Here is a 108,025-nt window from a genome sequence, read left to right as displayed (position 1 = left end):
TCGTCACCTGACATGATAATTTTGTTTGTAGAAAAAGTTTCTAATTTTATACTTATACTTTCCAAATAACGCTAAAGTGGCTCATTTTTGCAGTGAATAGAATAGCTGGGGCAACCCCAAATATTTTTTTCCAGGCTGATCGCAGCACCTGTGGCCTGAGCAAACCAGGGCCGAGCGCCCCGTGTCTCTGTGCGCAGAGCCGACCGCCCCGCTTGTGGCCGGGGCTGGCACAGCATGTGGAGAGGGGCAGGAGGAGGAGACCCCATCCTCGCTCTGAGTGCTTGATTCCTGCTCTCCCAGGACCTTGATGGAGGAATAATGCTGCTCCACGCAGTATTAATCACAGCCCAGGGTCCTAGGTTGACCTGGTCGAGACCAATCGTAGCTGGGGAAAAATGACATCTGTGGGTTGACCCGGCTGCAGCGTTCATTTTCTTCCAGGACAAAAGATCCAGTTGCCGACTTTGCGGCAATGCAAATGCCATGCTCTGTGGTTCAGCAGGACGCGGCGACACGTGGCCAAGGCACTGACCCTGCAAGCGGGGTGGCTCTCGCCATGCAGAGCCAGCCGATCAGGCAGACGGCGTCATTGCATCAGGGTAAGTCAGGGAGCTGTGGTCTGAATCAGGCCCTTGGATAGAGCCAGCGGCAAGCAAATTCCCACCCTCGTGTTGCTCTTCTCAGCCTTGCATCCTATCCCTCCGATTAAGATGGATTGCTTCTCTCATCACTTATCTACGGTGCATATATTAAAACACTTAACATAATTTAATCTTTTTAAAGTTCCACAGCATTGCTTGTTGAAATGCTGGGTAACATTGCTAATCTTCCTGATCTCTGCTCATTTAATTATCTTATCCCACACTTCACACTCCCCTTGCATCACCTCTAGGCTCTGCAGAGCCTGAAAAGCAGACCCTGGGGTGGCTCTCGGCATGAGGAGAGGGAGAAAAAAGCCGGTTACCCTGTCAGCTGGATAGAGTGAGGGCTTCACCTTCGGCTGGAGAACGTGTCTTTAGAGTCTCCCTTGAAAGCCTCACCTTAATTTAAAGTTTCCCTTCTGCATGCCACACCAGGGCGATGCTGGGAAGACTCATACATAAGTAAGTCTGTTGCAGAGAATTTTCCAGTTCATGACACTGGTGGCTGTGCTATAACAACTTGGCCAGGAGCTAAGGGCTACTCCGGGCTTGAATGTGTGTTTATTCTTCTGAGACCAAACAAGCAGCCCAACCACGCCGTTTGCTTGGGCCTGTATCTCTCCTGTTAGAAGAGCAGTGGCTGTGGGTCAACTGATTTTGCCCTCTAGTGTCACAGGAGAAGTAGCAGCAGAGGGTAACAATTTACCGTGATTATTTTACGAGGGCTACCTATAGTTGCAAGTGCGGAGTGCTTTCGTCTTAGCGCTGAAAGTCCTTCAAGCCCCGTGGGCAATCCTGGTTTCAGCAACCACCATCAAGAAACTAAAACCAATCCGGCAAAGGCGAGGAGCAATGGGGATCCACCCTGTTGCTGGCACTCCCGTCCTGGGCACTGACCAGGTCCCCAAAAACCAGCAGAAAATAACAATAATGAAATCCTGCCTCGCACTGCCTTTATAACTTATTTATGGCACAGGTGCAAAAAAAGTCTCCATATTTAATCAGCTCATTCCAAGCAGCCCAGTCGAGATGGGTTATACTGTTTCAACAGCTCAGGCTCCCAATTATGGAAATGTAGTATTATACATGTGGCGAGGAGCTGGCCACAGAAGAAAATTCTCTTCAGTGCGGTGGTGTGTGGTAATACATACTAATTAAGACAAATGTAATTACCCAGGCTGCAACTCATGCTTAACAAATTAGAACCGAAACACAGCAAACATGGAGAGAGAAGAAAAAGAGGCTTATGTCTTTGAAAAGCTCTGAGCCCCAGGCAAGAGCTCGGGCATCTTTTCAGGTCGGCAATGCATGAAATTGCCGAGGCGGAGGGAAAACTCCGCCGAGCTGGGCCGGACGGCCGTCTCCTCCACGCGTCCCCTTGGAGACCCTGTGTGGAATTCGTCCTGTTAGCAAGAGATGACTTTCCAGCTTCCCTCAGTATCGAAAAGTCTCTGCCACGAATTAAAGGGGCACCAAAAAAGAAAAAAAAAGCATGCATTTATTTACATACTGAGAACTTGGAGCTTCAAAATCAAACTGGGCATTCCCGCGCCTTGCAGAGAACCGCGAAGCGGCACTTTGCGAGGAGCTAGTGACAGGGCAAATAAATCCACGTTCTTAGTAGATGCCCACAGGGAGCAGTCCCATCCGTGCCCCTGGGCAGGGAGCAGCGGCGCCCGCGTTGCTCCGAGAGGCCATGGCCCAGCCGGAGGCTGTCATTTTGCAGGCTTGCTAGCCCAGGGGAGACCCCTGCTAGCTGAGGAGCTGGACTGATTCAGAAGGGCAGGTTTGCAGGCAAGTACCACTCAGGAGCGCTCTATGGTGGGCTAGGGGATGGCAGCAGGGCAGCCAAGGGTCCACGTGCCCTAGACACTGTGGGGACTTGGTGCTCCCTCTTTGCACAGTGTGTTTTTTCCCCCCTGCTCATTTTTTTACCGGAGGCTGGAGCTCCTCCTTGCTGTCTTCCTATGCTAGTCATAAAATAAGTTTAATGCAGGCCACATTAAAAATTCTCATTGCCTTTATGCACAGCCATAAACTAATCAAGGAGAGCTGACCTCTTGGTAAAATCCTGAGTTAAATCACTTTAGGTTTCCCATGGTAAATGGGGCTTTAATTGTTCTCTGGAAGGAGCTCCTGGTGAGAGCTTAATGCATTGATTCACTGGACAGGTGATAATGAGGACGGTGCAGCTGAGCTGCCCAGATTTCATACCAGCATATCCCCTGGCCCAGGTGCTGCGTGTTGATGTGCAGGAGCTCCCATGCCAGCACAGCTGCGCTCTCCTCCCTTGCCTGGGTATTTGCAAGCTGAGCTCAGGGTCCTCAGTGAGCGTCTTGCTTGGCTGTTTTTGGTCTCCCAGTTCAAATAAGCTGCCCCCCCATCAGCAGTTTAGTCTGGTGCAAATGTCCTGAAGTAGAGGCCTGGTTCAAGGAGAAAGATTCTTGGGAAACCAAGTTTCAGTGAAACCTTGCCACGTTTGGTGTGAACATCAGGAAGGGAATGAGACAGTGACTGTGTCTCGCTCCCCTGGAAAAGCAAAAAGAGGGTTTTGAGCACGCAGCTGAGAATGAGCAAACTCAACAGAGGAGTGGATGCTGCTGCAATGAGCAGGGCAGGGCAGGACCTTGCGCTTCTGCCCTTATATACTGGGGGGAAACTCTGGTGCATGCACTGGACCACCAGAAGGACTCACCGTGGTTTTCTGCGTGTAGATGTGGCCCTGTCTGCAAAGATGTTCCTGGCGGAGGTAAGAGTAGTTCCCGCGGCAGCTTGGCATTGCCAAACCCTTCCAGCTGTTTCTAGAGGAAGCAGCTTCTGGAAATGCCTTCCTCTGCAAACACTATCCTCCACCCTCTCCCTGCCCTGGTTAACGTTTGCCTTTTGGAAAAGCACAAGGTGACGGTCAGGCCCGGCTGCCTGGAGGCAGGTCCTAGTCGGAGGACCTGGGGTTGCTCTGCCTGGAGCCCAGCTTGTCTGAATTCGCTTAGCAGGAGTGAATGCATTCATTATCTTGCGGTTTCCACTCACAAAAGGATATTTGCAAAGGGATGTTAAAAAGCAGATTAATGAGCAAGACATTAAGAATTAAAACAATAAAAATCTGCACAGTAAGTAGAGCTGCTGTCAAATGGTGTTTCTGAGGGAGATAATACCCTTGCCCCTTAACTTCTTAATAAATCCATTATGATTAATGCCATTATAGAGAAAATACTACCTTTACAAATACATTGATGATGGCAGAGCTGCAGAATTAATAACACTGGGTATCACTTAAATAATTAGTTCGTGTTTTCAACAGGACCATTATCCAGACGCATTAAAACTGAGCCTTACGTTGTATTGTCCTCTGGGCTGTCTTTTTTGCAAGGGGACGAAATAAGAAGCGTCCCCTTCTTTTCAGCCAGAAGCCCTCTCACCTTGGCACTGTCGTTCAGCTGAGCTGCCCACTTTTTGGTGGTGCCTCTCGAAGCCCTGGGAAGCTGGTGGTGGAGTGTCCTGGGGTGCCTGAGAGGAGTAGCTGCAGAAGGGAGAGAGCAGGACCACGACCTGGTGTCTCCAGGCTGTCCTCAGTCCTCCAGGGCTGGCTGGCCCCAAGCTTGCAGCTGGCTCAGATCACGGGCGAAGGCTTCGACCGCTTGGAAACGTGCCCATCGCTCCCCTCATGATTTCAAGGCTCTTCTCTTCTAGTTACGTTTTCCTTTTCCTGTGCCCTTTTTTGCTTCCCTTATCATCTAATGCACAAGTGCAAAAACCAGCAGACCCTCATTAGCTGGATGTTTGCTTTGCACGTTGCTGATTGACATTTACGTGCTGGGAAATCCTGATAGCTGGCTGTCCATCGACGTTAACCGCATGAGTGGTAAGTGTCCAATGGACTAAGTGGGTTTGAACAGGAGCTGGAGGGAGATGGGCTGGTTGAATGTGCTTGATACGCTGATGCTGCATTGGTCACCAAGATCATGGGGACCACTTTCTCACCTTGGGAAAGCTGCCTCCTGTTGTCGGGTCTCAGAGCTGTGGACAGCCTTGGATGCTGTTGAATGATTGGGAACCAGGCTGGATGGGGAGGAAAGGAGTGCAAAAAGCATCTCTTTGCCCCCAAAGTTCCCTCTCCCTTCCCCAGCTAGCTCCTCTCCTCCCACCTCCAGGCTTCCCCTCTGCAGGGCTGGCCTTTAGCTCTGGATCCTTGTTCTCCCAGCATTTGCTCTCTAGCTGTTGCACTCCTGGGCCTGGTCTCTCCGTTGGGTAGATCCCTCAGCTGGTCATCTCCAGCCAGGCAGAAAGCAGGCTGCCTTCCCCTGTAACACAGCAGTTAGCAAGGCAGGTTTAATGGGTGAATATCTACCAGCACTGACTTAGCACGGCATTGCCTGCCCGCAGGCCATGGCGCCGTCTCTTCCCATCCTCTACCTTTCCTGATCCCATCTGCTGCTCCGTGCAGAGACAAATGAATCCTGATGCTGCCAGAGGGCTTCTTTCAGTGCCTTCAAATTAACACATACTTAAAATTCAAATGCAAATAAATTTTTAATTCCCTTAATTAAAATTATTTTCTCGTTAGAACTGAATAATGGGATTTGAATATTAGAAATAATGGGATGTGCCTGGCTTCTTGGGGCACATGTCAACCTCGTGCTGGAGTGGGGAGAGGCAGCGGCCAGCCAAGAGAGAGCCCGGCACGGCTGGGGCTGCGCTCCCCTCGTCCGGGCAGCCTGAACAAGCTGGCACTTGGCTGTCCCTTGTGCCTCCTGGCAGGGATGGCAGATCCCTCCAGCGGATGTCGGCACGGTGCTTCCCTCTTGCAGGGCGTGAGAGGTGGAGGGAGGGTGCCGTCGCTCCCTAGCCCGAGGGACGGATCCTGCCTGCGGGGCGGCTGGGGTCCTGGGCTCTGCCCTTTTCGGAGGGCTCTACGTGCTGAGCGATGTGGGCCTGCTCTGGGGCGCGCGGGACACGGAGGCAGGGTGCTGGTGGGGGTCCCCGCCGCAGCGTGGGCAGGCAGGGCCCCGCTGTGCGGCCCCCATTTGCCCATGTGCGGGGGGCTGGCTTGCTCTCATTAGCGCTGCAGGGGCAGCACGAGCCCAGGGCCAGGGCCGCTGTGCGTGGCCTTGGGCAAACGTAGAGTGAGAGCATCTGCAGACCGAACCACTGCAGCCCCGCGATAGGCGCGTGAGCAGCGGCGGGGGCTCCGTTGGCAACCCCAGCCCCAAAATGCCTCTGCCCTCGCCCTGCTGGGCTGCTCTAGCTGGTGGGTTGTCATCTGCTTTGGCTGTGGGGCCGGTGAGATGCACGAGAGCCACATATGGCATCCTTGGTGTTCACATGAATGCAAAAAAAAGGGAAAATATATGGCAGCACTATAGATAGCGATACCTTCCATCAGCTCTTGCTGCCCATACCTTCCCCTCCCCAGCCCCTGGGCTCTTGGACAGGAGATGCAGTACCAAAGAGATGAGATTGGCTCTGATCTCTCCTGGATTGGCTAAAGGACTGCTGCGTGGAAGCAGAGATGGTTGCGCTCACAATTTCTGAAACGTCCCCTCTTGCACCTGCGCCATCTGTGACACTCCCACCTGCTCTCAGCCTCTGCCTTGCGTTTCGGTGTCTTTGGAAGATTTTAATGGATTTTTTTTAAAAAATTAATAATAATATGCCCATGAAGAGACTGCAGGATCAATGAGCTATTCTTGAATGAGGTGAAGAGTCCTGCATGTATGGCTTGGTAGAATTTATTAGCGTGTGTATTTGCATCACTTGCAGAGCGCTTGTTAGATGTTGTACATAAAATGATTTATATAGACCTGCCATTTGCAGCAATCCAGCCTGGAATAATTAAAAAGCAATTGCATTAATCATTTATAAATTATTACTGAAGTATTTATGCAGTTAAATGGTGCCTTCATTTCAACTGTTGTCAATTTTTTACCAGCCTTTGCTGCGTCAACAGAACCCAGCAGTGCCTAACGCGTCCTGCTGACAGGCCGGGGGCCGCGCGGGGGTATTGGGCTGTGCCCTGGGCAAGCTCGTGCCAGGAGCGGCCCCTCTCTGCACCCCCGAAGAGGAGCCGTCCGCAGGCCGGGGGGAGCGTGTTGGCACAGCGCGGAACATCTCGGCTCACGGCATTTGGGGCGCCAAGGACCCATCGGCCCATTTTGGGTGCCGCTGCCACGGGCCCCGCCGACAGTCCTCTCGTCAATCCTTGCTGCCACCCGCAGCCAACAGGAGCTCCGGCACGAGCACAGTGTCATCCGATGCAGATGCACTGGGCTTTGGTGGGAATTCAATTACACAATTTTTTCTCGCTGAACGTAATGCATTTTGACACTACAGTAGTTTCAGCGTTAATGAGATGCATTTTAACTGTAGTGAAGACTGTATTTTTCCCCACACTTAGTAAGCAGGATCCACATTAATTACAGTTTCAGTGCAGAAAAACGCACAGAGTTACTACCTACATTTTACGCCTGGTAATAGCAGTTTCCTTGCATTGCCAGAAACACTATGGATTCACTTTTAAGCCACATTTTATACCAAACAACTTGATTGTGATAGCAGGGAGAAAACAATTCCACTTTACTTAGACTGCTCATACTGTGTCATAAAAGGGTCATTTACAGCAGGGAGATGAATCAGACACGTTTAAGTTGGAACATATTCAGAATAAAAGCGTTTATAGGAGTTGTTTTAAGAGCTGTTTTAAGGCACACAAAACTCAGGGCCAAATTAAAACGGCAGCTCGAGGTCCTGCTGGGGCTCCCGGGCAGGCGAAGGGCACTGGCTCCTCCTGTGCAGCTCCCGGGATCTGCTTGTCGGGCCCGAAGAGGAGCTGGCCCCGGGCGGGAGCCGGGCAAAGGCAGCGTGGTGACACCGGAGGTGGCCTGGGAGGGGGTGGCGGGAGCAGGGGACCGTGGCGGGCAGCGGCTGCGGGGCAGTGCACGGGCTGAGCTAGAGGGTCCCAAGGGATTGCTTTCTTCCAAGGAAAAATGCATTTGTCCTTTGATCTGTTTTTGAAGGGGTTTTGAACTCTCTGCGACAGCAGTGCTGAATTTCACCTCTGTCCTCAGGTGGGAAATTTCCCTACAAAAACCCCATTTTGATTCCCTTGCCCCCAAAGCTGTCCCTGCTTAGCAAAAACCGGTTCATATTTCCAAATGGCTCCGTGGTGCCGCTCCTGCCCCTGTGTGACCAAGCCCCCCGCTGCGGGTGAGGCGCGGAGCAGCCCGGCTCTTCACTGCAGCACCCTCGGGTCAGCACGGGGAGCAGGCTGGAGCGCCGGCTCCGGCAGGGTGGGAGAAGCCGCCTGCCGGGGGCTCTGATCCCTCCGCACCAGTGCTGCGGAGCTGCTGGGTTGCATCCAGCTAGAGCAGCCTTGGGGCTGCCCTAAAGCCAGCTCTGAAGCATTGGCCTTGGGCTTGGCACTTTATAAGATTTTTCTTTACAGCCATTGCCCTCTCTGTAGCCTCCGTGTAGGGGTTCAGGCTGCAAGACTGAAGCAGACAGCTTGAAAAACCTGAACAGTTGTAAGCTGCATGAAGCACAGGTGTTTGACAAGAAGTTAGCAGTCCAAAGCACTGCAGAGATGTTTAATAAAAGATCGAACAAATGCGTTGTAGCACGCTGTATAAATCATTTTGTGACCTTCGCTTAACACTGAGGCCTCATCTGTTAATAGCTGGAAATCATTTGTAGCCTTCTATAATGCATCTTGGAAACTGTCATGAAAAAATAAAAACAATTATTTCTGTTAATCATTCATGTCTTTAAGTATTTATATGTGTTCCCTTCGTTTAAACTTCCCTTCACTTTCAGCACAGGGGAGAGCTCAAACCCGTCTGCACCAATGAACTGCAGAGCGCTGTAGCCTTCCTGTGAACTGACATTAAAGCAGGTGACAAATAAACAAGTCGTTCCTTAGCTCAGCTAGGTAATTAGATTCTTGCTTTTTTTGGCTGAAGGAAATGGCTGAACAGACAAAGACATATTTGCTTTTGAAATGCTTTGATTATTGGGCATGGTTAAAAATTTAATGTCATGCACAAGGTGGGAAGAAGCCTTATTTTTCTATTTAGCTTCCCTGAGGAGTGGCAGTGCACAAGGAGGAGGAGGAGAAGACAATGGTATCCGTAGCCAGCTGCAGTGGGATTAGCAAGGAAAGGAGAGGGTCTTTGGAAAGTGGGTTGGCATGTAGAACTGAGGAGATAAATACATGGTCTCTGGGAAAAGTAGAGAGTGCATTTTGGCGAAAAGCAGTGAGAAGAATCTCATCCTGCTTTTTCCTTCATTCCCTCATTCCTTCTGAAACAAATGCTGCTCCTTTTCCAAAGTGTTTGAGGGTTTTTTTGGGGGGGTATTTATGGATAAAACAGAAGCAGGGGCTCACAGCTCTGTTGTACCCCTTTTGCGGGCTCCGTGTTTGCTGAAGCTCACAGCAAGAGGTTGGTTAAGGGGGCCACACTTTCTAGCGCCCTTTGCACCTCAAGCCTGCTGGATGCTTTTGAAGACATGACAAGCAGGCAGGTGCTGAGACCCTAAAAACCTGAGTCCTTCTGAAAAATCAGGCCTGTGTTTCAGGCAGTCATACCCTGATGCTTGATGCTGCTCTGGACTTTGTGATGGCCCATTGCACTGGGTGCCCTGGGGATGAGGGCAGAGGCTAGAGCACTGGTGAGCAGCGCAGGCTTTCACAGGGCTGCCAAACCCAAGTATTTGCAAATGGGAGCCTGTGGGAGATTAACGGACAGCACACCAATCAATATGATTAAATGCTGACACTTTATTAAGCCCGAATAGCGTCTTATATATGCCTTAACAGTGATCCCGTGAATCAGACTATACAGTGATTGGTACATGTTCATTTAGCACGCACATCTAAACAGTATATGATTGGATAGCATTTACTGTCTCCGAGGAGGCAAAGAAATTACCTAAGCCCGTAAGTTTCTCACTGAACATCTGGGAGTTGTTTTTCCTGGGAGCTGTTTTTCTCCTTCCAAGGACAGTTTCTCACCACATTGCATGCCCTCTAGTAACCTTACCGGTAGGCCGCAAAACCTACTTTCACACTCTTGCTATTAGCATTAGGGCTGGATTGCTCACATGTCCATTTTCCTCTAGAAAATCCTCCACAGGAGCCCAATCCCCAAAGAATCATCAGGTTTATTTTATTTGGGACAGGATTAAAAAAAAAACCAGAGACTCATTGTCCTTCTACTTTCTTGCTGGTTGCAAGTGCACCTGAATTGCATTTTTAGGTGTTCTCTGCAGTAACAATGGCTGAAAATGTACCAATTTTAAAAAACGGGAATGCAAGAGTCTCTGATAATCCTGGGATTCCAGGAGCTAGGGCTTTCAGAAACACGGAGGATAAATGGGCGGATAAAATCCCCATGCTGGCTGTCCACAGCCACATTGCACTAGATGGAGCTACAGGATAGCCAGCTGCCCAGTGGCTGCCCAGCTGCTCGGATCCATAACCCATCAGAGGAAGGTGGCTGGACACAGGGAGCTGATTAGGGTGGCCTGAACTGAAGGCATCCATGGGCACCTTGCTCATCCCAGCAAGGCCCCAGGATGTGTTAGGCTGACCACACCTGATGCCTGCTCTCTGGTTTTGCTCCTTGCGTGTGCGAACAGTTCTCGGTGCACTATCCAGAAATGCCCATGTGCTGAAAGCATTCTCCTGAACCGCCTGGTGTATGGTTTATGGGTGGTGTTGGTGCTCACCCATAGGCTGAAATGCAAATCGGTGTATGTGGCTACTTGATCCTTTCCTCAGTCTCCCTCGCTAGGATGGGCAGTACCAGGAACCCTCTTACAGGCCCTATTTCAGACATTAGAGGGTGACTACTCTGTAATCGCTCCTGCTTTGAGGAAGTACTTCAGGCTGGGACCAAGTGCTGAGGGCCACCGCATCTTGTAGCAGAGGGAAGGATGGGATCTCTGCTCTCCTTATGATCCCAATGTTATCCTAAAGATGCCCTGGGAGTTTAAGTGGCTGGGGTTGCTCCTGAGCACACGGGAGACAGTGACACCACTTGCAGTGATGGAGAAACCAGGAGAGGTTTAGCTTATATTCAACACCGATTTATTCAAATCTGCCTTTTTGTTTGTATGAATATTGTTGATTTTTGACCAAAAAATGTTCACAGGAATGTTTCTTGGGCTTGGGATGGGGCTTCTGATCTGAGAATAGAGCTGTCACCCTCCAGAGTCACTGTCACCAGGGTGCTAGGGTACAAGGGCTCCAGGTTGCATTTCTAGACTCACAAGGCCATGAATTTGGGTCCTAAGAAGGTACTCAGAAATCCCAGCTACTTGGGGCTGCATCTCTCTGGAGACCTCCATTTTTGTCCTGGAGCGGAACAGGATAACTTTAAAGAAAGACCTCCAAAATGCGGGTGCTGTGAGGCACCAACTTTTTTCTTTTCAGCAAGAGTCGCTTGAGGATGTGAAGACATTTGACTTGTCGAGATTTATCTGCTGTCTCAGCCTTTTCTACTGGGAAAGTACCATCATTCTCGCTTTGCCAGCTGGGGCTCAAACAAGGTCGATGTTAGCTCTTTGCACTTAGCAGGTGAAGCCAGGCCAGGCCAGGTGCACCTGCTGCCCATCTACTCCATTAAATGCTCTTATCTCACTGCCTCAGTGAAAAATTGCTGGATGAGTCAAGGACCATTTTTTGGGTCAAATATGCTATCTAAAATGCCAGTTCCCCCTTCTGTCCTCTACCAGAAACCAATCTGCCTGTCTCTTCCATCAGTGCCATGTGAGAAGCAGGCACATACCTTTCTCTTCAGTCTCAGGAAAGCAAAGTGGTGATACATATCCCTTACAGCTGGCCTCAAGGTTGACAGTCCCCCAGATGTGGTGTCTGAAATGCTGGCTTCAGCTCTGTATGTCCAGGTGACAGTAGCAGCCTCCAATTTAGCAAGAAAGTCATCAAAGGACCTAATGACTTTATGCTGTGGCAGGTACCCTTTCCTAGGCTCACTTTCTTCACCCCTCCCTGGGCGGCAGCATGGATTGTGAGAGAGGCTGTAACCCTTGCTTCAGCTGATGCATGGCTCCCAGGTTGCTCCAGCTGGGAGATCAGTCTGGGCTTTGCAGGCAGACGCGCTCTTGGTGGTATCTCGGTCTGCTGCCCTGGCTGTGCTAGCACTGAGGCTGTGCGAAGGGTACATCTGTCCCGCCCCAGCTAATGGGAATTGCAGTTGCCAGGAAGGGTTACAGCTTGCTGATAAAAAGGAGAATGAAGGGGAACTCATTTCAGTTGTAAGAAAGGTGGAAATACCTATCAGAAGTGGGGAAAAAACAGTAATAAATGAATCTGGAGGAATTTGTATGAAAGTGTAGCTTTCACCATTTCTTTAAATGAAACTTGCTCCCAGGTTCAGGTGGCCTAAATTCTTCTTAATTCTTCTGGTAGACACCTGTAAAGGATAAATGGAAACCAACAGGAAGCACTGGGTCTAGTTAGCAGGAGGGAGGGAAAGAAAACATGCTAGAGGAGTGGCCCTGGGGGAGCTATTTGTTATCTCTGAAGGCCTCAGGTCTTCAGCAAAATCCCTATTTTCAGGGATTTCAGATTTTCTTTAATAAAAGGGAGATTTTATTTAAAAGCCTATTTACAAATGAGACTAGAGCCTCAAATGTGACTCAAAAAAAAAAAAGAAAAAAAAAAAAAAAGAGAGAGACTGCTTCCTCTTGAACTGGGAAGATGATGATGAGGCTACTAGCAAGTTCCAGCTGGCTGTTGCTGCTTGTAGGGAGGAGCCCTTGGGGTGATGCACTAAGCTTAGCTGCCATACTGTGCTTGTGGCCCTTGTTGTGGAGTCTCAGCCTGGGCTCTACTTCCGGGTGAGGCTCTGATGCTGGGAATTTCCAACTGTTTGTTACTATTTGCATGAAAACATTGCTGATCTTGTGGCTGCTGATCTGGACCACTGAAAGCTGTCACGGGAATATGTCAGCTGGTGAAAGCTTTGCTGGGAGGGAGGCTTGTGAGGTTGATTTCAGCCCTGTGTTACGAGTTATTCCTGACTGCTCTGCTTCCCTCTGCCCTGCTCTGCCCCAAATGCAGATCTACTTTGGGGTCTTTGCTGTAAAGAAATGGTAGCCATCCGGTCAGTCTGCCTGGGCTTTTATTTTAATTCTCATTTCTGTGTCCTCTGCGCTAACTGTATGAGCTAGGAGGAGAGACTACCTTGCAAATGCTCTGTGCTCATAGCTGTTCTCAGTGTACTTCCCCAGAAGCACTGAAAAAAATCTCATAAGGAGCATGGGTTAGCCTGAGTATCTGAGTATTAGCCCAGTTTTATTCACCAAAGGGGAATGGATATTTTGCATCTATTCCAGAGAAGTAATCATGATTTTGATTCTTCTTTGCAGTGAATTGACCATGACAAGTTTTCTGGCTCACCAGCTCCACAGGTCTGGCTACAGAAATTTTTCCTGTTCTGCTACTTGAAAGCAGATGGCAATTTATTCTGTAGTCACGTCAAAATAATGCATATTTCGGTGCCTCAGTATATGGATGGTCAATAGGGAGCAGTACATCTTCATGTAATTTTAAATATCTTTCAGCTAAACAGAGGATCCAAATGCAAAACCCCATGCTTGGGGACTTCATGTAGATTTGTAAGCCTCTTTGGAAGAATTGGATCCATAAAGTAGTGACTGGAATCGAGAGAGACATAAATATTATATTTTCATCTGTGGCAGCTATAACCTTGCTTGAATATTGTTCATGTTATTTAGAAGGAATATAGACTCATTTGGCTTGTTCCATCATTCTAAAAGTTGCAAGGACAGGACTGAGGAAGTAGTTCTGATCATGAAATAAACTGCAAAAGACTTGAAAAGGCAGCTGGATGTCATCTGACACCAAAAAATGTTATTTTCAGGTCTTTCTAGCAGCTTCTTTATTGAGGAATGGATACTTCCATGCTCTTTGGAAAAGAGCAGAGCTTGTGGGAAGAGACATCTTTTTGCATTCATCAGAAAGCGATGTGCCGTGTCTTGCTGACCCTTTTATTTGGGATGAGCTGGGAGTGATGGTGTCTACAGACAGGAGAGTAACACTGGGACGCTTGGGAGGTCTTTATCGTGGAGTGCAGAGCTGGAGAGTCTCAGTTGTGCTGCCAAGTGACAAAGTGCCTAGCCCACAGTCTCAGTAGGGGTATTTTGGGACTCTAGGCTCAGACTGGGCCTCCAAGCACAACCATGTAGCATGCAACCATTCAATTCTGGGGCTGTCTGGTAAGCAAAGGTCTGATCCTCTGTAGTCCAAAGTTATCGCAGTGATGGTAAGCTCAGGGTAGGGGCAGTAATAATGCTTCTTCCCCCACTCCCTCTCCAAGGTAAGCTATCTATTTTGAGTTTTTAGGGAGTCAGAACATATTTACGAATAATTTATTCTACAAACTTTTTGACTGTCACAAAGTGATTTGTGAATAAATGTTTTCATTACTTGGCTGGCTCTGTGGATGGATGAATAATATCCATCAAATAAATTATTAATCTTTTTCTCTCCTTGTTATCATCAGATAAGTTTCTTGTGATTTATATTTGTTCATTATTCATCTGGCTACAAGAAACAGATGTATTGGAGATGGGTTAAGGGCTAAATCTGCTTTATTGAAAACAATGGCAAAGCTCCTGTTGAAATTGGAGGCTGTAGCAACAAAGATCTCATCCCACATAGTCTGAGTGCCCTCAGAGCAGTGGTGCTCAGAGCTGCTACATGGGCAGCAACAGCCCTGGAGTCCATGCTGAGGGCAAAGCCATGTTCTCCTGCTCTGATACCTAAGCCCCCACTTTTTGATTTCCTCTGGAATGTCAGAGTAGCCCATGGGCTACTTTTTGCCAAAAACCATGGGTTAAGGTTGCCATTCTGGATGGCGGATGAAATGTCTCCATTGGCCAGGTTGTGGCTGCAGCAAATGGACACGTGTGCTCTTGGAGGGTGAAATCTGACTGCATCACCTAAACCCTGGAGGGAAATTGTCAGTTCCTGTAGCAGCTTCTGCAATATTTTTCATAACATGGGGAGCCTGAGGCTGTAATCCCTCCATCCCTGGGCTCCCACTCTCCAGCCTCCTCAGGCTGCTTCTTTGCTCCCGGACAAAGCCGTGCCAGCAGCCTGGTCCAAAATGCAATGGGAGGGAGGCAACAGGCATGTGCCAAAGGCCAGGGAGGTCTGCATGTGGCGCCCCATCCTCCAGGGTCAGGTTGCCGCTAGGCTCAGGTGGGCACTTCGATGAGGGTGATGAGAAATGAGCCCAATTCACCTCTTTGGCTCCTGGCGTTGATGGGACTCTGAGTGACTGACTGCTGAGACTGGGGCACCAGGCCTGCAGGGGTTCACTTGGAGCAAGTGAACCCCCTGTAGGGGTAGATCTTCCAGTATTTTCTCTTTTGGCTCCCTCATCTTTTAAAACAGGAGAGTGAGCAGAGGGGAGGCAGAAGGGTATCTGTGTTTTGCCTCCCACCCCCTTCCCTCTGATCAAAGGGCTGGTGCTTGATGTACTTGGGACTTTGCTGCTTCCTATCAGCCTCTTGTTCAAAATATTCCAGCAACAAGAATGCAGGAAGACTTCCCAGTGATACCAGAGGAGACAGGGGGACAGGACTGCCTTTGGCTCCACTACAAAAAGAAGCAAAGAAAACTTTCATACTGAAGCTGACGAAAGGAAAGGAAACATGGGAGATGTCTGTTGCTCTTGCTCAGAAGTGACCTTTTGTTTGTCCATCTGGTTTAGGAGCATTATGTTATTCCCCAGGCCTGTGACTGCAACAGTTTCAAGTTTCAAACTTCTGCTTTCTTGCTTTATTCCAATTCAGAAAAGTGTCTGCCATTATTTTCTTAATAATGGCAAAAGCACCTTTCAATCATTCTCCCATAGTTCAATGACAAGTGAAAATGCTCTTCAACTCCCTTTCCTCCCCAAAAAACTTCAGACAGAAAATTTCACCTTTAAAAAGTGAATAGCTTGGAAAGTTACCTGCATGTGAACGGCAGAAGCAATAGTGGGGCTTGTTTTGTAACCTTAACGCTAGTGTGCTTTGCCAGACATCCACTTGTAGTAACAGGGTGATCTGCACAACATATTTGCAGAGAGCCTTGGAACACAAGAAAAGCTTTGATTTTTTCATTCGTGGCATCTAACATGACAGTCTCAGCTGAATTATCAAATACAGACATAAGCATCAAGAATCAGCTGGAAAGAAGAAATGACAGCTGAAGAAAAAAATGTAACTGAGGCAGATGAAAGGAAATGCATCCTGCACAGACAGAGAGGAGGCAGCGGGTGCTGGTTATTCTCTGTTTAGTGTTTCCTGGCCTAAACACATAATGCATTCGGGCAAAGGCTGGACTCCAGCTCACAGGCCACCTGTCTCTGATAGAAGTCAGAGTGTGCTGTATTGCAGCAAAGGCTTTCTCATGCAGTGTGTGGGGTGGAAGCCTCACAAGCCTGCAGTCCCTGAGCTCTGTAATGGAACTTATTTTTGCAGTCCAGTTTGATCAAAGTGATGTAGGTACCTCATGTAACCGCACCTGACTTTTCAGGCGGGTTATGATTGCATATAGGGCTCTGTGGAAAACTTGATCCTTCCGTTTGTGTGCTAGCTGGTGCTGGTAACCTCAAGGAGACAGAAGGCCCCCCGTCCCCTGCATTTCTGTTTGCCCGCTCTCATGCTGAGGCTGCGGCACAGGCACAGCCCATGCTCTGAGCCTTCGCTGCCGGCTGTGAGCCAGTACGGCTCTGCTGCTTGCGCGCTGGTACTGCATCTCTTGGAGATGTCCGTTCCTATGGCTAATGAGGGTTTCTTCCCACACAAAGAGCTCAGGAAGGCTCAGTCAAAAGTTGTTCTCTTTAAAGCCTTGGACTGTTTCTCTTTTTCTTTCTCTTTCTCCCCAGGCTCCACTTGGGAGACTCCTTTCACTGGCTCCAGTGAGCACGTACAGGTGGGTCTTGTGATTGCCAGCTTTCATGATAAAGACTCTGTGCTGGCTATCCCACTACTGTACGCTTCCATCCTTTGGTTCTCTCTTCAAGAGTATTTTGAATACACTGGGCCTGAATACCTGGTGTTTTATCCTGTATTTGCAGCATATAGCCCACTGGGTTCTGGTTTACAACTAGTGCTTCATAAAGCTGAGTTGTAATCTGGCCCCTGTCCTGCAAAAGCAGCCAAGCAAAAGATGCAGACCTTGGGCTAAAAGACCATACTTGTCAATTCTGGTGCTAAATTCTCCCATGGGAGCAGAGGGGAGATGTGGTCCCTGCTCCACTCTATGGAAGAAGCCAGGCTGCAAAAGGGAGTCTGGTATTACACTCCCCCAGAGGAGGTAACGATGGAAGGACTGCTAGTCCGTGTCAGTCTGACGCTGACTTTGCTCCTGGGCAGTCCTGCTCGGCCAGAGCTTGGTCAGAGGGGTGGCATGGGCCTGCTCCATGACACTGGGTGCTCGAGCTGTGGCTCCGCTCACTGCCAGAGTACTCTGCAGCAGTACCCCAGTGCACTGGCTTCAGAGGCTGTCATGGGAAGAGTGCTTCAAAATGCCTGCTCAGCTGCTGTAATCTATTTATCTGCTAGAGAAAGTGAATATGGCAGTGAGCAGGGGACCTTCATGCCTAAAAGATGTCTTGGAATATGATTTCTGGAGTGATTTTCTTCTTCCTGACAACTGTCTGGTCTGGGGGAATGTATCAATCTTTGAGTCTTTTCAAGCTCAGAAATATATTTCAGCAGGAATCGTTTGTCTTGTGCTTCTGTTTGGGATGGGGTGGAGGCTCAAAGAAAAAGGAGCATGGGGTCTGCTCTAGGAAGGAGTGCTGAAGGATGATATTTTACCTCTTGTTTTCTGCTTGCTTTTTGTCTGGCATCCAAGGTACCTGCTGCTTTCCTGGGGTGTGTCTAAAACGTGTCTAAAACATGTGCAGCTTGGGTCTGTGGCCTACACAGCTGGCTCTCTTTTTCCTTGATCTCCCTAATAGGCAATTCTGATTCACTGATACTCTCCCATGAATGTCAGCAGAGGAAAACAAGCAGAAGCACTTCACCAAGGTTTTGGATGAGGGAAAAAGGAGGTGAAACCAACCCTGCATCAGGCTTGAGGCATCTAACCCAAAAGCAGGCTGACTCTGCAGCCTGGCAAAGGGCTGCAACCTGTTTGTGAGTGTCTCTGTAAAGGGAGCTGCTGGGCAGCAGGACTGTGATACACCCCTTCCTGTTGTAACCTGTCACTGATGAGTCTGCTCTGATAAACTCAGGCAGACGGACATAAACAAGTAGGTACGCTGGCTTAATCTGCACTGATTAGTTTTCCTCAAGCATATGTACTGGGCAAAGCATTTGAATGTACATGGGAGAGCAGAGCTGTTGGTATCTAATGAGCTGCAAAGGTTGTGTTGCCTCGTGGCTTTATGCTCCCTGAGCCCTGGGTTTCAGGATGGGTTGCCTTGCTCTTCTGAGATGCAGCTGTTGAGCTGGGGGGGAATGAACTCAAGACACAGACCAGGAGCTGCAAAGGCAGCTGTGAACTTGAATCCTATCAAATCAACGGGAATTAGATACGCGTATGGTTCTGCAGCTCTGCTTCACAGTGATCTTGGCATATATCAATAGCAGAGCTTCAGGGACAAGTCAGGAGGATGGAGGACCACATGCCACCTGTATCCAGGCAAGGCTGCTTTGACTTTAGATGGGCAAACTTTTCAATGTGGTGGCTGACCTGGAATCAAGGAGAAATTATTCCAGGTAGGACAGGTGCAGACATGTCTGCCTTTTGTTGTTCTCTCAGCAGAGAAATGCAGTGGGCGCATTGATATGTTTGCTTCAGCTCCCTTGACTCAGGTTGTGAAAGGTGAAATTTCTTATACCTGTGCTCCAGAGACATTTGCCAGCTCTTGGCCACTGTTTGAGCAATAGCATCAGGCACTCTTGGCTGCTTCATTCCTGTCATAAGCTTGTTTGGGCTTCTGTGAGCTTGTGGTGGTGCTTAAAACATGTATGAATATGTTTCAGCCATTATTTGTCTAGAGACCTTTTGAAATGAGGGAATGAAAGACAATGACATGTCTCCTAGACCTGTGCAACCAAAGAGTCTTATCCTATGGGCCAGACTAACAGCATCTTGGAGAAATCAGGCTTATGATGATGCGTGAGACTTGGCTGTGTGTGGGAACTTTGGTTCAAGTGTGCAAATAGCTGCCATCCATGCAACAGACCAAAGTTGCTCTGCAGAGCTGTTTTTTGGGGGTACTGAGTTCTCGTGGTTGCACTTCTTTGCTAACAGCGGTCAATCTGTCACAAAATGTGGAAAAATAGCCATTCATGGTTATTGCAAACAATCTCATGTGAAGTTGGGAGATGACATTCGCTCATCTGACTTGCATGACATGGTTCAGAGCTGTCTTTAACTTCAGATGGAGGTTGTCTCTTTGGCCAGCATTGGGAACCACATTGCCAAAGTGTTCCTTTGGGCTACTTGTCCCCTCAAGATAAAGAGGTGACATTGAAAAGTTTAGGGCTAGGAACTTTACTGTCTGCTCATCCTACTTATGGTTCCCTGCAGTCTCAGTTTGTTAAAGGAATTTGCTGGGATATTTTTTGATCACTTCAAATTAACCAGCAGACAGCAGCGTTGCGCTATTATTAGCTGCTGTGTCTCCTGCAAATGTTGGAAACAGGTGCCACAAATGCAGGTTGGCAGGTGGATGGGCCAGGAAGATGAAGACTAGTGGGTCAACTGCTGTGTGTATTCCTCCTGATGAAGATTTGCAGACTTCTGTCTTCCAGCATCTCTGCCAGAAAGCAGAGAGAGGCCCAGAAAAGTGCTTAAGAAACATGCCTGGTCTCATGATGTTCAACAAGACAGTGCCTGTGGAAAAGCAATAATGGCTAGAAGTAATGATGCTTGCTGCTTTCAGAGTCTCTTATCTGTGAGTACTTTGTATAAGTGTCAGCTCCTACCACCAAAAGAAAGTTGATTATTAATCTGTCCTCCACAGCTGAGAGGGCAACTGGTGCCTGGGCAGACTTTGTGCCTCTCTAAAGGTCACCTGGAAAGCTGCTGAAGGGTTCCTGGGAGCCTCAGTTATAACTGCTAGTCCATGCTTCCTGAATTCCCTTTGCATGACTGTGTGTGTATGTTTTTAGGGGGGATGTCCTTGATTCAACTTTTTTTTTTTTTTTTTTTTTTTTTTTTTTATGGTCCAATTTCTAGTAGATATGGTCAAAGCTCTGGGCTTGGCTGTCAGACTCCATCCTCTGAAGACAGCTGTTGAGGGCAGTCTCATTATCGCCTTGCTGGTGATGCAGACCCAGAGCTTCACCTGAGTGTGGTTGGGTACATATTAGAAAACCAGATCACTCTATCAGTCTTGTCTTCCTTGTTTCATCACCTCCTGCTTGTTCCCTTGTGCCCCTTAGGGAAGAGCTTCTCCCTGATCAGGGTAGCTCTGGATGTCCAGGTGGAGCATGGTCATGGAATCGGCACCCTTAAGCTGTGGAGGGCTGTGTGGGCTGGCTGTAGAAATGCTCCTTGTTGAGCTTTGTAAAGCACAGGGTAGAAGCTGCTGTGCAGGGGTTGCTACTGGAGCTAACCTGCCCCAGAGACTGCTGAAGGCTGTTTGCTCTGTCTTTGGATCAGACAAGAAGGCCTTTAGATTTTTGCTGCTGAATGGCACAGGCTGGATGTGCTATTGCACTTGAGGATGATGAGAGGCAGTTTTTCCATAGGCAGACTTCAGGCCTACTCATTAAAAACATCATTTCCTTTTGTCTGCAAAGAAAGTTTTCCAAGTGGGGCCTGTTTGGGTGTGGGGGCAGTTCAGTAGTTTTGTTCTGGCAGCAGGAGCTCCAGGAGGTTTCCACTGAGATGTCTCCCTCGTGCTGAAGCCCAGGTGTCTTTAGCTCAGCTTCTGGAGCTTTCAGTTCACCAGTAAGTTTTTCTAACACACATATCTTACATAGAATATTCTGCAGCTCACTTGAAATTAAAAATGTAAGAGCTTGGCAAAATATATTGCATTTAATATCAAATTAAATAGTCCAATGGATTTTGCACTGATGGTATTCTGGATTTTCATATTTTATTCCGTAAACCCCTCTGTTCATGATGGTTTATCTGAAATTGCGCAGAATTTCTTTCCAGTAGCAGTGAACTGGCACAGAATTTAGCAGCCTTGTCTCAGCTTTTAGGCCAGGCTCTCTGCAGAGCAGGGAGTGCCTTGGCTATGCTGTAAGTATATTTGGTGGGGCCAGTTCTGATCCCAGATTGACAACAGTAAGTAAGGAGAGCGTCCACCGGGAGTCAAAGTTTTGTAGGTATAAAATTGGTTGGCAGAAGATTGCCTATCATCTGGTCCCTATCAAGCTGTCTTATAAACAAGAAAGGTGGTAAGCTGTATTTCTTGGAAAGCAAGCATGAACTCTTGCAGTTTCTGCAGGCAGGTGAAGTTGTTAGTCAAGCAGATCATCTTTCAGCTGTTTTCAGCATCACTTTTTTAAAATGAAGACCAAGTGGACAGATTTCCTAAGCTCTTTCCTTTTCTGCCTGATAACATGGTGTCCCTGAGAAGTGGCACCTTGGAGCTAGGGGCCATCTGCAGCTTTTAAGTGGGGATAGCATCTCCCTTGGCTCCAGGCAGCACAAGATGAATCTCAGCCCTTGGCACTGCCTCAGTTTAGTGTATTGCTGATGAGAAGATCTATTTCTTGTGAGCTGGGCAACGTGCTCCTTTTCTCAGCTTAACAGCATGGATGGTGTTGAAAAGCTGAGGCCAGCTTGTCCTGGAGCAGTGCTAACTCAGTTGCTCCAGCTCCTCTCAGTCTGGGCCTCTCCATGCACTGCCAGGTCTCCTGCCTGGTGTTTCCTGGTTCTCCTCTCTGGGGTGACTCTGCTCCTCTTGGCCCTGACAATTGCCCCAGGTACAGGGGGGAAATTGAAGATTTTTTTTCAAAATTGTTTTCCTCTCAAGGACCCTTAGGCTAACTGATCAGGAACACCGACCTCAAAGCCAGGAAGTGCTGTTACCATGACCTGAGCTGACCTCCCACATAGCCAGGAAATGCCCCTAGTGGCTTCTGCCTCAGGTCCAGCATTTTGTCTCTGCAAAGACTCTAGACTGTCTGGCCAGCCTTGACCTAAAGACCTTGCATGCAGGGAGGTTTCCATACCCACAGACAAGGCTTTCCAGAGGAATTTCCAATGAAAATGGGGTCAGCTTTCAGCTCTTCTTCTGCAATGTTAAACAGTGCCTCTATTTTGGACAGTAAGGGGACAGTTGTGACTTCCACGTGGACAAAGACATGGGCTGATTTCAGTGCAGAACAGATAACATTTGGGCTGTCCCATGTGAGCAGGTAAAGCCACCTCCTGCCTATGTGTCGCAGCGGGGTGGGGGGTATTAACGTTGGGTTTATTGCAAACAAGTTTATTGAAGATGGCTATACAGCGTAGTCTTACTGCACACTTGTTATTGCCCGAGTCTTGATTTCTTACCTCTTCAATGGTTTCTTGTCAGAGGTTCTCTGAACTCCCGGAGAGCACCCTTGAGAGGCGTCCCAACTGAAGGGGAGATTCACCACTGTGCAGCCTGTTGCTGTGCAGGAGATCTCTATGGGCTCTAGGTTGCAGCACTATTTATGGGCACGGCATTTGACTCATGGTCACATGATATTTGGTGTGAAGATGTACCCCTTTTGCTGATCTCATGCCCTGTTGGGGAAAATGTACCCCTTTTGCTGATCTTGTGCCTGTTTCTGGCCTCCCCAGTTGCAACCAGTATTGCCTCGTCCCTTCTGGTCAGCCCTGGGTGCTGTCAGTTATATATGGTCAGCTGGGGCCCGATATAAGGGCGGGAGGGGAGGAGTAGTTGTGCTCTGCCACACTACAGCTGCCACAAACTCTGGTAATGAGGAAAAAGTCTTCTGTGAGCTCATCTCCCACAGGACACAGAAAGCTGTGAGATGGCAAGTCTTCAAGCCATAGTGATGAGGGTGGTGTTTCCAAACATTCATGAGCCTGTCGCTCCATGCATGTGTCGAGCCAGGGAGCTGGGGAGGGTGGGCAGGGGAAGGCCTCAGGACCCACTTGGGCTAAGCCTTCCCTCCTGGAAGCAGGCACAGCGTGACTATGGCTTTGCTGTGGGATGTCTTGTGCTGCAGAGACCTTGGAGCTACTTTAGAGAAAAGCAGAAGGGTAAATGCATGATGTGAGCATGTGTGACTTGGGAAAGGTGGGGCAACTTAAAAAGCTGAATTTCTGTGAAACTTCTCAGGCTAATGCAGGGGGATGTTTTGCTCTGTGCCCTGTCACATCACATCTGGCTGTCCCCAGGGTGTTTGTGATGTGAGGAGACATAATGTTACTGGATAGGATGTATTCCAGAAAGAGCCCTTCAGCTAAGGGGATCAGTAAGAGATGGCTCGGGAGCCTGGGTGAAAAAGCAGACTTCACTGCTACCCAAGACCTTACATTTCACATGTAGCTTGTTGATCTCAAAAGAAGGACAGACACTCTGCTATAGGTGGATTTGGAGCAGATTGAGAAGTTGTTGCCTCTTGCTGCTAGACCTGCCCGTAGCTGGGGACTGCGTTCTGGGGCTGAGGTTGAGCAAACAGGCATGTACCTTTACACAGCCAGGAAGCAAATACAGTTCCCTGTGCACTGTCACGTAGCATGTTTCAGCTGTTGGAGCTGTGATCTCCTGTTGATGGGTGGTAATTAACAGCTGCTAGGAAGAGTGGGGGGTACTAACTTCTGAACCTGCTCAGATGTGATCAGCAGATGCCCATCTGTTCAAACTCTTAATTAATATCCTGCTGTGTGTCTTTTAAGTTCTTGACAGACCTGAGAAGTTAAGCAGAAGTGGCTCACGGTCCTGTTTGGATGGGTGTCTAAAGTCTAGGCACTGTTAGACATGCGTTAAGGGAATCAATAAGTAAAGTATTTACAGAGTCCTCTAGGCAGTACTGAATGTGACAAGCTAAGACTTGGTTTTCATGGCTTGTTACTGCATTCATGTTCTTTTTCTCCCCATTCCCAGCTGTGTTTTCACCCCCTAATGTTCCACCTTCAATTGTGCATCTTGTTCCAGAGATGAAGGACAAAAATGCTCTTTTTTTTTTTTTTTTTTTTTTTTTTTTTTTTTTTTTTTTTGAGGCTTAACCAAAATAACCTGTTCTGATTCAACATGTGGCACCATGGTCAGCTTTATCAATACAGCAGAAGAGTCCTTTAACAACAAGTAAAATGAGAAAATGAGGTCAGGAGCTGCTTATGCTGACAATGTGACCAGAAGGAAAAAACTGTGGCATTGTGGCCTGATGGAGGTGTGCAGTGGTAGCTTCCAGTAAGCCCACTGTGCTGATTGTGCTTTGTACCCACACATCTTCCATGCATGAACTTGAGTATGATTCATTCAGGCAGTGCAGTTCCACATGTTCCGCTCTATGTCCTGGAGGACACCTAACCTTCAATCACACTTGCTCCTGCTGGGTGCCACATGTCAGGACTGCAAGAAGGCAGATGGTCTCTTTCAGGCTCACAAAAGAAGGCAGGGCTGCAAAGAAGAAGAGAAAAACAGCCATGACCTGCTCAGAGGCAGAGGATGAGAAGTGAGAACAAGGAATCATACAGGATGGCACCAAAGGACAAGGCTAAGGCAACATGGCAATGTGCCAAAGCAGAAAGGAGGAGGCTAAGGGAGATGAGGCAGGGGCCCTGCACCCTCTAGCCATGCTCCTCTCCGGATCTTAGACCGGCATCTGGGACGTGAGTTCCAGTATTGCTCTGGTGACAGCAAGGAGCTGTGAAAGTCCCTGTCAAAACACATCTCTCTTCTCAGAGCACGCAGAGGATCAAAACCTATCACTGCTACAGTTACCCCCATTAGCTCCAGTGATGTCATCTCTTCTGTGTAAGAAGGTCTCCTTTTTGCTGCTGACCCAGTCCAATAGGGCAGAATCTTTTTGTTTTCAGGATATGGCTTTAATTCTTTTGTATTTATTTTTTCCTGGACATTTCAGTAGTAAAAGTGCACCTTCTTGTTGCAGAGTCAAGTGCCAATATCTTGTGTATTCATGTTAATGGCATTTTCTCTAACTACTACCTTTTGCTGCTGCTGCAGAGTCCTCTGGCCTTCAAAATCACTATTAAAGAATAGAGAACTGAAACTGTCTAGAGGTAGCCGCTTAGCACAACTTCTATAAAACTTGCTTAGCATGAGTAGCTAAATTTGCTGAAGCCTTAGGCCGCACTTAGATTAAAATAATGAACTTTTACTTAGTCCAGTAAGAAAAGGGCCTCAGAGCTGGTTCAAGCTAGGAAGATAAGGAAGTTACAAGCAGTCTGCATTCCTGCCTCTCACACCCCGAAAGGGAGGGTGTCAAGGCTTTGAAATAAGACCAGTGCAGGGCATTAGGACCTTGAGGGACAAAGCCTCAGCTCACTGCTGGGGCAGTGTAAATTGTTATGATTTAGAATCACCTCCTCCTCAGGACCTTAAGACACAACAGTAAGACCCAACAAAAACAGAGGTACAACCGTCATCAGAGACCGCAAAAAACAAAAATAAGGAGAAAAACAGCTTACCTCAGAATGACAATGAGACCCAATGAGGAGCAGGAGACCCCAGGCCAAAAAATTACTATTGGTCTAACTACCGCGTGAGGGGTGGGAAATGTAAGTTAAAAAAACTGTAATTGCCCAGGATTTGTTAATGTTAGGGTCCCTCTTAGGAGGCTCCCAGCTCGAGCTGTAATTACTGCATGCACGTCATTAAAATTTAATTATTTAATTTGCTTTGATTTGGCTCTGAACTTTTCTGCAGGAACCTAGGGTCGGGCCCTGTTATGGTGGCCGACAAGCCTAATTTCCATAACAGTTTGGCACCCCAGATGGGACCCTAGGCGACCACTGTCGGGGTCTCTCATCTCCAAACGATCATCTGGTGCCATCAGGTGAGTTCACCTGGGATCTTTGGCACCGAGAGGCACCGAGAAGGTGAGTCTTAAATTCCCGCCTAAATTCTAAATTCTGGTCTGGTAACAGTGCACTGTAAGGGGTAGGCGGGCTGATCACCGTAAGGCGTACCAGGCAGGGGGGTACACAGGCTGGCCACTGTAAGGCGTACCAGGGGGACGGGCGCGAGTCCCATCCCCAGGGTTTGAGTGGGTTGTAAGTCCCAGCTCAGTCCGGCTGGAGAAGGGATGCACAGCCTGATCAGCATAAGGCGCACTGCAAGACTGTAAGACAGAAGTCTAGAGTCACTGAGACTGCTGTGAGCGTGAACAGTACTCTGTGTGTGTGTGTGTGTAGCCTGGGAACCGACCGGGGCGCCCGTTGGCTGAGGAAGCCGCCCGCTGCGCAGGGACAGCAGTCCTAGCAGTTAAAGACTCGGGGGGTGGGAGTGCGGTTCCCAAAGAGTGAGAGGAAGAGAGGGAGAGAAATAGTGTGTGTGATCACACCAGCTACAGGGGCTGGTGTTACTGGTAAGGAAGTGCGCTGCCTGACTTGCTTAAGACGCACTTTTCAGAAACTCAATATGGGGAATAATTTCGGCATAGAAAAGGGGACGCCCTTAGCCGAAATTTTGGAAAACTGGAGTACCAAAAAAATCTAAGGAAAAAAGGTTGATCCAGCTGTGCCAGGAGGATTGCCCATTCCTGACAAAGGAGGGAAACCCAGCAGAACGGTGGCCACCGCAAGGGACTTTTGATCAGCAGGAACTAACTTCCTTGTGAAATCATCTAGAAGACAGGTTTCCAAGTCGAATGGATTACTGGTATGTTTGGGATAACTGGGCATGGGCGCGGAAGCATTTGAGCCAGGAGGGAGGGAGGAAAGAAACCTGCCGAAGGTAACACTTGTGCTAGCAGATACTAGTACCCCAGACTGTGCTCCAAAAGTTTCTGCTCCACCTTATATGCCTGATGATCTCTCTGTCATTACTTCTTCTCCTCCTCCCTCTCCCTCTACTCCACCGGCTGCCAGACTCTATCCTATGATCCCCAACGTGCTGACTAACCCTGCCGCTTTACAGCCGGGGGGAAAGGGAGGGGCCAGTCCCCCCCTCCTGTGCTGTGGGTATTTACTAATCAACCCCGGGACCCTGGCGATCTCACCTTATGGGGGGGGGGGGTAAAATGCAGAGATTAAGAAAAGATGCAGAGCGATGTGTCCAGTTATTTTCTAATATATGCACCGGGCACAACCCAAACTGGAGTGATACCCAAATTCTTTTGAGGGAATTATTTCAACCAAAAGAATGGGATAAGATAATTAAAGATGTGGAAGAAGCGCAGCAAGCGGGGGGAATAGAAACCTCTGGCTAGCAAATGATCCAAATTGGGACTGTAATAATGCAGGAGATAGAGCTGTGTGTCAAACAGGACTTTGAAATTTAGCAGAAGTAATTAGAGCATGCAGAGAGTTAGGAGTAAATTGGACTGAAGTGCAAGAATGCAGACAGTGATTAGATGAACACCCCCACGACTATGGGGGACTTTTGCGGTAAGCCCTGCTAAAATATGGAGGAATGACCCCACAAAACTTCAACGATGCTCTCGCAATTAGTGTTTTTATAGATCAAGCAGCCCCTGATACACAAAAGTATTTTAAAGAGCATATGGCAGGCTGGCAAGGGGAGGGGGCGTGGCAGAACCAGGGGAGATAGATGGAATCAAAGTGAACGCGGTGTACAATTGAGAGTTAATGATGTTTGTCATTATTGTGGGGAACAAGGACACTGGAAGCAGGAATGCCCAGTGAGGCCCTGTGTACTTGGGAGCATGAGAAAATCAAATACTGAGAATGAGACCAGGCAATTCCCAGTCAGTCCACAATGACAGGAGATAGGAAACTCAGAAAATACTGTGGAAATTGGGGTAAATTCATGGGATATAAATTTGGATTTGAGGGGCAGGTAATGGCAAATATAGAAGGTTTAGAAGTTCCCTTTCTAGTGGATACCGGAGCCACCCTTTCCCTTTTAAATTTTGAGCCTAAAGGATGCAAGTCATCAGACAAAATAGTGATGCAAGGAGTGATGGGAAAAGGTGAACGAATGTTATCTAAGCCCTTATTGCTCACTATTGGAGCTAAAAGAACGTGGGGATGTTTTATAATTTCCACAGACTCGCCCTCTTGCCTCTTAGGGAGAGATCTCCTGCAAGCCTTGGATACTCAGATCTGTTTACAGCCGGAAGGGATACAATTAATAATTATGGGCTCATGTGTTCTGGCTAAGACACCAGAACCAGAGTCGACTAATCTGCAAATTCCAACAAGTTTAGAATCAGTTTCTAAAAAGTTATGAAGCTCTTCAGGAATGGATGTGGAACTACTGAAATCAGCTAGTCCAGTCTCGATAAAAACAAAGGGGGGATTGCCTCCTGCAGTTAAACAATACCCTATCCCAAAGGAAGCAGAGAAGAGTATCCAAAAACAAATCAATCATTCTTTGAAACTGGGTATCCTTAGAGTCTGTGAATCTCTGTACAACACTCCGATTCTGCCGGTTAAAAAGAACAGGCAAGATTCTGATGGTGATCCGGAGTATCGGTTTGTACAAGACTTAAGGGCTATAAACATCTCTCAGATATCGAACTTCCAGGACGTTCAGTGTTAATACAATATGTGGATGATTTGTTATTAGCAGGTAAAGATCATGAGACATGTTTAAAAGACACTATTTCTCTAGGTAATGTTCTTGCAGAAAAAGGGCATCGGGCATCTCTGTCTAAACTTCAGCTGTGTCAAAGAGAGGTAAAATATTTGGGTTTTATTTTAAAGGAAGGACACAGGTTAGTTGGTCCAGAACGAGTAAAGACAATTCTTAATATGCCTCGTCCTGTAACAGAAAACAACTTAGGGGATTTTTAGGAGCTGTAGGATTCTGCCGACCATGGATTCCGGGGTTAGCAGAACTTACTAAGCCTCTAGTACAGGCAACAAAAAAGGAGGAGATAGAGCCTTTGGCCTGGGGCCCAGAAAGGGAGAAAGCTTTTACATCTGTGAAAAAAGTGTTAGTTTCAGCCCCTGCTCTAGGGTTACCAGATTATAGCAAACTATTTGAATTATTTGTCCATGAACGACAGGGAGTAGCAAGTGGGGTACTCACCCAAAAACTAGGTCCTCACCATAGACCAGTGGCCTATTACTCTACCCAGCTAGATGCAGTAGCTAAAGGCACTCCAGGATGCATCAGAGCAATAGCAGCTATTGCAGCTCTTATTGAAAAAAACACGACCTGTAGTTTTGGGTCACTCATTGACTGTGTATGTGCCACATGAAGTAGAACTGTTAATGAAACAATACGCGACTCAAGCACTATCCCACAGAGAGCTCACCGCTGTGAACTGATAATACTGCATGCAGATAATGTGACTTTAAAGAGATGCAATATCTTAAATCCAGCAACACTACTGCCTCTACCAGAGGATGGAGAGCCGCATCATTCCTGTGAGCAGGTGATCGTCAGCTCGAGCAAGCCCCGGGAGGAGCTTAAAGATGAACCTTTGGAGAACCCAGACTTAGTTCTGTTTACAGATGGATCATCCTATTATTTGGACGGAAGGCACCACTCCGGCTATGCTGTCACTAACGTCTTTGAGGTTCTTGAGGCCAATCCTTTGTCTCTGTCTGTAAGCGCTCAAGGAGCAGAATTAATAGCACTGACCCAAGCAGCAAAAACAGGTAAGAACCTGCGGGTAAATATCTATACCGATTCTAAATATGCATTTGGAGTATGTCACGCAACAGGGATGTGATGGAAAGAACGAGGATTCTTTTCGTCATCAGGAAAGAAATTAGCTAATGGAGAAGAAATACGTAATTTGCTGGAAGCAGTTCAACTGCCCAAAGAAATTGCTGTAATACACTGCCCGGCCCATACTAAAGACACTACAGAAATTAGCAGAGGAAATGCTTTAGCCGACGCTGCTGCAAAAGCTGCAGCTCGACAGCCTCTGAAAGAATGTATGGGGGCAGTTCCAAGGATGGACCAGAGTGAGTGGCCAAACTTAATAGACCCCAAAACTATGTATGAAAAAGACTGCTCAGTGGAAGAGAAAAAACAGTGGGAGCAGTGGGAAGCAAAACAAAGTGATGATGGAATATGGACAATTGGAGGAAAACCAATTCTACCAAAAAAAATATTTAATTACTATAGCTAGGTGGTTTCACGATAAAGCTCATGGGAGAGCCGGGGCAATAGCTAAGCAGGTACAGAAAGTATGGGCTGCTCCAGGAATTTATGCAGCTGCTAAAAGAATAACAAATAGCTGCCCAACCTGCCAGAAGTTTTCAAATAACAAGCCAAGCTCAGATTTAGGGGAGGCGACCATGGGCTGACTTCCCTTTCCAAAGGCTGCAAATAGATGATGCGGATATGCCATCCGCCAATGGGTACAAATACTTGTTAGTGATAGTAGATCAGTTATCAGGCTGGGTAGAAGCTTTCCCAACAAGAAAGGCCAACACAGGGGGAGTGGTAAAAGCCTTACTGAAAGAACTCATACCTAGGTATGGGGTCCCAGAAGCCATTGATTCAGATAGGGGTGCCCATTTCACAGCCAGCATAATCACTCAGTTATATAAATCATTAGGAATAGAAAGAAACCTATGTACCCCTTATCACTCACAATCTTCAGGACAAGTAGAAAGAATGAATAGAACATTAAAAGAAAAAATAGCAAGAATATGCACACGTGCTAGCCTAAAATGGCCAGAAGCATTAAACTTAGCTCTATGGCATGTTTGAAATGTCCCATGGCAACCCATAGGACTAACACCAGCAGAAATTCTCTTTGGGAGACATTTAGCTGTACTAGGGACTTATTATTCCAGCAAAGACCAGCCTGTTAGACAGAGATGAACGACTAACCCAGTATGTTCTAAGTATGCAAAAAGGTTTGAAAATCTTAAAATATATATATATATATATATATATGCTCAATGATATCAATCCACACCACCTGACATACAAGTGCTTGGTATACAGCCTGGGGATGAAGTTTTAGTTAAAGTATTTTCACAAAATCCAAGTTAAAACCTAAATGGAACAGGCCATATACTGTCATACTATGTTCTTCTTTTGCTGCTAAAGTTGAACTGTACTTGTATATGTTAAAAAAGGATGTGTATGTGTAAGAACACTTTGTAATCTTATATTCATAGATAACATTGCTGTAGATACAAGTAATCACTCAAATATTTGTATTTGTAACTTTACCAAAGATTATGGGATGCGACTTTAATTATTCAGCTCCTATTAGATCTTATCAATTGTTACAATCTACTTATACATTAATTCAAAATTTACTACCTACCCCCATTGGGATGAATCTCACACTGGTGAAGAAACTACTACAACATGCTGACCTGCATCGAGTGCTAGAACGCACCCGAAACAATGGTGGGGGGGGGAAACCTTTAATCACCATTCATCATGATGCAGAAGAGATACACCACATCTTGGAAAGGGTAAAGACAGACGGAGAACATCATGGCTGGGAAACTCTTCTAGGGTGGTCACCAACTGCAACAGGGATTTATAATCGTGTTGCACCCAGTAGTAGTTGTGTTAACTGTGTTATGCCTATTACTTACAATTATATTATACATAAGATTATGGAAAGTGACAGTACACCTCAAAAGGCTTCAAGAATTCTGTTTAAAGTATTGGCAGGGATGCCTAATAAAAACAAAGGGGGGACTGTTAAGGAACAGCAAACTGAAACTGTCTAGAGGTAGCTGCTTAGCACAACTTCTATAAAACTTGCTTAGCATGAGTAGCTAAATTTGCTGAAGCCTTAGGCCTCAGAGAAGCAGCAGAGTTTAGGTGTCTTTTCTACTGCCTTACTCAGTGTATTAGTCTATGAGCTATGGAAGTGTGTGGCGGTCTGATTCACGGACTCCAATGTGCTGGATCAGAATCAACTTTATTCAAGCAAGCAAGCCCTTTATATAAGCTCTAGCCCGGATCGGTACTTTCCCGAAGGTCAAGTTCCCGTCATCACTCTTTCTCATTCTGTGCGGCTACTACCTTATCTACATACTGCTATTTATTCTTCCCAAGGCTTTCGGCTCCTTAACTCTATCTTGTCCAATCCCTCGCTGTCTGCCCCTACAGAAGTGTATGTAGGAACAATATTTGGATTTAAGCTTTGTTAACCTTCCAACAATAGGTAAATGGCTTTCTGTTGAGTGTTTTTAATGGTGCCACTGTGTTTGACATAGGCCATCAAACCAATCTTGGATCATGCCTAGGCCCAGTAGTAGCTCATTCCAAGCTGCAAACTAACTGGATTCAATGGGAATCTTTCTCTTGCACTGGGCCGTTTCGTTGCCCTAAGCTAACTAATCTCTCTGATGCTTGGTGGACTGAGCTCACCAACACTGGCCATCTGAAGTTTAGGCACATCATTATAGCTAATTTTTTAGTTTTTTTGCAGAGATAGTGGAGAAAGGTGGGTGCCCTGGAGGGCAGTCCATCTAATCTGGAGGTTGGTAACTAAAGACAGATTGACTGGCAGGCTCCACTGCCTCTACAAGCCCAGGGTGACTAGGTTAGACTGGACACTGAGGGGAGATCCATGTCATCCAGCTTCATATGTCTCTAATACTGACAGCTACATCTGTTTGTGTTTACAGGCTTCCCTTGGAGCCAAGAAAGAAAGAAGTGTGATTCACCTCACCTGAATTGGGTGACAATACCTGTCCTTTAGGAGTGTATATTTTTCACCACGGAGCATTTTAAAAGGAATCTGAGTGAGTAGCTTGGACAGAGACATCTGAGTTGTTTACACCTAAATTTGGACAAATGAGCTTCTCCCCCTCCCCCTCCTTTTTTTCTTCACCCTCACCTTCCAGCAGTAAGTGAATGAAATCCACCTAGGTAAAGCAGGCTTAAGTCCTCTGCTCTTTCTACTCCCAAAACATGGCATGAAATGCTATTATAAAATGTTTTACTCTATAAAACAACATATTGTACTGTTCTCCATTCACTTTCAATTTTAGGTAACTTTCTTCACTGAAATGGGCTCAGCGATCTCAGGAAATAATTGGTGAGCTTGTTAGACTAATGGGATTTTTATTTCCAAGGCTATAGATCAAACAAGTATGCCTGAAAATTCATTATACATGCAGTGTGCACTAAATAATTATTCTTGCTCATGAAAGGGCTGGAGGAGAGACTATGAGAAGGTATAGCTTTAAAAAAGCTGTTTGATTTATCATTTATAAAGCAAAGTTCATATTAGATGTGCTAGTTAAATATTCAGCAAATAGTCACTTGATTAGTCAGGGTGCAGCAGGAAAGCCTGACAAGAATGATGACTTTTCTTATTTGACTTTATTTTTTGTCTGAAACTGAACAAAGGAGAGACATGGAACCTCTTCCTGGGCTCGCTTCTGTTCTGCTAGCAAAGACAGCCTTTGAGGTTGCTTGAAATGCCACAATCTTGGGCCACGCACATGATGGCCAAGGGCGATGCTCTCCTGCTTTCTCATGCTCCAGGGCTTGGGTCTCCATCCCTCTTCCCCTCTGCTCTTGTTGGCACCTGGACAAAGCAAGAGCAAACCTCAGTGTTCAACTAGGAGGGGAGTGTTTTGCCTAACACTGCACGTGGACACCTGGAAAAAGGGAGGGAAGCAATAGCCCTTTTTTTCTGAACCAACACCTGTAATATCCTAAAAAGACAAATGTTAGTGACTATGGTATGTCTCTGAAAAGCTGAAATGGCCCTGCCGTCTCAGCTAACAGCTGCTCCGCTTCATGCGGTACCTGTAGTGTTACTTTCCTTGTTTGCTGCTAATGATCTTTGCATTATCTTTAACCTCTATGGGTGACCAAGATAATAGAGGTGGCAAGAAACAACTGACCTTATCATCCTGAGCGTTTTGTATTTAAATCGAAACATTCAGGATTGTTCTGGCTGAGTTGCCAGGAGAGTGTTAAACTGAGATCTTGCCTACTAGCTGGGCTTGAGCAACTTGTTGCATTGTACCCTGTGTGGAGCCAGGTGAAGACAGTTATGTTTGGCCACGTGACGTCCTGGGCCAGCAACCCAGTCCAGCTCAGGCTCTAACTATATTTCAGCCTGGCTAACACTGATCTCTGTCCTACACCTCTGCCTGACCAACACATGCTTTGCTGTTCATTAAACAGCAGTGAGCAGCTTTTCTCACTGTGCCAAAGGTGGAGACAAGGAAAATGATGCTAGGGTGCAATTGTGCATAGATCATGTTGAAAACTGTGTACTACACAGACAACTTGAGGAGGGTGGTTATTACCCCAGGACCTGGCCTCTGCTGCTGCCTGCCGGGTGTTACTGCTCCCACTGGTGCGTTGGGGAAGTGCTGGTCCAGCCCAAATGAGGTGGGCTGGCAAAAGCTTCCTGTTACACCAGACCATACTGGGCGTGGGCAGGGTTCAATAACTTTGTGTTTTGGCATGGCTGGATACAGGAGAGATTTTTCTCACTGTAGTAATTCTTGCATTTGTTTTTAACTTTTTTTTGAATGAGTTTTGCCTTTGGTGTATTTGCAAATTGCAAATAACTGCAACTAAGAGTCTGCAACTAAATTTCACGGCTGTCTGTGAACTGAACAGTCTGAAGGATATTTTATCTGTCTGTGTAGGATGGAGTTGCCCACTCTGTGGTTGCTATTCTTCTATCAAGTATATGGTTTCATTTGTACAGTTGGTCAAAGAACTGGTCATTGAGATTTTCTATAGAAATAACTTTAAAAAAATCAGAAGTGAATACTCCCTCTGAAAAATTGATCAATGTTTGGGATATGACAGGAAAAAGAGAAAAACAAAAAAGACCGATATTTGTAAAAAGGATGAAAAGCATGCTCTATGAAAATGCTTGATAAAATTCAAGCAAACTTGAAAACAAATCCCACACAAAACTTCAAAATAGGGAAAAATAGTTATTCTCACTTTGCAGCCACAGAAAATAATTTTCAAGAAACATCATTTGAGAATGTTTTTGCAGTCTATTTTATTCACTTAGTATTTGCCTTCCTGGTCCTCCATCATGTGACATTTCTTCTCTTCAGGAATGGGATTGTTCTGTGCACAGGGAGGAGGAAGACTTTATTTAGCTCCCTTGTTTGAGACTGGATCGGATGCTCAAAGGAAGAGGCTCCTTTCCTGGCTGACAATGCCAACGGAGAGCTGGTGGAGTCTCCCAGCACATGATCTTCATGCCACAGGTACCCTGTGGCATGTCCAGCCTCCAGGCATGAATGGGGTGGCTGCCTCTTCCTCTGCCATCCTCTCCACAGGCTCTGGTGGTCCAGGCTGGGGCCTGCAAACCCACATTTGGAGGACATGAAAAGACAGGTCTTTATGGCATGTCTCAGCTTTATTCACACCCTCTCACCTGTGACAGAATCACTGTTAGCTCTTGGGCCACCAGCAGGTTTTTCGCATGGGCAGTCGCAAGGATGCCCTCCATTGTCAGGGTTCAGGACCATGCTCAGGTGTAGACAACCCCTGGAGTGTGGGAAGAGGACTGGTCATGGGTTTTGTTTGTTCCTTACTTTGGTGGGGTGGAGTGGAGCTCTTCCACTGTCTCTAATTTGGATTTGTGTGCGCAAAAAGCAGAGGAACCCCTCCCTAAGCCTAAATGTTAGATCCTTAAAGGTATTAAGGAACCTAACTCTTCTGGCTTTCCCTGGGAGTTAAGTTCCTAACCCCCTGAGGTCACATGCACAGAAGCACTTACAGCAGAGCAAGGACTTGAACTCAGGCTTTCCAAGCACAGGATCTGAACCACAGAACCATTCTTCAATTCTGCACATGTGCTATTAATTTAATAAATGATTTAATCACCAATCAGTGCCTGATAGAAAAAATGGTGCTCTTCAGAGCTGTCTCCTTGCCAGTGGCCACCTGGAAGCCATCCAGCCTAGATGCTCTGCTTGGAGCAAGGAGGGTTGTAGCATGTTACACTGGTGTTGCCCATGGTGAAATGACCCTTCGCAACGCTCTCTGATGAGATGTCTCCCAGCTGAATTGTGCTGAAGGCAATGTCAAAATGAACATCATAATGTAGAATGAATTTTCTTACTGATTAATCCAGCAATTGTGGAATCACAGTTCATCAATCATGTTAACCATGGGTGTGCTAAAAGAGGGAAAGGGAGTGGATTTGAATGATGAAATGTACATAAGGGTACACAGAGTAAGTGGATAACTAATAGGTGAGATGTATGCTTTTGCTGGAGCGTGCCCACTGGGATGGAGGGGAGTAGTTGCATCCATCCATTCAGGAAATGTACTCGGTGTCTCATGATGGAGGTGTTCAGCCCCCATTTTTACTAAATGTTTGCAACTGTTTCTTCCTGGGCAAGTCTTTCCATGGCAGTTTTTCCAAAGACAGCAGGACCTTTCAGAATGCTGTAGAGTACACTTTTAATAAGATGTACACAATTACCCTGCATGCATACGAGAAACAAGCAATCAAGCATGCTAACAAACAGTTACATTAATAACTAGCCATTTGCTTCAGTTGCTTCTAACCTCTGGTCACAGCTGCAAAAACAGTTCATATTGTGCAACAATTGTGTTGAGAGGCCCAGAACATCCCCATCCTTTCATGTACTGTATAAAAGTGGGATGATAACATGTAGCCTCACAGGGAAATAGTAATGTTTAAATAATTAATCTACAAGTGACTGTGAAATTCTCAGCTGCAAGATGCTGTGAGAGTGTGAAGTATCACTTATGATGTTTTAAGATTTATATTGGTTTTACACGCTGTGCTTCATAATGGAATCTAATCTCCTATAGTTCCCTCTAATGCTAAGAAGGTGCAATGAATGAAAAGCATCTTTACAGCTCTCGTTGCTGAATTTCAATACTGGAAGTCACAAACAAAACCTAATAGAAATGGGGCTCCTAATTAACTTGGCCTATAGGAACATTTTCTCTCCTGCTTCCATTTATTGGGCAAGTATCACTAGAATGCAACATGTTAGTAGAATTAAATATCTATTTGAACTTGGATTCTCATGTACTTATAGCTGACAAATTAATTTTAATATTATTTATTCTGTGATTTTCAATAATTCATTGGGATGTGTTCATACTGGTAATTAGAACATGTAAAGTAAGAAACAGAGCTCACATAAATTATTCCATGGCATTCATTATTTATTTGACCTTTTATAGCTGTGCAAAATTTACTGAGAAAATATGTACATTAATTAATATGTGCATTACAATTTCATTAGTCCTACTACATTTTTTCAACAAGATTTGGGTGTGAGAATAGCTGGAAAGGTTTTGCTCATGTCTTTTAAATTATTTAGGTTTAACAAAGAGCTCTATGTTTGGGATCTGGGAAGAACAGCTCATGGTCAGTGTTTCTGCTGGCCTACATGAGCAATGAAAAAATCGTTTTATCAAAAGCATCCCTTTGTGCCAAGATTCCTGGGCCAGTCTAAGAGGTGGGTATTTGCCTGTGTTATACAATCACTACTGCTTGAGCTGGAGTGTTGAACAATAGAAAGTCCAACATTTCAGACCCTCTGTTTTAATTCCCTATTGTGGAGGAGTCTTATGGTAGTGTGGGTGCAACTGGCATGGTGATTCCATTGCACTCACTTGGCTACTACACGTCTGATGGTTGAGGCCCAAGAATAGACCCCCTGAGAAGATTGCCAGAGAGATCCTGGTGGGTATCACTGACCCCTTATCCCAGCCCTGAAGACCTTGCTTGAGCTGGTTGCTGTAAAGTCACTGCAGTTTCAACAGTGTGTCTCTGAAAAGAGAGTCTCAGAACTGATTTACAACTCAAATGATAAGGAAGTTTATGCCAAGTGGAGTGAAAAAACAATCTCAAATTCTTTAGCAATCTGGCAGGGAAAAGAAACATTTTTAATCAGTGCCATAAAACTGATGCCCACTCACCTTTTTTACATCACAAACGAGTCCAGTGGAGGATGCATCAGGAAATTTCCACATAAGCAAACATTCCAATGTAAAAAGGCTTAGATCCACCCCTGTAATTTAATGGTTCAGATCACACAGGCAAGCTGTTATTTTGAGTTTTAATTATTAAGCACAAATTCAATTTTAGCTTTTGGAGCAGACAGCTCCCCTCCCTCTGCAGATTCCAGCTGAGGGCTTTATCACTAGGGAATATTGAAGAGGATTTTGGTAGGTCCACTTAAAATAACAGCACATGCACAGAGACGTGTGCCTAATGAGAGCTTCACAGATAGAAGTATATTCAGAAAACACTCAGCTTTGGATAGAGATAGTGAACTATTCATGAGGAGTAATTCATTTGAAGAATCCCAAATGTGTGTTTTCTGCTTATGAATTACTAACAAAACTCACGATCAAAACTGGCTGTGAACTTACTCAGAGTTATCAGTGGTCGAGAAGGCTATGAAATGCCTGGTCAATGTGGTGCTTCATGTGGATATCGCCAAACTGCACTGTGCGGCCGGCTTGCTTCACGTGGTCACCCCTGTTCTGCATTCCTATTGCGTGGCTTGTTACTCACCCACCAAAACACCCTGCTCATGGAAACACTAACACTGAAAGTCCCATCTCTAACTTACCTTAACTGTCTTTGAATATGCACACTTTTTTTCCATTCCTGCTAGTGAACTGTGAGTATCCAGGTGTGGCTGGAAGTAAATAGGTGTTCCATTTCAAACAGGTGGTCATGCTGAATCTTCTTTTCTCTTCAGGAGCTCTGGCTGGCCATGAAATGTGTGGAAATGGTTTTGCTGTGCATGGAGAAGACTCCACCCAGGTTGGTCACTGGCAGGTAGATGAGGAGACTCATGAGAACAATGATACTTCAAAAACTCACTCTATCTTTCCAGCTATGCTTGTGTGCTTTTGTAGTTCTTGAATTAGACACAAATGCCACAAGGCATTCTAGGTCTTGCCACATGTGCATTCAATGGGTGGAGAACATAGAGGGATACCAAAGATCTTGGGAAGCAGAATAGGAGAAACCAACCACCTGATTCCTTGTAGGCCTGCAGTGTGAAGGTCTTCAGTAGAAACCTTCCTGCTTCCTCCCGTCTCTCACAGCAAACTGGTCAAGAGCCCCAGGGCTCTGGGGCACCCTTCCGAAGATTACTGGGGGTTAGGAACTCCATATCTACTGAGCTCCTTCCTACAGACAGGCAGAAACTAGAAACCGTGTAACATTCCCTGTATTCAGGAGTCTCAAGCTCTTCCGGCAAAGGTTGAGGCAGGACTGAAATTTGAGATTTTGTTTGTCTTTACAGCTCAGTTGCCAAACTCCCCCCCCCCCCCCCAAAAAAAAGTGTTTTCTCACTGCCTCAGCAAACATCCGAACAGCGTCCCATTTGAATCAGTTGTCTGTTCTTCCTGCAAGGGTCTAATAACAAATGAAGACAAAGGTGAGGACCACGAGGCCACCAGGGGAGGAGCTCTCCTCCTCTTCCTCCTAGGTAACTCAGAGGTTAAGGCACTTCACTAAGTGAGGGAAACCCAGGCTTGGTTCTGCCTGCTTTCCTAGCTCAGATGCTGGAGGCAAGTACACAGCATTATACTCCTGTGGCAGACTGTCATTTATAAATACTTCATGGGTGCAGCTACTACAATCTCAATGTGTCTTGCTTTGAGGTCTGTGTCTCAACTGCCAAGTCAGAAAGCAGACCACTCCCCCCTTCTCATATAAATTAATGATACTAACATGGCAGAGAGAGATGAAGCCTGGATGAGCCTGTTGCTTCTCATGGCAGATGATAGAGAGGAACAGAAGTCCTCTCAAGGAAAGAGGGAGAGGATTGAGCCCACATTGCCATCGACCTCGGTGCAAAACTGTAGACGAGATTATTCTGTGCATTCAGAAGTGCATGTCCAGAGCTGAGGCTGATTTTGAAAAATGGGAGTTTAGCTCTTTAAAGAGACGCATTTATTTTTCACAGCAGAGATAGACTCATCTGAGTATCATGCTGAGAAAGAGTTTGAAAAATATGGTGCCTTGTCTTTCGAAAGTGTTCTGAGGAGCTAATGTGTGGTTTTAGATGAGGGCCATGATTATGCACTGAAGGTTGTCATTTGGAAGGATGATGCTTGCTCTTCTTCCTTTTTTTTAAAAAAACATAGTTGGCATGAAAATGGATTATTCTAAACCAGCTCCCTGTCTTGCTGTCCCGTTTGTCAGGCTTCTGCAGTCACACTCCCTGCTTGATGTTTTCATAAACTGTATTCTTTTTCCTTAGGTTCTGGTGATTAATTGTAATGACAAGTGGAAATATTCCAAAATAAATCTATTCTCATGACCCTCTGCAAACTCCACCTTTAGAAAACTTCATAGATTTACCAATTCAGAGAGAGGTGAGAAAGCACAAGATTTATTTATTTTCACAGCAGTTGTCCTGTGGTGCCCCTGAACTCTGGAGTCATTTAGATAGGGACTGTATTTTCCCTGGAGGGGCAAATAGTTATCATTCAACCCAGAAAACCATAAAAAAATAAACAAAACTGCTTATCACAAACTCAATGGACATGCAGAGGCCAGCAACAGCTCCAAAGCTGGTCACTGACAGAGCAGAGATTCGGTTAAAGCCAGAATTGCTTAGGGTAATTCTTTGCAATGACTTTCCCATGTTTATATTTTTCTTTTAAAAATATTTCCAGTAAGGAGACTGTTCTTCTCCCTGGGAAAGTGCCTTTCCAGTTTTGAAACTGGTTCTCCACTGGAGGAAGTCCCACTGTGCAGTACATCCCTTTGCCATTAAGAGTGTCCTTTTCACACATCCCGGACACTGTACAGAAGGAGCCCTCCACCTTCAGTTTAGGTTTGTGTGGTTCTGGCACCATCTTCCAAGTAGTGCCATCTGCACCCCCAGCTTTGCCTGTGTCCTTCCATGCTCTGTCTGATCCCAGAGGAGCAAGAAACCCTGTTCCTGACAAGGAAGATCTGCAGACATCTTGGTCTCCATCAGCTTGGTGTAGGTGGGATATTTGGTGAGGAGGGGGCTCTTGGCAGTAGTGAAGTGCAAATAACTCCATGGCAGCATGCTGGGGCTTTCAGGATGTCAGCAGCTGGGCTTGGCACAGAAGATTACCCTTCCTGAATCCCAGAGAGCTGAAGGCAGGGATGCAGAGCAGTCTGTAGTACTGGGCAGTACCTCTGCGGGCCTCGCAACTGCTTTGTCAGTGCTGTGCTAAGATTTTTCTTTGCTAGGTCACACATGAGCTTAAAGGACTGTCTGACCATATTATTTGCTTTCAACAGTTTCCCATAACATCCTCATAGGCAAGCTGATGAAGTACTGACTAGATGAGCAGACAGTGAGGTGGATTGAGAACTGGCGGAATGGCAGAGATCAGAGGGTAGTGATCAGTGGTGCAAAGTTTAGGTGGAGGCCTGTAGCTAGCGGTGTTCCCCAGGGGTCAATACTGGGTCCAGTGTTGTTCAACTTATTCATCGATGACTTGGATAAAGGGGCAGAGTGCACCCTCAGCAAGTTTGCTGATGGTACCAAACTGGGAGGAGTGGCTGATACCCCAGAGGGCTGTGCTGCCATTCAGAGGGACCTCAACCGCCTGGAGAGATGGGCAGAGGGGAACCTCATCAAGTTCAGTGAAGGCAAGTGCGGAGTCCTGCACCTGGAGAGGAATAACCCCATGCACCAGGACAGGCTGGAGGCTGACGTGCTGGAGAGCAGCTCTGTGTAGAAGGACCTGAGAGTCCTGGTGGACAGCAAGCTGACCATGAGTGTGCAATGTGCCCTTGTGGCCAAGAAGGGCAATCGTATCCTGGGCTGCATTAGGAAGAGCATTACCAGCAGGTTGAGGGAGGTGATCCCTCCCTCTCTACTCAGCCCTGGTGAGGCCACATCTGGAGTACTGCGTCCGGTTCAGGGCTACCCAATACAAGAGAGCCATGGAGCTACTGGAGCAAGTCCAGCGAAGGGCTACTAAGATGATGAAGGGACTGAGGCATCTCTTTTCAGACTCTTTTCAGTGGTGCCCAGTGACAGGACAAGAGGCAATGGGCACAAACTGAAACACAGGAAGTTCTGTCTGAACATGAGAAAAAAGTTCTTTTCTGTGAGGGTGACAGAGCACTGGAAGAGGTTGCCCAGAGAGATTGTGGAGTCTCCTTCCTTGGAGATATTCAACAGCTGTCTGTACAGGGTCCTGGGCAACCCTTCCTGATCAGGGGATTTGGACTAGATGATCTCCAGAGGTCCCTTCCAACCTCTGTGATTCTGTGATACGTGTTTTGAGATGCAGGTGGACAGAGGGGGTCCAGGAGGATAACCAGCGAGGTTAGTTTATGTAGCAGCAATTAGCCTTAAGTGGTTCTGGCTTTACCATGCAGTCTAGTCTGTGGTGAGAAGTCAATAAAAGATGAAAATGAACTCTGAGAATCACTTTTAGCTGCAGGAGAATACAGATGGGCCTTCTGCTGAGATGCCCTTCAGCTTGGCACCTGAGACACTGTACTAATGAGCTAGATTGACTTATGCCTCTCCAGGTTAAAGAAATGAAATTAACTAAGGCAAAAGAACAAAGAGAAAACAATAAAGTGAGAGACTCGATTTGAATTGATATAAAACTCAGGAACTGGCATGCAGCCCAGTAAATACTGGAATGACATTACCTGAGCTTAAAAAAAAAATGACAATTTTTTAGACTTAATATGTATCTGTAGTGGAACTGGGGAGCAAACACCATGGAAATATAATTATTTCTTTTGTTCATTTTCTGTGGTAATGGAATCAGAAGGAAACAGCTCTAGAGAGACCATTATATTTTCCTTCCTTCTGTCTTTTCTTTCTGATTCCCTCCATTGTTCCCAGCTCTGTCAAGACTGTGACAGACTTAATTACCAGCAAATAGTAGGAAATCCAGATGACATATCACTTTTTTTTTCCTTTTCACTTCATAAAAGCTTTCTAGTCTTTAATGTAAAGCAAGTAAGGACAGGGGCCAGATGGTGCTGGTGTCCAGTAACAGAAGCATCTGAGTCCTTCTCTCCTTGAGATCTTCTTCCATGTCAAAAAGCCAAAGATGAGGATAATAAACCCTCTAGGGGCTGCATGGATGAGGGCTGGATGAGTTTAAGAAGCTGCATCATTCACAGTCAGGGACAGACTCTCCAAATAGGTCTGCTCCTGCCTGTGAGAACACCATCTGCCAAACTTTTCTGGAAAAAATGGACTAATTGCACTAATCCCAGGAGTGCTCACAACATGCAGCAAGTTCAGCATATCAGGCCCTCACCCCCAGCCACCACAGAGCTCCTGGCCTCTGGTTAAGGCACACACGTGCCTCCTATATTGGCAAAACCTGATCCTTGGTTGACCATAAAACAAGGGCTGGTGAAAAGTCTCAGTGAACAGGGTGTTTGCCCCAAAATACTGTTTCTGGGGGAGTAAAATGACTTGGAAGCTCAAAGTCAGGTTCAGTGAATAGCTTCCAAATGAGGAAAGAGAAATTAACTCCCACTCCCCATAAAATACTTTGAGCATTTTTAAGTTTTTCCCTTTGAGGTTTTCAAAGGCAGCTTTTCTGTCTTGCTCTTTCAAAGACATTTTTGACTTTAATATCTGGCTGAACTCAAAAGAGAAACAAGTGAAAGGAAAACAAAAAATAGAGAAGGGTTAACTAGGGCCTGAAAATGTCAAACGACCTCAAATGGAGACATTTTTCCATACTTCTGAGGACTAGAAACTTTATTTATTTATTTTTAACGAATTGTGGTGTGAACTGGGACACCTTTTGCAGAGCAGTTCATGCTGCCATGCCTTGGTGAGGTCCAGCTATGGAGGACAAGTTGAAATTTGTACTCCAGTGGATAGTGGCTTTGCAGGGTTCATCTAGCCCCGTGTGTAGCACCACATTCAGGTTTTCTTTCTCTCCCTTTCCCTGCTAAAAAAAAGTTCATGCTAGACGGCCTATCACTCAACAGCTCTGACAGGGGCTCTGGTAGACTTAGCTGCAGTTGTTCAGGGTATTTCCAAGTAGACCCTCTGCTGTTCGCTATGTGTGCCCCACATTTCACCCTTAGCTATAAGATACAGGGGTCTGCCAAGATGCTGCTCCTCTTTTTTTCAAGGAGGAATAAACAGAAAAGAGAATTTAATTCCCGACCTCAAGGCAATTTTCTCTTTTCCTCTCCCATTGTCTAAACAAATAATGAAGTGGAGGAACTCAGATAGCTTTCAACAGAGCCATTTCTCTCAACTGTAAACTAAAACATGGAGAAATCACTAAACATCTCATTTACTCATCAATGTCAAACAAAAAGCCAAATGTGATGATAACTGCTCCCAGTATGCTGGTTAATATGGTGACTTTCCAGACAGCGTAGACACTCCTGAACAACTCACCAGATCTGGAGACTGATCTGAGAGATATTAAACCTGAAGAGGTTGACAGGCTTGTTTCACTCAGGGAGGATGCAGCAGCCTGCCGTATAATAGCATCCCATGGGTGTGCAAGCAGCCGTGTGCTGTTAAATGCTGACAACAGCTGAGTAGATGTTAAGCTTTGAGGACACAGCTGAAGGGAGGCAGCAACAGGGATACTAAGCTGAGAGAGTCCTAATAAGATGGAGCGTGGTACTGAGCTGGCACTGGTGCTGGGTGAGTGGAAGCAGGTGAGCAACCGGAGAAGGAGAGCGGTGAGGATGGAGGCCCATGTAATGTGTCATCTGCTGCCTAGCTTAGCGGAGTGGAGGAACAGCTGGTGGGGCTTTGGGTGAATGCTGCTGAGGGCCTGCAGCTGGCTGGAGTGGTTCCCTGCTCTGTAGAGGGGTGGATGCAGGCAGTTGGGGAAGCCCAGCAGGGATGAGTGAGACCTGGCATCTGGACCCCTCCTGCTTGTCCATCCCGATGCAGTTGTGCTGCCTGTGTGGCTCCTTGCTGTGAGCCCAGTGTTTTTGGTAGTGTGGGATCACTCTCCTCATTCTGGGGCTAAAGCTCCTGTCAGGGCTGTGGGAGTGGGACTGCTGTTTGGGTGTGCTGCACCACGGGGCAGGGGAGTGTCTGAAGGACTGAGCCAGCTTCAGTCACAGTGGAGATCCAAGGCTATACTCATGGAGTCAAACCTATACAGACTTTAGGTTAGGTACTCCCAAAGAAGTGAGACCTGAGGAATCTCTAAGCAAGGAGGCTGGGGAGGCAAGGGAGTGATTACCGAGGCCTTGGAAGGGAAGGAGCGTTACTGTGAGTAGACCATGTCTGAGTCGACTGGAGTCCTTGCTGAAAAAAATCAGTCCTGCTAAGGGTAGGAAAGATACAGCTGCTCCCATCTCTATGCTGAGACCAGGAAAACAACTGGTGAATGTGAGGCAAGTAGATTCCTGTGCTGCAGGAGGAGAGGAAGGACTCAGTAGCTGCTGAACTTCAGCCTATGTGTTGACATGGTCAGCTGACACTCCATCCAGCAGCCAGCAAGCCCCCCTGCCAGGGGCACTTTCCCCATGCAGTGTTAAGTCAGTTAAGTTTACAACCCTGCAAAGGTCATCTTCACTGTATAGCCACAAGGCAGTGCAGAGGCCAAAAGCATAAACTGCTTAAAATTAAGCTACACCTACAACAGCATAAACTGCCTTCCTGATACAGCTAGGCTCTGGCTACAGGAGCAGTGGACAGAGGTGCTGGGGGCTTACCTCTGGGAGCTGATAGTGAGGAGGGACATGACGAACATCACTATCTGGGAAGAGAAGGTAACGCTGAACCCTCATGGCCTCGGGCCTGACAAAAGAGAGGTCTGCAGAAGGCTAGAGTCATGTGCTAATGGTATAAAGGTGGCATTTGCAGAGAAACAGGATGTTGTCCTCAGTAAGAGGTGGCAGGAGAAGGCTCAAAATTGTCAGACTTTCTAACACACAGCCAGACTTTAAACCAGTCGGGGAGGGAGCCTCTATCGCAGTCCATGCACATACTTCTAGTGTGAATAATGAGGAGAAGGGGGTCTCTTCCGCTGCAAAAGGCAAATCATCAGCATATGAGATGCATGGCCATGAATGAATGCCTTGGCCAGCCACAGGAGCATGTGAAAGGCAGCAGAAGTTATGCAGGAAGTTGGACCAAATGACCCCCTGAGATCCCTTCCAACCTGAATTTTATGAAGGATACTGGTTATTGATGATTTAGCACCCATTTCACCTGACAGTAGCCTTTTTTGGTGGCAGCACGGAGCAGTAACCACCTATGTGCTCAACAGAGCCCCTAGGGGGGTTTTTGGCCCCTGGGAGTGATACAGGTGAGTCCAGCCTGGCAGGCAGAAAAGAGGGAGAAAGGTAGAAGGAAGAAAGAAAGACCATCTATGTGTATTTACATGGAAATATTGCTTTTATTATCTTTTTTTCAAGGAGAATTTCTGGGAACACTTTTGGGCGAGGTGGGGGCTATATAATTTTTTTTTTTTTTGGTTGAAGCTTAATATTTTGAATGGAATTTCTTACTCCAACCAATAAGCAAACCAAAAGCAGCTGCTGCATTGGGGGACCAAATGCTGCAGGTGCCTGAAGGAGTCCAAGAGCACCAGGCTGGAAGTGCTAGAGTCCCTGTTTTTCTGGGTGGAGTCCACACCAGTTTCCCGATCTGTGTGAGCCAGGCCAGGTTTTGGGTAATTTGTGCTGTGCAATTGAGCAGAAATCCTAGCCCTGCAGAACTAGGGAGCACTTGGCTCCTGCCTGCCTGAGGTCCTGCTGTGCCTGATTTACACCATCTGCAGATTGTCCTACCCCAGGGATGTGCTGTGCAACACTGATGCTTTGCACAGCTTTGTATGAAAGGGCCTGGTATTTTCTTCCTTTTGCCAATGAAGACAAAGCTAACGATAAAGCACAGCAGCACTCTCAAAATTATGGCAGCAGTGAACTGAGAGTATAGTGGCATGTGTCTGGGCTTCCTGTATATTTACAAAGAAACTAACGAACCCAGTAGCAATTACGAGCTTATGGCTGGGAGCCAAGAGCTGTGTTGGCCATGAAGATCTAAGTCTTCCATTTGGCAGTGATGGAGTGGGCTTGCCGACATGCATTTCCTAATAACACAACTCTCGTTGCGCCACTCTGCAATGAGACACAGCCTGAAACATAACTTGGTGTTTTTTTGTATTATATGGTCAATACTGGAGTATGCTGTAGCCACATATGTGGGGGGTGGGGTGGGGGCTGCTGAAGGCTTTGTAGGTCTTCCTTGGGTGGGAGGTGTGCTCTTGCTCACTGCTGAAGGTGGGTTAGGAGCATTCCCATGGGATTGGCTTTGCATCAGGGAACTGGGCTCAATAATTCAGAGATTCAGTTTGTAGGGGACTCTGTAATATTTTCAACTTCTTTCTGCATTTAGAAAGTCTAGAAACTCTCTATAAAGTGCTGGAATTTGCCTTGGCTCCTTGCTTAGAGGCAAGAGGCCCAGCCTGGGGCTCTTTGAGAAGCTAGTCTGTAGCAGGTCGAAGAACTCTTGTCCAAGGCCCGTGGACCCCCAGGTGCCCACCTGTAATGATTGTCACACTTTGAGAACAGCCCTCACGGACTGAGGGGAAGGTGAGGGTCTTTTCAGAGCATGAGGAAAAGCCCGTTCCTGACCTCGAGAGCTCACAGCTCCCTGGTAGAGCAAAGGGGTTCCACCAGCACTGCAGGCTGCTGAGAGACACAAGCCTTGGCTGGGTGGGGGAGAGCAGCAAAGAAATTGGGGGATCAGCTGAGGGCTGCAGCTAGCCCTACCTCAGCTGTCTGGCAGCACCTGGATGCACTGCAGCTAGGATGGGGCTGAGGAGGAAGCGAGGCCTTGGGGATCTGAATTTCCCCATGCAGAGAGGGCTGGGGGCAGATGGGCGAGCATCAGAAAGCTAAGGAGGTCCTGCAGGCTGTCCGCAGGATGCAGTGAAGGTCTCTTAGCTGCTCAGCGTCTGTGTTAGCTCACCTAAAATGCAGACAGGGGAGCAATTGTCAGCCACAGTGCTTGATTGGATTTACAGCTAATTGGCTTGTTTTCATGCCTGTAAAGGGATTTTGGACTAACAAGTTTTTTTCTGTGAAATTTACACTGCTTTCCTCCCACTTTCAAACTGCTCCTCACCAGCACTCTTGTAAACGAAGTGAAGCTGTTCACAGGTGACCTACTGAGTGGCTGTGCTAGCTCGCAGCCAACACATGGCAGTGTTACTACTATTATTTTAATAATACAACCTAGGCAAATCATTTGCTGTGCAGGAAATGCCAGGGTTTGCCAAGGAGACACCTGGGCTCCCTCTCCTGGGAGGTGGAGAGTGGTTGCGTAGCAGAACCGTCCAGCTCTTGGCAAGTGACTACAGGCACTTTAACCATGCCACGAACTGCTCTCCCAACACAGGGGCTTTGCAAGCATACTCCAGGCATGGGCAGATTTATTTCGAACAAACAAACAAACCTGAACAACTGCATTCCTTCCTGCTATATTTTCCCCAAGTGAAAATCCTTCCTTAAAAGAGAGTCTCCGAACTCTGCTTTTCTGAAAGCAGAAAAGCCAAAAATCTTTGTGAGGGAAAGCTGAAGGCTTTTGATGTTTTATATGAAAGCTTTTCAGGTACAATATAGACAGAAAGATTAGTGAATGTCCCCTCCTGCAGTGATTCCTGGAAGCAAGGCAAGTATAGAGGACCTGTGAGTCTTCACGGTCTTCTCTGGACAGTTTCAGCCCCGTAACAGCCTTGCAAGCTGAATACCTCCAGGACTCCAGCCTTGCGGAGCAGCCTCTGCCTTTCTAACTTATGGCCCAGCTTCTTTCTCCTCTAACAAATCTGTTTTCTGCTAGTATTTGTTTTTCTGGGCACTGCCATAGCTGAGAGCATGGTTAGGGCCTCATGCCAGCTGCAGTTCAGTAAATCATTATGCTAAGCGGGATGCAGCAAAAAGTTAGGACAAAGAGGCTATGGACAATTTTAGCTTTAGGCTGCTGGCTTCAGAAGCCTCTCAATTGAAACCACAGTGTTAAAATTAAATTTTCGTTGAAATCTTGGACTCTTGGAAGATGAAGAGGCAGCCCTGCAGTGAGCACTTAGCAGGATTTAGCATGTGTTTCTCTGCCTGTTACTTTGGGCACTGGAACACCTGAAGGAATAAGTTGTAGAGATGCTGGACATAGCTGGGGTCTGTGCCACCCCTTCAGGCTTTACAAAGCCTTTGTACTTTGTTTTGTTATTTCTTTTTTTTTTTTTTGTTACTTAGAATTAATGCAATCAGGCAGCAGATGTGTGAAGGAAGAAAACTAATGTTCAATTGTCTCCTGAACAAATAAGTTATATGTAATGATTTTATAAAATTCTTTTTTTTTTTCTTTTGTCTCACTGGAGCCCACTCTGACTAGTTATATCTTTTTCTCTCTTTCCATCTCTCTCTGTCTCATCTTGGCTATTCACAGCCTGGCCTGAGCCCAAACTTGACCTTCTACAAACCAAGACACTGCCTTTCCTGCTTCTTAACATTAAAATGAGATCTGTATTTTGGGGAATGGTCTGATCCTGTAGTGTGCTCGAGCAGGGTGGGCATTTCAGGAACCACTTTTCTCTTGAGCTCTGGGACCCAAATTTGCAGAATGAGCCTATAGCAAGTTTGCTTTTTCATTGTCTTTTCTGCAGAGTCATGTTGATTTTTCTCTCATTGAAGCCAATGGCAAAATCTCTTTGTTTAAAGGCATGGTTGAGAAGGAGGCTGGAAGCGGTCCAACCCCTCCAGCCCCAGGGCACAAGCACTGTACTGTGTTATACCTGACAGATATCTTAAAGGCCTTCAGCAGTAGAAACTACACCTTTCCCTGGGCTTCACTCTCCTACTGTCAGAGATTTGTTCTACCATATGACTTGTTGCTCGCTTGCCTCAAGCTAAACCACTGCTTTTTGCTCTAGCCCTTACCTAAGAATTTGTTACTCACTTGAAAGCTACTGGTGGATACACTTGTGCCAATATAATCACTTTTATACTCCTTTAGCTCTGAACAGCAGGGAGAATAAATTACATGTAGCTTCATGCATATTAAGAGCTGTGCTGCGTTAGTAATTGTTTCAACGCATACAGCTGGATTGACATGAATGCTGTAGGTCTAGCCCGTCCCAGCGGCTGGACACAAGTGCAGAGGCACTGCCCGGCACGCGCAGCCCTGTGCTGATTTTCACGCTTGCTGCTGCTGCTGCTGACATCCCTCTCCCTGACATCTCAGTTGTATCCCAGCACATATAGAGCAAGTGGGAAGGTCGCAGAAGGAGGAGGTGAAAACATCTACTCTCTTGAACTTGTTGAGTGCGACATCTATTCTTGCATTTTGATATGACCACAGTGAGGGCTAGGCTGGACTCCCCAAGGTACCTGGAGCTGAGAGAGTGAGCGAGACCTCTTGCAAATGGTGTCTTTCAGCAGAACTTCCCAAATATTACACATTCCTGTGATTTTTCTCTTTTATCCTGCCCTGAACAGCTGAGTTATAAGGCTCTTAAAACAGGCTCATAAATGAAAAAGTAAGAAATGGATCTAGGCTGTGCCCGATCAATAGCAAGTATTACTTGGTAACAGTGATCCTTGGAAACGGAGAAAAGGCCTCATGATATTCCTTCTCTTTGGGGAACAATTTCTCTCTGGCTAGCTCTGTTTCCTTACACAGAAAACATTCCTTTTAAAAGGTCAGATAGCTGCTCCATTTTACTGTTGGGCACATAGGAATTTCCCCCCTTCCCACAGATGGAGGGGGGGCAAATCATTCAAAATTAGCAACCTTTGAGCTAGGGAGGCTCTGGGGAGACTGTGGTGAGGGCTGGCTTTGCTAACCCCTTCCAAGGGAAAGCTGAATATTGTGGGGAAGAAAGGAAAAAAGTTGCACATCTTTCTTGGCTGTCGTTAGAGTAAGGAGGGCAGTGACACCACAGGAGGGCACAGGAAATTGCTCTTTTTCCTTGATGCTCTGGAGGTGGGACGCGGACAAGGCAGTCCTGGACTCTCGTCCTTCCTGGGAATTCCCCAGGCTGTAACCTCACTGCGAGCTCGCCTTGGCACCTCTCACCGGCCGCTAGCAGGAGGTGGTGCCGCCCCCGGCCTGCCGCCCCCGGCCTGCCTCCTGTGAGCGGCTCACCCCAAACCCCATGGGAGCAGCCCGATGCTTCCTCTGCTGCCTCCAAGGAAGGAGCAAACGTGCAAATACCCTCTCCTCTTGCTTTAGCCCTCAGTTTGGCTGTGATGTTGCAAAGCCCTCTGCCACAGGCTGGCAGCTTGGACTGCTGCTAATTTTATTAGCAACATCTCATGGTTTTCAGACATCTCTCCTGCTTGCTGTCTGCCGTACCCTGGCTGGAAGATTGTTGCAGCAGAGTCTCACTTCTCATTTGGGATCATGGGTATATTCACCACACACCATCGCCAGAGTCCTCACTTAGACCTCAACAGTAATGTTAAACACGCATTTTATTAATTAAATAGAATTAGCAGAAATGCCTTGAGAGAGTCCCTCCCTAAATCCTCGGCTGCTCTCGCCACCCCTAGCAGAGCAGGGAACTAGCTGCAGCTGTGCAGTAACACCAAGAACAGATACAGAGAAAACAGAGCAGGACATAAGAAACTGAAGGAACAAGCAGAGCGTGAGAAATGTAAACAACAGCAGCTGAATATAATTCATTCCAGCCTTTTTCAGTATCTTGATATGTTTTTCTAAATTGCTAGTTAATTTTTTACATCAGTATTCAGCTGCTATATTACCCTCCCCAAATTTTCACCCTGCTGTATAACACCCTTTTGAATCCCTGTGGAAAGACAGTGAAAAGATGCACCTCTATCCAGACTTCAGAATATGCCATATATCACTTTCCACTGATAGCCAGAATCTGATAGAAATAACTTAATTTCTTTTCCTTAAGCAGATCCACCTTCGAGAGCAACTGCTAATTTATGTCCCCAACACAGAATTGGCTGGATCCACAGCTAGATGATGTTCTTCTTTGGAAGTCACTTATGGTTGTGAAATACATTACTTTTCCATTAAAAGTAAGCCACAAGTCTGCTCCACAGGCAGCACAGTGGGTGACTATCAGCTCTCTGGGAGCACTGCTCACGTTGTGACTGCTGTTTCCCAGGGGTTCATCTCTTGGGAATGGTTAAGAACATGTCATTTGTCCTCCACCAGCTACACACAGCCCAGAGTTTAGTTCCACAGTAAGAGGAAGTGTCACCGAAGAAAAACAAGGATTACCGCACTGCCTCAGAGCGCCAGGAACCCATAGATCTAAAATCTTCTACTGGGCAGAGTCCAGCATCAGCTATTACAGAAGACAGTACCCCCCCCCCCCCCCCCAAGCATGTAGGTCTTTAAAGTGATTCTTTCTGCTCTCAGTCCTAACCTTAAGGTTTTAAGCTGCCTTCACAGATTTCATTTTGTTAGTTACACCAATTATCGCCTATAGTCATATAACAGACCTATCCCATTTTTCAGTATGATACTCCTGGGCTCAGGCTTCCCTATGACACTGAGTTCCACATTTGATTGCTAGGAAAAAAAAAACAAACAGGATTTCTTTTTGCTGGTTTGGAGTCTGTTGCTCTTTGGCAGCACTGAAAGTCCCCACACTCTTGCTCTGGGGAATGAAGGAGAGAAGTTCCTAAGATCCCATCTTTGTGATCACTGCTGAGGTTTTTACAAACCTCATTCCACTATCTGTTTTTGCTGCTGTAAACAAATTGTGGTCTTTTCAGTGTCTTTGCTTTAAAATTTTCAGAGGATTCTTCCTGTTCTTGTCTTCCTATTTGTACTCTTGTCCTGGGACCTGAGACCACCCTCTCCACAGACGATTCCATGGAGAAGCAACCCCCAAAGGAGGCACTTTTGGGTGATATCAGGTGGAAAGAGGGCCCAGTGGGCCAGATGGGAACAAGTAGATTTTACACACCATGTTTTGGTAGGTTTCAGAGGTGTTCTCGTTAAAAAAAAAATGAAGCATATTATGAAGTGGATGAAAGTTTATAATTGCTATAGTGTGTACAAGACTGGGTTGACTTATTCTGCCCAAGCAGGTGCAGGGTGAATGCTCACCCCAACGATTCCCAGCACTGAAGTCTAAAGTTTCTACCTCTAGATCAGAAGCAGAAGAGCAGGAGACTGGGTGTACACACTCTCTGTGAAGGGGAAAGAGCTGCTGGGATGCCCTGTATGCAAGAGGGAGAAGTCTTCAGTGCACGTGGGCACCGTGTCAGCCCTTTGGGCTTGAGGTGAGTTAGCCGTGAGGGCTCCTTGGGGAGGAGAGGCGCCTTGGCAGAGCTTGCGGAAAGGGCTGGGGAACAAGGAGTGGAGAGCCAGGGCTGCTGAAGCAAGTTGCCTGTGGCACAACAGCGGTGTCACTTGTGCCAGTGTGAATTGCCCTGGAGGTCCCAGGCTGTGAGGGGCTGCTGCCAGCAAGGAGGGGCAACAGGGTGACCCCAGCAGTTGCTCTCCTGGAGGAGGCGGCAGCACAATAACAGTTACACTGTATGAACTGGGTGCTGCATGTCCCCCCGGTTTGTTCACCATACTATTAAGTTTGATTCTTTTCTGCCTTGTTGAGCAACAACTTCTTTGAGAGAAAATTGAGGCATCTCAAATGTTACTGCATTTGCTGAGGTCTCTGCATGGGAATATTAGCCAGTGTTTTTTTAGAGACTCCTTTAAATTTGAACCTGACCCTTAATGCTGTCAATTAAAACCCCAGATGACCTGTCTGGTTCTGCACATGGTGCTCCCAAAGACTTCTCTGATGGCAGGGAGACGCAGCTGTCATCTCTGCGCCACTCAGAAACTCCTCCTCGCATTGCTAATAACATCCTTGTTCGCTTACTGTGATGCACACTAAACACTCAGAAACCTGTTAGATTTATAGGAAGCTTGTTTTTCCCATTCCTTCTATCTCCTTATTAGACAGTTAAACTAGCATAAAGTCTATAATATTTCTTCCAGTTTTCTTTCATGACAACAATACTTAGGTGAAGTACATCAATTGGAAATTAAAGAAATTTAGTTAAAAAACTTGCAGGAAAGAACCAACAGAAAAGATCACATAAAGCAGGGAATAAAGACACCAGAAATAAATAAAATTGTGTGACAAACTTAAGAATCGATATTAAAAGAGTAGAAAAAATTACAAAGGCCTCAAAAAATCCCCCAGAAACAGTATAAAAAGCAATGCCTGACTTCAGAAATGAAAAATACAAAGAACATAACAAATGATTTCAGATCTGATCCTATCAGAAGGAAATCTGATTTCAAAAGAAAGAAGCAGTTACAAAGACATTTCTGTGAAAAGATGTACAATAAAAGATTTGAAAACTGTATCTTCAAAACTATTTTAAAGACTGGAAAAAGAAAGAGATATGTATTAAAATATGCTAATGCTGAGACATGTAATACAAGATGTTCTCTCGGTGAAAAAAAGTATTTTGACAGGTGTATCAAGATTTACCACCAATCTCAGTGACCCCATCAAAAAAAGAAAAAAAAAACCCCAGCTTTAGAAGAATCATTTTAAAATCACTATCACAACCTACCATGCAGATCTGGGATGCAAACAGCTTACAATTATCTTGGTCGTTGGAAAGAGATCAAACCTTATTTCTGTGCTATTTTTACAGGAGGCAAAGTAGGACAGTCATATCACGCTGCACCAGATAACAATGCAAACAAAGGCTACTTGAGAACATGCAGCCAAATAAACACGGGCAAGTCATGAGTTGTGAACTGAGCTGCAGCATCTCTCTCTGATATTTAGAGATTTCTGGAAAATTCTGCCAGAAGTAACAGCGATCCCTTGGAAGCAGGGACACAAGCTCCTGGCCATGGCCCACCACGACCATCATTAGAGCTCTGAGCTGCAAGGATTACACAGGATTGTGCCTCTAATCATATAGATGGATCACAAGGGAGATTTCCAGCAGTAGGAGAAGTGCCTTCTCTCACAGGTGGAGCTGAGCTGAACATCCCTCATGCACGGATGATCCTGTAGCTGCGGCAGCATGGACGTTGGCTCAGGACAGCCAGCTGAGGGCTGTCCGGGCTTGTTCCCTGCCTGCTCTAAAATGGGGCTGCTGGAAACTGCACTGTTATTAATCATGGAAAGCATTAGTTTAAAGGTAGGTAGGCTCTGGAGTGTAGACATACACATTTCTCCTGTAACATCTTCTTTAAAATGAATTAACTTCCTCAGTCCAAAAAAAGGAGCTATTTAGCTATCTACAGATGGGGAAAACAATGTGTGTATGTTACAGGCTCTTCCTTTGACTGCATCAGTGATATCCCATAACTGCACATCCATGAAAGATCTTGATTGCCAGGCATCATAAAGCCAAATAAGACTGGAAGTTATATTGTGAAAACAAGCATTTAAGCTACTTGTCCCTCAGGCCACCAGTTCTGAAATTCAAATGCAAAATAACTGAGATAGTCCATAGGCTGCTGTTTACATACTAGTGATATTCCTAAAATGTTTGTGAAATTCAATGAATAATATTCTGCACTGTGGTTAAAGCTAGAGGCCAGACTAAATGACCATAATCCATTCTAACCTTGACTCCATTAAACTGCAAATTGAACCACAGTGAAATTAATCTACTAACTGCACTTAAATGTTGGAACATTTTGCAAATGCTCTGTGAAAGTCTAAAGCCTCAGCATCTGTGTTTAGTGACTACAATTCAACTGACTGTAGACAATCTTCATTCAGAAGTCATCTATATACTTAATAACACCTGCCCTGTAGTCTCCCTGACAAGAAGTATGACGTAGATTCTCCTCTCTAAAATTAAATTTCCAGACTTCTAGGACCATGAAAGTCCTACGCCATGCTGTGTGGAAAAAGGACATCTACTTGGGATTAATCAGTGGTATAGTGGAAGACAGTTTGAAAAAGGACACTAAAGGTCAGGTGCTTTCCACAAAGGGCAATATACAGGAGGGCTGACAACACCATATTGCCCCAACTAGTCATTCTTATTAATCCCAGACTGCATTTACTGGGAAACTTTTCTGTGAGAGGGATAGAAAAGGGAACAGGGATCTCTTAGGGGGCTAATGCTGAGCAGTGGGTCTGCGGTGTCCTCCCTGCTTGCTGGTGTGAGGCTGCAGCTGCACAGCAGGCACTGCGCTAAGAGCTCGTTGGGTCTCAGCCCAATGGCTCTCATTTCCCCAGGGACAGGGATTTGGAACTGAGGGAGTGTAATCTGGATAAAAAGCTTCTCTAAGCTGATTTGAGGTGTACCCTTAGGCCTACTACCTGAAAGGATGCACTGAACGGAGATTAAAAAAGATTTCAAGTCACCTTGTGATAGAGAGTGGCTGTGGATAACAGTGTGAGGTGCCAGCTTGGAAGGAGCAGCATTTTGGAGACCAAAGCTGGTACTACTGATAGTAATCCAGGAGAGCAAGGCCTGTTTTTCCATACGCGCAATGCTTATCACTTGTGCCAAGGGAATAAGCAAGACATGACCCAAGCCTTAGACACAGAGCAATGGAGAGGAAACAAAGAAGATGTAAGACGAAGATGTCCCTGAAGAAGGTCACTGCACCTGAGTTGCTCATTACCTCTACGGCCATGCCTAGAATTTCAGAGACACTGTAACAATTAAGTGATAAAATATCCACACACATATATTTAAGTTCAACCACAATCTCATATTTGCTGATTTCTGACCTTTTGTTTCTCATCTGAATCACATTTTTCACTTTCACAGTCACACTGAAAAGGTTGTGAGTGGAGGCTGCCACTCTGAGGAGTTCCTGGCATGTCTTGGGAGGGAACAGCTACTGTGGTGCTGTGTACTTCAGGCACTTCAAAAAAAAGAGGGGACATACAAGATTGGAATAATTTTCTCAAAATTATATCAGGTAACATACAGGGAGAAATTCTAAGTGCCGTGGATAAATTAAACTCCAACGGATTATAGATTATTTCACATTGAAGTGTAAGTATCTCCCTGGGTTTTTAAATTGTCCCTACATAGTAGTTTCTGAATCCATTGGCTAAATTTCAACCAGATCTTACAAAGCAGAGAAGGGGTTTCAAAGGTAATTAATTTCTTATGAAATGTGAAAAAACAGGCAACTGAATAAGAAAGAAGTAGTGCAAGTATCCCAGCTGACAGAAAGATCATTGTGTGAGCTCAGAATTTATCAGGCACCAGAGACTCAGATGCAAAGGGAAGGTCTTTGTAGATGTACAAATTCTGGATAAAGCCTCAGTCAGGATCTGCCGTCAATCATGAGACATAAGCCTCCTTCATCTGCTCTGCTGCTCAGGGACTGTGTGGTAACGGGCAGCTCGGAGCAATGCATTCTTGTCTTTCTCTTTACACAGGGTACAGTGAGTTCTCTCTCATCCACCAACACAGATGGAGCAGCTCTGCTAGCTGCCCTGGCCCAAAGTAATGTATGCAATAAGCTGGGTTTAACAACTGCAAGTGAGGAGGGCCAGAACAAGAGGCCATCACCTCACTCTCAAATGCTCTACAGACCATTGGAGCCCAGAACCTGATACTGGAGAGCTGTTGATCTCAGTCTACTTTCTGCAGGAGTCTGGAGTGATGTTTTCTATTATTCAGAACAAAAAGAGTAGATGAATGCAATCAGCAAAAGAAGATTGACCTAGCAGTGTAAGTTATTTATTCTTGATCTGTAAGTGCATTGATCACTGAAGATTCATTCTCCTCTGCTCATTTCAGTGCATCTTTTTTCTTTTCTTTCTTTTCTTACAGTCATTCCTGCGACCTTTTTCCATCATCCATAATGAAAATTAAACACAGAGTTTCAGAAAATACCCAGAAATGTAAATTTTTACTGGCTACTTCTCGGTACTTCAAAAAATGTTAGCCTGGGTTGCAATGATTTTGTTAGAAATAAACCAGCAATTTCAAAGGAGAAGTGTAAAATATGTTTGTCACTTCCCTTATACGATATTCCATCTTTAAAACCAAACAAATAAACCCCTCGCTGCTGACTGCTGTGTTGCTGGGTAGAAGGCAAAGGCATCTGTGTCTTTTCTGCCTTGCTTCACCTCTGCCATTCACAGGGATATTTCTATCTATGAAAGCTTTTCCTGTCTGACTGATGCAATCACTCAGATGTGGTCATATCCACATGGACAATCATCCTGAGCAGGGAGCTTATTAGTTCCCACATTTCACTGGTCAAAACACTCACCCAGTACCTTGGACATTCAGCTTCAAATCACTTCTCTGCTTGAAGGGATATTCTACCACAGCACCTGCTGCCAGGGTGACTATCTTACCACCCCAGACCTGGGTTAGTTTGGACGTCCACCACCTCTTTTGGTCATGCTGGTCCATTTTGCAGACCAGTGAAGCATACAGGTATGTGATAACCAGGACCCAGGAGCGCCATGCCAATGCATGGGTCCCACTTCTCTTGGAAGAGAGAGGAATTAATGCAGTCTGTGTGCTTGCAAGAGACCAGCGCCAGCACCAGACAGGCCGCCTTAAATGCAGCATGGCAGCTCTTCGAGTTTTTGTATGGCTCTAAATAGGTGGGTCTGTCTCCTCTCGGCAAGAGACACGTTTCTTTCCTTTCTCAGAATCTCCCAGCCCTACTTAAATCAGAACTCTTATTTTTGGTAAGGGAAGTGATTCCAAACCATTTATACATCTTTCAGTCTTGCTGCTATAGAAAAAACAAAACCAGGAGAGAGAAGAAGAAAAAAAAGCATCTCTGATTCCTTTATTATGCTTCTCCGTGCTTAATTTTAACACCCCCTGTGATCCCAGAGAGCACTCAGCTATGCTAATGGGAAGGTATCACAGCTCAGCAAATGCATGATTTGCTAAGGCAAACAAATTATTGGCTGGAACTAGCTCAGAAAAAGATGGACCTGGCTTTTTTTTTTTCCTGCCAAGCTGTCTGTGCTGTGGTTTTAGATACCTCTCCTTGCATGAAAGGGTGTGTTATTTATTGAAACTGAAGATCTTGCAGAGAAAAAAGGCTGCAAAATTATTTTGTATCTGACACAATCATTAGTATTATTATTTCTTCCGTAGCTGTCAAGGACACTTATAAAACATCTAACAAGCTGCTAAGGAGATTGCCTAAAGCACTGATTTAAAAATCTGCTGCTAGAGCCTATTCCTTCATGCTCTGTACATATTTCAAGCTCCAGGATGTTTATATGGAAGGGAGTTCAGATGAAATTTCTGAATAGTTTACAGGGTATTTCTGACAGTATAGTGGGTGCTCTCTTCCACTATTGGGCCTAAGCTACCTGCTGATCACATGAATCAGAGGTGCCTGGAAAAGGCTGGAGCAAGTGTGTTATGGAGCAGAAGGGCATTCAGACCTCCTACTTTATGCTGCTGAAGAGCAACAACCCTCTCTGCTCACATGCATACTACAAGCCCCCCAGATGTCTTCCGCTTTGAAACCAAGTGCAGTTAGCCAGATGTCAACCTCTGAGCAAAGAATGCTGTTGGAGCATTTTGCATGGTCTTATATGAGTAATCCAACATCAGCTCTGCTTTAGCCAGAAATTGCACTGTAATCCAGCCTGCCTAGAAGTCCTGGTCCTGCGAAAGGGGATGCCAGTGGAGGCCAGCTGCTGGTACTTTCTCAGGGGAAGACATCTACTTTGTGCAGTCGCTGTCTCAGATCACAGAGGTCCAGCAGAAGAAGCAAGCTTTGATGGGCAGCAGAGCCCAGCCTATGCTCCTCGTGGCTCTGCTCACCTGCTCAGAGTCGAACGTCTGCATGTGCACATCACTGCATCAGAGGTTGAATGTGCCTCTTATTCCTGGTGAAGTGAAGTGAAGTGAAGGACTTGAAAACTGATGCTCGCCAGATCTACATAGAGGAACTGTATTTCTGTATTACGGGGGCTGTGGCTTATCTTGAGCATGAGCTGCTTTTTGAATGTGTGTGGAGTTTATAATCACTAATCCCTATTAGTGCTATATTATTGTATGGCACTTTTCATTAGCAGATCACAAAGTATTTTGCAGAAAAGGGTCAAAATCATGATCTTCATTTTAAAGATGAGGACACAATGCTGAACAGCCACAGAAAAAGTCTCCCCACAGGCAGCTGGCAGAACTAAGGACAGTATCCCACAGTCCCCATGTCCAGCTCAATGATCTGACATCTCTAGTCCCATTATTAACACTGGGAAGACTCCCTTTAATTGGTGTCGAATGTTCGAAAGTTGAAGGAGCTGTTGTCATGGATACAGCATCCATAGGCTCTCCTTTGACTTGGTTGGAGCCATTCTCTTTCACAATAGCTCTGTGGTCTTCAAATGTCAATGCAATAATGAGCACAGAAACAGGGATTCATTTGCAACTGGTGCAGATGCTTACCATGCAATAAGAAGATAAAATAAATCATTGGCTGTAACCCTCTTAGATTAACTGAGCTAGTTAATTCACTGATTTCTCCAGCACCAACTGTGCAGGAGCAGACTGTCAGGCCCTGTTGGATCGGTTACCTTCCACGACTTGTGACGTGAAACTTTCACTCAGTTTGTGCCCTTCATAACAGAGAAGCATCAGTATTATCTCCATCTCCTGCCTTGGGCACTAGCTCTCCTCAACAATATGTGGTCTCAGCACTGAACAGGGAGAAAGACCCCCATTCCTTCACACACACACACTCACACACACTCACACACACCCCCCCTAGCAAGAATATTTCAGCTGGTTGCAGACATGGCTGAGAGCTCACCTGCAGTGTTACTGACAACCTACAAACAACCGCCCTGCCATTCCCTGCCTTTCTCCTACCCATGTGGGGACACTCAGCTCATCAGAGCATTACACCATCTCCTTATCAGAGGTGCCAGCTTTCCCAGCTGAGCTCAGCCCTGCCCTCAGGTGGCTCCTTACACAGCTTCCTTCCAACAAGAGGTTTTGCCACACTCTTAGAGCCAATATCCAGACTACCTCTGGCGGCACACCTGGCAGCACACCTGAGGTCTGGCATGTTAGGCTCACCCTGTGCAAGAACAGCCCTGGGGAAAGAGGCATCTTTGCAGTGCCTCACAGAGACCTCCTTATCCACAACAGCCTTTATTTTGGGGAGCAAAACCATTTACAGGAATGAGCCCAGCTGGTGCAGAGAGTTTGACAAGCTGTTAAAAATAGGGGCAGACTGATCCAGCTGTATTACAAAAATGCTGATTTCTAGCTTAGCTGTTTTAAATTAGTGTATTTTTCTTCCTTGTCCAGTGTGGATGAGGTGAGTTAAACCATCCTTCTTATGTTAAATAATTTGAAATGGTAGCAGCATAGTTGAAGCTCATGGCTAGGCAGCTTGCCTGAGCAAGGCTCAGCTCTCTGTCCTTCCACTAGTCTCTTCCAGGTTGTCATTACATGGATTTATGAGCACTTGCAACACACTCAGCACATCTGAGATAAAGGAGATGGGAAGCAAGTCTCTCTCTTCTGGATTTCTATCCTCCCCCACCCCAGATCAGAACAGTTCCTAGTACATATAGATGGATTAGGTTCAGTTCTGAAGACCAAACATTGCTCAGCCAATTACTGAATTCAATCAATACCACCCATGCTGTCATTAAAAAAAAAAAAAAAAAAAAAAAAAAAGCCAAACTCCTTTTCAGAGCAGTCAGCTTGATGTTGTCTGGTACTTCAGAGTCAGTCTACCTCTTGGGTCCTTTGGCTGTTTTAGCAACCTGCCACTGAGTTACATACAGTTTCTATAACACCGACTCCAGCCCTGAGGGGCTGGCACAGGTTTTCTCATTGACTGTCAGTGGTCTAGCAGCAATGGATTCTCCACTTCAGTTCACCACCCTCAGCTTCCCTAATCTCTCTGCATCACCTTATATTAGGCGATCAGCCTATCAGCACAAGGTGTAGCCAATGTCAATTCTGGCTACCTCTTCCTGCTCCGCTTTACTTTACCTCTCCTTCTCTGCTGTTAAAAGAGATGGGGGGAAAAGGTTACCCATTAAACCAAAATAATTTGATTTAATAGATTCTGGGGGAAGGAGTATACTGATATTTATTGGAGGAGAAAAACCCAGACAAAGGAAACTCTCCTGTTTCTTTTTTCAAGAGTCTCCCTTTGCTTTTGACTGTTCATCTTTATTTTCCTTATAAATGCAGGTGCTCTGCAGCTTCAGCCAAGGCAACAGTGGTAATTATCACCATAACTACACAGTTGTTGAACCTGACTGTAAAGCAATTATGCTAAACTCCGCAGCAGGCTGACAGCTATCATACTCACCACACCTTTCTAAGACAGAAAGGCTAAGCAGGGCTAAGCCAGTACTACAAAGGATCTGAACAGCAATTTCTGGGTAGAGATTTTCTGTTCCTCCTGTGATACAAACCACTAGGACATGCCCTTTGGTACTAACAGCATCATGCCCACAACACAGAATTGCTTGCTGTTTTCTACCTCTGTATGAGTTTTTTTTCTGCTAAGGGGACTTAGCAAAACATTTTATTTTCAAAAACAGCCATGAAAAATAAGTGGTAAAGAGAGGGTGCAAGAGGGAATAGTGGCAGTTTCTTGGAATTCAGAATGTTTTTGAAAGATTTTCTACAGGAGTACAGGTGCTGAGCCAGGACAATACACTCATCTCTTTGTAAACAGTTCTGCTTTTCTCTGATGGCAACTAAAGGAATTTAAGAAGAAATCTAGCTGCTCGCTTTTTACTGTATGACAGCTCATGCTCAGCATAGGCAGTAGAAGCAGAAACATTAATGTCAGGGGTCTAGACCTAGGTGAACCATTTTAGGTAGACTGCAGATAGCTCTTACAGGATGTTCCTAGGAACGAGACACTGACAATATAAGGCAAAGGAGCACTGGGATTCATCTGGAAAGACTTGTTGAACCAGGCTAACCCTGTTGGGCAGGGAAGATAGAGTGCAATATTGCAATGCAGATAGACAGACCATGACTGGACCAGGGGCTCTTGTAGGAACACAAATTGCAGCACCCAGTGATTACTGCTCCTCACCATGCACTGCATGTTCCTGTGGGGCACAGTAAGAAATGAAGGTTACACCCCAATAGATGGGTGAGCAAAGCTGTGGTGGGTAGCCAAGCAGAGGAGTGGATCAAGTGATGACACATGATTTTATTTCAGAGAGCTTTCTGCATCATACACACTTGATCTTAATTTATTTAGAGGTGGCTTGGGATCACCAGGCTTGCTTACTTTTTACATACAGGAATGCCTATTGCTACAAAAATGTTCTTGAATTCTGAGTATTCCTGGTTTAGAAGTCAGTGATCAGTTCTAAGCACTGCAGGGGAGGGATGATTTACTACCAACAGCAGGAGTCACAGTTCAGGGGAAACTTTTATATCAGTACTAGCTAGAGAAGTTAATTCCCACAAGATTAGGTATCAGAGGGCTTATTCTCCTCATCTTCCTTCTCTTTTGTCCCTTCTTGTGATCCTACAGAGGCTCCAGAAGATGGTGTAAAAGGTCCCACAAGCCAGGCAAGAGGTATATTATGTTCCACATACTCCAGCAGTTCATCCATGCACTCCTGGGCTGTGTTCATTAAATGGTGTTTCTGGGTCAGGATGTTCCTGGACAGGTCTTGGAAAGAAGCAGCAGCCTGGAAGGAGTTGTGGGTCTCTTGTAATTCCTGCTGTACCTGCTGCATCTTGTCCTGGATGCTGGATGGGAAGCCTTGGATGTTGGCCAGTAGAGTCTGGAGAGTGTGCTGCAGTTGCTGGGTGATGTCACAAGACATGGCCAGAATCTGGACCTCCAGCCGCTGCAGAGGAAGAAAGGAGGCTTTAGAAGTGTCTCCCCATGCACCCACTCCCACCTGGATACACCTCTGGTGAGCCAGCATCTCCAGCAGACCACTACCTTCAGCTCCAAGGAAGTTGCGTCTTCTCTTTCTTTCGGCTGCTTCTTGTTCCAGGTCAGCCACATCTGGTGCAGCTTCTCCTGCCCCTTTTGAAGCTTCTGATCAATACCCTGCTTGACACAATCAATCTGGAGTAGGACAGGAAAGTGAAGGCAAGAGTGAATTATTATAGCAGCAAGACTTGCGTTGTGACTACCCCAGCCGGCTTGTGAGCTGGCACAGAGATCCTCCTGGTCTTCACAGGGAGCAAAGGGGAAGACTGCTTTACAGCAAGCAGCTTCAAGACAAGATGCTTGAAGACAGGACAATGTTCCTACCAGCTCAATGACGTACTGCAACTGTGAGAAAGTCTCCTGCATGACCATCTTGATCTGCCTCACTTTGGCTAAGAAGCACTGGTAGGCTTTTTGATGCAGATGAGTGGGCAAGGAGGTCAGTTGTACAAAACAGCCCTGATGGTCTAACTGCTGATGGACAGCTGTCCCTTCAGTCCCCTCCACAGAGACCACGAGGTCAGCTGGAAAAAACAGGGATGAGAAGTTAATCGTCTTAGAGGGCATACAAGAGATGGTCAGCAGTCATGAAACCTTGCACAGGTTATAGTCAGAGTGACAATGGCTTTTAAATGTGTCTGTATTCCCCAAATAAAGCAGGAACTAGAAGGCCAAGTACCCCCACCACACACACACTTGTGCTACCTCTCTATATTGCAGAGAAGCCTAGAAAGATCTTATTTGTAGATCTGCCTCATGCAAGTGTTTTCTGACCTAGTTCCTCCTCTGTGATGGGGAAATAGTGACCTGATTTTCCTGGCACAGCTTCCACACTTCTGTCAGTGACCTCGCGTGCCCTGCAATCCACTGCCATATCCTGGCTGGTTACCAGGGACCTAGCAGACTCCAGGACTCTCTGAACAACCTCCCTGGCTGCCTCCAACTCTGCCACTCTGATCGCAGCATCTTCAGCACCAGTCATGCTGAGTGACACCATCTCTTTGGTGCCAGAGAGAACCTAGGGAGAGGTCAGAAGATTGAACGTACCCACTTCTGCAGAACAGCATTTGGTACAACTGTGAGGTTGATGAGACTATTTCAACATCAGAGCTATCTGACAAGCCCAGATGGGGAATAAGTCAGACTACAAATGTGAGCAAGCTCTGCTTGGGGTGCAGTTCACCCAATCTGTGGGATGTGGAAACTGTAATGAGACTTACATGGGACCTTCCACAAAAATAATCTGACAGTTTGTTAAAAATGCCATTGAGAGCTTCAGTGAGAAGAACATGAGACAACAAATATTAAGAAACTTCACCTCAGGTTAGAGTATTCAATTTTGTCAAGGGACAGTAGTCCAGCAGCAAGGATACAAAGAGTTTCCAGCTGTGCTTGGTAAGGGTTCAGATAGGTTCAATATTGAAGTCAGTTATGAATAGCTCACAAGATACCTGGTGGGAGAACAGAAGAGAGCCTTGCTCTTCTCTCAGCCCAGAACAAGGAGACTGGCCAGGTCCAGCTAGACAAGCAAGTTCACCTGGACTCTCATCCACCAGAAACTGTTACCTTGTCATCTGGTTCTTGCAGGTTTGGCAGCTTGTCTTCCAATTTCTCCTGTCCGAGGTAAACATATTCCTTCACTGTTGCAACTAGAGGCAAATCAGAAATCAAATACAGTTGAAAGTGAACATGTAAATAGATCTTAGACTTTCTACATCCTACCAGCATGTCTCCCACATCAGCAGGGGAGGAGACGCTTGGTACTTGATTTCTTGACTGCATTAGTCATCACCAGACTCTAAGCCTTCACTTGGTCACCCAAGAGACGTTTCTGAGACCACAGCCTACTTACTCTCAGTTTCAAGTCTAGTCAGAACTGGCTGTGCCACAGCAGCGGCAGACCTAGCCAAGGTCTTCACTTCTGCTTCCGCTGCACCATGCTTGCTTCTGACAGATGGGTGAGTCTCTTCAGAGGGGGCAGGGGCAGAAGAAACAATATCATAAGATGACTTGAGCAATTGCAGTTCCTCTCCCAGCCCAGCTGTATTCTAACAAGGAATAAGAGGTCCCATAAGAATTCACAATCCATTGTGTTTTGTTACCCCCTCTTCCCCAGGCACGTATGTCTTCATTATTAAACCTGTTTCACTGGTTCCTCATCAACCCCAGCTACTGCTCAGTTACCATGATGATGATGTAGGTGACCTGGAGCAGAACCACAGGCAGCCTCCCTCCAGTGGTAGCACTTGTGAAGTGCAGTTATACCACAAGGTTCTTCCCAGCTACACAAGGAACTGACCCATCCGCCGCAAAGCTAGTAGGGCAGCTCACAGAGCTAGGGCTGTACCCACTCACATACAAGTGGAAGGCAGCTTTCAACAGACTTGTCACTAGAGTACAGCAGTCCAGCATTCAAGGCTACTTCTAGTAAGGCAGGAGGAGAGCTTCAGGTGCTGTTTCAGCAGCCATTGAAAAGCTGACCAAGGCTGTGTGCAGGTGATTAAGGCCATGAACCACCAGTTGCAGCTGTTAGAACAGATAGCAGAAATGTACACAGCAGGCAGTGAACTCCTGCAATTCATTGCCACTGCATGTTACGGGCAGACAGTATCATCAGGGTCAAAGATTAGACAGTTACGAATGACAGCTCCATAAATGGAGGGAATAAGTGGGGATGAACTCCCTAACATCTCTACTACAGGGATCAAGGGTGCTGGGGAATGGGCCGTGGGAGGTGGCCAGGCATGAGAATGCCCCCCCCCCCCAATTACATCTGTTGCTATTGTCAGCCAACACTGATCTAAAGGGATTACTGGTCTGATCCAGTCAGGCATTTTATATTGTGAACTATCTGAGAACAGGCTCTAGATTCCCAGCACTGAGGGGACTGGACTACACAGTGAAGAGTTCACAAGGAGAAGGTCTACTCAACCGCAGAAAGAGCTCCCATTGCTTTTAGGCAGTAACATAGGTCTGTCCCCACCCCCTGCCATGCAGTAGTTACCTGTTCTTCCTTTTCCTTGCTCTCAGAGGAAACTGCAGCTACATGATTCTCCTTGGGAGTCCCTGAGGCAGCAGCAAGTGGCTGGGTTTCATGAGACATCTTGCAGTCAGATGCAACTGAAAGGTAAGAGTGAGCCAGTGCTCACAGCTCAGTTTCACCTTCCTCTGCTTGTGAGGAAGGTCCCAGCCCCAAAGCACCACAGGTCCGCACAGGAGCTAACCCCCGTTTGTGGATAAAGCAAAAGAGCAGCAAGGCAATGCTAGTTCTAGGTTCTCATTCTAGGGACCAGGCTGTTTCAGAGTTTGTAAGGACTGGATTTGGCCAGCTACTATTTCCATAAAGAAGCAGATGCAATTCAAAGGACATCCGATGTTTTGGGGGCAGGAGATGGCTGCACACACATCAGAAGGGAAACTAGCCAGGAAGGTTAGGTGTCTGTAGGCAGGAGGAGGGCTAGGAATAGTTTGTTGCTCCCCCATATGAACATCAGCACCTTAAAGAAGAGCACTGTGCAAGTTTCAGGTAAGCAAGAGAGAATATTGCAGACAAATATTTATGATAGAGTCTGTTGCCATTGCTTCTCAACACGCACATATTAGGGAGAGTTTAAGTGAGCTTAACATGACTTTTGGAAAAAAAGATTCTCATTTGCAAAGCTTGGGAGTCTTAAAGTTAACAAAGCATCTCCAGTCTCCACCTGTTCTCCACTGTGGCAGAGTGATTAGTCTGGCCAAGTTCCTTGAGGATCATGCAAAAGTTCTTTAGGCAAGTGTCTATCTCCTGCAAAAGGAGTTCAGCCCTAGGCATGGTTTTCTCATTTTTTTTCCTGTTTTCTTTGGTCCTGAAGGGACAATATGCAGAGTTTAAATGGGTAAGATCTGACCTTCCAGAGTCAGCAGTACTTTGTACGTGATATGGGAGGCAGAGAACATCTGTCTCCCCTCTAATGCATCAAGGAGCTGCACTGAAGCCCTCACAGAGTTTTCTCTCTACCTTCACAGCAAATCACATGCCCTGTTGCCATCCCTTACATTTTTTAAGGCTAGTCATTTCAGTTTTTCTATGGAAAAGGCAGACCGCAGAGGACTCAGCCACTTTACCACATCACTACTGTCCTGTGAGGAGGACAAACGAACCAACTGGGAACTCACTTCAGGCAGAGAAGGTTGCATTAGTAGCTCAAAATGTCAAAGATCTTTCTGTCCCCATGCAAGGAGACAAACCATTATGAGTCTGATCATCCAAAGCTTTACTGGGATCTCTGACAAGAGGGGGACCTACTCGCCTGACTCCTCTACTCAATACCATAAAACTCCGCCTGGGCTCTGACCTTTATATACTGTTGCTGCTTCCCATGTGGTATTTGGAGCTGAGGAGCATGGGGAGTGTGAGGAGCAACGAAAGGCAGAAGATGAGAGCAACTCTCAGCAGAGCTGATCCTAGGGAAAGATCAGGGTGTTAACATGATCATATGAGGAACTGCTCTTTGCCCAAGCTTTACCTTTCTGGTGAGCTGGACAAGTTCAGCAGGCAAAACTCATTCACTAGCAGATTTTAATGAGGCCAAAATTTTCCAATGAGTTACTGCATGGCTCCTCATATGCAGGAAGATGTGCTTCAGTGATACTGCTGTCAAAGTTCAAAATGGAAGGTGAAGAATAGACTCTAAGGTAAATGGCACAAATATTGCTCCTTACTTGAGTTCTGGGAAGATGGATCCTCTGACATAATGTTTACCACTGGTTCAATGCTTCTCTGGAGGAAAGTTCATAATTACAGGATTTTTTTTCTCTTTTCAGAACAGTGACAAGAGAGGAGAGAGGGGCTTAGACTGATTGCTCTCATATTCTCTGTTATGGAGATAGTGGGCCACTTGCTCTCATGAGATATGGTATGTCAGAACCTCCAGATTCTTTGGCTTGACCTCCAGCATTGTGCTTGCTAGCAGTTTCCTGACCATTCCAACTGGCTCATTTTGCAGGTTTACAATCACCTAAGCTCATCGTCCAGGAAACTGCATTGCACTGAGATCTTTCTACAGCCAGGGCCACTCAGAAGTGGCTTTTCCTTTTTTTGACCCTCAGTTTCCACTACATGCACCCAAGAAACCATAGCTAATGTCTTATATGTAGTGCAAAAATTAGGATCTACAGTGTTTAAACAGTGTCCGTCATCAGAGTAGCTGGGTAACTCATAATCTTCACAGTCCAGGGGCATAAGGAAATCTATAGATGACTGATGCAGAAAGACACGGAACCAGGTCTACAAAAGGACTTTGGCACCTCAGATGGACTTAGGTAGAGCTAAAGAGTCCTTTAATTAAACAAAAATCTTATTTATCATCAATCAAGTTTTCTAGGAACCTGAAACACTGCATTTGCACATTCCCTTAGTAACTGACACCTAAAAAGAATCAAAGAAATCAGTGTCTGTTTGGGATCATCCAGCTAAACAATCTGTGCTTAAGTATCTTCAAGATTTTGTGCAGCATTCAGCATATATCTGTTCTTCTCAAAATACAGTAGCCATGCTACTTTCACTAAAAGATAAGACTGATGATACTATACACCAGCTGATACTAAAGCATTCATGCAGGTTGTGGGAGAGCTGAGTTCAAAGTCTTCTGCAGGCCAAGGGGATCTTCACATGCCAGGTGATCCAAATCTACTGACTATAGCAGAGGAGCGAGAAGGAAACACTTCGCTCTTTCGGTTGAAGCTGTCCCTTCTCCCAGGGTTGCTAATATAGCTTACCCAGGGACTAGGTCACATGAAATAAATAAGCAAGGCCCAGACAAGAACTCTTCTCTCCAAAATGCATGACCTGGTTTTTCTAGGCTACAGAGCCAGGATACCTCTATCCCATTGATTCTCGGAATCTTGCTGACAAAGTGGTCCATATTCAACAGTCGGAGCAGGGAATTTGATGCTCTTGCCCTGCCAGCCCCAAGCAGCTACACGGAGGAGGGGAGGGCTCACCTTTGGTCCAGGACTCCCTGATCAGGGCAGGGCAGTGCTTGCCCTCCACTGCCCTGGGCTGTCCCTTGTGTCCCTCCAGTTATGACGTCATGTGTCTGTACCCAGCATCCACACATACCATCCACCCTCTCCATCACTGTGCTGTGCATTAGGAGTGTGGCTGGTCTTTGGATAACATAAGGACTGCCTAGGTTCCCTTTTATGCTTTACAGCTGAAGGAGAAAGGATATAGAAATTTCAGTTTTCTTTTTAATCATCTCATTAGGAAGGATTTGCTTTTATCTCTATTACATTCAAGTTGTTTGGATTTATCAGGATAGCTGTTTTACATTTATAAAGGACTTGATAAGCCTGTTTTCTTCCCTGGTTTAGCTTTTCCTGCCTGCCCCCCGCCCTGTTCTGCTGTGTAAAGAACTGTGTAAAGATCTTCTCTGTTTGGCTCAGGTAACAGGAGCCCTGTTTGGAGTTCTTCCAAAGACAGGGCTGAAAGAAACCGTGTTTTGTACCTTCAGTGTGAGCATGATTTCCAGTAACACTTGCTGCTCTGGGCAGCAGTAGTCTGTTTTCCATTATCTTGGCTTACAATGGTAGAGATTCCTGCTGCTGCTGGTCAGCTCAGCTGTTATGACCTTTCTCACAGCAGTCAGATCATCAAAGTTGGCTTCTAGTGCCAGGACTACCTCCTAGAGGGATTGTAATGCCAATGCTAAACACTGGTTGAAACCTGTAAAGCCCTAGCTGCTCTTTGAGGCTCTTTCACCTGGAGTGCTGCAAAGCCACTTAGCATGGGTTACCTGTGATACCCAAGGGAGGCAGCTGTCAGGAAGGTTGCTATTCTCTGTGTGGAGGAGCTGCAGCTCTGAAACAAGCTGTGTTTCTCTCCTGCTATGCTCTGAACACATTCTAACACGGCTGCAGATATAAACTGTTCCTTTAGGTGGTAGTTTTGGGTACTCCTAAACGGGTGGTTTGATTTTGAGGGTTGATATGTCACCTACTTAGGTGAGAAAAACTACTTACAGGGGGGACTGTTCCCCAGACAAATGGGAAGAGAAGAGATTGACATTTGTTTGTTTGTTTGTTTGCTTTTTCAAAGGCATGACAGTCAAGAGGAAGGTGGTGTGTGCTTCTCAGGACTGTTAGGGCTTTGACTAGGCTGCATCTCTCCTCTCTGGACATATGAAGAGAGAACAAAAGCCCAAGTCTGCCAGGTCCCCCAGAGCAGGGAAGAGGTGCCAACTCTAGGCACACCAGATCCTCAGGTACACAGATGCTCCATGCATCTGGAGCCTGCAAAAATGCTGAGTTCCCAGAATTCAGCCATTGTACTTAGTCTGTGTTAACAGGAAGCACAATTAGCTTGTCCATTTGCATTTTTATAAGTACAAAGACATTCAGACTCTTTAGCAAAAGAGAGGCTTATTTACTGAATAGTTAACCTGACCAATGTCATATAGGACTTTGAGTCACTTGTGATTTAATATTTCTGGCCTCACTCCTGGGGGGCCTCCCCTACATGGACCTGAGGGGTGAAGACAGTTTGGAACTTACCATTCCTCTGTTCCATGGCCTGGCACCTTATTTGTGATTTGATTCTTGCTTTGCAAAATGTGGTGAGATGTGCAGCCATTCTGTCTTTGGTCACCTCTATTTTGACAACCACAGCCTCCTCCTCACCATACAGAGATTCGGCATCACTGTGTCAGTATAGCAGAACACAGTGTGACCACCACATCTTCCATGGGTAGCTGTACACAGCCACTTCTGTCCACATGTGGGCTTTGGGGTGACTAAGAAAGACATAAAAATCCTTGGGGTCATGCCTGGGGAAGTCCTGGGTGAGCTTGGGGGTGTCCCATGAGCTGGAATGAGACTTCTCATGCTGTGAAGTGCAGGTTTTGGCAGGCCACTCTGAGGAAGAGGATGGCTCAGATGAGACAGCATCATCTTGTTTTAAACTGATCCTACCTGAAGCATCTGTAAGCTTTGATGCATCTCTTGTACAAAGTACATCTTCACTGCGAAGTTGCTGATTCCTTGCTCCGCGCAGGGGCCCCCAACAGTATGCTGGGTGCTTGCGGAGGCTTTCTTCTGAGCAAACATGGGTGAAGACTGAGGAAGATTGCTGGGGCTCTTCACTCCCATGTATGCTCTGAAGGGAGCATGGAGGCTACGCATATAAGCTAGTATTGGACATGAGCCCAGTGAAACAACAACCTCTAGGCTTCCGCAGTCTAGATGTCATCATACCAAGCTGCAAGGTTTGGCTGGGTGACACAGGCTATCTGGGGAGGCAGTGCAAAGGTTATTTCTGGATGCTGCCTTCTTTTTTAATGAAGGTAAGGACTGACACTGTATTACACGAGCTGGAGTTTTGGATGTAGGATATAACACAAATGCTGTACATGTTCTCCTGCAAGCAAAGGAAAATCACATCAACCCTGAACCTGCAAAACTTCAGTGTTGAACTTCCACCTCAAGAACAGGCTTGTTGAAATGATGGACAACACATGCATAAAAGCAAAGCAGAGTCCCTTTGTGGGATTGGGGTACTAAGAGGACACGTGAAACAAAAATCCCTTTCTTACTCCAAGCTTCCCAGTGGGACTTTGTGTAACTGCCTGAATCACCGACCATCCAGACAGTGCTGTCCTCCGATGCTGGCTTCTCTGGGACTGTACAGTGAATTTCTCTTTTTCTTTTTTGCAAGTTCTCACCAATCACTGGCGGTTTCAAAACTGGTCCCTGTGCTGTTTTCCCTGAAGAATGATGGTGTCGCTCTTCTGTAACAGTCCATTCCATTGCTGTCTGTTGACAGTCAGTGATCTGTCCTTGATCAGTCACTGTGCCACCCTCACTGTACCTGCATTTCTTTTTAACCTGGTGTCTGAAAGAATCATGTTCTATGTGCATTCATGTGACTATTTTCCCTTCCCCCATATAACTTTTGAACTGCTCAGCTTATTTCAAGTTTGACAGAATGGTGAAGTCCTCAAGATCTTAATAAAACCAGGAAAAGAGGTGGGCCAGGAGAAGAGGGGGGCCATGGCAGTGCTTTCTCTCAAGAGAAGGCTGCAATCCTTCTCTTCAGGCCACTTTCTTAATCATCAGAGAAGCCAGAGATAAGCAGCCCCAAAACATAGATCCCTGGAAAACCTGTTGCTCCTGGAATAGCTTGTTCTGTATAATTGGCCCTCTGTAAATTAAACAACAGCCATTTCCAAGACTTCTGTATTTTAAAGTCATTAGATTATATGCTGGGAAAGTCCTTATAGAAGCCAAACACCACTGGCTGCCCCCTCCCCACTGACTGTGCAAACCGCCCAAGGGCAGGTCCTTGTGTCGTCTATGACAATGAACCTGAGGCATCTTCCTGTGCCAAGAGGAATAGACCATGACTAGCTCTCCCTCCAAGCTCCTGGTGGGTCCCATTCCCCCTGGCACAGGGATGGATGGAAGCTGCAGTTCCCCAGATAAATGCAAATATCACTGGGCTCTTGCATAATTATGTTTGAAGGATAGCAGATATTCCAAGGAGACTGGCACATACGAGGTCAGCCCTGAAAGTGCACATCGAACCCAAGCAGAGGGGGTCTAATCTGGCTATTACAAGTCTTAAGCATGGGTTGCTCACTCTGCAGGCATTCTGGGAAGGAGCAGAGGGACTGTGCTCTCCAGTAGCTTTAAGATGAGGAACATGGGTTTCAGTGCTTCTAAGATGAGGCAGTAGCTGAGCAGCTACTTCCAATATCAAACTTTGGGCACAGACAGGTAAGAGCTACATGAATCTCACATTACGTAGGAAATCCTTCTCTGGATCTGTCTTCTCACCATACTTCTTTTCTTTTCTGGTTATTGTTTCCCAGCAGAAAGGGAAACAAACACAACTAATTGCCATCTCCGTGCTATACCTATGATCTGATGGAAGATCATAGAGGGGGTGTGTAAGCCATGCCAACAACACCATTCTCCTTTTGCAGAAGCAGTGGCCTCTGAAGGGGGCTCCTCTGCAGTAGGCAAGGTGTGCCTGCCTGGTTGTACTTAATCAGCAACCAGAGGAATTAGCTGGAAGTTCAAAGTAATTAATGAGCCACAGCAGTCCCTGCCTCCATCCTCTCCCACCTCTCACAGGCTGGGACAAAGACTGGCTCTTTTCTATTGTTTCCCTGAGCTGTCAATCACTTAGTATCCCTCTGTATCCCACCTTCCCAAGCCAGTATATAAGGGCAGAGAAGGCAGGAGCAGATATGGTGTGGTGATTGATTCTTTCTTGATCATCTGCTAACCTCCAAGAAGAAAGAAGAAGAAGAAGGGGGGGGGGGGGGAGAAGAAAAAAAAAAAGGTACTGTTCTCTATAGGAGTGAAATCTTTTAGGTGTTTAGGTTGTAGTTGTTCTGTGAATTCCTGATTCAAGTTTAAATGACACAGATCACTGCAGGGGGAGTCCCTTTAATAAGGGAAAGAGTCCAGTTCTGAGGTTTTCAATTAATGGGTATTAAGGGAACTTCTTTCCCTAGTAAGATCAGAGGGAAATACTTCCCCAGCTGCTCAGTCTTTCTCTCTTCCTAAACCATGGCACTTGTGACACTGTTTCAGCTGCAATGGACTCGGCTATGCCTGATAAGGAGGAAGTTAAGAGTTCCCCAGAGATGAAGGAAGAGGAACAGCAGGTAAGTACTCCATATGAGCTGTAACTGGAGCAGCAGCTTTTGGGTGCAGGTGTGAGGAAGTGGCTGCTACTGTGGCTAGGGAGAGCTATGCCTGCCTGAAGGGAGGAGTGTCTCCTCTGCTCAGCCTGTGCCCTGCAGCTTCTCTGGAAATGAGTAGTGGCACAGCCAAAAGAGCAGCCTGAAGATGCTATAAGTAACCTGCTAGATTAAGCAAAATGGCCTGGTTCTTGGCTAGAAGTGATACTTCTCTAGTCAAGAGCCTGGGCAATGCTTTTGTGGAATGGCTCTCATATCTCGAGGGCCCCAAAACCTGATGCACTTGCCTTTGTGGACTGCAGCATGTGTCTTGTTGGCTAGTGTGGAGTCTGCCAACTTAACACCAATATGATCCTGTTCTGATAAAGCTTTTTTTCTAGAATTGTTCAATAACTATGTCAAATGAGCTGGAGCTGGATAAGGTTCTAGCAGTGCTGAGGCTGTCTACACTCTCATCTGTCCCTTGGATGGCTCTGTACTGGAAGAAAACCTTTCTGGTGTGGACCAACCATAAATATCAATAGTGGTCCACAGCTTGTTTCTTTAGTGAGTTGCAGGTTTTGAAGTGAATACACAAGCTGTGGTTTGCCCTCCTTCAACCAGACCAGGTTACTTGAACAGGCAGAAAGGTGAACCTTTGGTGCAGGGTTGCATAAAAAGCTCTGTCAGGCTTGGAAGCCTCATGGCCTGTTTTTCTTTTAATTTTTTTTTATTTTTTCCCTCCTAGGATGCAGTAAATCTGGTGTCTAATGTGACCTTGGTCACCTCTGCCTGTGATGTGGTTTCTACAGCTTATGTCTCCACCAAGGAGAGTCACCCCTACATCAGATCTGTGTGTGAGGCAGCGGAGCAAGGAGTGAAGAGTGTGACTGAAGCCACAGCTACCTGTGTGCAGCCAGTTCTGACTACACTAAAGCCTCAAGGTAATGTGGTAGGGGAGGCTTGCACCTGCTTGTGATGGCCAGATCCTCTTCCCAGAGGGACTCCTAACTCTTTGGTTCCTTTCAACTCTGAAAGGAGCCCTTGGGTGCAGAAAGGTCCCTCTCCATCACCTTACTAAAGGGATAGCTCCAGACATAGAAGCAAAGTGAAAAAAGTTAAGTCCTAATTGGAGAAGTATGAGGAAGTGCCTCTTCCTGGAGGACCAGGATTTGACTTGGGTGTTGACTACCCTAAAACTGATCTTGCCAGGCCGAAAGTATTAGGTGACAGCTGCTTGTACTTTGATCCTTAGAGGCCTATCAGGGCTGGAAGAAAAGCATCCACTTGGAGGGCTGTCACTACTAATAGTCCTGTTTCCTGTGGCCCTTAAACCAGACCCTCAGCATGTGCAAAGCAGTCTTTTAAACCTCATGGAGGGAGAAGGGCTGACCCTAATGGCAAGGGTCTGACAAAACAGTCTGTGTGACAGGCCTGGGTTAACTCCAAGTCTAGAGTGGGCCTCCTCCTGTTTACTATGTGATTCTAGATCCCTGGGACATGGAGCCTAAGGCAGAAATGAGCTAAGCACCTGTCTGGTCAAAAGATAAACAAGCTGCAAGTGGGACTCCAAAGCATTGGGCTATGTCCTTGCTGGTGCAAGTAGGGGACTGGTTATTCTCTAAGTGAACAGACTTAGCTTGAGACCAGGCAGCACTGGAAACCAAGACAAGCTGCTCAGCAAATCCAGTTTACACCAAAACACATCTGCCTGAGTAGAAATTTTTACCCAGGATCCCTGCAAGACAGCATACTCAGGAAGGCAGGACTTGCAAGATGAAATAGTAGAAAACCTAAGTCTTGACACCTTTTTTTCTGCAGTTGCTGTGGCAAATGAACATGCCTTCAAGCCCTTGGATAAACTAGGGGAGAAGCTCCCTCTCCTTCAAAAGTCAATGGACCAGGTAAGAACCAAAGGCTATGCCCTCCTTGGCTGGAAGGGGGATGGGAGTGAAGTTGGCCTTCACAAGGATAGGATTACTTCAAGGTCTTTTGAGACTCAAATTTCTGAGTGCATAGAGCAAGCTCTTAAGAGTAAGAAAGCAAACAGGCAATACAGTCTGGAGACTCCTCTTGGTGCAACAGGGACTGGGTCACAGCACTGCAGCTCTTATCTGACACTAAGCTATTTCCATAGGTTCTCTGACACAAAAGAGCTAAGGCCATCTGAAGTGGCTGATGCAAAGGATACTGTGAGCAGCAAAGTGACAGAGGTGGTAGATGCAACCAAGGAGGCTCTTCAGAGTGGTATGGAGGCTGCCAGATCTGCAGTGACCAGCAGTGTGGTGATGGTTATAGATTCCAGAGTGTGCCAGATGGCTGTGAGCAGAGCAGGGGCTGTGCTGGAGGAAACAGGAGATGACCGCAGTCTGCCTATTGGAAATGAGGAACTAGGTCAGGAGGTGGCATATGTGCCTGCATTTGTAATGAGGATACCAACCTTGTTTTCCCATCTCTGAAATGGGTTTAAGAACTAACAGGAAGTTATCAGGAAGTTAACCATGTTGGAGGCTACCTGGATCATAGTCCAAGGTCTCCTGATGCTTGTTTAGTTTTCTTATTAAGTACCTCTGGTCAGACACTTACAGGCACTGTCTTTCTCCTCAGCCAAACTGGCAGCAGCTGAGGAGGGCACAGACATAATGTCTGTGGAGCAGCAGCAGGAGAAACAGAGGTACTCTGTGCGGTTGGGGTCTCTCTCTGATGAACTTCGCCAGTTTGCCTACCTGCACTCAACTGATAAAATGAAGCGGGCGTGGCAGGGCATGCAGGAGGCCCTTGCACAGCTTCACTGCATCATTGAACTGGTAGGTAGAGCCCTGCCTCCCTGTTGGAGGGCAGGTCAGGGCCAAATGGATGGCTTTGTCTCAACCTCACTATGATAGTGACAGCTGTGTTGATGACCAGCAGGTTTCTGTCTTGAGACACTCTGATCTCTCCCCACTTCTTCCCCCCCCCACCCCCAGACTGAAGTGTTTAAGCAAGGATTTAAAGGGCAGGAGAAACTATGCCAGATGTGGCTGGACTGGAGTAAGAAGTGTCCCAAAGACAGTGGAGATGCAAGCTCTGCAAAGCCAGAGGTACCTCCATGGGGAGGGGAGCAGAGGGATCTGATTTGCCCTTCTCCTGCTTGATTGATTTCTTGAAGTAACTTGCTCCTCTGACCTTCTCCTTTCTGCCTTCTTCCAGGAGATGGAGTCTCTGGCCTTGCTCATGGCATGCAGTATCACACATCAGCTGCAGATCACCTACTGTAAAATAGTATCTGCAATCCAAGGCCTTCCTTTGAGCCTTCAGAATCAAGTGGAACAATCTCTTGGTACCCTAGAGGAGCTTCATGCTGCTTTCTCAGCAGCAAGCTCCTTCCAGGACCTGTCCAGCAGCATCTTGACCCAGAGCCAGGGGAAGCTGGCTGTGATCCAGCAGTACATGGAGGAGCTGCTGGACTACCTGAAGAACAACATGCCTCTCTTGGCTGTTGGGACCCTTCTCTCCAAGGGATGAGAAGGAAGCACAGACAGTAGTAGCAGGGACTCATGAAGCCTCCTCCACCCCCCTCATGTAAAGGGGGTTAGGCTCTGAATACAGTCTGCCTGGCTCAGCTCTGGTGGGAGCCTTTTCTTGGATAACTTTACACACCCCATTCTAGCTGAGGGTGAGATCACATCTGTGGTGACTATTGAGCATTGATGAATTAAGTAAGAGATCTTAAGAACTCCTGAGGGAGGTAAGGTAGCAGGGCCACATTTCCTAAATGGCTGTACATCCATTCAGGAGTGGGGGCTGATACCTGGGTCGGAAGTAAAACAGCTGAAGCATCCAATGCTTCTGCCTCTCTAGCAAGCTGTTCATGATGTTTCCTTCATCAGTGTGTCCAGACAGTGTCTATGTTCAGCACAATGACTGCTGTTGGTACTAGCCTTCAGCTAGTGTTTCATTTCTAGAAGTCTCTTCCTAGAAGCTTCTTGTACTAGGTTATAACTGTTTAAAATAAAACCACTGTGTGCAGAAAAACTTACCTGCTCTATCCTCTTTTGGAGAGAGGCTGCAAGAACAGGTATTGCTCAACAGATGTGAACACTACTCTTCTACCTGCATCAGTTCTGGTGCAGAACCAGGCAATATCACTCTAACTGGAAAATGCAGTACGTGAATAGAGTTCTGAAAATAGTTTTGGAATCCTCTAAGCAGTGGTCTTCAAACTCCCAAGATGCTTCCAAGCTGCAATTTCCATAGGTCTGGAGGTAAGGGAGTAGGTACTCATCTTCCTATTCCTTGGCTCTGGGCAAGCCAACTAGAGGCCAGACTTGTGCCCTAGGAACAAGCCTGCAGTTCTGCCTAGCTCTGCTATGGAGACTCTGAGCATGTTCATCCTGGGTCTTGGGTAGCAGAGCAAGAGTTGTCACAGAAAATGTTAGCAGTGCTTGTGCCTGTCCCAGAAGTTTTCAGAGCCTGCCTTCAGTAATGGCAATGCACTAAATTAGTTCATCAGCTGGTGGCTGGCTAAGTATTCAGGCCTTAAGTGTTTTGGGTAACATCCTGACTGCAGTATCCCAGCATCAAGAATGCAAGAACTGGTCAACCAGCAGTGGAATGACAAGCATTACAGCTGGTGAGTTTTGGTACTAGCCTGGGAGAGGCTGAGCTATAATTCCTTCTCATTTCTAGGCCTACTGGCAGGCATGTGTTCTCCTGGTGCTTCCCAGCACTTGGAAAAGCTGTGGGGAGCTTTCAGGATCCTGACAGCCCTTGTCATTTGGCCTCTGATGGCCAATTCTCATCTTATAGATGTCTTCTATCTGAAGACTTCAAGGTCTGTGGTGGGAGTGGCCTGCTGGAGTGGCTGCCTAGGAAAGATGTGGACTCACTGGGATGGGAAGTCAGAGCATAGGTGACAGATACTTGCTGGTGCTGGACCTGTTGGCACCACCATCTCTTGGCCAGGAGGTGCTCCAGCTGAGCCAAGAGCTTAGTCATCTTCCAAACAGTGCTTTTTCTCCTCCCCCCCCCCCGCCTGAGGAGGATAGAGCAAATGCCTTGCTTGCCATCGGGAATGAGAAACTGACATAAAAGACCCATACTTGTTTCTCTCCTGTATGGCTTGCTTTCCTCTCCTCTAAGGAAAGAAGTGGAATCTTACCACTGCGAGTGCTGCTTCCTCCAGATTTAATGCTAGAGACAACAGTATTAGCTTCCCTCTCCTTAGATGTCAGGAACAGGGACTGGGGAGAAGGCCCCCTCGTGGGGAAATAAGTATGGGTTTACAGCAACTCTTCCTCTTTTTTCTTAAGCAGAAATGGCTACTGCTCCAGCTACACTTCTATTTCCACATTACTGTGTGTAATGGCTTAGCACTGTACCATGGCAGGTTCATGTGGCCCTTTAGTCTTGGGTTCAGTCATTCCACTGACGCAATGTGATTTCCCCTGATATGTGGTAAAGCTCCAGGTCCAACTTCACTGAGCATAGCACTTCAGAGACTATCAGGTAACGGCCCAAACTGTGCTTCTCATGTGTAGCCACTAGTTGTCATTGAAGACAAAATAATAAGCCAATGACAATTGCCAGGCCAAGCTATTGTTGAGATCTGATGTGAGATAAATTGTAGGGGTCATCTCTCCCCTGTATGCTCTCTGATTACTGCCAAGCAATTCCTCCCTGGCAAAGAGCTCAAGAAGAGGCAGCTTCAGTCTGCCTGAGATCATTATAGCTGAACTTGTAGGGAAGGAAGTGGGGCACTGATTATAAGCAGTATCAGAAGTACCCCTACTATTCAGTAGGAAACTTGCTGCAATTTCTCTCCTTCAGTAGCAAAGCTGCACCTCACTACCTTAGTGTGTCTGAACCTTGTTATTTAAACTTCCTTAGACAAAAGCGCTTTTTAGGAAATAATTGCACATTCCTATACTCTAATCTGACATGCTGCAGTGATAAATCAATATAATATTATGCTTAGCCTAGCAAATCATGATTTGTTTACTTGTGGATCACTGGGGCATACTCTAACTTGCCGCTTATATCCACTTCCTGTAAACGCTAATGGCTACTCTTACCCTGGGAGCCTGGTGCCCAGTTCCCTTCCTACTAGGAGCAGGTGAATCACTCTGAAGGACTTTTTTTTCCTCCTCCCCTCAAGGGTTACTTGTGTATGTTTCAGTATATAAAGGAAAAACATGGGCTACTAAACCACACTAGATGTAAACTGTTCCTATGAATATGACCTCTTACACCAGCAATCATCCTGTTTGCTTAGTACAGAGTAATTCCTTCTCTTCAGTTAGAAGGTTCTGGAGCAATGCCCCTCAAGGATATATTGTTTTTAAAGCTATGAACTGTCCAGATGTCAGGGAAAAGCCACTCTTTTTCTTTAAGACCTTGACTTTTTTAAAAAAAACCCTATAATTCTATCTTCTCCCAGCTAAAAGATGCTCTGAATGGTGGGAATTTCTGTGGCTGCTTTTTGAGGGTTCATGGCTGCCAGATAACACTTCTACCTTTGTTTGCCCCTGCTCCCACCTTGCTTCCTTTACTCAAGGCACCCTGAGGCAGGGTTGCCAACTATCAGATGTTACAGGGAGGTGAAACTGCAAAAGTCAAAGCTCCATTGCGCAGTCATAGCCCAGGCTTTGTGTCCAAATGAAATAGGTGCTTTAGGGGAGAGACTTTCAAAGTACTTGCATTCCTGAGATTTTTTTTTTGAGAGAAGCCCAAAAGAACAGAGCAGAAAGTCTTCTCCTTTTTCTCCTTGTTGTTGTGCATCCAGCTTGTAACCTGAAGGAGCTGTTGTCTTATGCTGTTCTCTGACTGCCCTAGCCTTGGGCCTTTCTCCAGTTGCTAGCAGGTGAAAACTCAACCTGTGTGTGCAGTTGGGATCTCCCTTGTATTCCCTGTGCTGGCCTTTGAGGGGAGGCCTAGCACCTGTATAGCTTTGTGGCTCTTTTCTAGTACTGCTAGAGTTCCTATGGCCTGCAATGGGCTAAACCATCCTCTTCACAGTAGCTCCTAAAGCTCTGCTTGGGAAGGGTAGGCTGAGTAGAAGTGTCTATGTGCATTTTCTCCTGTACTTAACCTCTAAAGGTTTAGGGAACCATTAAGATTTGTTAGATGTAGTAAGGAGGGCAAAAGTCTCACCAGACTAGTTGTAGCTAGGAATGGTGTGCGACTTTCTTGTGAGCTCTTCCTCTTTTGGTCTCATCCATGCTGCAGAGGCAGCAAAATGATGAAGGTGGAAAGAAATGGATGCAGAAGAAATGGACTGGCTTTCTGTGATGGTTTAAAGTGGAACTCATCCGAGCTTGGTGGGGAGCATCCAGACTACTTTCAATTTTACCCAAACCTGTTTTTCTGACTAGCTATGCTTTGAATTATACAAATTTCTTTAAATTTCTATACAAAGTATTGTGACAACCCTAGCTAAGCACCCCAGCAGGGTAGAAATGCTTTGAGATGTCTCTTTTGGCTCTTAGTAGCCCTTTGGGATGATATGGTGTTCCTTGATTCTGATAATTATAACCCAAGCGATTATACTTTACCCCTTTCCCCCTACTATTTCTCCCTGCTTATGCTGTGGCCACATGTGATAGTTCAGTTGTAGGCTGATTTGAATTTTGAATGCAATCACAGGGCCACTTGCTCCTTGTTTGCCTCTTGCTAGATGCCGCCTCATCTCCCTCTGCCAGTTTGCTTAATATTTTAATTATTCTCCTCTTGTGTCCATGCACTTCTACCTTTCTTCATCTGTTCCCTGCTGTTTGTTCAAATGCTTGACTTCTAGGTCAGGGAGTGGGCTGGTCTTGAGTGAAGACTACCTTGGGCTTGCTCTAAAAAGCTGTCATCTTCACAAGTCTCCGGTTAGCAGCCTTGTCATGAAGATAACAGACTAATCTCCATAAAGTTCTTGGCTAGTGCTGAAAGGCTAAAGCTCTCTAGTTGTTTGCAAGGAGCCTAATTTCACTCTCATTTTCATGCTACTTGTTGCGCTTATACTGTCACCTCTTCTGCAAAAGCTCTACTGTTGCCTGCTGCAAGATAACACTATGCTTAAAGAATAAGCTTGTGACCTCCCTTAAGGGCTGCTTTGCTACTTGGGGCCCAGATCAGGTGTGAGCTTTCTGGGAGTTCTAATTTTCATATGATCTTAAGTTGCCTTGGTTAGGGAACTTAAGTCCTTCAAAGCTTATTTGAATTAATCTGTAAAGGAAATGGGACAATGTTTCTGCCCTCAGTGCTGGGAAATGAGGCTATTGTGACTGGTCAGTGTGGGAGCAGGATCAGGCTGTGGGAACTACTCCATTTGGTCTTCCTCCAGCTGTTGTCTGATGTGAGCAGGCAGGAATTCTATTCTGTGGGTTAGTATTTGGCTCTGTGCTTTCATATTGCAAAGCCCTATCCCCTCTTTCCTATTACTTGCCCCTCCTTTGCATCAGAGAAAAACTGGATGCTTCGGTGCACTGGAGCACTAACCCTAGAGGGAATTCCCTGTGCTCTGATATACCTGATGTGCTCTGAGTTAGATCCTGTGCCCCTGGACAGGGTGAGGTGACCAGGTGAGACCAGGATGGGTTTAGAGCAGCTGAGAAAGGGCATTTATTTGCTGGAGAAGTGCATGACTGCTTTCAACAGCAGCATTTTGCAGTGACCCATGTTTCTAAATGGGGCATGCTGATGCTTTTCCAATTAGAAACCTCTGCAGGCCTCAGCATTCACCTCTTCCTTCTTCCAGGGGTTCTTGCCAGAAGCCTCTTCTGTCAGGGGGTCAATAAATCTGCTTCAGGTTGCCTTACAAAGCAAGCATGAACTTGTGACAATTCCAGTACTGCCTTAGTGTGGCTTGTTCAAAACCCCCTGATGCCTCTGGGGGTGATAGGCATCTGACCTGATCAATAATTCAGCTTCCCTTTACTGCTGCAAACCAGGCAAGGTACCTTCTCTGAATACAGAGTACAGCCAGCAAATAATTACCCTGGTTGTGGTGCTTTCTGGATGTTGGCACCTGCCCCTGTGGTAATGGAAAATCTGTTTGCAGTATTGACTTCCCAGTCTCCTCTTGATTCTTGTATTTACTTAGATTTGGAAATGCCTTGAGATTCTTCTGCAGTGAATGGGGAGGGGAGGTGATCCAGAGGATAATTAACAAGCTGAATGCTGATGTGGTGTGGTTTTTTTTTTCTTTTTTTTTTCTTTTTTTTTTTTTTTTTGTGTGCCATCCTTGGTACTGATGCTTTCTCTTTGTCCATTTGTGTTAAACCCTTCATAAACTCTGAGAGCTCTGTGGAGCAGGAACGCTGGCCAGGTAGGCAAATTCAGACAGATTCCTGTCCATGTCTACTCCTGCATTGCCCACTTGGGCATCTCTGCGAGTTTCATCAGTCTCCTTTTATTGCATGCTGCTTCAAATGTTAGTTCTGTTCTTACTCAACTCTGCAGCTCTCAGAGGTGGGCAAGGGGGTTCAGCTGCTTATTGGCCTGAGTTCAGCATCTGGGGACGATGGAAGCAAATTCTGACCTTGCTGCTCTTAACCAGTTTCTTATTAATTAGCTGCTTTCTCAGCTGAGTCTGCCAGAACTGCTGGGGCAAGAGTTGAGGCACGCAGCAGAAACACTCCTAAGGTCTGGCAGATTTTCAGCTCAAGATGTCCCAGTAAAGGGCCCCTATGGCAGCTTGCAAATGGGACTGAGATTAATGGAGAGAACTTAGTGTGTGCGAGGAGTGTTTCAAGAGACTGGAGCAGAGAAAAGGGAGAAAAGCAGGAGAGTACTGTTCAGAGAGGGGTTCAGCCTGGGTGGGATTTGGGCAAGGAAGAGAAGGATAGAACGGAAGGAGCTGAAGGACAGAGGAGAGAGAAACCACAGGGCAGGGAGTTGGAGATAGGAGGTGCAGAGGAGGAATAGATGCAGGTGCTGGGGAAAGAGTCAAGCCAGTGTGGAAAAAGGTAAGTGGGGAGACAGGGTTAGTGATGCACTTGTGAAGTCTGGGACTTGCAGGAAACATGAAGGACTTGAGGAGGGAACAGCCTCTGGTGACCTGGGGTAGAAAGAAGGAATGTTAGAGTGTAGCTGGAGATCCCCTGTAAAGGTTGCAGGAGTTGGGAGACAGATGTAAAGTGCTGTGAGAAGAGGGTAAACTGAAGATTTTGCTTGTTTAAGGGTAATAGGTGCATGTAACCCATTGAGCTGTTTCACTAGGTGTTTCAGTGCAAGGCAAAGGAATCTCTTTCCCCATTGCCAAGAAAATGTTGAAGAAAAAATACTCCTCTGCGGGAGGGACTCCAGGAGATGTGCAGTGTGTGTAACCCCTCTCTTGCATAGACCATCCTAAGACTCAGTATCCTCACATACCTCAGTTTTGCAGGAGCGGTTATTGCCCAGAAGGAAAAATTTTCCCCCTTTTGAGGAAAGAACAAACTGCCTTTACCTTACAGTGGTCCTTCCCCTAGCAGAGACATCAAATAACTTAGTCTCGTGCATGCTGTCCTCACTGAAACATGATTCTCTGTCTCAGTTGGTCTGATTTTTTGGAGGAACATCTGGTTGGCATGTTCACGGGCACTTCTTGCTTTGGGAACTACGTGCTGCCTTTCTTCCCCATCACTCATGTGGGATGGTTATTGCAGCTGTAAGCTGAAGGTCACTTGAAATGTCATCTTCATTTAGGTGTCTTGATGGGGTAATTATAGCTGAAAATATAAGGTTTAACCAAACAAATTACAAACAGTGCAGTGTTTACCCTGTAAGAAACTGATTGGAAACACCTGCCATTTTTTGGAATAGAGAGAAAAGCAATTTTAGATGTTCAAAATGTTTCTGCCTGTAATATCTGCCATTGCATATGTCTCACTTCCTATCCCCTCTTGCTGATCCTTAGCAGATGAGGGGATGCAGTCTGTGTGATGCAGTGTCTGCTTATCCCCTGCTGATGTGCCCTGGTCTGGATCCCCTCATCCTCTTTGTGGAGCTTGAACCACGAGCCCAGAAGGGTGAATAAGCATCAGCTGCAGACAGCAAGGACACTTATGCTTTGTAATAGTCTAGCCACTGGAGGAGTGGGTGTAAAGCAGGGAAGATCAGATCCTAGATGGTCCTGAGTATTTCTGAGCTCCCTTGAAGACTAGGGAATTCAGGGTGTTAGCAACCTCCTGGGATGGCTCAGCACCATGCTGGATTAAGGAACCGAGGGTCCCTTAGGCCTTTCGTATGGTAGAATAATTCAAGCAGTACGACCTTGCTTGAGGAACACAGGGTAATTCACACAGCTACAATAGCTATGGATAGAGATGTTCTTGGACAAAAATGCAGTGACAGCATGAGCAGGCTAACAGGCTCATGTAGAGTATTCAGTGCATGAACATGGAGTCTGTTGCCTTTTCCATGGAAACAGTGGGGTAAGAAGACAGCCAGGAGCTGAGCTACTCAAATTCACATCAGTTACTTCTGCTAACTTCCTCATGTGCGTGTTCCTTGTACTCTACTGGGGTAAGTTCCTATACATGGGAGGAGCTGTGCCTCCTCAAAAGGCTGCACCAGCTGATAAATTACCAAAAATTCTCTACACAACTATATCAGCATAAAAGTGATATTGGAGCAGACTAGTGGCTTATTTTGCTCTCACCGAATACAGTTTCCCCTGTCTTCTGTCTGCTGGCTTACACACTCAGGGCCCAGGCCTCAGAAGCTGGGCAGAAGAACTAAAGGTCTTATTTTTGTTTCATTTGCAGTTTTAACTCAGAAACAAGATTAGGTAATAGAGTCCTTAAAGGAAAGTTTCAACACAGATCTCCATTTTTTCCAGTTACTTTAAGATCCAGTGTGAAGCTGAACAAGTCTCAGGATTTATCTCAGGATTTACTTATTCTGGCTTTGATTTATGATCACACCTGGAGAATCTCAACTGTGTGTAAGAAGAATTGGAACACATCTCAGGTTTAAAAGTTGCAGAATTAAATAAAAATGGAGAACTCCTTCCAGAAAATCTGACAGTTGCAGATCCTGGCTAAGGATTTCCAAACCTTCCCATTGTCAATATTGCTGTAAAGAATTTGGCTCTGAAGAGAGAATGCAGCAAACTCCAGAGCAGATGAAGCTAGGAAGGACAGGGGGCCCAAGAGTGTGGTCTCATTTCCCTGCAGTTGAGCTACCTGTTCCTGTTTTCTCTGGGGAATCTCATTCACCAAAGTATGTATGCAAATAAATCTGAGCAGACATAGCAAATTCCAAGAAAACTTTTTTTGTTCTGATTGACTTAATGTAGAATGGATTCTTGTGTCAAAAGGAGTCAGCTCAGGGGAAAGATGTGTATCAAGTTACTAAGAATTCTGGAATTTATATTCACCCACATCAACTGTTTTTGCTCATGTGGCTGGGCAAAAGTAAAATTTAGTTGAAATGTTGTCATTTTCATATTGGAATATAAATATTTCCAACATTTTGTTCTCGTGGGCATGTTTCTCATCTCAGCTGCACCCGTTTTAAAATGGGAGTCTGTGGCAAGGTTGTTCCTGCTGGTTTGCATGGTGTGTGCAAGAGCAGTGTTTTGCTATTGCTATGGCCGTGTGTATTACGGGGCTTCGGGCTGGCAGTTTCCAAAACAAGGGGAAAATAATGCAGTAACCAAAAGCTGAAAAACTTGGTCTGAGTTGAGAAAAATGTATCTTTTAGAATATGATCTTCTATCTCCTGTTCAAATAAAGTTATAAGGAATTTTGAAACAAGCTGTTTTCACTGGCCAATAGAGAAGCATTCATTCTGCAAATTTTAGGATTAAATGCCTTTACTAAATAAATACCAAAATATTTATTGCTGGAAAGGAAAAAGCAGAACCTGAAGAAATGCACTCAGCAGTATTCCAGTGTCTTCACAGGCTTTTATATTGCAAAATGGGCCTGACTTGTGACTGCCCATGAAATATCACTACTGGGAAAAGCCCACTGTGTAGCCAGCTCCTGAGCATTAAAAAAACAATCTGGAAAGAACCTACAAAAACTACTTGTAAGTAATCAGCTACAATGGCCCAGTGAGGACTGCTTCTTTTCAGAAGTTACCATCTGTAATCATTTTATCCTTTAAGTCAAAGCCCTAGCTTTACATCTTAAAAAGTCTTCCTTAGGGAATAGCAGGGCTGACCAGCCTTTCCTCCTATGTGATAGCCCCTGCAGAATCCACTGTAGTGCTGCAGGAGCAGGGTGGACCAGTCCTGCCATAGGATCCACTGTGCAAAATACTGGTTGTTTATCCCTGTTGCTTGTTGGAAGCCTTTGCTTGTTCAAAGGGTTATGTTGTGCTTAAGCCTGGTTGTTCTTATGTAATAGTGATAATTATACAGACTTAGCTGCTTTTAGGTACAGGGAACAGCAGGACGTAGCACAATTGATTTGAGTAATCACACTAGTTCTAATGCAGTTTCCCGAAGCCTTGGCAAATCACAGGTGCATGTTGACATTAGAATCCCTGTGCAGATAAGGGCACAAAACATACATGGCACCCATGAGTCTTCCCCCCATGGGAATGTCATGTAAATCCAGAGAGAGATGAGAATCAATGCAGCCCTTGATTCATGCTTCATGTGTGCTAAGAGAGGAGAGCTTCTCATAACACTTGCGAACACTACTCTTGACAATAAGGTGAAGCTGGATTTTCCCACGTCTTTTGGTTAAGGACACCTTTTCACAGCCTTCAAGACTTCCGTGACTGGTTGATTTAGTCACGTTAAGCACTCCTGAGGATTTCTGACATCAGCAGTAAGAACCCAGGAAATACTAGAAGATATTTAGAAAGGAAAAGACAAAAAGAGCCTACCTGAATAATACTCAATAGCTGTCAGATCCAAGACTCCTGCTCCTGGCATCCTGTAGAACTGTTGCATGGTGGCAACTACCAACTACGTAGCTTTGCCTGACTGCAAGACAGGCATTTGGTTGTCGGGTGGAAGCAAACAGCCATGTCCTTAATCATCCCTGAGAAATAAAGAAACCAATCATAAGATGCTGCACAATCAGTTGTAAAGTCTCCAGACAAGAAAAATTCTTCCTAAGCAAAATAAGAAGGAAATTCAACAGCTTCTCTTTTTTCATTTCATTTGGCAATATCATCTGGTAGCAGGAACAGACTAAAGACCCACATTCATAGCATGTGTCTTGGACAGGCCTGTCTAGTCCAACCATTTACAAATGGTAGCAATCCCCCCTGAACCACAGAAGCAGGCTTGGTGACAGAGCCTTCAAAGAAGCATTAGCGACGAGGCGATCCACAGCCAGGAGCAATGCATCTGTGGGAGCATTTGGGCCCAAAGGCAGTGCTCCGGCCTGTGAGAGTTGGGGTGAAGGGCAAAGCAAGAAAGAAGGCCCTTTTGCAAGGGCCAGCTATCTGCTTTGAAACCTAGCTGGCCTCGGGCGTCCTGAATCGACATGCTACCCCATGGGAAAACTGCCCAGGGCAGTGGCCAGGACAGCTGCCCAGCAGCAGGATGTGGCAGTGCCAAACTCCTGCCGGCCAGGGGAAGGCAGGCTAAAGAGGGCAGCAGGGTTATGGACGATAGCAACATGTTTCAGCCAGGCAAGGAAGGACGCCTGTTGGTTCCATGAGTGGGTGTGCAAGCAGTGGGTGCCTCTGAAAGCCCTTGCTCAGGCAGCCACAGGCAGGTAGGGCAGCAGTGAGTGCTGCACTGCCTTCCTGGCACATTGGCGTGGAAGGAACGTGATCTGTGAGCCTGCCCTGCTGAAAGGCTGTCCCGGCACACTCGGAGAAGGTGATGACTGCCGACAGACAGCATCACGGCATCTCCTGCTCAAAGGAGAAAGCCCAGCCATGCTCAGAGAGACCTTCCTCAGGTAGAGAGCAGCACCGCCAGTGCAGTGGAAGCTCACATCCTGAGAGCCACTTTGGGCCATGACCTGGCAGGTCTAAGGTCGCCAGCACCATGCGGGCCTGCACGGGCCTCTAGTTTTGGCTGCTCTTCGCAGAAGGCGGATGTCCTTCCCCTTACTGAGCAGAAGAGTTCCCAGCAGCTGTGGCTGAGTCTCCTTCCAGTTTTGTGTGGTTTTGGGGGGGATGCTGGGGCTCCGCCTTCACTGTTCGGCACCTCCCAGGCTGCCTGGTTGGCAGCGCTGCCTGGGCACGTCTGTGGTTGGGGATTAGCAGCTTGGGTGCTCTGCTTGGTGCTTAGGAAAGGTCAAGAGCTCTGCGGAGGGCCTGCCACAGCCTCCTCAAGGACTGGGTCAGCCTTGCTCTTGAACTCTCCTGCAAGCCGAGGGCAGGCCAGGGCTGCAGGCCGGCCCCGGGGTGGCCCGGCAGCAGCGGGGCGGTGGCGCGGGAAAGCGGCAATGCAACAATGCGCGATTGTTCTGGGCGTGCCGCTCGCCGGGAGACCGGCTGGGGCGACCGGAGCTGGGTGCCGCTGGAGCGAGAGGTGCCGGTGGAGGATCGCAGCTGCAGGAAGGCTCTCGAGAGGAGCCATGGAGCATTACCTGGCTGCAGGGCTGCGAGACGCAGACGGACTGCTGAGTGCAGAGGAGAAGAGGGGCGAGGTGCGTGCTGGACGGATGGAGAGGGCTCAGCTTGGGAGCCGGCGACCGCGCGGGCTGCTCTGGGGCATGGGGCAGTGCGGGGGGAAGTGAGAGTGGTAGGCCTAGAGGGATGCCAGTGCAGGCTCCCAGGGGCTCCTGTCTCTCTGCCCGTGCTGGATTTGAGCTCAGCAGGTAGGAGGGGTGCTGTGCAAGGACCCCAGGGGGTTGGTTTACAGGCGTTGGAGCTGTGGGGAAGGAGGCGATGAAGCAAAGAGCTGCTGTGGAATAGGCCACTCTTTGCACTCTCCTTGTCTGGGCTCTTTAAAGAGCATTTCTGGTAAGCGCTCTGCAAGAAGGCTCTTGAGATGGTGGCCCGAATGCCCATGAGCGTCTCTGTCTTTCCAGCCCGGGCGCAGAAGACAGCAACTCGGAGCAGGACATCCTGAGCTGCTGGATATGCCGCTCGGGGTCAAACTCCCTTTGCTGCCTGGCTCCAACCCTGTCTTCTACCGGACCAAGCTGGGGGAAAAGGTAAAAGCAGTAGAAAGGAGTAGGAAAGGTCCCTGCTTTTTCAGCCTCTGCTTGCCCAGATACACTGAGCAGCCTGGAGAAGAAACGGGAGGGCTCACCATCATCATCAAGGAGAGTCAAAATTTCTCCTGCTTCAGTTCTTTGGGTATATGCCAATGCCATGGCCTCTCTGCTAGGGAGATACAGGAAGTCCCTTTTTCCTTCCAGGCCTCAATACATTGTTGCCAATACAGATACTACTCGGAGGCAAAATTAGCAAGGCGCTCCTTAGGAGTGCCTAACCCTGAGGAGACTGCTTACAGTGGAGCAGAGATTTGCTAACTTTGAAACACCAGGACAAAAGTTTTTGGTGTGGAGATTTCCTGCACTTCTTCCTGCTTGGCTTGCATGCCTCTTCTGCTTGGGTGGGGGGGAGGGGGGGTTCTCTTGCCTTCTCCCCACCCTCCTCTGCCCTGCAGTGTGGCTGTGGTATTTGTTAGGACTGCACAATGATGGGAAAGACTTTTGGTATCAGCTATTCAAACTCACTTTCTATTTGCACAAGCACAGTTTTGTGGCTCTCCTGACAACAACCTTCTTTTGCAAGCACAGCGAATTTCCAAAGGAAAGAAACCATAGGTAGATGCAAACTTTCTGGCGAGCTCCTTAGAACTGCAACACTGGATGCAGAAAAGGAAAAGTAAATGTTCGTGGAGAAATGGGACATCTTCTCAAATGGCCCCATAAATAGCTCCTCACTTGCATACAGTAACAATAGATGACCCCAAGACTGAAGCTGTAGGCCCCAGGCTTTTTCTCAAGTAGCGAAATCTGTCCTTTGGGTAAAATTCAGAGCTGCGCTAAGTGCTGAGCCAGGAATTACTCTAAACCTCAGAGGCTGAAGAAGCTACCCTATGGGCTGAGGAAGCTCTGCAGCGTCTTTGTCTCTTTCCTGATCCCTCCTACCCTGCTCATGCTGTGGACGGTACGTTTTACAGCTTCACCAGCCATCTGGTTATTTCAATCTGGGCGATCCACACTGCCGCTTACTAAGCAACGAGTACAACGGTCTGCATGACCCGCATTTGCAGGCCAACTACAACCGCAAAGACAACCTGCGGAGACTGAAGAGAGGAGCTTACGTCACCAGGGATGGCAAAGTAGGTTGGCTATGGGGGTGAGAAGAAGAGTTTCCAGGAGGCAGGGTTGCCAGAGCGCTTGCTGCAGCCGCCTCTTGTGGGCGGAGGGCGCGGGGCTGCTGCGCTGCTTTCCCTGGGGGCAGCAGCAGCCCAAAGCCTGCTCGAGGAAGTCCCACGCCTGCTCTGCCAGGGCCGTGCCGCGCTGCCTGGGCGCCGACGGAGCAGCGGGTGCGTGGCCTGGCGGCGGAGTGAGGAGCGCTGCTGCCCGCTGCGGGGGTGGGAGCAGAGCCCCCAGCCGCTGCGCAGGGCAGGGGGTGCAGGGGAGCAGCTCCCGCTGCGTTAGCGCTCTTGCTGGCAAGGCAGGCTGCGTAGCGAGCGTGACAAGCCTTGGGTGATTTCTGCCCTCGTCCCACCGCAGGTGGTGTGCACTCTGCGGGAGTTCAACGACTACAGGCAGTACCTGGCCACACTCAGGACAGAGGCGGACAAAACGTACCGTCGAGAACAAGTACGTACAGCTCAGGGCTCACAGGCACGCTTCCCGGTGCAGAGGGTCGGGGCCTCACTTCTTTGCTCTCAGCAAGGCCTGACCTGAAGAAGCGGGGAAGGCTGCGCTGGCGTGCCAGGCCTTGTGGCATGGAAACGACTGCGCGGCTCCGTGCTGAGCTAGCGCAGGGCGCGGGGCTGGGCACAGGCAGGCCCGAGGGCCCGCCGCGAGTGCTGAGGCAAGCCCTTCTCTCCCGCCCCGGGTGCGTGGCTGAAGCACAGCGCTGCTCTGGGCCAGGGTGAAGGCTCCACACGCAGGTGCATGAGAGCGTGTTGTGGCAGAGGGGAGCTGAGAGCCGGTGTCAACTTTCAGAAAAGGCTTCGAGAACAACTGGCAAAATTAAAGAGTGCCCCCGAACTGCCACAGGGGATGGACATTTCTCGCCTGCGAGAGCGGCTGCTGTGGGAGCAACGAGAGAGTTGGAGAGCTGCAGAGCGGGACGTGAGGGCCAGGTAAGAGACAGGACAAGGAACGCTTGCACTAGGAGCGGGACCGTGGCCCTTCAGCGAGGTGCCGGCTGGAGCCTTGCGTTCCACGGAAGACCGCCAAATTGCTGCGCGAGCAGATGCTGGTTGTGCCTAGAGTGGTGCAATCAGTGTTTGGAGCCTGGCAAAGGCAGCTGGAAGCTGTTTGGGGCGCTGGAGCCAGGAAGCCCAGAGCGGGACGAGGGCAGTGGCTGAGCAGGGAGTGGTCTGGGCAAGAGAGCTGCAGGCGCTCTGTTTCAGCCATCTCTGTTTCTCTTCAAAGGTATCTCGCCATGATTGCGGAGAGCATGGAGAAGCCTGAGGCTCCTGAAGCAGACAAAGGCCTCCCCCAGCAGGCTGAGCAGGACCAGGTGTGCCCGGCACTCTTGGTGGGCTCTTGTGCTCTCAGACTCCCCTACTCAGCATCAATCCCTTAGCTGCACTACGTGTCCCCACGGTCCCTGTTGCTTGTTTCTCGTGTGGCGAGCAGCCAGACATGCAGCGTCCCTGAGGCCGATAGTGCCAGTGCTTAGCCACCCGTGGGCTAGTTCCCTCCTGCAGGAGCTCCAAGGTTAGCTTAGAGGAGAGCCTGCTGTTGCCCGAGTCTCATTAGCGGGGCGTGGGAAATGCTGCCTGGCTCCATCCGGTGCAACAGCCTGGCAGGCAAAGTACAGGAGCAGCTGGGTGCTCCAGGAACAAGGACTGCTTTTCTATTCTCTTGGTCTCAAAACTAGCCTTCTTCACATGCGCACTGGAAAAGGAGCAAGTGAGCCTCAGAGAAGAGGCAGAGGTGTCGTGAGAGCAGGCAGCACCCATGGCAGAAGAGCGCAAAGAGTCCAGCCCAACAACTTAACCTCCTGCCTCTCCTCTACCCTTTTCTTCACCGTTCCCTCATCAGTTCCCGCTGGTTTCTATTACAGAAGCCTTTAACGGGAGAAGTGCATCACGAAGTCCAGACTACGCTGGTGTGGACTACGCCGACAGAAGCCCAGGAGCTGCAAGAGCTGGCTGAGAGCGTGGTCGAGGAAGTGCTGCAGAGGGTGAAAGAGCTGCATCCGGCGGTCCACATCTTAAGGAGGGCTCCCCTGGCCATCAGCGGAAGGATATTGGCTAGTGCGAGAAGGGCAGAGCCTTCAGAGACATCGCCTCCAGATCTCCAGCAGGAAATCGGACAGGCGGCCAGAGAGATTGCAGCAACCCTTTGGGATCGCTTAGGGAAGCGTTTGCTATGCAGCCCGTCAGACGCCTCTGAGCCCAGGCTGTTGGCCAGGCGGAGGCAGCAGCTTGTTGCCGGAGGAGCCACGCGAGCTGCCGAATCGGGAGGAAGCGGAGTGAGGCAAGCTGAGGGAGCAGGCTATGATGGAGCATCTCCTCTGCCTTCTCTTGACCAAATCCCCACAGATGCAGCTGTGAGTGTTGGAGTCACCTTGCAATCATTCGTGGCTTCTCAATTTGAACGGCACTTCCAGTGTAAATTTTCTGAAGTCCTGAAGCTGCCCCTTGAAACGATTTCTGAGAGACAACCGCAGCCACCCCAGACACCTGTCTCCACCCAGGTCACAAAAGAAGGGGAAGGATCTTCTAGTGAATCTGAACATTGGCTGTCAGAAGCCACAAGGTTGCCCCCGGTGCAGCCTTTGCAAAATCTTACGGCTGTATCCCCAGAGAGTAGCACGCTTGCAAGGCGTAGCATCCAAAACGCCATTTGCAAAGTTCAGCATCTCCACGCAGAATTAAAAGCGTATGCTGAAAGGATTGTCCGTGATGCTCTTGACACCCTGAAGAAGGAGGAGGAGGAGAAGTTAGAAAAAGAAATGCATGCAAAGGCAAGCTGCTTTGAGGACTCTTCAGAAGAAAGCACGGAGGAGAGTGGGCTAGTGGAGCAGCTATTAGAGCGGTGTGGTCCCCCTCTGACTACAGTGGCTTCAGGAGTCCGTTGTGGAAGGCGGGTCGCAAAACAGCCCAGCCCAAGAGATGGGAAGGAGAGCTCTCCGGGCCAGGGCTTTCTAAGGCCAGCAGAAAAGAAAATCCCCGCTAAAAATTTAGACAAGCGTCAACCAAGCATGAAGCTCCCACCTATCATGGTCCCCGGAATGGTCATGCCGTCAGAGGCAGAAGCACAGTCTGCAGAGGAGCTGTCACCTCATCTCCTCCCCTCTGTCCTCCAAAGCTCTCAGCAAGATGCTCAGAGCACAGCAGAAGGCGTGCAGAAGCCCCTCTATTACCCCTCGGCACCCGCATCAAGACCTTGCGCTCCAGTGCCAGAAACCCAAGCTAAAGCGAGGCCAGGGAGCACGCGAGACACCTTCCCCTCCACGGGCCAGCAGTATTCCAGGCAGCCCGTCCCTCCAACAGCTCCAAAGCCCCCTTCCCAGAGAGGAGCCCGGCAGAGACCCATGCGTGGAAAGCTTGTGAGGGCCACGCCGGAGTAATGCCCATGCTGAGGGAGGGCATTAGCTGGGTGGCTGCTGGGGGCTGAGCTGAGGAGGTGCGTGGCGCCAGGCTTCAGATCATCTTCTGACACCAGTGCTCGGAAGTGACGGTCAGCAAGAGAAGGCAGGGAGCTTGCTCAGACTCTTGAACAATCCATGGGGAGAAGAACATGCAGGAAGCACATCGCAGAGGGCTGTGCTGCACCTCACTCCCGCTGCCTTTGCTGGGCCAGGGAAGGCTCGGCACTCTGTGGCGCGCATGCCCCTGTCCTTCCCTGGCTCTCTCTGAGCCGCAGGGGCTGCTGACGGTGCCGACTCGTGTGTCAGCAGAGAACAGGCCTCACCGTGTGGCACAGCCCCTCCAGCTGTGATCCTCTAAGCATCTTCCAGCACAGCTGCTGCCCAGAGCCAGAGAGCCCCCGGGGAGGGGAGCCCCCTCCTCCTCTTATCCCCCACCCCCCCCGCCCCTAGCACAGAATAAAGACTTTACTTCCAAGCGCTGCTTTTACGTCCTGGTATTCTTTTGCTGCTCTTGCGATTTCCTCTTCATCACCAGCAACTCCTCCGAGAGCTGGCCGACACCTTCTGCCCGGCTAGCAAGGCCGAGGAGCCGGAGTTTCTGTCCAACCCGCCTGCCTGAGGGAAGGGCTCCACAGCCTGTTTTCTCGGGGCAGGGGATTGGGAAGGCCTGGGCTATCAAGGCGTCATCAGGGAAGGCAAGGGGGCTCCCAGCACTTGCCCTCACACCTGTGTTGCCGAGCTCAGCTCCTGCCCCTATGTTAGGGTGTCAGTGGAGGGAAGACTGCTGTGCTTCAGAGGCCGCCGCAAACATTTCCATGGCCAGCAGTCGAATGCCTGCTGTAAATCCACTGCAGCACGAGCCCTGGGATTGCTTCGGAGCCACCCAGAACCCTCCGTGCACCTTTCGGTGCAGCCCCTTCCCAACGGCTGGGCTATGCCTCACAGGGGCACTGCTGCATGAAATCCAGCATGTTTTCAGAGCAGGAAAATACTCGGCTCGCATCAAGGAGTTTGCTAGGCAGGGGCACTGCGCCGCTTGGTTTGGGTTGGTTTTTCTCAGAGGCAGGGAGACACCCTACGGCACCGGGGAAATCTCTCGCTCTGTCTCTCCTTGGCTCTAGTGTCCTTCCCCTAGGGGTGGGAATTCATCTCTGCCAGCAAGGGAACCTTGCCAGCCTGGCACAATGGGCAGCTTGCTGGGCAAGCGAGACCCGTCCAGCAGCCGTCAGCAGGGGATGTGCTTGGGGCTGGAGGAGTCAGCCTCGAGAGCGGGTGCAGCCGTGGCTGGGAAGTGTCAGGCTGCAGTGGGCTGCTGTTGTCCCGGAGAGAGGGTGTCGGGGCAGCGGTGCTGCCAGAGGGCGGGTGCTGGGTTCTGCAGCCGGCGGGTGGGCAGGGACTGCACCTTCCCCAAAGCAGCTTCTTCAACCTGCTGTGCTGCGTGCCCGCACAGGGCCAGCCCTTTGCCTGGTGACTCAAGCTGACAGCAGCTCGGCTCGTGTGCGGCTGAGGCGGTGGCGGTGCTCAGCACAGCCTCTGTGCCCTGCCTGCAGAAGCTGGGGGCAAGCTCTTTGCGGAGCCAAGGCAGCTGGAGCTCCCCCTTGACCCCCAGTGCTGCTGCTCCTGCGCCCTTTGCTTTGTGCCAGGGAGACCTCTGGAAGGGAAGGGCTCCAGCTGCCATTTCCACCTGCAGCCTTGCTAGAGACATCCTCCTGGCACACGCACACTGCCACTTTGCCAGACCTTCCCGTTCACCAGCACCCCATGTCCATGGGGTGGATGCTTCTGAAAGCCCTTGCTCAGGCAGCCACAGGCAGGTAGGGCAGCAGTGAGTGCTGCACTGCCTTCCTGGCACATTGGCGTGGAAGGAACGTGATCTGTGAGCCTGCCCTGCTGAAAGGCTGTCCCGGCACACTCGGAGAAGGTGATGACTGCCGACAGACAGCATCACGGCATCTCCTGCTCAAAGGAGAAAGCCCAGCCATGCTCAGAGAGACCTTCCTCAGGTAGAGAGCAGCACCGCCAGTGCAGTGGAAGCTCACATCCTGAGAGCCACTTTGGGCCATGACCTGGCAGGTCTAAGGTCGCCAGCACCATGCGGGCCTGCACGGGCCTCTAGTTTTGGCTGCTCTTCGCAGAAGGCGGATGTCCTTCCCCTTACTGAGCAGAAGAGTTCCCAGCAGCTGTGGCTGAGTCTCCTTCCAGTTTTGTGTGGTTTTGGGGGGGATGCTGGGGCTCCGCCTTCACTGTTCGGCACCTCCCAGGCTGCCTGGTTGGCAGCGCTGCCTGGCACGTCTGTGGTTGGGGATTAGCAGCTTGGGTGCTCTGCTTGGTGCTTAGGAAAGGTCAAGAGCTCTGCGGAGGGCCTGCCACAGCCTCCTCAAGGACTGGGTCGGCCTTGCTCTTGAACTCTCCTGCAAGGCGAGGGCAGGCCAGGGCTGCAGGCCAGCCCCGGGGTGGCCCGGCAGCAGCGGGGCGGTGGCGCGGGAAAGCGGCAATGCAACAATGCGCGATTGTTCTGGGCGTGCCGCTCGCCGGGAGACCGGCTGGGGCGACCGGAGCTGGGTGCCGCTGGAGCGAGAGGTGCCGGTGGAGGGTCGCAGCTGCAGGAAGGCTCTCGAGAGGAGCCATGGAGCATTACCTGGCTGCAGGGCTCCGAGACGCAGACGGACTGCTGAGTGCAGAGGAGAAGAGGGGCGAGGTGTGTGCTGGACGGATGGAGAGGGCTCAGCTTGGGAGCCAGCGACCGCGCGGGCTGCTCTGGGGCCTGGGGCAGTGCGGGGGGAAGTGAGAGTGGTAGGCCTAGAGGGATGCCAGTGCAGGCTCCCAGGGGCTCCTGTCTCTCTGCCCGTGCTGGATTTGAGCTCAGCAGGTAGGAGGGGTGCTGTGCAAGGACCCCAGGGGGTTGGTTTACAGGCGTTGGAGCTGTGGGGAAGGAGGCGATGAAGCAAAGAGCTGCTGTGGAATAGGCCACTCTTTGCACTCTCCTTGTCTGGGCTCTTTAAAGAGCATTTCTGGTAAGCGCTCTGCAAGAAGGCTCTTGAGATGGTGGCCCGAATGCCCATGAGCGTCTCTGTCTTTCCAGCCCGGGCGCAGAAGACAGCAACTCGGAGCAGGACGTCCTGAGCTGCTGGATATGCCGCTTGGGGTCAAACTCCCTTTGCTGCCTGGCTCCAACCCCGTCTTCTACCGGACCAAGCTGGGGGAAAAGGTAAAAGCAGTAGAAAGGAGTAGGAAAAGTCCCTGCTTTTTCAGCCTCTGCTTGCCCAGATACACTGAGCAGCCTGGAGAAGAAACGGGAGGGCTCACCATCATCATCAAGGAGAGTCAAAATTTCTCCTGCTTCAGTTCTTTGGGTATATGCCAATGCCATGGCCTCTCTGCTAGGGAGATACAGGAAGTCCCTTTTTCCTTCCAGGCCTCAATACATTGTTGCCAATACAGATACTACTCGGAGGCAAAGTTAGCCAAGGTGCTCCTTAGGACTGCCTAACCCTGAGGAGACTGCTTACAGTGGAGCAGAGATTTGCTAACTTTGAAACACCAGGACAAAAGTTTTTGGTGTGGAGATTTCCTGCACTTCTTCCTGCTTGGCTTGCATGCCTCTTCTGCTTGGGTGGGGGGGAGGGGGGGTTCTCTTGCCTTCTCCCCACCCTCCTCTGCCCTGCAGTGTGGCTGTGGTATTTGTTAGGACTGCACAATGATGGGAAAGACTTTTGGTATCAGCTATTCAAACTCACTTTCTATTTGCACAAGCACAGTTTTGTGGCTCTCCTGACAACAACCTTCTTTTGCAAGCACAGCGAATTTCCAAAGGAAAGAAACCATAGGTAGATGCAAACTTTCTGGCGAGCTCCTTAGAACTGCAACACTGGATGCAGAAAAGGAAAAGTAAATGTTCGTGGAGAAATGGGACATCTTCTCAAATGGCCCCATAAATAGCTCCTCACTTGCATACAGTAACAATAGATGACCCCAAGACTGAAGCTGTAGGCCCCAGGCTTTTTCTCAAGTAGCGAAATCTGTCCTTTGGGTAAAATTCAGAGCTGCGCTAAGTGCTGAGCCAGGAATTACTCTAAACCTCAGAGGCTGAAGAAGCTACCCTATGGGCTGAGGAAGCTCTGCAGCGTCTTTGTCTCTTTCCTGATCCCTCCTACCCTGCTCATGCTGTGGACGGTACGTTTTACAGCTTCACCAGCCATCTGGTTATTTCAATCTGGGCGATCCACACTGCCGCTTACTAAGCAACGAGTACAACGGTCTGCATGACCCGCATTTGCAGGCCTACTACAACCGCAAAGACAACCTGCGGAGACTGAAGAGAGGAGCTTACGTCACCAGGGATGGCAAAGTAGGTTGGCTATGGGGGTGAGAAGAAGAGTTTCCAGGAGGCAGGGTTGCCAGAGCGCTTGCTGCAGCCGCCTCTTGTGGGCGGAGGGCGCGGGGCTGCTGCGCTGCTTTCCCTGGGGGCAGCAGGAGCCCAAAGCCCGCTCGGGGAAGTCCCACGCCTGCTCTGCCAGGGCCGTGCCGCGCTGCCTGGGTGCCGACGGAGCAGCGGGTGCGTGGCCTGGCGGTGGAGTGAGGAGCGCTGCTGCCCGCTGCGGGGGTGGGAGCAGAGCCCCCAGCCGCTGCGCAGGGCAGGGGGTGCAGGGGAGCAGCTCCCGCTGCGTTAGCGCTCTTGCTGGCAAGGCAGGCTGCGTAGCGAGCGTGACAAGCCTTGGGTGATTTCTGCCCTCGTCCCACCGCAGGTGGTGTGCACTCTGCGGCAGTTCAACGACTACAGGCAGTACCTGGCCACGCTCAGGACAGAGGCGGACAAAACGTACCGTCGAGAACAAGTACGTACAGCTCAGGGCTCACAGGCACGCTTCCCGGTGCAGAGGGTCGGGGCCTCACTTCTTTGCTCTCAGCAAGGCCTGACCTGAAGAAGCGGGGAAGGCTGCGCTGGCGTGCCAGGCCTTGTGGCATGGAAACGACTGCGCGGCTCCGTGCTGAGCTAGCGCAGGGCGCGGGGCTGGGCACAGGCAGGCCCGAGGGCCCGCCGCGAGTGCTGAGGCAAGCCCTTCTCTCCCGCCCCGGGTGCGTGGCTGAAGCACAGCGCTGCTCTGGGCCAGGGTGAAGGCTCCACACGCAGGTGCGTGAGAGCGTGTTGTGGCAGAGGGGAGCTGAGAGCCGGTGTCAACTTTCAGAAAAGGCTTCGAGAACAACTGGCAAAATTAAAGAGTGCCCCCGAACTGCCACAGGGGATGGACATTTCTCGCCTGCGAGAGCGGCTGCTGTGGGAGCAACGAGAGAGTTGGAGAGCTGCAGAGCGGGACGTGAGGGCCAGGTAAGAGACAGGACAAGGAACGCTTGCGCTAGGAGCGGGACCGTGGCCCTTCAGCGAGGTGCCGGCTGGAGCCTTGCGTTCCACGGAAGACCGCCAAATTGCTGCGCGAGCAGATGCTGGTTGTGCCTAGAGTGGTGCAATCAGTGTTTGGAGCCTGGCAAAGGCAGCTGGAAGCTGTTTGGGGCGCTGGAGCCAGGAAGCCCAGAGCGGGACGAGGGCAGTGGCTGAGCAGGGAGTGGTCTGGGCAAGAGAGCTGCAGGCGCTCTGTTTCAGCCATCTCTGTTTCTCTTCAAAGGTATCTCGCCATGATTGCGGAGAGCATGGAGAAGCCTGAGGCTCCTGAAGCAGACAAAGGCCTCCCCCAGCAGGCTGAGCAGGACCAGGTGTGCCCGGCACTCTTGGTGGGCTCTTGTGCTCTCAGACTCCCCTACTCAGCATCAATCCCTTAGCTGCACTACGTGTCCCCACGGTCCCTGTTGCTTGTTTCTCGTGTGGCGAGCAGCCAGACATGCAGCGTCCCTGAGGCCGATAGTGCCAGTGCTTAGCCACCCGTGGGCTAGTTCCCTCCTGCAGGAGCTCCAAGGTTAGCTTAGAGGAGAGCCTGCTGTTGCCCGAGTCTCATTAGCGGGGCGTGGGAAATGCTGCCTGGCTCCATCCAGTGCAACAGCCTGGCAGGCAAAGTACAGGAGCAGCTGGGTGCTCCAGGAACAAGGACTGCTTTTCTATTCTCTTGGTCTCAAAACTAGCCTTCTTCACATGCGCACTGGAAAAGGAGCAAGTGAGCCTCAGAGAAGAGGCAGAGGTGTCGTGAGAGCAGGCAGCACCCATGGCAGAAGAGCGCAAAGAGTCCAGCCCAACAACTTAACCTCCTGCCTCTCCTCTACCCTTTTCTTCACCGTTCCCTCATCAGTTCCCGCTGGTTTCTGTTACAGAAGCCTTTAACGGGAGAAGTGCATCACGAAGTCCAGACTACGCTGGTGTGGACTACGCCGACAGAAGCCCAGGAGCTGCAAGAGCTGGCTGAGAGCGTGGTCGAGGAAGTGCTGCAGAGGGTGAAAGAGCTGCATCCGGCGGTCCACATCTTAAGGAGGGCTCCCCTGGCCATCAGCGGAAGGATATTGGCTAGTGCGAGAAGGGCAGAGCCTTCAGAGACATCGCCTCCAGATCTCCAGCAGGAAATCAGACAGGCGGCCAGAGAGATTGCAGCAACCCTTTGGGATCGCTTAGGGAAGCGTTTGCTATGCAGCCCGTCAGACGCCTCTGAGCCCAGGCTGTTGGCCAGGCGGAGGCAGCAGCTTGTTGCCGGAGGAGCCACGCGAGCTGCCGAATCGGGAGGAAGCGGAGCGAGGCAAGCTGAGGGAGCAGGCTATGATGGAGCATCTCCTCTGCCTTCTCTTGACCAAATCCCCACAGATGCAGCTGTGAGTGTTGGAGTCACCTTGCAATCATTCGTGGCTTCTCAATTTGAACGGCACTTCCAGTGTAAATTTTCTGAAGTCCTGAAGCTGCCCCTTGAAACGATTTCTGAGAGACAACCGCAGCCACCCCAGACACCTGTCTCCACCCAGGTCACAAAAGAAGGGGAAGGATCTTCTAGTGAATCTGAACATTGGCTGTCAGAAGCCACAAGGTTGCCCCCGGTGCAGCCTTTGCAAAATCTTACGGCTGTATCCCCAGAGAGTAGCACGCTTGCAAGGCGTAGCATCCAAAACGCCATTTGCAAAGTTCAGCATCTCCACGCAGAATTAAAAGCGTATGCTGAAAGGATTGTCCGTGATGCTCTTGACACCCTGAAGAAGGAGGAGGAGGAGAAGTTAGAAAAAGAAATGCATGCAAAGGCAAGCTGCTTTGAGGACTCTTCAGAAGAAAGCACGGAGGAGAGTGGGCTAGTGGAGCAGCTATTAGAGCGGTGTGGTCCCCCTCTGACTACAGTGGCTTCAGGAGTCCGTTGTGGAAGGCGGGTCGCAAAACAGCCCAGCCCAAGAGATGGGAAGGAGAGCTCTCCGGGCCAGGGCTTTCTAAGGCCAGCAGAAAAGAAAATCCCCGCTAAAAATTTAGACAAGCGTCAACCAAGCATGAAGCTCCCACCTATCATGGTCCCCGGAATGGTCATGCCGTCAGAGGCAGAAGCACAGTCTGCAGAGGAGCTGTCACCTCATCTCCTCCCCTCTGTCCTCCAAAGCTCTCAGCAAGATGCTCAGAGCACAGCAGAAGGCGTGCAGAAGCCCCTCTATTACCCCTCGGCACCCGCATCAAGACCTTGCGCTCCAGTGCCAGAAACCCAAGCTAAAGCGAGGCCAGGGAGCACGCGAGACACCTTCCCCTCCACGGGCCAGCAGTATTCCAGGCAGCCCGTCCCTCCAACAGCTCCAAAGCCCCCTTCCCAGAGAGGAGCCCGGCAGAGACCCATGCGTGGAAAGCTTGTGAGGGCCACGCCGGAGTAATGCCCGTGCTGAGGGAGGGCATTAGCTGGGTGGCTGCTGGGGGCTGAGCTGAGGAGGTGCGTGGCGCCAGGCTTCAGATCATCTTCTGACACCAGTGCTCGGAAGTGACGGTCAGCAAGAGAAGGCAGGGAGCTTGCTCAGACTCTTGAACAATCCATGGGGAGAAGAACATGCAGGAAGCACATCGCAGAGGGCTGTGCTGCACCTCACTCCCGCTGCCTTTGCCGGGCCAGGGAAGGCTCGGCACTCTGTGGCGCGCATGCCCCTGTCCTTCCCTGGCTCTCTCTGAGCCGCAGGGGCTGCTGACGGTGCCGACTCGTGTGTCAGCAGAGAACAGGCCTCACCGTGTGGCACAGCCCCTCCAGCTGTGATCCTCTAAGCATCTTCCAGCACAGCTGCTGCCCAGAGCCAGAGAGCCCCCGGGGAGGGGAGCCCCCTCCTCCTCTTATCCCCCACCCCCCCCGCCCCTAGCACAGAATAAAGACTTTACTTCCAAGCGCTGCTTTTACGTCCTGGTATTCTTTTGCTGCTCTTGCGATTTCCTCTTCATCACCAGCAACTCCTCCGAGAGCTGGCCGACACCTTCTGCCCGGCTAGCAAGGCCGAGGAGCCGGAGTTTCTGTCCAACCCGCCTGCCTGAGGGAAGGGCTCCACAGCCTGTTTTCTCGGGGCGGGGGACTGGGAAGGCCTGGGCTATCAAGGCGTCATCAGGGAAGGCAAGGGGGCTCCCAGCACTTGCCCTCACACCTGTGTTGCCGAGCTCAGCTCCTGCCCCTATGTTAGGGTGTCAGTGGAGGGAAGACTGCTGTGCTTCAGAGGCCGCCGCAAACATTTCCATGGCCAGCAGTCGAATGCCTGCTGTAAATCCACTGCAGCACGAGCCCTGGGGTTGCTTCGGAGCCACCCAGAACCCTCCGTGCACCTTTCGGTGCAGCCCCTTCCCAACGGCTGGGCTATGCCTCACAGGGGCACTGCTGCATGAAATCCAGCACGTTTTCAGAGCAGGAAAATACTCGGCTCGCCTCAAGGAGTTTGCTAGGCAGGGGCACTGCGCCGCTTGGTTTGGGTTGGTTTTTCTCAGAGGCAGGGAGACACCCTACGGCACCGGGGAAATCTCTCGCTCTGTCTCTCCTTGGCTCTAGTGTCCTTCCCCTAGGGGTGGGAATTCATCTCTGCCAGCAAGGGAACCTTGCCAGCCTGGCACAGGGGGCAGCTTGCTGGGCAAGCGAGACCCGTCCAGCAGCCGTCAGCAGGGGATGTGCTTGGGGCTGGAGGAGTCGGCCTCGAGAGCGGGTGCAGCCGTGGCTGGGAAGTGTCAGGCTGCAGTGGGCTGCTGTTGTCCCGGAGAGAGGGTGTCGGGGCAGCGGTGCTGCCAGAGGGCGGGTGCTGGGTTCTGCAGCCGGCGGGTGGGCAGAGACTGCACCTTCCCCAAAGCAGCTTCTTCAACCTGCTGTGCTGCGTGCCCGCACAGGGCCAGCCCTTTGCCTGGTGACTCAAGCTGACAGCAGCTCGGCTCGTGTGCGGCTGAGGCGGTGGCGGTGCTCAGCACAGCCTCTGTGCCCTGCCTGCAGAAGCTGGGGGCAAGCTCTTTGCGGAGCCAAGGCAGCTGGAGCTCCCCCTTGACCCCCAGTGCTGCTGCTCCTGCGCCCTTTGCTTTGTGCCAGGGAGACCTCTGGAAGGGAAGGGCTCCAGCTGCCATTTCCACCTGCAGCCTTGCTAGAGACATCTCCTGGCACACGCACACTGCCACTTTGCCAGACCTTCCCGTTCACCAGCACCCCATGTCCATGGGGTGGATGCTTCTGAAAGCCCTTGCTCAGGCAGCCACAGGCAGGTAGGGCAGCAGTGAGTGCTGCACTGCCTTCCTGGCACATTGGCGTGGAAGGAACGTGATCTGTGAGCCTGCCCTGCTGAAAGGCTGTCCCGGCACACTCGGAGAAGGTGATGACTGCCGACAGACAGCATCACGGCATCTCCTGCTCAAAGGAGAAAGCCCAGCCATGCTCAGAGAGACCTTCCTCAGGTAGAGAGCAGCACCGCCAGTGCAGTGGAAGCTCACATCCTGAGAGCCACTTTGGGCCATGACCTGGCAGGTCTAAGGTCGCCAGCACCATGCGGGCCTGCACGGGCCTCTAGTTTTGGCTGCTCTTCGCAGAAGGCGGATGTCCTTCCCCTTACTGAGCAGAAGAGTTCCCAGCAGCTGTGGCTGAGTCTCCTTCCAGTTTTGTGTGGTTTTGGGGGGGATGCTGGGGCTCCGCCTTCACTGTTCGGCACCTCCCAGGCTGCCTGGTTGGCAGCGCTGCCTGGGCACGTCTGTGGTTGGGGATTAGCAGCTTGGGTGCTCTGCTTGGTGCTTAGGAAAGGTCAAGAGCTCTGCGGAGGGCCTGCCACAGCCTCCTCAAGGACTGGGTCGGCCTTGCTCTTGAACTCTCCTGCAAGGCGAGGGCAGGCCAGGGCTGCAGGCCAGCCCCGGGGTGGCCCGGCAGCAGCGGGGCGGTGGCGCGGGAAAGCGGCAATGCAACAATGCGCGATTGTTCTGGGCGTGCCGCTCGCCGGGAGACCGGCTGGGGCGACCGGAGCTGGGTGCCGCTGGAGCGAGAGGTGCCGGTGGAGGGTCGCAGCTGCAGGAGGGCTCTCGAGAGGAGCCATGGAGCATTACCTGGCTGCAGGGCTCCGAGACGCAGACGGACTGCTGAGTGCAGAGGAGAAGAGGGGCGAGGTGCGTGCTGGACGGATGGAGAGGGCTCAGCTTGGGAGCCGGCGACCGCGCGGGCTGCTCTGGGGCCTGGGGCAGTGCGGGGGGAAGTGAGAGTGGTAGGCCTAGAGGGATGCCAGTGCAGGCTCCCAGGGGCTCCTGTCTCTCTGCCCGTGCTGGATTTGAGCTCAGCAGGTAGGAGGGGTGCTGTGCAAGGACCCCAGGGGGTTGGTTTACAGGCGTTGGAGCTGTGGGGAAGGAGGCGATGAAGCAAAGAGCTGCTGTGGAATAGGCCACTCTTTGCACTCTCCTTGTCTGGGCTCTTTAAAGAGCATTTCTGGTAAGCGCTCTGCAAGAAGGCTCTTGAGATGGTGGCCCGAATGCCCATGAGCGTCTCTGTCTTTCCAGCCCGGGCGCAGAAGACAGCAACTCGGAGCAGGACGTCCTGAGCTGCTGGATATGCCGCTCGGGGTCAAACTCCCTTTGCTGCCTGGCTCCAACCCCGTCTTCTACCGGACCAAGCTGGGGGAAAAGGTAAAAGCAGTAGAAAGGAGTAGGAAAAGTCCCTGCTTTTTCAGCCTCTGCTTGCCCAGATACACTGAGCAGCCTGGAGAAGAAACGGGAGGGCTCACCATCATCATCAAGGAGAGTCAAAATTTCTCCTGCTTCAGTTCTTTGGGTATATGCCAATGCCATGGCCTCTCTGCTAGGGAGATACAGGAAGTCCCTTTTTCCTTCCAGGCCTCAATACATTGTTGCCAATACAGATACTACTCGGAGGCAAAGTTAGCCAAGGCGCTCCTTAGGACTGCCTAACCCTGAGGAGACTGCTTACAGTGGAGCAGAGATTTGCTAACTTTGAAACACCAGGACAAAAGTTTTTGGTGTGGAGATTTCCTGCACTTCTTCCTGCTTGGCTTGCATGCCTCTTCTGCTTGGGTGGGGGGGAGGGGGGGTTCTCTTGCCTTCTCCCCACCCTCCTCTGCCCTGCAGTGTGGCTGTGGTATTTGTTAGGACTGCACAATGATGGGAAAGACTTTTGGTATCAGCTATTCAAACTCACTTTCTATTTGCACAAGCACAGTTTTGTGGCTCTCCTGACAACAACCTTCTTTTGCAAGCACAGCGAATTTCCAAAGGAAAGAAACCATAGGTAGATGCAAACTTTCTGGCGAGCTCCTTAGAACTGCAACACTGGATGCAGAAAAGGAAAAATAAATGTTCGTGGAGAAATGGGACATCTTCTCAAATGGCCCCATAAATAGCTCCTCACTTGCATACAGTAACAATAGATGACCCCAAGACTGAAGCTGTAGGCCCCAGGCTTTTTCTCAAGTAGCGAAATCCGTCCTTTGGGTAAAATTCAGAGCTGCGCTAAGTGCTGAGCCAGGAATTACTCTAAACCTCAGAGGCTGAAGAAGCTACCCTATGGGCTGAGGAAGCTCTGCAGCGTCTTTGTCTCTTTCCTGATCCCTCCTACCCTGCTCATGCTGTGGACGGTACGTTTTACAGCTTCACCAGCCATCTGGTTATTTCAATCTGGGCGATCCACACTGCCGCTTACTAAGCAACGAGTACAACGGTCTGCATGACCCGCATTTGCAGGCCTACTACAACCGCAAAGACAACCTGCGGAGACTGAAGAGAGGAGCTTACGTCACCAGGGATGGCAAAGTAGGTTGGCTATGGGGGTGAGAAGAAGAGTTTCCAGGAGGCAGGGTTGCCAGAGCGCTTGCTGCAGCCGCCTCTTGTGGGCGGAGGGCGCGGGGCTGCTGCGCTGCTTTGCCTGGGGGCAGCAGGAGCCCAAAGCCCGCTCGGGGAAGTCCCACGCCTGCTCTGCCAGGGCCGTGCCGCGCTGCCTGGGCGCCGACGGAGCAGCGGGTGCGTGGCCTGGCGGCGGAGTGAGGAGCGCTGCTGCCCGCTGCGGGGGTGGGAGCAGAGCCCCCAGCCGCTGCGCAGGGCAGGGGGTGCAGGGGAGCAGCTCCCGCTGCGTTAGCGCTCTTGCTGGCAAGGCAGGCTGCGTAGCGAGCGTGACAAGCCTTGGGTGATTTCTGCCCTCGTCCCACCGCAGGTGGTGTGCACTCTGCGGCAGTTCAACGACTACAGGCAGTACCTGGCCACGCTCAGGACAGAGGCGGACAAAACGTACCGTCGAGAACAAGTACGTACAGCTCAGGGCTCACAGGCACGCTTCCCGGTGCAGAGGGTCGGGGCCTCACTTCTTTGCTCTCAGCAAGGCCTGACCTGAAGAAGCGGGGAAGGCTGCGCTGGCGTGCCAGGCCTTGTGGCATGGAAACGACTGCGCGGCTCCGTGCTGAGCTAGCGCAGGGCGCGGGGCTGGGCACAGGCAGGCCCGAGGGCCCGCCGCGAGTGCTGAGGCAAGCCCTTCTCTCCCGCCCCGGGTGCGTGGCTGAAGCACAGCGCTGCTCTGGGCCAGGGTGAAGGCTCCACACGCAGGTGCATGAGAGCGTGTTGTGGCAGAGGGGAGCTGAGAGCCGGTGTCAACTTTCAGAAAAGGCTTCGAGAACAACTGGCAAAATTAAAGAGTGCCCCCGAACTGCCACAGGGGATGGACATTTCTCGCCTGCGAGAGCGGCTGCTGTGGGAGCAACGAGAGAGTTGGAGAGCTGCAGAGCGGGACGTGAGGGCCAGGTAAGAGACAGGACAAGGAACGCTTGCGCTAGGAGCGGGACCGTGGCCCTTCAGCGAGGTGCCGGCTGGAGCCTTGCGTTCCACGGAAGACCGCCAAATTGCTGCGCGAGCAGATGCTGGTTGTGCCTAGAGTGGTGCAATCAGTGTTTGGAGCCTGGCAAAGGCAGCTGGA

At 48.4% G+C, this 108,025-nt stretch overlaps 1 protein-coding gene, 1 long non-coding RNA gene and 1 pseudogene across 2 annotated transcripts; 2 read left to right on the top strand and 1 right to left on the bottom strand.

Moving 5' to 3' along the window:
* Positions 1 to 38,379: 38,379 nt before the first annotated feature.
* Positions 38,380 to 57,501, top strand: LOC135330066 (uncharacterized). Its single transcript, XR_010391824.1, has 5 exons — positions 38,380 to 38,438; positions 52,724 to 52,856; positions 54,249 to 54,746; positions 56,966 to 57,260; positions 57,363 to 57,501. It is a non-coding gene; the product is annotated as an uncharacterized LOC135330066 (long non-coding RNA).
* A 5,479-nt stretch (positions 57,502 to 62,980) lies between these two features.
* Positions 62,981 to 71,586, bottom strand: LOC112995213 (perilipin-3-like). The gene is made up of 9 exons (XM_026120066.2): positions 71,410 to 71,586; positions 70,025 to 70,124; positions 66,464 to 66,579; positions 65,312 to 65,507; positions 65,026 to 65,108; positions 64,234 to 64,477; positions 63,784 to 63,983; positions 63,466 to 63,594; positions 62,981 to 63,367 (listed from the first exon to the last, which is right to left on the bottom strand). Exons 1-9 carry the CDS (start codon positions 71,584 to 71,586, stop codon positions 62,981 to 62,983), a joined length of 1,632 nt encoding a protein of 543 aa, XP_025975851.2.
* A 50-nt stretch (positions 71,587 to 71,636) lies between these two features.
* On the top strand, positions 71,637 to 77,691 carry LOC112995212 (perilipin-3-like; annotated as a pseudogene).
* The last annotated feature ends 30,334 nt before the right edge of the window (positions 77,692 to 108,025 follow it).

This window comes from Dromaius novaehollandiae, chromosome 16, assembly GCF_036370855.1.
Source record: "Dromaius novaehollandiae isolate bDroNov1 chromosome 16, bDroNov1.hap1, whole genome shotgun sequence".
In the NCBI taxonomy this organism is placed as follows: domain Eukaryota; kingdom Metazoa; phylum Chordata; class Aves; order Casuariiformes; family Dromaiidae; genus Dromaius; species Dromaius novaehollandiae.
This window is presented reverse-complemented; position numbering and strand designations above follow the sequence as displayed.

Coding starts and splice junctions, on each gene's coding strand:
- LOC112995213 (XM_026120066.2), bottom strand. CDS start 71,586: ATGGGAGTGAAGAGCCCCAGCAATCTTCCTCAGTCTTCACCCATGTTT. Junction 65,109..65,311: donor GACTAGACTTGAAACTGAGA/GTAAGTAGGCTG, acceptor ATTTGCCTCTAG/TTGCAACAGTGAAGGAATAT. Junction 63,595..63,783: donor TGCAGTACGTCATTGAGCTG/GTAGGAACATTG, acceptor GTCCTACTCCAG/ATTGATTGTGTCAAGCAGGG.